Raw genomic sequence first — 144,179 nt, 5'->3', positions numbered from 1 at the left:
GTAGTGCTCATATTGCAACATAAATATAATAGTATAGCTAGTATTACTAGGTTTATATTAGTGACATCAAAAGGTGGCTGCCATTTATTAAATATAAAAATCCATCTACAAAACGAAATATGTGTTATGATACCACTTTTGAAATACAGATATAGAGAGAAAAGGAGAGAAAGAAACAATAATATCTGGAAGAATATACATGCAGATTTTAACTTTTTATTTCATATACTTCTGAGCTGTTCAGTTTTTTCTTTTATAAAAGTCCATTTCTCTAGAATGCAGTCTTTTTAAGTTTAAATGTCAAACTATATTACAAAGTTACATTAATCAAAACAGAATGGTATTGCCATAAAAACAGACACATAACAGAATACAGCCCAGAAATAAACTCATCCATATATGGTCAATTAATTTACAACAAAGGAATCAAGAATATACAATGAGGAAAGGATAGTCTCTTTAATAAATAGTGCTGGGAAAACTGCACAGCCACATGCAAAAGATTTAGTGTAAGACTTGAAACCATACAACATCTAGAAGAAAACATAGGGAGGCAAGTTCCTTGACATTAGCCTTGGCAATGACATTTTGGTCTTGACACACAAAACAAAGGCACCAAAAGCAAAAACAAACAAGCAGGACCACATCAAACAAAAAAAGCTTCCGTACGGCAAAGGAAACCGTCAATCAATACAATGAAAGGCAACTTATGGAATGGGAGAAAATACTTGCAAATCACGGCTGATAAGGGGTTAATAACCAAAACATATAAAGAACTCATACAACTCAATAGCAAGAAAATAATCCAATTAAAATATGGGCAGAAAACCTGAATACACATTTTTTGATGAAGACATAAAGGTAATGATGCAGGTGCATGAAAAGATGTTCACTACTCATCAGGGAAATGGAAATTAAAATCACAATGAGATATCACCTCATACCTGTCAGAATGGCTATTATCAAAAAGACAAAAAAATAACAAGTTTTGGGAAGGAGGTGGAGAAAAGGGAACTCGTGTGCACGGTTGGAGGGAATGTAAATGGGTACATCCACGGTGGAAAACCATAGAGAGGTTTCTCAGAAAGATATCTGCACCCCCATGTTCATTGCAGCATTCTTTACAGTGACCTAAGTTTCTACCCACAGATGAATAGATAAGGAAACTGTGGTATATGTAGAGGATGGGATATTATTCAGCCATGAAAAAGAAGGAAACCCTGCCATTTGCGACAACATCCATGGACCTTGAGAGCATTATGCTAGGTAACATAAATCAGACAGAGAAAGACAAATACACTGTGATCTCACTTATATGTGGAATTCAAAAACAACAACAACCACCAAGCTTATAGTACAGAGAACAGATTGGTGGTTGCCAGAGGCGGGGCCAGGGGTGGCATGGCAGTTGGGCAAAATGGGTGAAGGTGTCAAAAGGTACAAACTTCCAGTTGTAAAATAAAGTGCTAGAAATGTAATGTACAGTATGGTGACTATAGCTAACAATACTGTAATGCATATTTGAAAGTTCCTAAGAGAGTAGATCTTAAAAGTTCTCATCACAGGGAAAAAAATTGTAACTTTGTGTGGTGATGGATGTTAACTAAACTTATTCTGGTAATTACTTCGCAATATATGCATACATCAAATCATTATGTTGTACACTTAAAACTAATAAAATAGTATATGTCAGTTATATCTCAAGTTTAAAAATCTGGTGTTTGGCCTTCCCTGGTGGCACAGTGGTTGAGAGTACACCTGCTGATGCAGGGGACGCGGGTTCGTGCCCAGGTTCGGGAGGATCCCGCATGCCGCAGAGCGGCTGGGCCTGTGAGCCATGGCCGCTGAGCCTGAGCATCTGGAGCCTGTGCTCAACAACGGGAGAGGCCACAACAGTGAGAGGCCCGCGTACCACAAAAAAAATAAATAAACAAAAAAAAATAATCTGGTGTTAATTAGAATGAAAGATTATTGAAGATTGTTAAAGAAAAAGTGTAAATATTAAAAATATTGAAGAAATTCTTACAACAGTTAATCGGCTAATGTACAGTTTAGGAAATAATCAGCTGAGCCTTGGCTTCAAATATTCTTAGTCATGACCTTCAATTAGTATTCTCCTCAAAACTTGCTGAACCACTCCCCCTCCACGTTCTTTTTTCCTTCTTGAAGTCATCAATATAATTTTGGTGCCTCACTTTTCTCAAGCCAGTGAATTAAGGAGGTAGAGAAAAGGAGGGACTAAAAATCTGTCTTCAGATAGCTTACAGAAAGAGTAGAAAATAATGACACAGGTTTGTCTGAATCCTACTTCTGCCACTTATTTTTCTGTGAATTTGGGTGAATTTCTCAAAGTCTGTGTGCCTCAGTTTTCACATGTCAAGTAGAAATTATAATATTACCTCATACAGTTGCTATGATTAAATGAATTAACAATGTAAAACATTTGTGAGAGTACCTAGCACAGGGTAAGTGCTCAGCAAGTGTTAGCTCTCACTGTTGTCGGAGTCATGGCCAAGATATTCAGGAAGCATCTTGGGAGGAGGAGGGTTTTGTGATGCTGGGCTGTAAAAGAGGAAGAGTTACTGAAATGTGGTGGTGGGATTAGGGAATCACTTGTCTTTCTCAGTCTCCCTCCATCTTTTCCTTTGTCTTTCTATCCTTTGCCTTTCACTCTATCTGTCTGTTGATCCCATCTCCCCTCATCTCACGTTATCCCATCCTATTTTTCCCTTTGGACCTTTCTTGGGTTTCACTAAAATGCCATGATCAATGATAAGATTAAACAAAAATGCGTTATAGATCTCTGTCTGATAGTTTATTGTGAATTATTAATGAAATACAATGAGCGGTTAGAACCTTACCTGTTTTGGGTGAAAGAGTAGCCAACAGTTCTTCCTAAGACATCTGGATCACATATATAAATAGCACTGTAAAACCCTGGGTGGGAGCTATTTGGAGTCAGTGAATGACATCTTGTGGTCAGTCAATCTACCTATTACAAACACTGTCACGAGTGTAAAGTGTAAGCACACTGTCAAGTAAAAGTGAAAAACAGCCCCAGAAAGAGTCAAACATGTATGTAACCACATGTATAAATCCACATTATATATACCCTGTCTTTTTCTCGTACAAATAACAAATTGAAACCCAGAGAGTTTGAAGATGTGTTCAGGGTCAGAGAAGTTAGAAACTTGAATGCAATCTGTCCTTACTAACTCACTTCAGAGTCTCTTCGACTGGAGAACTTTCTACAATAAATACCGTCAACCTGGCTCTCCCAGGGTCCTTCCCTCACGCACTTCTTGTCCCCCTGAATACTCCTCTCTTTCCAGAGTTCTTATCTCAGAGTGCTGTAATTGTTTACTTGGCCTCTCCCAAACTAGACTACGAATAGGCTAGGGGTTGCGGCTTTTATCTGCACTCTTAGCACCTGGCATGGATGCCTGGCTCTAGAAGGATCTTAGCAAGTAGGACTGGAATGTATGGGCTTGATTTTTCTGACTGAGTTTAGAGCACTTTCCTTTCTAACAGTGCTACTTCCCCTGCGGCAGTGTTTCTCAGAAAGTGTTCTGCGGAATGGCAGAATCATTTGGGGTGCTTGATTTAAAAAAGCACATTTCACCTCAGTCCTAGAGAGCGGAACTTCTGGGTGTAGGGCCTGGAAATCTTAAGCACCTCCTGTGATTCTAATGAAGACAAGTTCCAAAACCTTTCTTTGACTTGTTTGTATAGAGGGGCAGCTTGGAAGGGAGAAAGTGGTTGGTCCCTAACTGGCGTGCTTTCAAGGGGCTCGGCCTGGGCCTCATTTTGGGGAGGTGGTAGGGTGGTGACTCATTTTTGAACAGACACTTCCCTTCTGGGCTTTTACTTATCTTTTGTTTGGTCAGCCCAATATTGCTCAGAGTGACCGCTAAGGGGCAGCAAAGTACAGGGGGAAAATGAGAGGGTCATTAAAACAATGGAGACCTTTGAAATAGATCAGTAAGAAAGACCTGCCTAGAAATAATGAGTTAAGATGCCCCAATCCCCTTCATACTTTTACTTACTATTTTAGGGATTTAATTTTCAAGCATCATAATTTATATTTTGTTAAGTAAATGATTACTCGATTATGGATAAAATTCCCTCAAAACCAAGAAAATAGTGTTGAAAAACAGTTTTTCTTAAAACCAAAGAGACTATCCCAAATGAAGATATGTTCTGACACTGATAAGAAGCAGAAATTTTTTAAATAGTTGTAAAAAACATATTATATCATTTGAACTATGTGATGGAGCATATTGTATCCTAAGATTTTGATCAAGAAAGAATAATGGAAATTTCAGAACCATTATTATACCTAACTTGTTCCATGCATTATAAAACAAATCTAGCATCTTGGACAATTTTATTCATAGTCTGGAATTGTAAAGTCATTAATAACTCACATGTGATCTGAGAAGAGCAATTTTATCATGTTATAGTGGCACTTACTAGATGCCTGACACACAGTGGATTTGTAATGAAGAATCATTCCCTCAACATTGTTAGTTCCCTGGGGGATTGATTATGATATATGATGATGGCCCCAAATAACTCCCTCTAGTCTTTTGAGTTCTACACAGATGTATCCATTAGTCCACTGGACAGTTCCCAACTTAACTGTCCTTAAACATCTCAGCTTCATCATGTCCCAACTGGAAATCCTCTCCCTTCTCCATGCCCTACCCACACTTTCTCCTCCACCTGGTATCTCAGCCTGAAAGCAAGTAATCATCCTGGAATCCTCATTGTTCCTCATTCACAACATTGAATCCATTTGTAGATTGTTTTATGAAGAAATTTAACTCACTAGAAAGATTTAGGGTAGATCCCCAAACCTACAGAAAGGCAGGAGAACCATAATTTGGACATGCTTGAAGGACATGGGTTGGCAGGGAACTTGTGGGAAAACACGGTCTTTCTGGCCTGGAGATCCAGGGTAACTGTGGTGACTGGGAAGAGTGTGGGACTCTCAGAAAGAAAAGAGCCAGATCGGAGGATCCCTAAATTCTGTCCACCTACAGCTCTGGTTGACGCCTGAATGACACATGTGCCAAGCAAATTAAAACAGGTTAGATAAAGACAATGGGTCTGACATAAGAGGAGCTACCCCCCAGGAAACAGAGTCTACTAAAACCAAAGAGGTAATACTCACCAGAGAAAAGAGCTCAGAGGGTTAAAGCCCAAAATAAATGGAGACCAGCCTTGAAAATTCCCCGAGCAGACGAAACCAGTTTAGTCATAGGAACAAAGCTTAATTTAGCTTAATTTGCAGCACTAACTTGACCTGGGTCTTTCTTCCTTATGCCTCTAGGAAATCATAAGCAAGCAAAACTTGAACTATTTCCAAAATACGTATGAGGTAACCACTAACCAATTCCCCATCATTTAAGAAAATTCTAATACTATAACCAATCACTGTGAAGAATGAAGTCACTGCCTTCTGGATAGATAACTTTTGTTCTTTTTATTTTTTTGTGTGTGGTACGCGGCCCTCTCACTGTTGTGGCCTCTCCCGTTGTGGAGCACAGGCTCCGGACGCGCAGGCTCAGCGGCCATGGCTCACGGGCCCAGCCGCTCCGCGGCATGTGGGATCTTCCCGGACCGGGGCACGAACCCGTGTCCCCTACATCGGCAGGCGGACTCTCAACCACTGCACCACCAGGGAAGCCCTGGATAGACAAGCTTTGTAACAATATACTCCTGAGCCTTACTCCAAGTTTTGGTTTGAGTGCTCCTGGCTCACAAACTGTCTTTTGACGTGGGCACAATAAACTTTTATTAACCACTACTTTCGTGATTTGTTGTTGCTTTTATTGATACTCCTGCTATTTCTGAACGTTTGAGGAGAGGCTCCAAAAGTTAATATTCACAGCGTCTGGAATACAATCCCAAATTATCCAACATACAAAAAACTAGGAATATGGGACACATTCTTAAGAAAGAAGAAAATCAGTTGAGACCAACCCTGAGATGACAAACATGAACTAGGAGATAAGGAGGTCAAGGCAGTTGCTATAACTACCCTCAATGAAGTAAAACAAAATATGCTACCCATGAATGAAACATGGGAAATTTCAGCAGAGAATTGAAAGCAATAAAACACCAAATGAAAATTCTAGAAGTGACAAAAATATAGTATTTGAAATAAAAGATTGCTAGAGGGGTTTAGCCAAAGGGAAGTTACAGAGAAAATAGTAGTGAAGTTGGAGATAGTTCATGAAATATTATCCAATATTAAGAAGAGAGAGGGGAAAAAAGATTGGAAAAAAGAATGTGGCTTCAGAGAATTGTTAGATAATATCCAGTGGTTTAACACAGTGTAACTGCAGCCCTAGAAAGACAGGAGTAAGATTACTGTCAGACGGGAGCAGAAACAAGTATGTGAAAAAATAACAGCCAAGTATTTCTCCCCATGCCACATTTAGGATTTCTGAATTTCTAAAAATTGAGGTTCTGAAAAATTAAGTACTACAATTTGAGTATGAGTTTTTCTAAACCTGAGGTCTGTGTTCTCCCCCCCGCAGCCCCACCGAGGACTGTGTCCTTAATTACCCCACTATTCTGCCTTAATCATAGGTGCTCACTAAATTAAAAAATAAACTTTGAAAAGCAAAACAAAATAATCAATACTATTTTCAGGGCAAAAAGTCCAGTTTTGCTAGACAAAATGACCTAAATAAAGTTTGTATGGTGAAACAGCTCTCGAAATTAAGTGCTGTGATAGGTCTTTTTTGTTTTGTCCCTTTAGCATAGGCCTAATCTGCCCAATACAGTTGTAACTAGCCACATGTGGCTATTTTAACTTAAGTTCTTTAAAATTAAATTGAATTAAAAAATCAGTTTCTCAATTGAGAAACCACATTTCAAGTGTTCAATAACCACATGTGAATAGCGGCTGTCATATTGGACAGTGCAGATTATAGAATGTTTCTTTCATCACAGAAAGTTTTATTGGATAGTTAGCTCTGGGCTAGACTATATGTGGTTCAACTCAATTAACTAACAAGAGCATTGAATCAAGAAGGACATTAAACCTTGTTTCCTCTGATCTAAAGCTTCAAAACTTGTCCAAGAATATTTCAGGGCATCATTAAGACTCTTAAGCAAATGTTAAAAATCTAGGGTAACAATATGGACCTGATACTTGGCATATATTTTCTTTGGCATCCCTCCTCTTAGGGACGCACTGTGTTCCTGTGTTGTCCTCTGACTGCTTTATGTTTCAGGGCCACCCAACAAACACTTCTTTTCTGAACCTTCTGTTGTACAATAAACATGTCCAGTTTCTCAGTCTCTATGCTAGGCAAGAATGGATTGTCTATGGATATAATGTGATACTAGATATGAAAAATGTTCTACTACATTGCCCCTCACAGTAAAATACACTTTCCAGAGAGCTCTTAAAGATGATGCTTTGCTAAGAATTTCCAGCATCATGGAGAGACAAAAAGACTTTAAAGGAGCTATTTATCACATCTTGCCAAGGAGGACTGGGGGTAGTACTGTGTCTGTGCTCTTCCTAATTAATCATTTATATCTGTAGAAAATAGTTCTGTTGCATTGGTTAAACTCTATTTCAAAATGCTTTTTCTAGACTCTCATCAAAATTCCCCTCCCCTCCCACCAGATTTAGCATCCGTTGATGATTCTCTCTGAATCAGTATTATTGTGATGGCTCCAAAATTATGATGCTCCAACTCCAGCACCCTCTCCATATGTATCAGTTGCACTTGGTATTCTACTATAATAAAGAGCCCTTCTTTATCTACCTATGGTCTATCTATCTATCTACAATCATTTCTCTCTTTCTTTTTCTCTCTAATGAATACGGCGTCACAGTTTCTCATTTTTTTCTAATGGTTTATAATTTGTTTTTACTCTCCCTAATTATTTTAGCACTAAAATTGTCCCTTATTTGGCCAGTGGGAACCCATTCATGCTGTAACAGCGTCTTTATGAAAGTGCTCCAACATTAAAAAAAAAAGTGATATAAAAATATGTTCCAGTTTCTTCCTGTACTTTCCTGGTCCCATGGCTTGGATGAATCATTTCTTTGAGAAGCTCTAGTTCCTTTTATGGGCATAAAATATTAAGCCAAGATGTGGGTCTGAGGAGTGCTCATCACTCCTCAAGTGTCTGCTTCTAGGGAAGGGTAAGATTTAAGACACTCTATAAGACTGAAGGCTGCTATTTTAGGGCCCAAGTGTAAAGACCTGAGGAAGGGGGTCTCTCTCCTTTTGCACCACAGCGGCATTGCCAGTGAAGTGGGGAGCCTAAAGCTTGGGGAGATAGCAGCCTTTACATAGACATTCAGACTCTAAGGCAGGACACCATCTATGGTGGCAGTGATGAAATTTCTTTAGCCAGCTCTAGAATAAAACAGGAGATGTGGTGAACTTTATCTGGAGAGCTGGGACAGAAGAAGAAAATATGGGGGTGTCAAATGGTCTTTTTATTGGGTAGACTGACTTGTGAGCACATGCATGCACCCACCTTGGGAATCCTGGGAGTCACTGGGAGATGCTCTCTAAGGAGGAGACTTAGACTTATGCCATTAAACCAGTGAGGGCTTAAATAAGTATAAACTTGAAGAATAAAAGTAAAAATGAGGGTCTTCCCTGGTGGCGCAGTGGTTGAGAATCTACCTGATAACGCAGGGGATACAGGTTCAAGCCCTGGCCTGGGAAGATTCCACATGCCGCTGGAGCAACTAGGCCCGTGCGCCACAGCTACTGAACCTGCGCGCGTCTGGAGCCCGTGCTCCGCAACAAGAGAGGCCTGCGCACTGCGATGAAGAGTGGCCCCCGCTCGTGGCAACTAGAGAAAGCCCTCGCACAGAAACGAAAACCCAACACAGCCAAAAATAAATAAATTAATTAATTAAAGAAAAAAAAGTAACAATGAGTTGATTTAAAATTCATGGACTAGTAAATCCTGAAAGTACCACAGGCATTTATACACACATATCACACATACACAAACATTTAAAATTCACAGATTAACAAAACCTATTTCCTAGAGAGTATAGATGTATAGATAAAAGATACACGGGTGTGTTCACATAGCCTTTTTTTAAGAACCTGCACTTTCAACAGAGGACAGAGCTCTGGTACGGGATAATGGCAATACAAGTAGTCTAGTCTCTAGTTCAGTTAAGATATAGATGCAAGGTTGTACATTTTCATGGTTAAATGAAGTAACAAAATAATTAGTCACTATTGTTTGGTGAGGTCTGTAATGTGTTTGAAGACTGTTTTCCTCAGTATAAAAACAAACAAAAACAAACACCAGGAGAAACCAACTTGGTCACTACTTGAATTTTGGAGGACTTAGCATGAATCCATTCCCACCAGAGACATGGCTAATCTAGAACCTCCCTACCCACCCTGCCCCAAGACCATCCCAGGTGTTGCCTACTCCTCTGTGGTAAGTTTAAAAATATACTGTTTTTTAAGGATGGGAAGGTAAGGCGCTAGGTGAGTTATTGCTTATTTTAATCAATCTTATTGATTTTAGACATCTAAAACTGGCTAGTAGCAGGGAAAATATTTACACACTGGTTATATATTAGTATCAATCTGGTAAGAATAGTCCTCCAAATCATCTTAAGCTATCAGACCATGAAGGAATACAAAAAGAAAAGAAAACCCCATAAACTCTGAAAATATAAGCAATAGAAGAAATCTATTCCCCAAATAAGTTTAACAAGCTATTATGAGTAAATGTTTCCTCAGTCTTTACAGTCTATACTATAGGGATTTTTGAGGCTATAATTTGAAGAAGATGTAATTTATTTCTTCCTTCTTGAAAGAATGAAGTACAGTTTATCATTACTGCTGAAATGACTACTTAGGGGAGATAGCTTAGTAAATAAAACAGCCTTTGGTAGCTTAATTAGCTCTCAACTCAGGTGGTTACAGGCAAGATTTCAAAAGGTAAAGTAACACAAAAAAGGGATTTTCTAGTGATTAGCTAATTACATTTTATAAAACATATCATTGGACTAAGTATGTTGACTATAATTTTAATGACTTTCTGCAACAAGTTTTCACTCTAAATATATTAAAAACTTGGGAATACTTTTTGGAAAGACCAAGAGGTTATAGTTAATATGCCCCTCAAAATGGGAGAAAAGTTACTAGCTTTCATTTTAACTAGAAATTTTTTCCTCCTACAGAAGCTTTTGAAATTGCCATCTCCTTCTTGGTTTAAATGGCTGAAATAGGGAAGTTGAGAACCTTGAAATCATTCAAACAAGAAGGCAATGGTGAAGAATTTCTCCCAAGCTGAAGCTGTGGAACTCTGCTACAAGAATGTGAACAGGTCCTGTCTTAAGACTCCTTACTCACCAGGTCCTCAGGCAATTCTGTATGCAGTCCTCAGTTTTGGGGCCCTGCTGGCTGTGTTTGGAAACTTACTGGTCATTACTGCTATTCTTCACTTCAAACAGCTGCACACATCTACAAAGTTTCTGATTGCATCCCTGGCCTGTGCGGACTTCTCGGTGGGAGTGACTGTGATGCCCTTTAGCACAGTGAGGTCTCTGGAGAGCTGCTGGTACTTTGGGGAGAGTTACTGTAAATTTCATACATGTTTTGATAATTCCTTCTGTTTTGCTTCATTTCACTTATGCTGTATCTCTGTTGACAGATATATTGCTTTACTGATCCTCTGACCTACCCAACCAAGTTTACTGACTTGGTTTCAGGAATATGCATTGTTCTCTCTTGGTTCCTTTCTGTCACATATAGTTTTTCTATCTTTCACACAGGGGTCAATGAGGAAGGGGTTGAGGACCTAGTAGTTGCTCTCACCTGTGTAGGAGGCTGTCCAGCTTCAATGAATCAAAACTGGGTTCTAATTTATTTTCTTCTATTCTTTATACCCACTGTTGCCATGGTGTTTGTTTATATACGGTAAGGTATTTTTGGTGGCTAAATATCAGGCCAGGAAGATGGAAAGTACAGCCAGCCAAGTTCAGTCCTCCTCAGAGAGTTATAAGGAAAGAGTGGCAAAGAGAGAGAGAAAAGCTGCTGAAACATTGGGTATTGCTACGGCAGCTTTTCTGGTCTCTTGGCTTCCATACATTATTGATGCTATAATTGACGCTCATATGAATTTTATAACTCCTCCTTATGTTTATGAGATTTTAGTGTGGTGTGTTTATTATAATTCAGCTATGAGCCCCTTGATATACGCTTTCTTTTATCCATGGTTTCAGAAGGCAATAAAACTTATTGCAAGTGGCAAAGTCTTAAGAAGTGATTCATCAACAATTAATTTACTCTCTGAGGAAACATATGTATATTGTTAAGATTACTGCAGGGACTTTAAAACTAATGTGGGGGCTTCCCTGGTGGCACAGTGGTTGAGAGCCTGCCTGCCGATGCTAGGGGACGCGGGTTCATGCTCCGGTCCGGGAAGGTCCCACATGCCGCGGAGCAGCTGGGCCCATGAGCCATGGCCGCTGAGCCTGCGCGTCTGGAGCCTGTGCTCTGCAACGGGAGAGGCCACAACAGTAAGAGGCCCGCGTACCGCAAAAAAAAAAAAAAAAGATTTCTCCAAACTGATTCTAAGTGTCGAGTCCAAGGCAACTTTATCCTCCTTATGCTTCCTGCTCTGGGGCCGGGTCCCCACGTGTGGAGAACTAATGGCCTAATTATGTGATGGGACACACGGTAGCAAAGGAACTGAAAATGGAGCGGGGGGGATGTGGGTGATTACAGCACATGATAGGTGCGCTACCAAAGTATATTTTGGGGTCTCTGCCCACCAATGTCCTACACACTGTTTACAGAAATGATAGAATTATTCCTGAAAGTTTTTTAAACCTATTAATGTAAGCACATATAGATACAAGATTTGCAACAGAATTAAGGAGGATGTCTTTTGTTTCCACAAGAAGCTCAAGCACATTAAAAATTTGGGACATAATGAATTTCTCGCCCATTCAGCTTATGTCTGAACTGTCTTCTACTAAATTGTCAAATTAAAAGTGATTTCTACATTCCCTAAGAAAGTGACTAACCTGCAGGAGCAGACCATAAGAATAAAGAATTTCCTGATTGTTCTAATGTGATCTCATTCCTTTTTACCTTGTCATTAAATTTGTTTAGTGCTACCATATTAAATATACTGCTTTAGTACCCACTATTTAAGGCTTTTAAGGGACTTTAAAAAGTCCTTCTTCCTGATAATCATTCTTTCTTCTTTCGTTGAATTATTTTGTCCTTACCCAAGCAATTGATTTCTTTCAGTTGCTCAATTTCTATAAAAAATTCAATGCTAATGGATCTTAACATATTAAATAATATATGTGAACAGCCGTAGCACAATGCCTGATATGTAAAGAACACCATCAAAGGTGACTTTCCTCTTGTCCTCCCTCCCTCCCTCCCTCCCTCCCTCCCTCCCTCCCTTCCTTCCTTCCTTTGTTCTTTCCTGGTTGGGATGAACACCACATTCAACATCAAGAATACATTTGACCAGAAAAGATTTCCCCAAAATAAAGGAATGGGATTGTATGTAAAAACCCAGGTAACTGCCTTAACCCCCTGCTTCACATAGGTGAACACTTGTGGCAAATGATTTACTCAGCTGCTTATGAAGAGATAACCCTTTCCACAATTCTAAATCTTCTTCCCAGGAAACATGTTGCACCGCCAAAAGGCACACATTATCCCGTTTGCATTTTGAAAAAGCTCTGCCTTTTATTACAAATTTATATTAAGTACTGCACCTATAATCTTCTGCATTCCTACACTACTCTTTGTACATGACCAAGATGAAAAAAGAGGAATCAATCCACCAGCAACGCCACTGCATTATTAGAGTGACAATTTGCTTCTTAAGAAAACCCAAGGAAGAGAAAGTGCAGATCTGTCCTTAATCCCTTCTCCACATACTTGTTGCACTGCAGATGACATTGTTAATTAAACTCCTCGCTCAAGGAACTGTATTTCTTTGTTGCTTTTCTAACTAGCGTGAATGCTTTTATGGAACTAGACAACCTGAACTATGTGCATTGTGTTGTTTTACAACTTAACAATCAGTCTCAAGGGAATTGGGTTTGAAAACTTAAAAAAAAAAAAGCCAAAGCAAAACCTTGCCTTTCTAAAGTTTAACAGCTAAATGAGCCTAAACCACCCCTCCATCCTCTCAGGAATCTCTGCTTTCTGAAGTTTTCATCACCTACAGCTCTGAAGGCTCTAAATCCGCTATTTACTGTAACAACTATAAAAGTCAATCTAAACTGTTGAGTTACAGGTGACCCTAAGGAACCTGATTCAGTTACACATGGATGAGATCAGTAGTTCAGTAGAAGAATGGTTATATGTCTACCATCTCTAGGAAAATCTGATTGTCACAGTCCACACATTGTCTCACATTCCAGTCACTAAGAAGAGGTCTTATCACCTATCGTTTTTGTCTTTTTTCCTTGTTTAAATGTGACTAAAAGAACAAGTCGCATCAACCCTCTCGGGGGAATGGGGCATAATTATTATCTCTTTAAGGAACTCACGTAATGATGCCAAAATCTCAGATGTTACCGACTTAAATCTACTCACATGATGAAGGACTTACCTTTTTTTTTTTTTAAAGAAGATGTTGGGGGTAGGAGTTTATTAATTAATTAATTTATTTTTGCTGTGTTGGGCCTTCGTTTCTGTGCGAGGGCTTTCTCTAGTTGTGGCAAGCGGGGGACACTCTTCATCACGGTGCGTAGCCCTCTCACTATCGCGGCCTCTCTTGTTGCGGAGCACAGGCTCCAGACACGCAGGCTCAGTAGTTGTGGCTCACGGGCCTAGTTGCTCCACGGCATGTGGGATCCTCCCAGACCAGGGCTGGAACCCGTGTCCCCTGCATTAGCAGGCAGATTCTCAACTACTGAGCCACCAGGGAAACCCTGGACCTACTTTTGTGTTTGTGTTCTTTTAAAATGTGAAAGTTCATTCTGCACTGATGGGACAGCCTTGGAAGGCAACATACCACAGATGTAGACAGAATATAATACTGGTCACTAAAAACCATCAGTGTCTGTTTGAATTGAAATTAGAGCTACCCTGTGATTTCAGTCACCTTGGCTTAGGGCTGCTGCTCGGGCATGCCACTGTGCAGTCACGTGGGGTCACAAAGGGTCCTGAGTTTCAAAGGGCCCACACTTGGTTCAGTGGCTCTGCTGTTACCCTATTGAAATGCTTAATACTTTTTTAAGAAGTGAAAATGCATTTTCGTTTTGTTATGGGTCCCCCAAATTACATAGCTGGTCCGGATCAATCTCTCTCAGGAGCTCTTCTTGAAGAAGAGAAAGAAGAACCAAAAGATCTCTTTTCATTTCAGAGCATATTCATATTTATATTACGATATGATGAGAAAATGTGTATGAAATTATTTTTAAAGCAAACTTTACAAATAGCAGCACAGTTGCTTGCCAGGAAGGTAGAACTTATCTTAATAGCAGAAGGCATGGCTACTCCAAGGTTGCCAGCAAATTCTCTGTCTTCTGAGGAAGACAGTAAGTCATTTTGGATAAACCTTCTTGGTTCTGCAAAGAATTACTTAAGCATTCTCTTTTAATTAGGTAGATGGGAGACATAGCAGAGGACGGTTAGAACATAAATTGTTGTTTTTAAAGAGCTAAGGAGCAAAAGGAATGAGTCTTGTCCTCTTCCCTTCTGAGGTTCACTGCTATCAGAATATATCTAATAAGCTGAAATATACCATCTTAATATACACCAGATTAATGAACTAACCTAATATAGCAGCTGGCAAGAGAGCACACTAGGGCTTTCCTGAGCAGGACTGACCATGGGAGAGGTTAGATGGACGACTAACCCTTGAAAACTCTTCTGAACAAGCCTCTTTAATCCCATTGGAAAGATGTGAAAGTGAGGGCTCTTTGGTGAATGTATGTGTCGTGAGTGCCAGCTCAGTCTTCTTTCTAAGCCCTTGGAAACCGTATGGTCTCCTGACAGCCCCATATCTACATCATTGAAGATGGAACGGCATCTTCGGACTGGGTGGCCTCCTACTTTCAACAGTGACACCTTGTGGCAGCTTGGGAGAACTGACTCTTCAGATTCAGTCCTTAGAGAATATATCAAGAGAGCAGAAGGGAAATGGGAAAGATGGCTAATTAATTTAATTAAAACAGAGATATGATCTTATTTTGTACCTCAAGCTGGAGAAAATGGATATATCACTAGTATAACTGTTCACATTTTTAAATGAAACTCAGGTATGCAGAATTTGAATTAATCACAATTAATCATGCCATACGTCTTACTTGCTTTATTCGTTTGTAGCATAATGAATACCCATGACTGTGAACTAGCTTGACAATAGTGTACATACCCCTATATTCTGCTTTCTGCCTGTCACCTCAGGTAACTACTATATTGAATTTTGTGTTTATCAGTTTTTGTATTCTTTTAATAGCTTTATTGTGTATGTCTGTATGATTAAATCAAAATATTGTTGCGTTTGTCTTTTGAATTATTTATAAAATGAGTATCACGCAATTTGTTGCCTTTTATAATCTGTTTTGCTCTTATTTTTTCTACTCAATTTTACACTATATGTAACTGTAGTTCATTCATTTTCACTGCTATATAATAATCTTTTCTCCTATCAATAGATATTTGAATTATTTCTAGTTCTTTTGCTATTATGAATGGTGCTATTTTGAATATTCTTGTGCAAGTTTCCTGATGCTTATATTCAAGAGACTTTCTTTTTTTTTTCTCTTTTTTTTTTTTTTTTTTTTTTGCGGTACGCGGGCCTCTCACTGTTGTGGCCTCTCCCGTTGCGGAGCACAGGCTCCGGACGCGCTGGCTCAGCGGCCATGGCTCACGGGCCCAGCCGCTCCGCGGCATGTGGGATCTTCCCGGACCGGGGCATGAACCCGTGTCCCCTGCATCGGCAGGCGGACTCTCAACCACTGCGCCACCAGGGAAGACCAAGAAAACTCTTAGTTAAATACTCATTTTGTTTGTCCCTTAACGATTAATTTCAAATTTTAGAGTTATGAGTAAATTACATACACAGAATAAATTAAGATTCTGTGTCAACAGAGGGTATAATACTGGACGAAGCCAACTTTTTTCTTAGCAGCAAGAATTCTTTTGCTTGTGTTTGTCTGTGGCCTTTGACATCTATTTTCACTGAATTGCGAGCATACGTTATAAACAGTCCTTATGACTTTAATTTCTTCAATGATTGGAGCTGAACTGATGCCTCCCTGGTATGTTGCAGGCTCACCATAAAACCTTACTGCCAAAAACACCTTTCTTGTTATAGGTGTTACTAACAGCATACAATAATGGATTCGGGGATTTCATAAAAAGAAAATTTTTTAACCATGGGGGCAAACATAGGTTTGTCAAATAAGATCCTTGTTAAAATCTTCTGTCTATTATTACCATATTTTCATAAAAGAAAAGAACATCTTAATTCTGGAAATTTAGTAAGGACATGATCTTAGACAAAAGGCAGTCTATTAAATTGAATAAGTATTCCATAATGAAAAACTCACTACATTGTGTTTATTTTCTCACTTTATAATGACCTGTAAAAAGTTTGTCACAGACAACACTAATCCTCAGACTGGGAGGATTTGGGAATCCCTGAGTTAGATGGTCAAGGTACCATTAGTTTGAGAAAATAACGTTAAAATGCTTAAATTTTAAGATATAACTTTAGAAATAGTTTTTCCCTTGCTAGTTTAAAAATGTTGCATTCAAATCAGTTAGTTATCTTTCCTCTCTCCCTTCTTTGAACAAATGTTCCTAGAGCAACTATTCTGGCCCAGGTTCTATGGCAGGTGCTGGAGATAAGTGAGCCCCTGCCCAGAGAAGCTCACAGCCAGGGCTTCTGAGCTCATTTCTCAATTTCAAATACATTATTCTCCTAAATTTTCACTGTACTATATGAACTTTAAATTCCTTTTTCTTAATTATCTAAGGCAATGGTTCTTAGAAGAAATGTAATCCAAAGAACCCGGGTTGCTGTTTGAAATTGCAGATTTCTGAGTCTCAGTCCAATCAATCCCAAATAATTCGAAGGCAGTTACATCAGCCTGGGTAGTAGCCCATAAGCTAAGTCTAGTTAGCAGTTTCAGAACAAATTTTTAAATAACTGTTAAAATATTTTTCTATTCATAAAGAATACATATTTATTGTCAGAATTAAACCCATACAGGCACATCTGCTTCAACTTGGCTGGGGATAAAATTATGAGTCCCCGTGGTTGCTTCATATTCCCCCCCCCCACTTCCTGAAATAAGAGAGAGTGGAGTTTGTAGCCAGAACAGACTTGGACTAAAATCTGTCTCTGTCATTAGCTCTATCCCCTTGGGTACCTTTTTATCCCTGATTCATCTATTCCCCTAAAGAAACGTGCATTGAATGACTTCTCTGTGCCAGGTGTTCCCTGAGTACAGGGTACAACGATGAATAAGAGACAGTCTCTTAACTTCTGCAATCTACACTCCAGTGTGAACACAGCCAGGGAGTGTACTGATGGGAAGGGCAAGACATATTTGGAGAGTGCAGAGAAGACCCCTATCTGGTCTTAGGGGATTTAGATAGCTTCCTGGAGATGTAACCCTCAAGATAAGTCTTTTAAAATGAGTAAATGTCAACCAATTAAGGGAGGTGGGGTTGCAGGGAAGGGGGCTTTTCAGGCATGGCGGCTGCAGGAGCAAAGACACAAGGAGGGAAAGCACAGGAACCACGAGGAAAGCTGGGACTTGAACCCAGGCTTGTCTGGTTCCAAAGCCTGAGGACGTCCCTCTGTGCAGGGAGCTTCAGAACTTTGGCTCTACACCAGCATGCCTCAGAGGTTACACAAGGTGCTAGTCCAAGGTCATTAGCTAGGTAGACAATAAATAGTTACTTTGCAGATAGATATCAATAGTATATATGTAGAATTGTAGAATAGAATATGTAGTTACTTTATGTATATGTATGTTTATAGAAATTATTTTTAAGGAAATAAAAATTCCCACACTCTTGCAAATATACTAGATGCCAAATATTGCGCATCACAGACTAATGCAGAAATGTATCACCAGGTTAACTTCTTTCCTCATAGACCTTGGAATAAATCTTCTACTCTTCTTTTGTATAATTTTAATTGTAGAATTTATTAGAATTTATTTTCTTGACATAGGGCCTTCGTGTCCACGTTATTTCTATTTCTATTACAGCAGTCAAGGTTGAGAAACACTACTTTAACACACTGCATTGTGAAAATATTGACCAATAAACAAATTTCAGAGCTTTTCATCGCAGTTAATGCTTATCTGACTGGTATATTTATGAAGAGGAAAGTTTGCCATTGATAAGCCATTGTGAGTGGCTGAATTTAAGCTTCTAAATCACTTTAATTGATAAATATGCTGAGAACTTTTAATTTGTGTGATTTCTTCCTCCTGAAAAAAATCAAAGGCTAAAACAAATTAGATGCTGAAGTTGATATGACTTTACAGTAGAACTAGCCTCAATGGAACACTCTAACCAAATTAGAATGTTGGAGCAACATAAATTGACTGGGAGCTTAGAGGCTTGGGAAAGAGGTTTTAGGAGAAGGAGGAATGTGGGACAGAAGGTCAGGACCTGGCAAAGACAAATTTACTTTCTCTGAATACCTGTTTACAGTTGACCATGTGCTCAATGACCTGTGTTGAAACACTTTGGGAAATGCACATATACTTTATCTTTAAAAAAAAATCTTCAGTCTGATTCTTACATCACCTAGCTTATTTGAGTGCAACATTCAAAGTATCTCTCTGAATAATTCTTTCTTTGGTACACTATATAGTCTGCTAAATTTCAAAATATAAATCATTCTTTAAACACTTAAGTTAATGTTCACACTCTGGTTGACAATGTACAATTAACCAAACTGATTCACCAGAATCCACCAATTTACAGCAGTTTATATGGTTTGCTTTACTTTTTTGGCCAAAATTATTTATGACTCTCCAAAGATTGAATTATTGACTTCAATAACCAAGCTGATGGAACTTCCATTTCACTGATCTCTTAAGATGGCAATATTATTATTATAAAAAAATCAGTTCCAACAAGCTCCTTGCTAATACATTTATTTTTATCTCTTCTTGAGTGGAAACTTATATGAATACTTCTCTTTGAGAGGACAGTGGACTATGAGACTGCTTCAAATGAATGTTGTCTGGACTAGGAAAGGAGAGTCATGTCGTGTTGTTGCAATTGTTTTTTTGGTGTTTAGTGTAATATTGTATGTCAAGTTAAAGTTCTTTTCGTGCATGCAACCAAAAACTACTCCTACAGAGAATTCATTAGAAGACTATCTGGGACTCATGGAATCCATAAGAGAATGGATAAGTCAGTTTGGAAATGAATACTTGGGTATCTCTGGAGTCTGGGAAGCAAGAATTCCAACAACACCAAGAGCAGTCAGGTCACAATCTTACCACATGGATAGGATGAAAACCCACAGTTTTCATTTGTTTGTTTTCTGCTAAAAATCTGTCTTTTTCCCTTCATTTAAGATTCAATTTCCAAAGAAAGACCTTCTGAAAGTTTTAGTGTAGGTTATCCACCCATCTGTTTAGTTAAGGGGAAAGGCAGAAAGCCAGTCTCTTCATTACAGTCCCAACAGTTTATCCCTAGTTGGGATGGGAAAGTTCTCAAAAGCTAATTGGATTCCAGTTGGGAAATGGATTCTGGGCAACCAAAAGACCAAAATACCTTCTGCATGAGGGAATGGTAGCTAGAATAAAGCTGGGAATAGGGAAAGACAAAGTTGTTTCTTCTTGTTTTGCTGAGAGGATGGGTTATGGGTTGTCTTTTATTATGAGTATTAAAAACAGAGGTTTCAAAGAGAAATAGTCTATAGGGGATTTAGTACTAAGTAAAAAAGGTAGAATTATCTGAGTCATGAACTTGTCCCGAGAAAAATGTGGGCTCAATATTAAAACCTGAATAGTAATTTAAAATAGATATGACAAGGATGACTCTTATCAACACTATCAATATCAATATTGCTCTAGAAATTCTGACTAATGAAGTATGCAAAGAATGTAAAGAAGAATAATTATTGGAAAGGAGATAAAATTTAGCATTATTTGAGGATAATATGACTATAGAATGAAAACCCAAACAGGTCAACTGAAAAACTAAAATAAATTTTACTGTACACCAGCAATAATAATTACATAGAAAATATAATGACCTAAAAGAGATATATTCATAATAGGCAAAGCACACACACACATACACACACACACAAAAGTACAAAACATCTAAGAATGTGTGGGAGCAAATGAAGAAAACCACAGAAACTTGCTCTAAGGTACAGAAAACTGTCTAAATGCTTTTGTTCTTTTTAAAAATTTAACAAAATGGTTTCACAAGTAGAAAAAGCCAAGGTAGTTTTTGAAACTAGGAGTGATTAGGGGCAACTTGTCTTACCATGTACTAAATGAAAAGGTTTTAAAAATGTTTTTAAAATCTACTAGAACAAAAATCTAGTCAGTTCAATGGAACTAAATATACAGTCCTGAAACAGACTATAAAAGGCGGAAGGGTTTGTGAACAGAAATGTATATACAGGAACATGCATTTTAGTTTCATTTAAAATTAGCTGCCTTACCCTAACTTACCCATGAGCATAAGTCACAGTTATTAAATAGATAAATTCAAATCCCTGGTGCTACCCAACGTAATAAAAACGACATGAAGTCTGGATGAGAAACAGCTCAACTGCAAATGGGTACTTATGATTAAGAATGTTGGCCCACTTCTATAAGATCTTACTTGAAACCACTATTTTTCCTTTTTTCTTTTGTATATGACACCTTAATAGACATGGCATACTCTGTGTCCGATTATACCTCTTCTTATCCTTCAGGTTTAGCTGCTTTGATGGATAGCTGCTTCTCTTTCAGTGTAGCCTGGAGCCCAACAAGTGAATTTGTTTTATTTCATATGGCTTGTGTTTTGAGTCCTACCACACCAGCCACGACCTTGAAATACGGTGAAATCTTCCAGACATTTTCATGAGCTTCAGTAACAGGTAACAGGAATTAATTTCTATTGTTTGAAAAAAAGGAATCAAAATGAACTAAGTGGTCAACAATGGGAAAACGGTTAAAAAAAAGTTTTGTGCATCCATGCAATGTAGCCTTATACAGTCACCAAAAATTAAGTTTTTAAGAAGCGGTACGCGGGCCACTGTTGTGGCCTCTCCCGTTGCGGAGCACAGGCTCCGGACGCGCAGGCCCAGCGGCCATGGCTCACGGACCCAGCCGCTCTGCGGCATGTGGGATCTTCCCGGACCGGGGCACAAACCCTGTCCCCTGCATCGGCAGGCGGACTCTCAACCATGGCGCCACCAGGGAATCCCCAAGTTTTTAAGGATTTTGAATGATATGGTTCTTTCAGGAAGTAAGCTCTGAGTGATATTTTAATTTCATTTTGTTTCTATGTGATATATTATTTTTATTTTTTACTTTATTTTCTAAATTTCCTACAAGTATGAAAATCAGAAAAAAACATATTTTTAAAATATAAAAATTGAGATTTAAGAATTAGAATATATAAATAAGAATTAATGATAAATAGCAAATTATGTGTAAACAATTACTTAATAGTAACATTTAATGTATACTTTCAGTTGATTTTACAAAAAGGCATATATATTCAAGCAAAGGAATGACAAATCTCTTCTAATTTGCATCCCCAAATGTAGCCTCTTAGTTTCCACCACTGAACAACTGAGTAAGGTACCACTGTCAATTTCATGGCAGTTCATGTAAGGGCAGGAGAAGTTCTTTAAAATACAAGTCCCTAAATTCTGGGCTTGTAAAGCTTCAATATGTATAATAAGAATGGCAAATAGGAAGCAAGATATAAGCATCATATCTAACTACACAATCTTTGCCCCTAATACTTGATAAAAGCCCCTGTAGCTGGTGCATGTGGTTGCTATTATGTTGTGTTCATAAATATGATCACCAACTGTTGGCCAAACAGTAAAGTCTAATAATTCTATGGATTTAATTCTAAAAATAATTTACATCTAGATGAATCTTTTTGGAAAATTTTACCAAATAGAATCATCTTCAGTGCTCTTCTGAACCAGGGATAGAAAAATGCATAAACCATTGGATTTAAAGTGGAATTCAAGTAGCCAAACCAAATCAATGCATCGTTCAGGATGGGTGGAATAGTATAGTCCAGGAAAGGATCCATAACTGTGCAGACAAAGAAAGGACACCAGCATGTGAAGAAAACTCCCATCACAGTCCCTAAAGTCTTCGTAGCTTTCCTTTCTTTGCTTCGTGAAATTCCATTTTTCTCTTCCAACCCAATTCGAAATTTCTGACTTGCATCATGAATTGATCTTGCCTGCCCTTTCGCTATGAAATAGATTCTACAATAGATGCATATCATAATAGAGCCGGGTATATAGAAAGAAGTCAGAAAGGCCAGAACCCCAGATGTTTTGCTGAAGAAGACAGAGCAACTCCCTATGCAGTGAATGTGTTTGTAATACATCTCTTCAGCTCCTTTGAAGTTTAGCTCCAGAAAGATCATTCCAAATGCAAAAAGAGCAGGAATACTCCAACTAATGCAGATCATCACAAAAATAACCAAGAGGTTGATCTTAGTTTTGTATCTCAATGGGTCACACACAGCATAGTAGCGGTCAATGGAAATGAAGGACAAATGAAAAATTGATGCTGAGCTCAGCATAATATCAGTGCTGGTGTGAATTTTACAGAAGACTTCTCCAAAATACCAGCAGTGCTCAACAGATCTCACCATACTATAAGGCATGACCAGACACCCCAGCAGAAAGTCCACAGTGGCCATGGAATGAATGAGCCAATTAGTTGGGGTATGAAGTTGCTTGAAGTGTGATATAGAAATAATAACTATTAGATTGCCAACCACTGTGGTTAGAATTATGAGCACCATTAAACTGTACAGGGAAGCACGGACGTCATTTGACCAGCTGCTTTTCACACAGGAGATATTAATTATATTGTGGCAAAAGGACATCATTCCTGAGGGCTCTGCACTAGTTATTATCTTTTCCTTTGTGCGTTGAGGAGTCTTTCTTCGAAATCCATGATCAGGTTAGAGTTCCTTCTTTTATTTCCATATATGTATCCCAGAAACCTGGGAGGATAAAAGAAAGGAAATCATCAGCAATTTGATTCTTCTCACTTTTAACACATTTACCTATTACTTCTTGCTGAAAAATGATTATTTTGGAAAGAGCTTTTATTTCCAAGTTTAGTTCAGTAGTTCAGTTCTACAATTATTATTATTATATATATATATTTTCTGTGGTACGCGGGCCTCTCACTGTTGTGGCCTCTCCCGTTGCGGAGCCCAGGCTCCAGACGCGCATGCCCAGCGGCCGTGGCTCACGGGCCCAGCTGCTCCACGGTATGTGGGATCTTCCCGGACCGGGGCACGAGCCCGTGTCCCCTGCATCGGCAGGCGGACTCTCAACCACTGCGCCACCAGGGAAGCCCCTGCAATTATTTTTAACATCTACTTGATGCTGCTCACTGTGCTGGAAATGCAAAGTTGAATTATTCGTTTGAAATATATGATTCTGTAATACTCAGCTAAATTCTCGAATTTGCAATACATTTTTCAATACACGTACAATACATATTATGTGTAATATATAATACGTTATATAATTATGTATTATAAATATAAAAAGAGGGGGAGAGAGAGAGTTTGGAGGAAGAATGTAAATTCTGGCTATCAATGAACAACCTGTCACTATATTGTGAAGATGCTGGAAAATAACAAGTCTTAGAATTCCAGGGGTCCACCCTCCTCTTTGGCTCTTATTCCCTCTGGGCTGACAGTTTAGGTCAAGACCACATAGAAATCGAAACTTATCCAACATTAGAATTGGAGGAATAAGATATTTAGGAACTAAAATGCATATTTTAGTAAATTTGAAGTATCTCTCCCCGTAATCCCTTTCTGCCTTCTCTTCTCAGGAGGAAACATATTCATATCAAGTACATCTGTAAGATTTATTTCAATAAACACCCAGGCCCACTTTATGACAGAACAAATTGCAGACGAAATCTATTTATATTATCTGAGTTCTGTAATATTTGAATTATAATTAAAATTTTGCTAAAAGAACGATGGAGTTTTTACTATGAAATTTGTGTTCACTCAACTAAACTATCATTTAGAGTTATAAATCTTCTACTTGGACTTTTTTTTTCTATTTCCCCCCTTTTCTTCTTTCTCTTACTTTTGCTGTTGACATTAAAGGAACCAAACAACACACCTGTAATCAGTGTTTAGAACTGTTTGCTAATAATTACTACCAGTCAAGAAAACATTCCTACCTGATATCACATTGAGTAGCTTTACTCAGTGGGAGCTAGGGTCCAAAAATAAGTAAGGGAAGATGAAAAGGGGAAAAAAAACTGGTTGTTCAGTTTTAGAAGACTACCTTCCTAGATGATGAAAAAGTCATCTGACAACTTTGTATGCCATGTTCTTCATTCCCAGATAAAAACCAAATGGCTTCCTCCTCATAATGGTAACATCCTGGTTTTAGAGAACTAGAGCCTGAAGCATGGTATCTGGGAAATTACTGATAATACCAATGACATTTCAGAAGAGTAAGTTGTCTGACCAACTTTAAGAACATTACACATAATTTTTGTGCAAGTATTTTTTGTTATAATTTATTTTTAAATAGATTGACTTGTTTAAATAAATTCCCTATGATGATACTGAGTTGAGTGCTTACCTAAAAACATGACATAATAGTGTTTTTGTTTCTTTTCTTCCAGCTCTAAAAATTTAGCTAGCTAGAAATGATTACTCTCTGTATGTAAAAATTACCAAGTTGGGGCTTCCCTGGTGGCGCAGTGGTTGAGAGACTGCCTGCCGATGCAGGGGACACGGGTTCGTGCCCCGGTCCAGGAAGATCCCACATGCCGCGGAGCGCCTAGGCCCGTGAGCCGTGGCCGCTGAGCCTGCGCGTCTGGAGCCTGTGCTCCGCAACGGGAGAGGCCACAGCAGAGAGAGGCCCGCGTACCGCAAAAAAAAAAAAAATTACCAAGTTGAACATACAGTAGTAATAAGGAAAGTTAATAAATATCTCTTTAATTACCTAGCTAAGCAAACAGTTCTGTGCAAATGATCTAATCACCTAATGTTTGAAAATGACGTATGATTTAAAAATATATTGGTAAGCATTATAGTTTAAAGTAGATCTGTCTAGCAGGACAGGAACTCACTGGTTGAGTGGCCCCAACTTCCCAATAATGGGCCATCAGCGCTAAGTTCACCATGCCCTTTGTCTCTGGCTCCTTCAACCACCCATCTCTAATGGTTCAGACTCTCAATCCCAAACTTTTCTATACAATTCCTAATGTGAACCCATCTCCCAATCTACCTACCCGTTACCCGCCCTCCCCAAAACCATTCCAAGTGTGCCCTCCGGAACTCATGGTCATCACCCTACTTCCTCAAGCTCTTTATTAAATGCTTCCCTCTCTTTGTTCTAACTAAAACCATCTTTCCCCTGAGGGTATCTCATCCCCTACAGACTTGTCAAAGGCAGCTGTTTTCTCACCTGTATCCCTAGCTACCCTTTATATTACAGGACTTGGAGGAAAACTAAGGATCCTCTTGTACTCATGGACATTGCAGATACTTTTCCGTCTTTCCTTCCTAACCCTCCACCCCTTGCAAACTCTGAAGTTCTGTGTTCGAACTATACCTCTTTTTGCTTCCAAGTCATGTCTCTCTGTCTTGAAGATGTTAACTCCTAGTCTACCGTCACTTTCTCCAAGGCTACTCCTGCCAAAATTCTTGATAATTTTCTTGTCCACATAAATGATCCAATAATGGACTTTCAGCTCTTTAACCCTCTGCCTTCCAACAAGCATGTCCTCCACTCCATATCATCTCACACTTTCATAGCCATTATCGATAATGAAGCCATTCCAAATGATTAATTTCAAGTTCCACCCTTTGTCTTCCCAGCCCATGCCACTAATGCTCTACTTCCAACATTTGTTCAACCTGCTTGAAGCCCATAATTCATTTATCTTATCACCTTTTCACTGTTCCTCATTTACTTACACTCACCTCTTTACCTAGTGTAGATTCCAAAATTTTTTAACATTATTTTAAACTATCTCCCATTAATACACTTTTCTGGCTAAACTTGACCCCTTGTTAAATCGAGTTTGTCTCTTACTGTACTACACATGTGCAACTGAACATGATGGAGAAAAACACACAATCGGCCTCAGATTAAATTCATGACAGTTATGAACCATTCGAACTTCTCAAGAATCCTACCCAGTTCCCTATTACATTCATTCTCCCACTCTTCGAGATGACTATTTCATACCACCTCCCTCCTTCAATCTCAAATACTTTCCTCATCCTCATTCTCAGTTAATGACCTTGTATCTTGTTTCACTGAGAAAATAGATGCAATCAGAAGAGAATGTCCATATTCCCACCTCTACCCCTACACCAGCTTACGTCTGTTCATATACTCAACCTTCCCTCTTATTACTACAAATGAACTAACCATCTCCCATCAGAGCCGCCCCGTCATATGTGTCCTATAGGCACCCTTTCATGCCTGTTCAAGAATATACGCTCCAACTCTTCTCTATCCCCTGCATCTTCAGGAGTTCTCTTCTAAATAATTAACTCTAGTGTTCAAAAAATGTAGTAATATTCCATCTTAAAAAGAATTATTTTAAACCCACATCTTTCAATTATCACCTTATTTCTCCCCTTTATGAAAAAAGAAAACATCTTTGAAGGAGTCATGTAGACTCCTTGTCTTCAGTTATTCTCTTCCTAGCCTTTTGAATCCACTCTAATGAGACTTTTGTCATTAACACTTCACCAAAACAATCTTAACCATATTGTTCTATATTACTAAACCCAATGGTAAACTCTTAGTCTTCATCTTGATGACCCCTCAGTTACTTCTTGAAACAATTTCTTCCTTGGCTCCAACTCACCTCCCTCTTGGAGCTCTGTTAACTCACTAGCTCTTCTTTATAGTCTCATTACTGGTTCTTCCTCAAGTCACCGGCCCTAAGGCTAGTCCTTGGTTCTCTTCTCTATTTACAGCTTCTCCCTAGGTTATTTCTTATAGTCTCATGACTTTAAAAAAAAGTCTCAAATGAATATCTCCAGCCTTAACTTCCCCCCTGAACTCTGAACTAAAATTTCCTGCTGCCTGGAGAATATCACCACTTATCATGTCTAAAGCCAAGTCTCTAATCTCCCCCATAATATGTGTTAAACTCCTCTTCCTCCCTAACGTCTAGAAATGGCAACTCCATTCTTGAAAATCTTCAGTCCCAAACACTGAAGTAATTCTTTAATTCTCTCTCTCACACTCAACAATATAGCCAACCCTTCAGTAAATACCTTGACTCTTCATTGAAAGTATGTCCAGAATCAGACCATTTCTCATCAATTGTACCATAGCCATAAACTTATCACTAACCACTGTCAAATTAGTAGCCTCCCAACTGGTTTCCTGGCTTCTCCTCCTTTTTTCCCCTTCCTTTTTGATTTACTTTTAGTGTCTTGTCTTAACATATAGCTTCTAAGCCAAGAAGGGGTGAATTGTTTCCCTCCTCACTACTCTTTCATAAAACGTAAAGAATGTGAATGAATTCTGTGGAAGGTGTGGAGAGTATGTTCAATAGAAGATGTTGACAGAGGAGAAGATTATTCAGTTTACGACCAGGTGTGAGAATTCATTATAAAGCAAAAGGAAAGGAGGTCCACAGTGTCCTTTGAAAAAGGCAATCATGGAGTCAGGAGAGGAAAGTCATAGCCTTTTAAAAACCCAGCTGCAATCACTGGGGTCCAGGGGAATAGAACCTGGGAGAGGCAGAAGCTGTACAGGCTTAGATGAGGAATTCCGCAGCATGCCCGACCCTTACAGGAGAATGTCACCTGAGTTCCCAAGCGGTTTTACGGAGAAGTCAAGATCTCCTGCCCCTTACCACAAGGAAACGGGAAGCCCTTCAAGGAAATGCCAGCAGAATGGCCTGGAGTTGCAATAATGTAGAACCTTCCACCAGGTATAGGTACTTGTATGTCCTTACCCGAATGCACAAGCTAAATAGACATACAAAAGTAGTCCCCAAACAGAAAATGTGGAGCAGTTAATTTCCTGGGGAGTTCAAGGCAGAGGCCACTTGATACCTTAAAGGAAACTAAGAATAAACAACTGTTTATCTGTGAGAAGACCAATCCAGGTAGAGGGGTCAGCAAGTGCAAAGGCCCTGAGGTGGGAGCATGCCTAGTATGTTTGCAAAATAGCAGATGTCAATGTGGTTGGAGCAGAGCAGTGAAAGCAGAGAAAAATCGATGGAGAGGCCAGAGAAGCTGCACAGGGCTACATTGAATAGGGCCCACAGTAAGAATTTCAGCTTTGCCTTTGAGTGAGAAAGGAAACCATTGGAGGGTTTTGAATCCAGTAACATGCTCTGACAGATTCTAACAGATTCACTCTGGCTGCTGTGTCGAGAACAGGGGCAGAGGGCAAGGACAAAGTGAGATGATTAGGAAGCTGCTAAAATAACCTGGTGAAAGAAGATGGTGGTTTAGACCAGGGCAGTGGTCAAGTTTGGATATGTTCTGAAAGTACAGCAGGCAGGATTTACAGATAGACTGAATATGTGTTGGGAGAAAGTTATCAAGGGAAATAGCAAGGCTTCTGGTCTGGGCAGCTTGAAGGGTGGAGGTCCCAGTTACTGAGATGGGAAGATGGCGGTTAGAGGAGGGTAAGAAGCAGGAGGAAGTCAAGAGTTCAGTCTTGAACTTGGAGGCTGGGGCTGTGTGCTGAATAGCATGGCCTTTAGTACCCAGCTGCCTTTGTTTAAGTCTGGGGTGGGCCATTCACTAGTTCTGTGGCCTTGGACATTCTACCCAACCTCTTGGGGCCGTAGTTTGATAATGTGGAAAAACAATCTATTTCCTGGGCTTCTATGAGGCTGAAATAAGTTAATATTTGCAAAGTGCTTATAATAGTATCTTGTACATAGTGTTTATCAAGTAAATAAACATCCAAGGGGAACGTTAAGGGTGTGTTGAGGGAAGGTATAAGAACCATCGCCAGGCTTTTTGAAGACTACATGTATATTTAGATCAATATAAAAAAGATATACTCTAGACTGTCACTATGGGCAGAGGGAGGAGGGGGGTGAAGGGTGAACAAAAAATAGGATGAAATGGAACAAACAGAAATAGTGTGTCATAAGGGAATAGACGGCTTTATTCACTGCTATGGCCCCAGGACCTGGAAAATGAGCACGAAATGAGCACGAAATGAACACGAAAATGAATAAAGGATTGAATGAATGAACAAATAAACTGAGGGGTTCATTAGCTCAATTCTGTGCTCCCTGGGGCCAATAAAAATTAAGGCACATACTCATAGCATGGATCTGATTCCAAAGATAAATATTATAGGCATTCAGATAGAAGTTCCTTGATTGTGGTGATGGTATCACAGGCATTTTGATAAGTCCAATCTCATCAAATTGTACACATAAATTACGTGCAGTTCTTTGAATATCAATTATAACTCAATAATGCTGTTTTTAAAAAATAGAAAAAGGAGGATCAGCGTAACATAGGGATTCTCATCTGTAATTTTGGAAGCCAGAGGGCAGTGGAATGAGCTTAGAAACTGTTAAGGAAATAGGATGGCAACTCAACAATCCTGTATTCAGCCAAAATAGTAATCATATGAAGGCAGAAAAAGGGCAGCAAATATATGTCTATGACCACCTTCTGAAAGTCTCTAGAACATATTCTAACAATATAAAAATTAAATCAAAACAAAAATTTCTAAATAGCAAAAGATTAAGAGTAAAAGCAACAATAGTGAGTAATATTATCTAAATTGGGATTTAGTTTATATCAAAAAGAATTATGATAATATGATGCAATACAATACTGTTAAAAAAGGATTTTTGAAATGGAAAAAACAAATTTCAAGAAAACACATAATATTAACCTGGAATTTAAATTTTCAACTGTGTACAAAATAGATAACTAGTAAGAACCTTCTATATAAAAAAAAATTAAATTAAATTAAAAAAATTTTTTCAACTATGTCAATAACCTCTAGTTGTTAACAGCATTGGTGAATAGCTGGCAAGTTAATCTTCTTGACCGGATTGTAAGATGCATAACTAATAATTTAATTTTGGAAAAATTCTCCAGCTGTATTTTTTGAAGTTCAAAATGCCAAATTGTTTGATCTAGCAAATGTTTGGTGCAATGATTTTCATTACAGCAACAAAAGTAAAAAGTAAAATTGTCTGAACTTATATCAGACCTTAAGTAAAATTGTCTGAACTTATATCATGAACCTCAGTAGATATATGTTCAACAAGATGTCAAATAGGAAGAGTTGGTTCTTTTTATAAGACATAGAAAGATGTCAATCAGATCCTGTCAAGTAAAGAAAAAAAATTGCAGTGTTTTAAAATACCATGTACAGGGACACACACACCTACACACACACAGAGACACACACATTAACACAGGAAGTCATTCAGAAATGTGCCAGGATTTTTCCCACCAAATAATATTTGTGCAAGTAAGATTTTAGTTCTGTAGTTTAGTATATAGGAACAATAAGATACAGTTTAATTTTAAAACCTGAAAAATCTCCATGAAGACTCCTCTATTATATTAAAACCAGCCAACAAACACAACACGGAATTTCCTTCTTCATTTACAAGGAAAGGAGATTTTTAAAAATCATGTTTCAACTTTTCAAATTTTCTAGCTTCACACAGGTGAATTTTTAATAAAAGTGAAATATTTTGAAAAGCACATGTAAAGCAAGCTATTTAAAATATGTAACTCTTTTTATCCTCTCCTACTAATATGACAGAAGCCTTGTGAATCTTCCCAATAAATAATCCTAAATTTTAATGTATGAATAAGTACGAAACCATTGATAAGTCTTATTCTCTTGAGCACTCTCCCTGTGAAAGATTGCCTGGGCCTCCAGGCTAGTCTGTGGGATTTGGCGAGGCCGTTCATCGCCTTCAGACCTACCTTTTCAGGAAAGGGTTACAGAGCGAGTGGATGAGCAGAAACACAGCCTTTGGGAGGAAGCTGTCTGCACGTGTCTCCCGGACACCTGCTGCAGGTGGAGCCACTGCGGCTCTATGATAGACCGCAGTTAACGCAGACAGAATGACGCAGGTATTAAAATCTGAAAAAGATAAGCTGATAATAAATCTTTTTGAAACAAGGTAACAGTATACTATTGAGAAAGATAAGTGGAAGGTGCTTTTATTCTAAACCAGCATCAGGAAGCTAGCTAGCAGTGAGCAAACTAGAGAAGGTAAATATTATCATTACTTTAAAAATAGTCTCAAGCGTGAGCCACCAGGATCCACAGTCATGGGTGTTAACAGCATATAAATGAAACCACATGTCCATTAAAACTGCCTTAATTGTTGATTGATTTGAAAAAAAGTACTCCTGTATTAGACATCTGTACAATGCAGATAATAGCACTAAAAAAAAAAAAAAAACAAAAAAACCCACCTCACTTCCAAAATAGATGACTTGTACCTGACAAAGGAATATTTTTAACAATCAGACTGTATTTAAACCCAATAACATCTTATAGTTAGAAAATAATTTAAGGCAGTGGCTTTCAAAATTTTTTAACCACGATAGGAAAAAAATGCATTTTAGATAATGACTCAACACACATGTAAGTACACATTTGTAACAGAAGCAAATGTTTTCATTAAAAATATCCTTACCTCATTCAATTCACTCTAATACTCTCTATTTTATTCTATTTCATTTTTTTCAAATGAGTAGTGTTCCCACCTCAATAATGTTACTAATCACAATTAGAAAAACATGACTTTAGAGATTATATGATCACATATATTTAGCCCACCAATTTTTAAATTCCTATATATAAAACTTCCAAAATGACCCTCTTTTTAGACAAGTGCCTTCAGTATAGCAAAATAAATAGCGGAACAAGTGTAGTTTCTCATCTATTTCTATCTCTCTGTTATTCTGCCAAAGGAAATCATAGGATCATTATGACAGATTGATTATCGGTTCCAATTCTTACTCTCCTAGCATCTACACCTTTGTCTTTGCTTCACTGGGAGTGGAAGGTACTCCCCTGTCCTTTGAGCTCGAGCTTTGCCATTTGGCTTGTTTGGGCCAAAAGAGTGTAGACAGAAATAAAAGTGTGCTAGTTCCAGCCTAGTTGTCAGGAGGGCTCAAGTGTTTGTGAATGTCCTCTGTGCCATCCCCATGAGGAGAACACGCCCCGGAGAAGCCCACTTGTCCAGGGAGGCTGAGAGGCGTGCAGAGCAGACTAGGGCATGGAGATATGCAGTATATGACAGAGCCACCCTAGCTGACCCTACACATTCATGAACTTAAGTGGCTATTATCTTAAGCCACTGAGTTTTGGGCTGGTTTGTTACACAGCATTTTCATGGGAATAACTAACTGAGTTAATTGTATTTCTGAAAGAAGCCACTGAAATCTATTACCCATTCTCTTGCCTTGGAGAAATACTGACACCAGAGAAGTACTGACACCACACGATGGGCCACCTGTTATCTAAACAGCCATTGACAAAAGCTGCAACAGCACAAACAAAGAAAGCATAAAATAAAAATTACCCCATACTAGGTGAAGTTGACCTTTTACTAAGTAAATGTAACTCCATCTTCAGAAATTCCTAGATATTAAAGGTCAGTTCAAGAAATAACTCCAAGTTTACTTCTTATTAACAGTACATAGAAAATATCATTCATCTTTCCAAAAATTAGTTCAATGTGTGCCTGACTCATGTGTATACCTGTCATTTTGTGAATGACTGAGAAAGCATAATGCCTCACATATTGGAGTTTATTAAGCTCCAGGAAATCAAAGATCTTATCTGCTTTGTTCACTACTGTCTCTCCATCACCTAAAATAGTGCCTGCAAACCATAACCACTCAATACACATTTGCTCATTGAACGATATTGATTTACTGATTAAACTTATTATTTTTAAAACTCAAAGTATTACATTGATATGGAACTCTTATAGCTCCACTTGTGTTAATTACTAAACTTCACCACCAGTCAATCTTCTTTTCATTTTAGGTCTAGTTACTTTTTTCACCTGAAAATTTCTTTAACCAGCAATGACTGGGTGCTAGGCTTGTGAGATGAAAGATAATTATGATTCTTTCTGCCAGAAATAGATAGCTAATGGTGAGACAGACAGGCAAACTGTTGGTCACATTGCAATAGAGAGAATGCTAAACGGAAATATAAAGGCCGTGTATAAGAGCACATAAGAGAGATCTTGAAAGCACATGTGGTACCCAGGAAAGGCTTCACATGGAAGCTGAATCTAGAAAGAAGGTCTCAGAAAATTTCACAAAAAGCCTAAATTTAAAATGGCAAATACGCACAAAATCTTTTATTTAGTCTTAATAAACTAATTTCATAGTGGAAAATTAAAATCCTTTAATCAGTAAGGATCATGTTTTACATTTTTATTATCTTATTCCAGCATCCTTTTTATCAACAGAATTGTATTGAGTGTGTACTTCAAGCATTCAAAGTAAAGTTTCTCCATTTTGTCAAACACACACACACTTAAAAAATATTTAAGCTAGCAAATGACTTTTTTGCCATTCTGTAATGCATTTATTTTGAATTTTTTATTGAAATATATCTGATATATAACATTGTGTAAATTTAAGGTGTAGAACATGTTGATTTGATACTCATATACTGTAATATGATTTCCATTATAGCAATAATTGTCTTAATTCCCACAGTCCAAACAGAAAGCTAATTTTTCCTTTATCCCTTTTGTTGCCTTGGCAAGGAACAAAACTGAGCATCTCAATTTGTATTTGGAATAGCTTAATATCATTTTTATGACTGGCATGTTTCTATGGGTATGTTGAGATTTTCAAAATATGTCTCTAAAATTATTTCTATTATATGTGAATAGTACTAATTGAGCACTTATTATGAATGGAGTTATGCTAAATGCTTAAGTAATATTTTTACTTAATCCTCACAATAACCAAATGAAGTAGGTGTCATTATTCCAACTTTACAGGTTATGATGAATTTGAGAGAGATCCAGTGGCTTTTCCAATATCTTATTACCAAGAATGGCAAAACCAGAAATCAAACCAAAGCCATGCTCTTAATGAGGATTCTACACTGCCTCCAGAGACAAGCTTTATGATATCAGTAGCAGTTCATTACTGAAGATATCACAATCTCACATAACCACTTAAAGAAGAGAAGAAAAATGTAATGAACTGAGTAAAGGGAAAAAGGAGTAAGTAGAGAGAATTATTCTCAGTAACATGACTGCTTTCTCTCTATCCACATATATCTTAGATATGAAAAAAAAGATCTTTAAGAGAGATGAGAGTGTCTCCACTGAGATAGGCTTGAGCAGTGGGTCCTGATGATGGTGGAGGGGAAGATCTGCCCCCTGGGGACATTAGGCAATATCTGGAGACATTATTTATTACAACTGGGGGAGGGGGGTGGGAAGAGTGCCATGAGCATCTTGTGGGTAGAGGCCAGGGATGCTACTAAACATCCGACTGTGCACACAGGACAGTCCCCACAACAGTTATCTAACGAAAAATGGCAATGGTGCCAAGGTTAAGAAATCCTGGGTTAAAATGGTACCCTCAGTTTTTATGAGTTTTAAGACTGTCTTAACTAATATTTGCAGAAAAAATAACTTCAAATTGCCTTCTTCCAGAAAAAGTGATACTTCAAGGAAAAGAGAGACTGCCTGAAATAATGGGCATGGGATAGGACTATAAATAAAAGATAATAGAAGGCCTGAGATTGGTTCAAGATGTCAGAGTAGGACATGCTCTCACACCCTCTGGCTAGAGTACCGGAATCACAACTAACTGCTGAACAGTCATTGAGAGGAAGACACTGGAACTCACCAAAAAAGATACCCCACATCCAAAGACAAAGGAGAAGCCACAATGAGATGGTAGGAGGGGCGCAATCACAATAAAATCAAATCCCATAACTGCTGGGTGGGTGACTCACAAACTGAGAACACTTATACCACAGAAGTCCACCCACTGGAGTGAAGGTTCTGAGTCCCACATCAGGTTTCCCAACCTGGGGGTCTGGCAATGGGAGGAGGAATTCCTAGAGAATCAGACTTTGATTGTACATGGGCACATGACCAAACTTCTGTGAACATCAGCTTCCTAATTATAAAATGAAAGATTGATTATTTTCAGTTCCACCATCCAACGGCTGTTAGTGAAGACACGATCCATGTCTCTGCATGTGCAGGCTCTCTGCTGATCTCTTCGGTTGGGGCACTCCTGTAGAATTCGTGAGCTCCTGGAAGACAGGGAGCTCTATTCACTGCTATATCCTTAGGACCTCGAACATAGTAGGTGCTCAAAAACTACTGATCAGTTGACTGTCTGAGATTTCTAGCAGATTAGATGAATATTCATGCCTATAGCACAAGAGAAGTCGGAGCTTGTGGTATAGATTCGGAAGGCATCAACTTGGTGGTAATAGTTGAACCTGTCTGTGGTGGAGGATAAAAAGAGAGAGAGAGAGAAAGAAAGAGTGAGGAAATGGACTGAAAATAAGGTCATAAGTTAAAGAAGCCATCATTAGTGATTTTGAAGCAATGTCAATGGATTATTGTAGACTAGGGAGAGCAGGTCAGAGGAAAGCTAGATTCACGACACTAGAAAGATAGTGTATAGTGAAAAAATAGAAGTAGCTGGGTTCAATTAATTTTTTGAGACATGTGACAGTGAAAGGAAGGTGAAAATGGAATATTAGTGAAGAGATGAAAAGTTCGGGGAACTATAAGGGCAAATACAAATTCAAAATAAAAGGCTTAATTCTTTTTGAAAATAAGGGAAGAGACTCCTTCTCTCCCTTTTCTTAGAGCATTTATTTAAAACAAAAAAAAGTGTAAGTTCTTTCTCTGTCTCTTTGAAATATAGGTAAATCTTTTGTAAAAGCTAAGTAAGCTGGCTCTTGCTAGCTTTACGACCCAGGAGGGCCTTGCTCAAGGACCTGGGAACTATCTCTGAAATATAATTATTAAGGAAGATGATGCCCCTAGCTCCCAGTTTCTGTGGGTTGGTAGGAGCTTAAGCTCAGCAGACACTTCACTCCCAGGGTGCAAAACTATCTTTTGTCATAAAGAGGAGTTTATATTTCCTTTGGATAAAGCCAATTAGCGCAGATGGTCAGCCCAACTACCAAGTGAATTTAGGATAAACTACATGTGACAAATGGTGTGCTGTTGGTCCTTTTTCTTGAGGACTAGTTATTGTTTACCTTGAGAACATGTATGTATTAGTCAGTGTTCTCCAGAAAAACAGAACCAGGAGGTTGTATATGTATATATGGAGAGATTTATTATAGGGAATTGGCTCGCGTGATTATGGGCACCGACAAGTCTCAGGATCTGCAGGTTGAGATGGCAATTTGGAGATGGAGGAGAACCAATGGTGTAGTTTCAGTCCAAAGGCCGACAGGCTCGGGACCTAAGAAGAGTCAATGCTGCAGTTTGAATCCAAAGGCAGAAAAAAGCCAATGTCCTCGTTCAAAAACAATCAGGAAAAAGGAATTCTCTTTTACTTGGCAAAGGTCAGCTTTTTGGTTCTGTTCAGTCCCTCGACAGATTTGTGTTTACCAGAGTGGGGCGAGGGGGAATTGGATGAAGGTAGTCAAAAGGTATAAACTTACAGTTATAAGATAAATAAGTACTTGGGATATAATGTATAACAGGATAAATATAATTAACATTGCTGTATGTTATATATGAAAATTAAGAGAGAAAATCCTGAGTTCTTATCACAAGAAAAAAATTTTCTGTTTCTTTAATTTTGTATCTATATGAGGTGATGGATGTTCACTAAACTTGTGAAAATCACTTCATAATGTATGTAAGTCAAATCATTATGTTGTACACCTTAAATTTGTACAGTGCTGTATGTCAATTATATCTCAATAAAACTGGAGTTAAACAATAGAGTCAGTTCATCACACACACACACACACACACACACACAAATAGTGTGGAGGCTGAAAAGCAAAGTGGTACTTCATAAATTGTAATCAGTTCAGAGCCCTGAGGATAGACCAAATGTTAGCAGGTCTCATAAATCTCTTAAAACTCCATTCAGACAATAGACTGGCTCATAAATAAAATCATCCTGATGCCACTAACTCTGAATATTTTCATGAACGTTATAGGGAGGATCTTTGGAGGATTGTTTGTATATCTATTCTTTGGCTACGACAAATAGAAGAATGGAAATGTAATGAGGCATTCGGCTTACACACTTTAGGAAGGATATTTTCTCTTTCTTAACTGACCATAAGACACTACAACTTGAGTCTTAATTTCTTATTGAACTTGAATCTCTGACCCAGATATTATATTCATATGGGCCTATAGAGGACAGCCTTCTGCAAACTTTTGTAGGATGTAGGTTTCTTTTTTTTTTTTTTTTTTTTTTTTTTACGTCGGCCTGTCACTGTTGTGGCCTCTCCCGTTGCGGAGCACAGGCTCCGGACGCGCAGGCTCAGCGGCCATGGCTCACCGGCCCAGCCGCTCCGCGGCATGTGGGATCTTCCCGGACCGGGGCATGAACCCGTGTCCCCTGCATCGGCAGGCGGACTCTCAACCATTGCGCCACCAGGGAAGCCCAGGATGTAGGTTTTTATACTGGATCCTTCCTCCTATCTCCTAAGGACCCTAGAATGGAGTGACCCAGTATGAAGTAAATCCATCCTTCTCACTTTCCCCCCCACCCAGGGGAGAGGGGAGGAGGAATAAACTAGGACAATGATTTATGATAGTGGATTTCCCACCGTGTCCAGCTCTGGACCTTCCCTTGCATCTTAGGAATTCTTGAAGACAAGCCCGAAACATACTGCTCATGTGGACACAGCCTAAGCTTGGTTACTCTCAATAATAATTTTTACAAAAGGGAAATAAGAAGGAAGAAGAGGAGGGGCAAGAGGACAGGTGAAGAAGAAAGAGGAGGAAGAGGAGGAAACCTGGGAGGAAGCGGGGGGGGGGGAAAGGAGGAGTAAGAGGGAGAGAAGGAAGAAAAGGGATGAGAAACAACCTTTACTGAACCTGTATCAGTTACTGGACTAAGGGCATTATGTGAAATCTCTAGTTTATTTCCATAACAACTCTAAAGTAATAGATACTATCATTATCATTGTTTTACAAAGGAAGGGACTGAGAATTAGATATTTTAAGTTAAGTTAATACTGAGGGGCAGCAGTGAAGTTTGATTCCAGATTTGTCTGACTCCGGAGTTCCAACTACTAACCACTACCAAAAATTTGAAAGAAAAAAAGTTTGAGTGAAGGGTTTTCTTCTCTAGAGGTGATTTTTCCCGCAGACCCTCCAAACAGCTAGAGAGCGAAAACTGAGATAACTACACTGTTGTGAACTTTGCTTAACATCCATGGATGGATAGGTGGGCAGGGGAATATTATTAATTACAAGCTAGGCAGGGGAGATAATAACATACTAACAGTAATTTCAAAACATTTTCAAAATAGTATTTGTAATTGTTTTTGTCTCAAATTATTACAGTATATTTTTTATCAGCAGTCTCTAAAAATAACTTTCACATATTTATTTCAGTTAAAATTAAATTATAAATATTTTCAGGCTAACAGATTTTATTTTCTTGCTATGTTTTTATAATCAATCTTTACAACAACTAGTTTTTTTGTACTAAGTACACACAATGTCAATTAATTTTCACTCATATTGCTATAGCAAGTAAACCCTCAGTTAGTTGTCTTTGATAAAGCAAGATGAAATTTTACCATAGACAGGAAGAATTCAGCAAGTTCACAATTTCAGTTAAATCAACATCATAATCTGTTAAAACAGTATTTTGTGATACTAATATTTTCATAACTCAATTCAAAATTTATCCATTCGTCCTGTCTACAAAGCATATTGCCCAAATATTAACTATTTATCAGATAATCTACCACTGTGCTGACAGGTGGCCTTTATTTTCTTTGGCAGTAGCTCAAAATTTCTAGAATGTATTGATGGCTAAATAGCTATTAACACTGATAAGAGCTCTTGCTGTGTTTCTGTGACTGGACCACCATATGAAGCCAATTTCAAAACAGAAAGATTAAAAGAGCTCACTCTTAACACATATAAGGGAACACGAAGAGCACATTATCATTGATCCTTCTAAACTTACCTCCCAAGTCTGAAAACTTCCTACTCTTTCTGTTGACAGTCTTCTCTCAGTGTCTCAAGGAAAATTTATATTCTCCATGCCACGTCTACAGATATGATTAACTAAGTTCAATCTTTCTTCAGGGTGTATATATATATATTTAATATTAATTTTGTTCTCTCACCTAAGCCTTCACCCTGCATTCTATCAAAGTCTGTGGCTATTAAAGCTACAAGATTGACTATGAGGAATGTGGTGTATTTAAGGTAAGGATGCAATTAAAACCTAACTTTAATAATCACTAAGCAAAATTTCAGTGTCCAGCCCTTCAATCAAACAGGATTAACACTGAGTCCCTCAGGAAGCCACAGTCTAGCATGGCCCATGTAAGAAAACGCTAGTAACCTAGACTGCTAAAGAACACCTTGGACATGAAGTTCAAAGATTCTGGTCTGAGGATCTGATACACCTAAATTAAGGATATGAGCACAACACTTTGCTCTCTAAGATAAAATAGAGAAAAATATACCTACTTTGTGAAATAAAAGAAAATACATGTTAAAATATTTTGTAAACTATAAAATGCTATATGTAAAACATCAGTGATACCTTTACATACTCCTGGCAAGAAGATACAGATAAAATTGCCCTCAGATCAACGAAAAGGGCAGGGAAATTTTGAGCAAATGTTGCTATTGGCTTGCAATTAGCAGGTACATGGTACTGACAACAAAGTAATGGGGCCAGAGGCAAAGAGTATAACGTAACTTTTGGTTAGAGAATAAAAGAAGGATAAGTGGCAACCTTGGTGACTCATAGCAGACATTAATCATTTACTGAGTGATTTCTATATGCTAAAGTTAAAGAAGAATGTAAGATACACGCTTTTGAGGACCTTACATTCCGTGATAGACATTATTGTGTTAGCCAATATTTGTGAATCATTTCCCTCTCCTGGACATGCAGAATTATACTTCCTACTTATTTAATTTTGGCATGGCCATGTGACTTTCTTTGGCCAATAAAATGAGTGGAAATGGCAGGTATCACTTTGGGTGAAAGCATTTAAAAGGCAGTGTGCAATTTCTCCATATTCTTTTCTCATGCTCTAAAAATTATGGGAGCAGTGTTGATAAGGAGATGACACAAGATGAAAAAGCCTGGAGTTCTGAGCCTTGACATATAGACTAGCTGCCCTAGAATAGATTCTGAATGAACAAGAAATAAACTTTTATTTTAATAAGCCATGATTTTTTTAATATCATTTATTACTGCACCGTTACCTAGTCTATCCTGACTAAAACACATTCTACAGAGAAAGTATAGCACGGTGAAAGAGTACACTCATCCTTCAGTCGCCAAAGGGGATTGATTTCAGGACCTCCTGTGGATATCAAAATTCTCAGATATTCAAGTCCCTTATACAAAATGGTATAGTATTTGTATATAACCTATGCACATCTTCCGGTACACTTTAAACCATCTCTAGATTACTTATAATACCTAATAAAATGTAAATGCTATGTAAATAGTTGCCAACACACAGAAAATTCAAATTTTGCTTTTTGGAAATTTCTGGAATTTTTTTTCAAATACTTTCAATCTGCAGTTGGTTGAATCTGTGGACGCGCTAACCACACATATGGAGGGCCGATCGTACATACATCTGAGGCAAAAGGAGCTGAATGTTTTACCTCATCCTAACTATCTATTATTGGTTGACTTTGAATATATTACTTAGTCCCTCTGAGCCTCAATGTTATCCTTGTAAAATGAAGATAATAATGCTTGCTTAAAGAATTGTTTCATGTGAGACCGTGTCTATTTTTAATAGTAAGTTAGTTAAACAAGGAAGCCATTAGACTAGGAGGTTCTAATAGCTTAGCAACCTATGTAAGCAAACCAAAACCTAAGCCTGTAAATGCCTAGAAGTTAAGAAACCAAAACCTAAGGACAACTAATCACAAACAGCCAACTAGGCTTTCCCAATTAAGGCAGCCGCTTGAACTATCGCCAATAAAATTATTTCTTGCTTTGCTTTTTCATCTTCTCTATAAAAGCCTTGCCCCTATCTCTTGTCAGTGGAGCTCTCCTAACCACTTCTGGTTTGGTGCTGCCCCATTCAAATTGATTTTTGCTCTAATAAACTCTTAGAACATTTAATATGCCTCATTTTATCTTTTAATAGTTAATCCTTGAAATGCTCATTATTATTATACCTCAGCAATAATGAAATACAGTTGAAATATCTTAAAAATAAACACAACTCTTGTTGGTGCCACTACACATGGATGTCCCAATGCAATGGGTGCTAAAGGGCTATCAAGGGCTGGAAAATAGGAACCATCCTTAGAGGGTGTGAGGGGTGGGATATTCCCTTGTTCCAGGAAATAAGGGTGAGGGGGCCATGCGTTCCTGCTGGGACATTTTTTGCATTTTGCAGTTGTTTAATTTTTTCTTTCTTTTTTGTAATTTTGAATTTTTTGTGAGACCCGGGTCTCAAGACAAGTGGAAACATCCTTACCACAGTGAGCAGACCACAGGTACTTTGAAACCTTTCCAAGGATTGACAATTCTTGGAATCTGGAAGTTCTGTTTTGTTTATGTTTTTATTTCTTTTAATTTTTATACAGATATATTCAGAGATCTAAGGAACTTTTTCCATTCCCTGTCTTCTCCACCAACTTGAAAGTGAATACTTTTAGCAAAGGAAGGAGGAAAATACTACAGCAACATTTTGAGAGGTTTGGGATTTTTTTATGAAAAAAAAAAAGGAATGAACTGAGATGGAGAAAGTGTTCCCACCTTAAGCCCACATGAATCCCTCTCTCCCACCTCTACTGTCTTCCTAAGTTTCTATCAAAGAAGCCATTGAAGCAGCTCTACTATCATCACAAAGATGCATTGAGTGAGGAATAAAGAAAAAGACAGAGCTGGATAAAGGGTCACAGTCCATTGGTTCCCCAGTCGGTGTTCTACGGTACTCAGAACGTGAGAACTTGCACCATGGCCACAACCTCCACATTCTGGAGTTGTGGCCGGCTGCTCAGTTGGCCCTTCTATCCTGGTCCTGGCATCTGGGCTCTCTTCACCCATCATCCTGCCTTCAAAAGTGCATGAAGAACCCCATCAGTCCAGGTCAGCTGTTGTCAAAAAACCACCAGACGTGGAGTCCCATTGATCCTGACCCCATTCATGTCCCTGTGGGGTATGAACAAGATCATTGAGATCTTGGCTTCTCCAGCATCCATACCCGGGAAGTGTTTGACTGTAGGAAACCCAGGTTCTCTAAGGTTGTACTGAAACCACAGTCCATGACTAGGGAAGCTCACAGAGTCTTTATCCTTGGCTGTTGAAATTTACCAAGTCCTGAGCTATGAGTAGAAAGAACAGTACGGCAGCCAAGTGATCCTGCCATGCCTGCAGGCTGAAAGAAAATGACATTGTGGCACAGGAGACCTCAGCCCTCCGAGTGCAACCCAAGCACATTTCCCTGTAGGGTGCATTTTTGATTGTTCTCTTTTGAAGAGACTTGTTTGTCTCCTGTCTGAGAGCACCATACCTGAACAAACCTTTCTGTCATAAACACTTTTCTAGTAGTACAAACACACTGACTCACATTTTAATCTACACCTGTGTCCAGCTATGTGCTCCCACACATGCTGTGGCCTGTGTGTGTGGTCATCAAGGTGTGTCTGTGTGTGTGTGTATCTGTGTGTGTGGGCGCCCACATATGTATGAGTGAACATGTGTTCTTTTGCATTACTCTCCATTTTAAAATCCTTCATCTTTAGTTCAAAAAAAAAGTACCATATTTTTATTAGATTATGGAGAACTCTGACGGTTTTCCTCCCCTGCTATTCTCTTTCCTCCCTCCCATTCAGTGTTGTTTCACGTTAGACCTTATTTACTTTTCCATGCTGCTGTCTTTGGATTCACTAAGAACAGCTTTGGTGAAATAGCAGATCTCAGTTTTCAAAAGTACAAGCTCTTATTTGTTTAATCTTTAAATTACCATGATAAAATGCTATACAAAATAATAGCATGACACTGCAGCACTGTTAACGTATAGGTTGTTTTCCTCACATTTTAAGTTTTCGTGATAATTGTCTTCATATTTAAAGTGCTATTTAGATTTATTAAGTCCCATATTTACTTACTATTTTATCTACTATGTTTCACTTTAATAATGCCAACCACGACCAGGTAAGAATAGAATTATTAGAACACAGATTTGGTTTTGCACCAGCTGTACCTAAATCACTAATGCCATTGTACACAAAAGCATGCTGCCTAAGTATTACTAGTGGATGTGAGGTATTTTCCCCAACTAAAAATTTTATGTTCTTCTCAGAAACAAAAATTAAACTGATGCATTTGGAACATGCCCAGAACATCCACAAGACAGAGGATCAAAGGAACTGTGAGGAATGAACAGTTATTTTCCGTTATTTTCCGTTATTTTCCAGAGGAGTCAAATGCTGTATTTCAGAACAGCTTTTTTTTTTTTTTTTTTTTCTGTACGCGGGCCTCTCACTGTTGTGGCCTCTCCTGTTGCAGAGCACAGGCTCCGGATGCGCAGGCTCAGCGGCCATGGCTCACGGGCCCAGCGCGGCATGTGGGATCTTCCCGGACTGGGGCACGAACCCGTGTCCCCTGCATCGGCAGGCGGACTCTCAACCACTGTGCCACCAGGGAAGCCCCAGAACAGCTTTTGATATTAATATGATTTCCTATTTGACCTTTGCCATGTTCCTCTTGATATCCAAAACACTTCAATTATTTAAGTGGATTTTTCCATTTTTAATACATAGTTTTATAAATTATTAGGAGAAAAAGACCTTGATGATTAAAAAAACATTGGCTCATTAAGTAAACATGTAGCTTTTTAAAGACCCTTTTTCCTAGTAGTGTCAATTCCTGAGTAATCCTCACTCTAAGAAATTGTATAAGATAGTGTTTATTGTTTTAAGGTGTTAGGTTTGGTGTAACTTGTTATGTCACAATGGATAACATGTCACAATGGATAACTAATACATTTGTTAAGATTGAAGAGAAAAAGAAACATTCAGGGTTTTTTGAAGCCTTCAGTATTTTAAACCTATTACTGATATGCATGATATGCTGATATGCATCAGCATGTTTTCTGTTTTAAACTAAAATTGTAGGACGGTATTGAGGCTTATTATGCTGATTCCTATTCCTAAATACATAAGGAGCTTCCTTATTTTCAAATAGGTTTTTTTTTTAAGTCAGTTAATGTCATCCAAAAGCACAAGATGAATTTTACTTATATATTTATTGGATTATATAGTATTTTTTAGGAAAAGAATCTGCCACAAAAATGTCTATTTCAAAAGGGTGCACTGCAGGCATGGATCCCTGCTGCCAGTGCCCTGCTTTCCCTTGTAGAAGGTCACGTTTTGTACATTGTGAGGCTTATATCAGGGCTATGTGGATATTCTATCAGGTGAGAGATGATTTGACTTCGAAGATGTTCTTTGTTTCACTAAGTTGTATAATGTCAAGAGATTCTGCTGTTACTAAAAGAGAACGTGTTTGATGCCAGACTGACTGTGTAATTTCATCAATATGACTTTCTGGTTTCCTAACTCCAGAAGATCTCCAATAAGATGGTGACTTCACTATCATTTCATCAGCAATGCTTCTCTAAGAATATCTAGTGGAGTCTTGGGGAGCCAGGCTAGCTGGATATTCTTACTAGGTAAACATTTTGTTCAAGGTTCAATTAATGGTGAAAAATCAAGGTGGAGGGAGGGTGTTGGAATATGTATAAGTTTGCTAGGGCTGCCATAATAAAGTACCACAGACAGGCTTAAACAACAGAAATTTATTTTCTCATTCTGGAGGCTAGAAGTGTCAGCATGATTGATTTCTTCTGAGGGCCTCTCTCCTTGGCTTGTAGATAGCCATCTTCCTCTGTGTCTTCACATGGTCTCCCCTCTGTGCATGTCTGTGCCCTAATCTGCTTTTCTTATAAGAACACCAGTCATATTGGATGAGGGCCCACCCTAATGACCTCATTTTACTTCTTTAAAACCCTATCTCCAAATACAATCATGTTCTCAGGTATGAAGTTAGGACTTCAATGTATGAATTTCAGGGACACATAATTCAGCTTATAAGAGAACTGAAATGTATTGTTTAGGAAAATAACTAACATATTACATAAATAAAATTGTTGGGAGTCTTAAGCAGAACAGAGTAAAAGATACGTGTTATAATAAAAGTGGTAATGAGTTCAGACTTATTGTAGGCGATAAGGCTCAGAAACTGTATAAGAAATAAGAGCAGAAGAGTTAATCATGGAGAATCTCTCCATGGAGACTGGAGGTGAGGATCATTGGGGGCATCTTGGAATGGGCTGCCACAGTGAGACACAGAGAGAGAGAGAGAGAGAGAGAGAAAGTGTGTGTGTGTGTGAGTGTGTGTGTGTTACATCATCATGAAGTTGATAACGTAAATTATATAATTAAATGAGGAAGGGTCAAAAGTTTCTCTCTGGACCATTTACATTCATCAAGGTATAAATAGATAGATTATTTTTTTTAAGTATATTTGAGCATTGGTCTTTCTTAGAATTGCGTTGTTTGTATCAAAAGAGCATCACAAATATTTTATGCAGATGAAAGAAAAATTACAGTTAAAAAGCACATCAAAACTATGATTAAGGGCTTCCCTGGTGGCTCAGTGGTTGAGAGTCCACCTGCCGATGCATGGGACACGGGTTCGTGCCCCGGTCCGGGAGGATCCCACATGCCGCAGAGCGGCTGGGTCCGTGAGCCATAGCCACTGAGCCTGCGCGTCCGGAGCCTGTGCTCCACAACGGGAGAAGCCACAACAGTGAGAGGCTCGCGTACCGCAAAAAAAAAAAACCAAAAAACTATGATTAAAAACATATATGCATGAAAGAAATCCAGAGTGAAAAAGTAATCAGAGCTAGGTATGGATGTAGTAAATAACATTTTTTAAAGTGAATTCACTGCTGCAATGTTAAACTTTAAGAAAAATCATTCTAAGACAAGTAAGCAAAGTTGTCACAGAGAAAAATATCAGATAGTATATTAATATAAGTAGTTCTTAGTTGATCTCCAGGAAAAATTTGAAAATAAAAACTAACAATTTCTTTCAAAAATTTTAGAACATACCAATGCAACAAAAGACTATGATGTTGTACCTTATTATGATTAGATATTAATCATGTTTATAAAAATTATATTCACTTGTTTGGGGTATTAGCCTAATAGGAATATTTGGTCATAAATTATTAAAGGTAATCCTTTTGTGGTGTTAATACAACAGAAAGCAAATTGAAATATTTTATTTCTCCTTGGGTGGAAGAATTATAAGAAAGACACTCAAGGACTATTTGCCTATTGATTTGTATTAAAGGTTTTCAATACTATAATCCATTGTTATTTAATACTTTAGAGCAGGGGACAGCAATGTTTTTCTGTAAATGTAGTAAATATTTTCACCCTTTTTAGCCATGTGGTCTCTATCACATCTACTCCATTCCACAATTGTAGCATGAAAACAACCATAAAAAATACTAAACAAATAAACATGACTGTGTTCAATAAAACTTCAGGTGTGGAGACTGAATTTTGAATTTCAAATAATTCTCATGTGTCACAAAATGTCTTCTTTTTATTTTCTTTTTCAAACCTTTATAAACATAAAAACCTTTCTTAGCTCATGCAAAAACAGAATAACAGGCCAGATTTGATAAATGTCTATTTTAGAGCCACCCTGTTAGCTTGCTCACAGATTGACAAGATAGGCAAAGCACTAAATAAGCAGGAAATCACCACTGAAAAGCACATAAGAAACATTAAGGCTCTTGAGCAGATTCCTAGATGGAAGCCCAGCTGCCTTCTGGGATACCTTAGTGCTAGATATCAAGCCACACCCAACTGGCTGATGTTGAGTTCATTGATTTTCTAACTGAAATATGAAGAGTGGCTGAACTGTTGGAAAATATATGCACTTTGTACAATCAGAGGTGATATAATTTTAGCAATAAATACGTCACAGTTGGTTTTTCTGTGATAGTCCTATATCATTGTAATAGCTAACATATATAGAGTGCTTTCCATGAGAGGGAACTTGTCTAAGTACTTTAACTGCAGTAACATTTAATTCTCACCAAAAAAAACCTAACAGGTGGGTATAATTGTTGTTCTCATTTTACAGATTTTACCTTTCAAAATTCTTTCACTATTTATCTGGCTTATATTGTGTGTGTGTGTGTGTGTGTGTGTGTGTGTGTGTGTGTGTGTGTGTGTGTGTATTTGTCTAAACAAAAGAAAAAGCGTATTAGTAATTCACTGATATGATAGACCATGACCACTATTATCAAAATCCCAGACCCATTCTTCTTCTCACATCCGCTTAAATGATCTGAAGTAAAAGAGAGAAAATGTAAATATTCTACCAACCTAATGAGTACACAATAGGTATGACAACTATGAGCATTACTCTCAGTGCCTGTGCCATGAGGTCTGAGAAAGCATCTGGTGCACTATCCTTCTCATATAACCTTCCAAACAGAGTTACTGTCAAGATAGGTCCAGACAGTGGCTTCCGGCTGCACAAGCGTCCGTCACTTGACACCTATTTAAAACACAGGGAAGTTGACTGAGAATAACTTTCAGTTATACAACCTCACAACATACTCTTAAAATTCAGTACAACTGGATGAAGAAACAATAGAAATAATGGCCAGATTCTATTCCATCTGAAATATGTGAAATTGTACAGAGTATAAGAAAAATTGGAGCTATGGAATTGGCACTGATCCATTTATTATTGAAATGCCCATAATCTATATCTTATAATTTACTCTGAGAGAGCATCTGATGAGTTAATAAACATAAAACAATGGATCTGAGAATAAATAAGAGAGAAATCTTGTTCTCTCCGACAAGAAAAAGACTCCTCCGAAGGGTCAGGCGGGCTTGACTAAGGGGGTTATGGGCTGAGCCTCTATCATCCCTGACACTCACTCACCACAGCCTCCCTACCTGCCTATTGTCCGCAACTCCCCACAGCAACTGTTTGGAAGAGGAGAGAGGAATGAGAGCGGGACCTGCAGGAAAAGTCAGTAGGAGAATGTGGCTGGACAGAGCACTTGCACAGTAATAAATTATTTCTTGCATATTAACAGAAAAAAAAGGTTTTGCTTTCTTGCCAATTCAGCGACTGTCCAATTCTCTCTAAGCTTTTCCTTCTTTCCTTTTCTCTGATGGTCACACGGTGCCCTAGGCCATCCCTCCCCAGTGACACAAAGAGGCTTCCTCTGGTGGGACTGGTCCTGAAACTCTTCTTGAGTCTTCTTTCTACTTGACCGACCTCAAACCCCAGCCCACTCCCTGAAGTCCCCACAATAAGATATATTTCTTTATTCTCAAGGACATGCTCATTTTTCTCTAAGGGAAATTTAGACAAGAGATCCCATGTCCTCAGTGTCCTTGGTGAGCCCTAAGGACAATTCTACCCTTTCCAAATGAAGGTTTTCATGATATCTGTAAGCACTTGGGCAGGTTTTCTACTCAAAAGATGCTTCTTCTTACATAAAATGAGTTGGCAATATTAAGCAAAAAATCGTACCTGAAATTCTCCAGGTGCAAGCTGAATTCCACTCAGCAACACCTCAGGAAAGACATACTGGGTTTCAAAAGTGCCACTGAGGGAGAACATTTCAAACCTGGTGGAAGCAGTTTCAACTGAATCACCACAAGTGTGTAAGTCCATTGTTTTACACTTCAACAGAGTACAAATCTAGGAACGTAAAAACAAAACAATAAGTCTTAGGAAAGCCAGTTGAAACATTCTCTTGACCTAGAAAAAAGTGCCTATGCCCCTTTGTTTATAATGTTTGTTATAGTATTACTTCCTCATTAGATTAATCTGGTTCGCTGCTGAATACTATTGCAACTAGTAATAAAAATAAAGGACTTCAGACCCTAGTGCTTTCTGTAGTTCACTGTAAACAGATTAAACCACGTAAAGAAATAATCAGATACTTGGTCTACAGTCATGAACAATTATACCCTGATTGTTTTCAAGTTAGCCATGTTTTTAATAATCAAAAGTGTTTGATTATTTTTAAAAAGTTTAGACACTAGTTTAATTTCTACCTTAGTGCCTATTTCTAACAATGAAGGAACTTTAAATCTGTACTGAGTCCTAGAATTGATCTAGAGACAACTCTTGTGATCTGGAAAAGTCACATACCTTATACCTGAGCAGGATAATGATAACAGCTCTTGTTATCCTACATAGTTATACTATACTACACTACAATACATAGCTATTTGCATGTAAATTTAAGTGTATGAATCACCTCACCATGCAGATGCAAAGTCCCCAAAAGGAAGGTCCATCTTCATTTAACTCCATCTGTACTGCATCTTCAAAGTTTTACTCCAAGCCACCTTTATTTCTTGCCTGACTAAAGCAATAGCCCTTAACTGGTCTCCCTGCTTCCACTTTTGAAGTTGGAGAGCAAGCGTTTTAGGGCAAGTGTGTCAAGATGGGATACAAATAACTTTCAGATAAAGGTAGAATGAACACATGCTTCAGTTTTGTTCCCTTGCAATCCTACTAAATCCAACTTTATTATTATTTTTGGAAGATCTAAACCCACAAGGTTAGGAGAACAGGAGGATAGATTATGGCACAAGTTTAGAAGTTGGGGTGTTGATGCAAAAATGGTAACTGAGGAAGCAGCCCAAGTGCCCATCAACAGACTATTGGATTAAGAAGATGAGGTACAGGGCTTCCCTGGTGGTGCAGTGGTTGAGAATCTGCCTGCCAATGCAGAGGACATGGGTTCGAGCCCTGGTTTGGGAAGATCCCACATGCTGTGGAGCGGCTGGGCCCATGAGCCACAACTACTGAGCCTGCGCGTCTGGAGCCTGTGCTCCGCAAAAATAGAGGCCACGATAGTGAGAGGGCTGCGTACCGCAATGAAGAGTAGCCCCCGCTTGCCACAACTAGAGAAAGCCCTCGCACAGAAATGAAGACCCAACACAGCCAAAAATAAATAAATTTAAAAAGAAAAAAAAAGATGAGGTACATATATACAATGGAATATTACTAAGCCATAAAAAAGAATGAAATATTACCATTTGCAGTAACGTGGATGGACCTAGAGAATATTATACTTAGTGAAATAAGTCAGACAGAGAATGTGGAATCTAAAAAATGATACAGGGCTTCCCTGGTGGCGCAGTGGTTGAGAGTCCGCCTGCCGATGCAGGGGACACGGGAGGATCCCACATGCCGCAGAGCAGCTAGGCCCGTGAGCCATGGCCACTGAGCCTGCACGTCTGGAGCCTGTGCTCCGCAATGGGAGATGCCACAACAGTGAGAGGCCCGCATACCGCAAAAAAAAAAAAAAAAATGATACAAATGAATGTGTAAAAAAAAAAAAACTGAAACAGACTCATAGATATAGAAAACAAACTTGTGGTTACCAAAGGGAAGAAGGAAGGTTTGAGGGACAAATTAGGTTATGGGATTAACAGATACACGTTACTATACATAAAATAGATAAGCAACAAAGGTATACTGTACAGCACAGGGAATTACACCTATTATCTTGTAACAACCTATAATGGAATTTAATCTGCAAACATACTGAATCACTACGTCGTACATCTGAAACTAACACTATATTATAAATCAACTAAAGTTCAATTTAAAAAATGGTAACTGATTTAACAGACCTAAGAAAGCCAAGTTCTGAACTAGCTGTGGGGAAAGCTAAGAATCAACCTATCTAAACTTTTGAGAATACTCAAAAGTTTCCATCTCTGGAAGCACTAGGTACCTCAGGAGCTGGGAGTGAATTGGGTTGCTTGAAGAAAGGAAAATTTGTGGGAAGTTGTTAAGAATGCCTCAGTACTGAGTCCCCACCCATGGATGGGCAGCTACCCTTTCCCTGTTCCAGTAAAAGATGGAATACTTATTTCCAGAGAGGGTAAAGCAGACAATGTTTAGATGGAGGTTTTGAAAGACATATTTGAAGGGGATTCCTTGAATGAATCAAACTGAATGGCAAAACCATCTCCCTCCACCCTGCAAGGTCATTTCCCTCACTTGACTCTCTAAATGCTGTCAAAAAAGGCATTTATCCTTCAGGAATAGGGTTGCCAGATAAATTACAGGACAGGAGTCCCAGTTAAATCTGAAGTTCAGATAAACTAAAAAAACTAAACCCAGTTTTTAGTATAAATATGTCCCAACTATTGCATGGACATACTTATTTTTTTTTAAGTTGCTGTTTATCTGAACTCTGAATTTACCTGGGCATCCTGTGTTTTTATTTGTTAAATTATTCAGGAAGGGAAATAGAAGAATTTTTTTTTTTTTTTTTTTTTTTTTTGCGGTACGCGGGCCTCTCACTGCTGTGGCCCCTCCCACCGCAGAGCACAGGCTCCGGACGCGCAGGCCCAGCAGCCATGGCTCACGGGCCCAGCCGCTCCACGGCACGTGGGATTCTACCGGTCCGGGACACGAACCCGTGTTCCCTGCATCGGCAGGCGTACTCTCAACCACTGCGCCACCAGGGAAGCCGGGAAATAGAAGAATTTTGAAACCTGGAAAACGTAATCATCACAAAGGGAAGTCTTTAAAGACACTTACCTCAGGGATTCCCCTAATCAAAAGCCCAGCTAGACCGTCCCTCTGTGAAGCTTAAAATTGGCAAGTATCACCCACAGGCTCAGAGCTTTTAGTCAGTTTTGGTAACCCTAAAAAGTCATCATATCCATGAAGAAAGCTTCTAAATTTAGAATTTTAAATTCGAAAACCTGTCTGGCACCAGTCGCTTAGCTAGGGGATCACTGTCCAGCAATAATAACAGAGGACTTCGTTTCACTTGACAGCACTAACCAACCTCCCAACACCAAGAAGAGACCTACCACCGATCCCCTCAAGTGGAACCAAGACTCTGGGGCAGGCAGAGAAGCAGACAAGACTGAGAGGGAAGGATGGAAAAGAGGGAGGAAGAGCTGAGAGACTGCTGTCTTGTGTTTTAACCAGCTTTTTAAACTTAAAACTAGATCACAAAATAATAAAAGAAAATAATCACAATTTTTTAATTTTAAAAATATGGCAGTATAATACCATATATATACCACGTATATAATGCAATATATGTCAATATGCTGCATAATATATGATAATATTTATATGGCAATAAATATTCTTCTACAACATAATTTTTTAAACTAATTTCCAATCATTGGACATTTTCTACCTGTGTTTTTTATACCATTTTTTTCACCTTTCTTCTAGCACCTCAGAGCACTGATAAGAAATATTGATTCCGCCGATATTTTCATCCTTTCCTTTCTTGTTGCTCTTTCCCTTAGGCCTATAAAGATAATCATGTTTCTCTCATCTATTGGGAGAACACAAAACAAAAAAAGCATGGGCCTCTCTGTCTAGCTTCTACCTTGTTTCCTTTCTTCCTGTATCAGATAAGATTTTTGCAGAAGAAATATTGACTCACTCTTTCAATATCTCACTTCCCTTTGACTTTTCAACCCACTGTAATCTGTCTTTCACTCTATCATTATGAGCCCAGGAGATTCCACCAAATTTATACTCATTCATTCAATAATGGTAAACATATTGCACAAATACACTTCAAAATTTCCTCCCTCTGAGAGTCTGCTTCCTTTCCTTCCATGAGAGTACTCTCTAAGTTCTCCTTTATTTCTCAAACATATTTGCATGTTCCTATTCTTCTGTTTATTTCCTGCCCAGACACAGGAGTTTCAAAAGCTTCCACCTTTAGCTCACTGTTCACTGTTTTAGTCAGCTTTTGCAATTCACTCTTGTGGGTTTACCACCACCTTTTTCCTGCTGGTTTTCAAAACAATATTTCTAAATCTCATATCTCCCTAAAGTATCAGACCCATATATTCAACAGCCTATTGGATGGCTCCAACTGAATGTCCCCAAAGTAATTAAAAACCAGCACATCCAAAGCTGAATTGAACATCTTCCCCACTCCCATCCAATTTGCTCCTCCTCTTGAATCCTGATCTGTCAAAGCATCACATTTCATCCAGCCACTCTTGCCAGAAACCTGGTACATTCTAGATCCTTCTTTCTGCTTTCCTGTTCCATGTCAAATTAGTTACTAAGTTTAGTTTTCTAAATATTTCTTGACTCCATACCCTGCTTTTATTCCTATGAACATAATCTTGGTTCAGGTCCTAATAGGACTATTTTCATAATCTAACTAGTCATTTTGTCCTATGTTCCATGATCCGTAGGGCAACCAGAACAATCTACTCAAAAACAGATGTGATCACATCATTCCCCTGCTGAACACCTTCCAACAGAAACCCATCACTGATGGAATGAAGTCCACATCTTAGAAATGAGAGGTAAGATCCTGCAGGATGTGATCCTGCCTCTATGCTCATCTTCCACCCATCCTTGCTTCTTATGCTACGTTTCAGTGACAGTCAGCTGCTTGCTTGTCCCAGCATACCCTGCTTCTTGACATATCCACCCCCCTGCTCAGGCTCTTAACCCCACCTAGAATTCCCTCCCACTTTTTTTCACCTGGATAAAAGAGCATAAGTTCAAGCAGCATGTCTTCAGAAACTTCCCTGGATCCCCAAATTAGGCTAAGTGAAGCTCCTTAGTATTTCTATAGCAAAATATGCCTTTGCTCTATCACATGCCAACCTGTACTGAAATTATGTTCATCTGTCTTTCTCCCCTACTAAATTCCTCAAGAGGAGGGTCCATACTTATTCATCTTCATCACATTAGCACCAAATATAGGCCTGATATGTATTTGGCACTCGATAAATGTTTGCCAAAATGAACAAGCTTTGGTAGAGGTGCTTATCATACAGCAAACAAAATGCTACACAGTGGGCATGGTTCCAGCACTCAAAAGGCTTTCGGTCTCAAACAAGTATGTACATAATTTGACATGATATGTCTTTGAAAAAGTTAACCATAGGATATTTGGGAGTATATAAAGGAGTTACCTAACCCAGCTTGGGGAGTGGGAGTGTCAGAGAAGCCACCTTGGAGAAGATAACACCTGTAAAGCACTATGAGTGTTGAGTAGCTGGGGCCATCAAAACAACAACAACAAAAACTGTTCAAACATCCGGAGGTTCTACAGATGCTGACACACTGTAGATGGGAAATGTCTCAATATGATAGAAGCCCAGGGTACATGGGGGTAGAAGTGACAGATGAGGACAGAGAGTAGGAAAAAGCACATGTTAAGACTTCCTGAGTCTTTTATGTTAAGGAATTTGATTTGCCAAGTAGAAAACAGTGAGGAATTTTAAGCAAGTGAGGGAAATAATCAGAAATGGTGTTCCATGATTTTTGTAATTATAGTGTAAAGAATGAACTGGATGGAACTGAAACTATCAATGGGAAGCCCTCTTAGGAGGATACTGCAATAATCTGGGTGAGATAGGATGGAGGCCAGATCAAGGAAAAGAAGAGCAGAATGAGAGAAACATGGAAGCAGCTTGTTCTTAAGGGTTCCACCTCAACTGGCTATAATAGCTCCCCCTTTATGTTGAGGGCTGTGAGATGTCTGAATCTTTGCAGCTGTTCTACTGTACATCATAGAGGTCAGCTCTATATGTCTCCGGGACATACTCAGTCTGAAGCTTCTTATAAAACAAGATAGGCGTTAGTGACCGTAAATGGGAAATGCCTTGATAAGTTCAGGCAGGAAATATTAGACGTTAATTATTCATTAAAATTATCTGTAATTTGATTAATATATCATTTTAAACACTGGGACTGCAAGTGAATGTTCTGCCTTTTCCCAACCAGTTTAAAATTGGACTGACATCTAAGATTGCAAGTTTTAGCAAGTAAAAATTCAGGATACCCAATAAATTGGAATTTCAAATAAACAACCAATTTTCAGTATACACATGTCCCCCAAAGTGGGACATACTTATAATAAAAGTAATTCATTGTTTATCTGAAATTCAAATTTAACTGAGTGTCCTGTTTTATCCAGTAATTCCCCTGCCACCAAAAGAATCATTACCTGTAAATAATAGCTCCCTTCCACAGTATGTAGTCCATCAAATGCCCCTAGTACATAAACTTCATCTGATCTCTTCTCAGACATCTTGTAACTTAGATGACAGCAGAGATCTTTCTGACAAACTGTGTAATTTCCTGTGACTCCTTTGAGCTCCAAGAAGGTGAACTCGTCAAAAAAGATGATGCCCTTAAATTCCTGGTTTCCCTTTGAGGGGGCTTCTATACCACTCGCATAAGAAGTCCAATTCACTACTGCTGTGGGGTGTGGGTGGGAGGCCAGTTGTGAGAGGAGGAGTTTTCCCTCCTCTGTCTTCATATCATAATGAAATGCTCTTGGAGAATCAGGTGCGTAGATGCCACTTCCTGGAAATTGGAAATGACATTTAAAACAGTAAAGCAAAAAGGGGTTGCATAGTTGTTATTGTTATTCTAAACTCATGTTAACATTTTACTTTCTCTAAGCTATATATTTCATTAATTTCAGTAAAATATGTTGATAAGGACAGATAGGTGAGATGAAATCCAATAGAGTATGTCACCAAGAAGAGAGAGTTTCATGTAAGAAGTCATAAATTTTGAAAAAAACAAAAAGAGTGTACATTCAAGTTGAATAAAACTAAATCAATTTATGAAACAATTTAGGTTGAGATTGATTCTACAGCGTGTCACCAGCTAGATGTGCAACCACTAAGAGTTGGAAAACATTGTATTGAGGAGTACATGTTAGCTAGAAAGAACATGATTTTTTTTTTCGTTTTTTGATTACACCAAAATCTTAAAGATGACACGTTACCTGTCATTTTCTTTGAGCGGTAATGTAAATTGGATGCAAGGAAGTTGACTCCCATGCCCATAGCCCAAGCTGAGTGGAATTCAATAGCTGACAAATGTGGCAAAACATTCATCCAAGCTGTTGGGAAGAGTATGGTGTCCACGTGGAAATCTTTCACCAGAGTCACAGCAGGATCATGGAAGAGAATATCAAAGCACGTGAAAATGCCAAACTTTCCAAACGTGGTGTTGAAAGTCACGACCTCAGGTTCCTTGGGTGCATTGAACTGATCTTCACCCAAGAAAAGATTTTGCTGCAATAAACAGAAGATGATGGGGGGGAAATCTCTTTTAAGAAGTTGGCCTGGATATCACTGCATCTAAAAGAGTGCAAGCTCACATCTACTAAACAGTGCCAATCTCATCTACCACCACTGTCTCTGCAGGGAAAGAGTGTTAGAAAATCAAAGATCACTATGCTGATAGGATTACTATGCCTTTGGTTTAATTTCCACATCTGATAGATCTGTAGAAGGGAATCCTCATCTATTAAGACCTTCTCGAATATTAGAGACATAGGAGTGAAACAGATAACTTCTATTTGCCAAGAACACATAACAATTTTCTGCGGACAAAGAACTTTCTTTCCTCCTTTCTCTTTAAAACCAAGTCTATCTGGTAAGGAGTTTTTCATTTTAGCTTTGACCCTTTGTCAGGGCATGTCATTAAAAGGACAAAGTCCAAAAGGCAACATTTTATTTCAAAACAGGTAGCTTCTACTGATTATCACATACTCCTAATGACACGTTCCTGTGTTCTTAAATGAACAGGACACCTCCCTTTTCTAGTACCTTACCACAAATTATCATTACTTTCTATGCTTTGTCTCTCCTCTGCTTTTAAAGTAAGCTTGTTATTATCAACAGTGGTGATTTTTTCCCCTTCTTGTCCACTTTATTTTGGTAAGCAATTCAGTAGTTGAATTATCTGCAAATGAATTCTACCTTATGGTAGCGGGCCACCAATTTCCCCTCAGAATCAAACACCACATCAGTGTTGTATTGGTAACGACCATCAGGGGGACAGTGAGGGTCACTGGCATTGCATGGCTTCTTGTCTCCAATGTTTGCCACGACGTAGATGGAGTTGTCCTTGGCCAGACAGCTGAGCCTTTCTTGCACTGGGGTGTGACCAAATCTGATATGTGTTCATTGGAAGAGGAAAAAAAAAATCAAACTTAGCGTTTAATTAAATTCAGAATGATAGTTGCCTGAACTTACGTGATACACACAAAAATAAATTCTACATAGCATAGATAGAAGGGAAGGATTAAAACAAGAAGAGACTTCAGAGGAAGTCCATGCTTGTGGGAATTTGGTTCTAGGAAACTATTCTAGGATAAGACTCCAGGCCATGTATATTCTTATGACATTTATCATCATCTGTAATCATATATTCATTTATGTGCTCATCTTGTATGTCACATCTTATAGATATTTGGGGGCAAAGACACACATCTCCTGTTCACCGAACACATGTCTGAAAGAAAAGAGGTATTAAAAAATATTTTGAATGAAAGAACAACATTTTGGAAGTAGGATGATTGTGGAAAGATGGCAGAGTAGGAAGCGCCAGGAATCCATCTCTCTACCTAGATAAAACTTGCCCTACAGGAATCTAGCTGACATAATTATTTTGGAAATCTGGAGTCTATTAAAAGACATGAAACTTCCAGGGAAATGCTTGGAAGATAAATTGCAGTCAGGTTGAGTCAATTTAAGCTCTTAGCTCAGCAGGGGCTATCCATGCCCCAGCCCCTGCAACCCACCCCATTGCAGGCAGCCATGCAGGTGTTCTTGGAGCAACTCGCCGGCAGTTTGCAGGAGCAGGGTGGACCATAAGGACCCTGTCTTCCAGATATCAAGGGTCTGGTTCTGATCACTGCTAACTGCTCTGTTCATGGAGGTACACACACAGAGACAGGCCATTATTACATATACTGTTGCAAGTACTTCCCCCACTGGCTGAAATGACTTCTAGGGGATTTAAAGCACCAGTATCTTCTTTTTTACCCCTTTTTGGAGCCAGACATTAAAGGACTAGGACATGGAAAAGCAACAACTATACAGAATTCAGAAAATCACTGCATATGTCCAGGGAAAGTCACAGACTAAGAAAAGACCTGAGAAGACTTTAAGCTTACTCCCAGCCCGGAGACAGCCTACAACAATCAAAACAAACAAACAAAAGACATAAAACCCTGGAAAAGGGGGAGAATTTGATTTCCAGAGTTATCACATTATAAGATTCAGATGCCCACTTATCAAGAAAAAATCGTAAGGCATACAAACAGGAAAATATGACCCATTCAAAGGGAAAAAATAAACCAATAAAAACTATCCTGGAGAAAGACCATATGGCATACCTGCTGGACAAAGACTTTAAGACAACTGTCTTAATGATGTTCAAAGAACTAAAGAAAGACATGGAGAAAGTCAAGATAATGATGTATGAACAAAATGGAAATATCAATAAAGAGATAGAAAACCCGCCCCCCACCCCAAATTCTGGGACTGAAAATGACAGTAACTGAAACAGAAAATTTACAAAAGAGATTCAAAGACAGACTCAAACAGGCAATGATCTCTAAAAAGGATGAACTCAAAGAGACCCATATTAAGACACATTATAGTCAAACTTTCAAAAGACAAAGACAAAATCATAATTTTGAAAGGAGCAAGAGAGAAGTGATTTATAATGTACAAGGGATCTCCACTAAGATTATCAGCAGTTTTTAATCAGACAATTTGGAGGCCAGGAAGCAATGGGCTGATATATTTAAAGTGTTGAAAGAATACTACAGTTACTAAAAACCCTGTCTCTGGCAAAACCATCCTTCAAAAGTGAGGGAGAAATTAAGATATTCTATGTTGATATTAGACCAGATAGACTTTAAATCAAAAAAGGTTATTATATATTAATATACAAAGGACATTATATATTAATATCCAGAATACAAAGGGAACTCTTAAAAATCAACAACAGCAACACAAACCTGATTCAAAAATGGGCAAAAGACACAAAATAAAATTAATTAATTAATTAAAAAAAAGAAAAAGGGACTTCTCTGGTAGTCCAGTGGTAAAGAATCTGCCTTTCAATGCAGGGGATGCAGGATCAATCCCTGGTTACCGCAACTAAGACCCAATGCAGCCAAAAAAATTAAATAAATAGGCAAAAGATTTGAACAAAATTTTCTCCAAAGAAGATACACAAATGGCCAATAAGCACATGAAAATATGCTCAACTTCATTAATTATAGGGAAATGCTAATCAAAATTATGACAAGATACCTCAAACCCATTAAGATAGCAACGATTAAAAAAAAAATAGAAGAACAGCTGCTGGTGAGGATTTGAAGAAACTGGAACACTTGAGCACTGTTGATGAGAATGTAAATGGTGCAGCCACTGTGGAAACCCGTCTAGCAGTTCCTCAAAAAATTAAAAATAGAACTACCATATGATCCAGCAATTACATGTTTATGTATATATCCAAAAAGTTGAAAGCAGGGTCTCAAAGACATGTTTGTACACTCACGTTTATAGCAGCATTATTCACAATAGTTAAAAGGTAGAAGAAACCCAAATATCCATCGATGGATAAATGGACAAGCAAAATGTTGCACTATATACATAAAATAGAGTATTATTCATATTCATATTCATACTTTCCTTAAAAGGAAAGGAAGTTCTGAACATGCTACATTGTAGATGAACCTTAAGAGCATTATGCTAAGTGAAATAAGCCAATCACAAAAAGATAAATAAGGTACAATTCCACTTATATGAAGTAGCTAGAGTGGTTAATTATAGAGAAAGAAAGTCGAATGATGGCTGCCAAGGGCTGAAGGGAGGGGGAAGTCAGGAGTTACTGTGTTTTTTCCCCAGTTGCATTGAGATAGAAGTGGTATATAACACTGTATAAGTTTAAGACATAAAATGTGATGATTTGATACATGTATATATTGATAAGTGCTTACCATAATGTGATTATCCTTCACCTCACAGAATTACAATTTTATTGTTGTTGTGGTGAGAACATTTAAAATCTACTCCCAAAGCAACTTTCAAATATACAATACGGTATTGTTAACTATAGTCACCATGCTGTACATTAGATCTGAGAACTTACTATAAGAAAATTCGGTGTCATCTGCTGGCAATCTAAGAAAAACCGTAGCAATCATACACAAAACGTATCACTGAAAAAGATCAACAAGGATAGGAAACTGCATCTTAACAAATTATTATCTCAGTGCATTTATATAAAAAAATAACCATTTGATAGTTTTCCCCCCTTGTGTGCTTCAAGTCATATCTGAAATGCAGATATAAATACAATACATTGGACCACTTGAAGTATATTTATCCCATGTCTTTTCAAATCACCTGAAGTGGTAGAATAGATACATGAAATAGAAGCTTACTGTTCTGGATTTCTAAAACAGTCCTGATTACATATTTTCCTCCTGTCTATATTAATCTTGAAAGTGCATCATGTATTTTAATACATTTCCATTTAAACTACATTTTTCAGACTGTTTGCTATACCCAGAAAAGTTCCAAAATTCTTTGTTAGATTTGGAGTTTAAAAAATGCATTTTGCTTATGTGAGCCTGAAATCTGCTTCTCACTTAATCCTTAATATTTGCTGAGCCCTTAAAGTATGCAGAGCTCTGTCCTAGGGCTACTGGGAACAGAAAAAGGAGGTGAAACAGAAGAATTAAAATATATTTTCTAAGACTACTTTCAAAGTGTTCAATCTCAAAATATAATACAAGCCATCAATTATTGAAGAAGACATTTATTAACCTTAAAAATGTTATGAAATAGTCAAAAAATAGTTGTTGGGTCCTAGCACTACACAAAGCACCATGTTAGATATGTAGGCATCTGGGGAAAGGACATTCTGGGCAGAGCTGTCCAAGTGCACAGTGTGGGAGATACAGTGTAAAATATGGCTGGTGCACTTCAAAATCCTCTAATCTTACTGGAGAAAATGTGTATGCACACAAAACCCTGAAACAACAGTACAAAATAATATGCAGTCAAGTATCAAAATGCTTTTTCATTCAAGCTAGCTAATTAGGCAAGTTTTTTTTTTAACTTATTGAACTAATGACTGACTCTTTAATCTGCAGGCCACATCACCTTTATCAGAGGTGCAGACATCCGCTGTATTAAAGGATCTCCCTTGTTCAAGAATTCCTACTCATTCCCACAGTGGAGTACCCAGTACATAGGAAATAGTCAAGGTAAAAAAAGCTGAATAAGTAAATTCATCTTTGAGTTAGGCTCCTAGACACAGTTTGTCTCTCAAGAAATCTACAAGGTTTCCTCTGTGAGGCGATGAAAGCTTGTAAGTCATATTCTTCCTCTCAGCCTCCCAGGAACTCTCAGAACTGTATTGTATGTTCAACTGTAATTGTCAGCCCACTGCCATGCTGCCTTGTAACCACTACTTCCTCTACTTTATTCAGGTAGCTTCTACTTTGTTTTTACATCTAAACTGTTGTGTTTTTTAATTATATAAGATTTTGTAAGAAGCCTCAGATCTTTCTGGAAGCATGTGAAGTATAAATGCTAAATAAATAAATAAAATTAAAAAGAGAAATAACGAGGGTCTGTTCCCATAACACCCAGGCTAAGTGGTGATGCAGACCCCCCCCTCCAAAAGGTTGGTGACTTTGAGAAAAGAAAGTAATCAACTCTGGATATGTCAAACATACTCAACAAGGCATGATATCTGGTTGTATGCGAGGGGTAAAGGAGCTGGACTCCTCTCTTCCTTTCTCATCCTACATTCAATCTTTGAGCAGAACCTGTCAGAGCTACCTTCAGACTTTATTCAGAATCTGGTCATTTCTTAATATCCAAACTTCTACCATCTTCATCCAAACACCATAATCCCTCTGCCTAGATTATCGCCATAGCTTTTTTTTTTTTTTTTTTTTTTTTGTTATACGTGGGCTTCTCACTGTCATGGCCTCTCCCATTGCGGAGCACAGGCTCCGGATGCACAGGCTCCGGATGCACAGGCTCAACGGACATGGCTCACGGGCCCAGCCGCTCTGCGGCATGTGGGATCTTCCCCAACCGGGGCACGAACCCGCGTCCCCTGCCTCGGCAGGCGGACTCTCAACCACTGCGCCACCAGGGCAGCCCCAATAGTGCTACTTTTATCAGACTTCATATTTCTTATTCTAGACTTGATGTAAAACACTTACACAGTTCTGCTATATCACCTCCTAGGTTATCACCTTAAGCTTTAAGAATTTCATATATTAAACTCATATATTATATATTAAACTCATCCAGCTACCTTATTAATGTGAAAGGAAAAATTTTAATCTTAAACTGACATGTGACTCTGTTTCACTATTTTCTCACTTAGTTTTAAAAGTACAGACCTACATAGGGAAACAATTTTCTGTTCACTGGCAAGGAGTCAGAAGAGGTGAGTTTGGATATGGTTCTTCCTCTAGCCAACCACCCTGTGGCCCTAAGTTATGCTATCATCTCCAGATCATTCCCCCAGTGGAAATTCACATTGAATTTGATCATTTCTATGTTACGTTACAGCACTGACTTTTGTGATATCGTAATTCATATTCATTTTCCTAATACACATGTCTGTAGGAGATGAAAAATTATAAAACTATCTTGAAACTTAGAGTCAATAGTAAATCTTATACAGTGATCTTCTACAAAGGTTTCCCAGGTAAAGTAAGTTCATGTTCATGGTTAAATTTTCCACAATATGTTTCTTTACCTGTCGGGATTATTACAAGGGATCCAGTTCACTTGAGGGTCTGGGATATCCTCCAAGTATGGGTAGATGGATTCCCTGTTGAAGTTAAAGCCATAAATACCATCTTCTGGGGTCACAATAATATGTGCACCCTGTCAAAAATGGAGCTGAATCAAAATATTTCTCAAATAAGCAAACAGTCAAAAATGGGGGCTGCACGAGGACCTGAGTGGCTGAAGGACAAACATTCAGGCTTTTTTTCCCACCTTATTCTTTTGCTTTCTGTATTTTTATAATTTATTTTCTTTGCTCAACCACTTTCATTTTCTAATCCCACAGTAATCATTTCTATGTAAATTTTTCATCCTTTCATGGCTGTTAATGTTTTTCCAGGCTATTCTCAGGCTCAACCATTCACTGTGGTTGTTAACTATAAACCTAGCTCTTCCCTGGATAAACCCTCTCCCTGACCTTTGGCCAGTTATTTTGCCTGAGTGTGTCAGGATTGATTTATCACTCTCTCCTCCACCCAGCCTTCCTGCCTCATACCCTGCAAATGTGATTCCTGCTTCTCAGAAGGGATCTCTGGAACAGTTACCTGAAGGGTGCCAGGCCTAGAGCTACAACGTGAGCTCACCTGGGCACCTTCAGTAGGAGGACCATCCTGGAGGCTGCTGTGTGGCCTTTAAGGAAATAGTTGGACTAAGGTGAAAAAGAACCTCAGAATTCTTAATAACCTTCTAATTAATTAATTTATTTATTTGGTTGCGCTTGGTCTTAGTTGCGGCAGACAGGCTCCTTAGCTGCAGCTCACCGGCTCCTTAGTTGTGGCATTCGAACTCTTAGTTGCGGCATGCATGTGGGATCTAGTTCCCTGACCAGGGATTGAACCCAGACCCCTGCATTGGGAGCTCAGAGTCTTAACTGCTGCACTACCAGGGAAGTCCCCTTAATAACCTTTTTAAATCTTTGCATGTAGAAGAATGTATGTTGATAGATATATGTCATACGTATATATCCATGACTTTCATCAGACTTTATATATCACTTGTTTACCTGATCTACAAATAGCTTATTTCAACTATATTCGTCCAAACCACACACTTAAACTTAACCCTTCATTCAACTCAAGGACTTACTATGCATTAACATATGTACTTTTGTTGTCTTGTAATTAGAATAAAGTATATAATACACACTGTATATAATACACAATGCAATTTACATTTAATTGTCTTGGTGTTATGAACTAACCTAAAAACCTACAAACTCTTAAGAGCACAAAAGTACACCAAGGCCACAAACACTCTAAGAATAGCAACTGATCCCTCCCCCATCTGTCCTTCACCCTCCATCTGTAGCAGAAATTCAAAATTGTTGAACAACAATTCAAAATTGTTGAATTTACAGCAAGTTCCTCAAAAGTTTGTTGCCACTTAATAACCAGCCATTCTTTTCAAAATGTTGCTCTCACTACAAGGGAAGCATGTAATAGTGTCTTTGTTCTAATAACTAGGAGCAGGGAGGACTCCGTAAAAGAAGGACTTGGCTACCCTGACACATATGTCATTCAAAAGTGTAATTCACGCTGACAGTGATTCTGTCTCCTAAGACCCCACCCTTTTCTCTACGTAGAAGCCAGCACACTTGAGAAATGGTACCTGCTTTGATGCTGATGCGATTGCTTCCTCCAAAAGATCCAGATTTTGGTTCATTAATAGCAAGGCCTCTTCATAGGACACCGGTATCAGGGTGGCATTAGGCAATATCACTGCATGCTCATATACAGCTGCAGTAAACGTATCCAGTGAGCTGGCTGTTAAGACACAGAGAAAGAAAATTGCCGCATAATCCAGCAACTGAGACATAGTCATGCTGGAGTCCAACGATTGCTGAAAAGCAGAGCAAGCCCTGATATTTACAGGGAGAAATCACGTGGTTCCCAGAACTTAGTGCTTTAAAAATAAATTACAGGGCTTCCCTGGTGGCGCAGTGGTTGAGAGTCCGCCTGCCGATGCAGGGGACGCGGGTTCGTGCCCTGGTCCGGGAAGATCCCACATGCCGCGGAGCGGCTGGGCCCGTGAGCCATGGATGCTGAGCCTGCGCGTCCGGAGCCTGTTGCTCTGCAACGGGAGAGGCCACAACAGTGAGAGGCCCCCATACCGCAAAAGAAATAAAAAATAATAAAATAAAAAAAAAAAAAATAAATTACAAAAGCTAAGTTTAAGAAAGCCTTCTGGTTTTACATCATAGATGTAGATGTAATCAGGTTTTATGTAACAAATGACCTTTTTTTTGCAAGAGTTTTTGAGGATCAAATAAGAAAATGCATATGTGTTTTCCTTCGCTAGGGTTGTCATAACAAAGTACCACACACTGGGTGGCTTAAACAACAGAAATGTATTCTCTGTCATTTCTGGAGGCTAGGCATTTCAGAGGAAGAGGGTCAGCAGAATTGGTTCCTCCTGAGGGCTGTGAGGGAAAGATCTGTTCACCCCTCTTTCCCGTGTTTTGCTGTCTTCTCCCTGTGTGTCTTCACCTGGTATCCTCCCTGTGTGCATACCTGAGTCCCAGTTTCCTCTCTTTACAAGGACACGTGTTAATGGATTTAGTGCCCACCCTACTCCAGTAAGATGTCATCTTAACGAATTACATCTGATATGATATTATTTCCAAATAAGGTCACTTTCTGGGGTACAGCGTGTTAAGACTTAAACACATGGATTTTTGGAATTCATACATTTGAGAACTTGAGCACCTAGTAGTCTATGTAAATAATTTGAAAAACAACTTTTCAATTTTGAAATTATTATTAATATCATCATGTGAATATTTGAGCTTCATACTTTGTTCACTTTAGTTTGCACAAAATGGCAAAGAGTCAGAACAAAGGGGCATATAAAAGGGCTATTCATTGTCCATTCCTATGTAAGAGATCACCCTCCAAAAGCAGTGGCTTCTAACAGCAAACATGTGTGATCTCACATTTTCTGTGGGTCAGGAATCCTGAGGCAGCTTGGCTGGGCTCCTCTGGCCCAGGGTCTCTTTCACAAGTCTGCAAAAGCTGCAGTTACCTCAAAACTTGACTGGGGAAAGATTCACTTCTCAGCTCCAGGCTCACACAGCTGATGGCAGGCATTGGGTCCTCACTGGTTATGGCCCAATAAGTTCTTTGCCACAAAGGCCTCAGGCCACACAAAAAGAACACTCACATTATGGCATGTAGGTTCCTTCAAAGCCAGAGAGCAAGAGAGCCCACCACCCAAGACAAAAGTCACAGTCTTTAGTATTGTCATCTGGGAAGTGACAGCCCATCATTTTTGTTGTATTGTATTCATTAAAAGCAAGTCAGTACACTTGTTGGGAGGGGACTACACAAGGGCATGAATGAGGCAGGGATCATTGGGGACCATCTTAGAGGCTGCATACCATACGAGTCATAGAGAGGGGAGTATAAAGAATGAGAGGGAGAATAAGAGGGAGACAGAGAGAGAGAGAAGAGAGGAAAATAATAGAAAATAGAAAAAGAGCTTATAGATTTTAGTATGGAATAAGTAGGCAAATTTTTTTTTTTTTTTTTTTTTTTTTTTTTTTTGCGGTATGCGGGCCTCTCACTGTTGTGGCCTCTCCCGTTGCGGAGCACAGGCTCCGGATGCGGAGGCTCAGCGGCCATGGCTCACGGGCCCAGCCGCTCCGCGGCATGTGGGATCTTCCCGGACCGGGGCACGAACCAGCAACCCCTGCATCAACAGGCGGACTCTCAACCACTGCGCCACCAAGGAAGCCCAGTTGTCGTATCTTTTAAGGGAAGGGAAAGGTGTCCCCAAACTCAGAGTCATCCTCAACCTCTCCCACACATCCTAGAGAGCACTGCTATTCTCATGTGTGTCTCTTCCCAGAGTTAATAAGTGACAAACCAGGGAAAGGACTCAGGGCGCCAGGGTCAAGGGAACAAAGGTAACTGGGAGAAAGGTAACAGGGTAGCCTTGTCTGAGGAAGTTCCTGTCTGGCACAGGCTGCAACAAATCCATGAGTATGAAGGGCTTTAACCAGGATTGGGTAAATTTTAGGAAGGAATAATTTCAGAAGGAAACAGCGTGTGGTCTGAAGGAGATCATTTATTCATTTATCTCTTTTTAAATTTCCCTTCACAAGTATCTAATTTCCATACAAATATTCCATAAAGGTAGAATAAAGAGATAATGGAACAATTTTAATTTGTTATAAAAGTCATTCATAATTACTTTAAAAGATACTCTTGTTTTTTAACTTCCTGTATCCTAAAGACTAGGACCAAATACCCTCCCCATTTTCAACACTTACCCTGTGCATTTACAAATGAGAGACACAATATTTGCATACGTTAGAGAAGTTACCACAAAAGGACTCTTCTAGGCTCCCCTCCCATAAATACATGTTGCACTATACATAACCATACTGACACATACTTAAGTGCACCCACACAGAAGATGCATGCAGCTCCCAGAAATGAATATGTAAAACGTGCACACACATCCAATTGCTTTTTAAATCTTCTTAAGTTTGTTGTTTCAGCAAAGTGATGACATCTCTTCTAAACAGACACTAAAGACTCTCTCTTTTCCCTCTCTCTTTGCCAGGCTAATCCTGAAAGGATGGCGGTGAAGGAGATCATGGCAGTTGCCCAGTTCCCTGCCCTAAGCGCAGAGGGTCCCTCTCAAACACTCTTCCATACAGGGCCAGAACCAGGAAAGGCAAAGGGGCTCCGCCTCGGCTCTGCAGACGTCCATCTCCTGAAACCTGATCAAAGAAAGCAAAGGATTAACTTCAATGCAGAGTTGGTTCCAGCCCAGAAGCCTTCTCTGACAACATCACTCTAAAAGCAACATGAAATAGTCAAAAGCACACAAAATTTGGAGTCAGAAGACCCCTGTTTCAGCTCTACATGTCTAATAGTATCAGAGGGACTTTGGATGAACGTGTAGCAAATAAATCTATTGCCCTGGGGATTAAGTAAGATAATGTATAAAAACGAGGATTTTTTTTTTAAATTCATGAAACACTATAAAAGGTATCAATTATTACTATCATTATTATAACTATGTAGAATAATGCACCCATGAAATAAGTTATAGATGCATTATTTAATGTATTCAACTTGGACCTTCTCCACTATGCAAAAAAAGAAAACATTAGTTGCCAGCTATCATTGGCAATCAATATTTTTATTTTAATTTTTCCATAATCTCCTTGTTCCCTTGGATATCAAAATCACATTTATGTAGAAAAATAAACCCCAAATTCTCCACCACAGCCTAAGGACAGTCTAGAACCACAACCTGTCTTCCATATCATAGCTTCTTTGTATAAGTTGCTTGAATAAGGTGAACGACAATGTTGCCATGTTGTCTCATTATTTCAACGAGTTTCATTATGCCAGTCTACTACATCTGTTCAAAGGAATTTATCCCCCTGAAAATCTCCTACCTCATAATGTCTTTCAGGGGTAAGCTGACTCTCACTAAGAATGATCTGTGGGAAAACATAACTCGTTCCAAATGTGCCACTGAGGGAGATTCTTCAAACTTGGTAAAAGCTGACCCCGCAGGCTCTCCGCAAGTTCTCAGGTCAGTGGTGTGACACTTCAGTAATATGCATACCTGTGTAGGAAAAGAAAAGTGGTTGGAAATCTTGGAAATATTTTCTCAGCTAAAAATCCAATTTCAAAGAATAGAAGAATATTTGTTAGGCTGCCTAGTTTTTTTTTTTTCAATTGCAGCTCATAATCTATTAGTAAATCCTAAAATTAATTTAGTGAGTCAAGATTAGCCCTTTTCTCAATGAAGCAAAATGGAGTAGACTAGAATTTTCAAAATTAGAGTATGTTGGTTATAATTATAGCTATTTCTAATTCTGATTTGAATTATTATTATTATTTTTTTTTCGGTTCATGGGCCTCCTCTCACTGTTGTGGCCTCTCCCGTTGCGGAGCACAGGCTCCGGACGCGCAGGCCCAGCGGCCATGGCTCACGGGCCCAGCCACTCCGTGACATGTGGGATCTTCCCTGACCAGGGCACGAACCCGTGTCCCCTGCATCGGCAGCGGACTCTCAACCACTGCGCCACCAGGGAAGCCCTGATTTGAATTATTTTATAAAATGTTTGTTTCAATTAAATATCTCTTTTAACTCAGTCATACATCTTGACTGTGCTTGTTTATGATGTGAAATGGACTTCTTGCTCTAGACTCTAGATGAAGACAGTTTGCAAAACACAGCTCTAAAGTAATCTGACAGAAAAAGAGAGTATATGGGGGTTGTAGCTTTTTAAACTTGAACCCAGTCTGCTGAGAGCTAATCAATCTGCTTCCTGTTTTTACCTTGCAGCTCTAATTCTGTTCTCACTAAGACTGAACAAATAATGTGTTCTAGGGAGAAAAGTTCAGTGACAAATGTAACACCATTCCAATTAACTGAATCCAGCACAATTCTTAAAGAAATGCAATGATGACCTAGAAGACAAATCAGTAGAAGAGCCATTCTAACATATTTGAGTGTTTCTACCTGTAAGTAATACTGGCCTTCTACCATGTGCAGGCTGTCAAAGGCACCTAGTGCGTACACCTCACTGTTTCATTTCTCAGACATCTTGTAAGTTAAGTGACAGCACAGGTCTTTCTGACAAACTGTGTAATTTCCTGTGTTTCTCTTAAGCTTGGTGAAGGTGAACGCATCAAAATAAATCATCCCTGGAAAATTCAACCGTTCAGATGAGAATGGCTTGACACCTCTGGCATAAGCACTCCAGTGAACAGCTGCAGAGTAACTGGGTTCTCTTCAAGGCCGGGACTTCAATTCTGAGAGCCTCAGCTGGCCACTCTCTGTTTCCATTTCATAGTAATACATCTTGACAGCCTCCGGTGAGCAGATTCCACTTTCTACGGGTGACATAAAGAAACACAAATATTGGTTTCAAATTTTGCACGGTGACAAACTAATAGAATGACTTCCCTAAGAACTGAAATATAAAGTTATGAAAGCACAAGCATTTTCAAGATAAGGAGGGAGAGAGCTTTACATTGACCTAAATTCCAATTTGACTCTCAGTCCTCCGTATGGGACTGCTTACACTGAAACTATATGACTTAGATAGCTTTTTTTTGTTTTTAACTTAAACTCCCCTTTCTTTAGCCAATTTAACAGTAAACCAGAAAATCTCTCAAACATGAAGAACAATTTTAGCTCTCCACTAACCTATCTAATTTATGTGTTTGAGATTCTTCACCTGGATCAATGAAGAACAAAGCTGCTTTACCTTGAAAGTGGAGGGGAGGCTGCTTTACCTTGAAAGTGGATACTATAAAGGATAAACTCTAAAAACCTGATTAAGTCTAAAGTGATTTTATCACCTCAACAGCAAGATTTATTTCAATATTACTCGTGGATGTTAGCTGCAGCGTTCTTTAGCTCTGGCTTTGCTTTTTTTATGTAACTTGAATTCTAACTCCAATTTCCCCTCACGTGAAACTGAGAATATAATGTTTGCCTCCTTCTTTACTCCCAGGAATAATGTTCCTTAAATAATGTTGGTATAGAAGCCCATGCTCTTATTAATTTTGTGACGTTGGAGTTAATAGAAGAATCTTTAAAGAAAAGCGTGGCTTGAAAATGAAGGAAGGCTTCCCAAGACTGTGGCTGCCTGTTGGGGCAGAACCAGGGTGAGGTACGTGTCATGTGCATGCTCGTGTTGTGGGTATTGGTAGCAAGCAGGTTGACTCCCAGGGCTCGGGCTCATGCCAGGTGGAAGGGGACCACCGAGAGGAGGGGCAGCGTGTTGTACCAGGCTGTGGGGTAGAGAATGCTGTCAACCTGAAACTCTTCCACCACCATCACAGCTGGGTCATGAGAAAAAATGTCAAAGCAAGTGAAAATGCCAAACTTCCCAAAGGGAGAGTCAAAAGGCACAAGTTCTGAGTCCTTGGGGAAATCAAATTGAATTTCAGGTGCAAAATGATTGTACTGTTAAGCGAAATGCAAAGAAGGGGAAGATTATTAAGAAAACTGTCAAATAGAAGTGATCAGTATCTTCAAAATCTTTTCTCGCGCGCATGTTGGTGTGCATACTTAAAACTGTTACACATAAATTAGTGTAAATTATACCCAGTATACCACTGTCTGTGAGTTTTCTCACTGTGACATTCATCAGAACACTTCATTTTCCCACAGCCTATGAATCAACCAATGAGTTCATATCTACAAATGATATTTATTTATTTATAATTAATTAATTAATTTATGGCTTCATTGGGTCTTTGTTGCTGTGCACGGGCTTTCTCTAGTTGTGGCGAGCTGGGGCTACTCTCCATTGCTGTGCGTGGGCTTCTCATTGAGGTGGCTTCTCTTGGTGCGGAGCACAGGCTCTAGGCGTGTGGGCTTCAGTAGTTGTGGCACGTGGGCTCAGTAGTTGTGGCTTGTGGGCTCAGTAGTTGTGGCTCGCGGGCTCTAGAGCGCAGTCTCAGTAGTTGTGGTGCATGGGCTTAGCTGCTCTGCGGCATGTGGGATCTTCCCGGACCAGGGATTGAACACGTGTCCCCTACATTGGCAGGCAGATGCTTAACCACTGCGGCACCAGGGAAGCCCCTACAAATGACATTTAAAAGGTGAATATTTGTCTTAAAATCACTTGAAATTTTGAACCTCACAAATTTCTGATGGTTTTCCACTCTATTCTTTAAATACCAGCAGCACTGTCCATGTGAAGTCTAACACGGTAATAAAATAAACTTTGTCATGTCTCCCCATGGTACTGCTAGGTCTACATAAGTGAGGTGACGTAGATTGGAACTTAATTTAGACAATGTAATAGCTAAACCTTGTTAATTAGTAAACCATTAGAATTTTTTTTCCAGCCTGATTATTGCTCCCAAACTCCAACTACCTTGGGCTCAGAACAGCCTTATGTTCTGCTCACGTTTCTATTTGGCCTGATGTGTGCATATGTGCTCAGGCAACACCCCACCCCCACCCGACCAGTGAGCATCCCAAGCTCCTCGGCCCTCGGCTCAGGGGGTAGCCCATCCTTCATCCCCAGGTGATCGACTTGAAGGCGGCATGTGGCTGATTTGGAGTCAAGGAAGGCTAAGGTTTTTGCAGGGTTTCTAGGAAAGAGAAATGAAGTCTTCCTCTGGATTTTGTTGCTATTAGGATATGTACTTTGTGATGAGCAGCGATGTGGCTTCTGAAAGGACAGTCATCCTGGGAAAAAGTTGTAACAAAGGAATAAGAGAGCTAGAGGGATGGATGACATCTTCTGGGCCTCTGAGGGACAGACTGCATCGGAAACTAGACCTACCCTTTCTATGATTTATATTTTCTCAGGTACCTAAGCAAGGAAATTCTGTGCTGTTGTTTTTTTAAGCCAATTTCAGTTGGGGGGGTTTTCTAGCATTGCAATCAAAAAAGTCCTAATGAAATGAATGACTACAGCTTAATACCAAATGTTACAAAATTGGGTCAAAAAACTAACTCTAGTACTAAATCTTGTGATGAAACTGAGCATTTCTCCTTTCTCAGTGAATATTAAAATCCTCGTGCAGCTATTAGCACATCTGCTTTAATAGTCTGATAGATTTGGGCTTCCCTGGTGGCGCAGTGGTTGAGAATCTGCCTGCTAATGCAGGGGACATGGGTTCGAGCCCTGGTCTGGGAAGATCCCACATGCTGCAGAGCTGCTAGGCCCGTGCACCACAGCTACTGAGCCTGTGCGTCTGGAGCCCGTGCTCCGCAACAAGAGAGGCCGCGATAGTGAAGAGGCACGCGCACCGCGATGAAGAGTGGCCCCGCTCTCCACAACTAGAGGAAGCCCTCGCACAGAAACGAAGACCCCAACACAGCCAAAACTAAAATATATAAAAATAAATAAATAAATAGTCTGGTAGATTCTATTTTATGACTAATTCAAATTCAGCACGCTTATACGAAATCAAAGTAAGTTATATCCCTTTTTCAACTAAAGGTAATAATTCAGAAACGCATTCACAACAGTTCCCTCACCAGCATTCACAGACAAATATACCTAGATATCACAAACAAAAGAAGTAAATCGAGGGGCTTCTCTGGTGGCGCATTGGTTGAGTCCTCCTGCCGAGGCAGGGGACACGGGTTCGTGCCCCGGTCCGGGAAAATCCCACGTGCCGCGAAGCGGCTAGGCCCGTGAGCCATGGCCGCTGAGCCTGCACATCCGGAACCTGTGCTCCACAACGGGAGAGGCCACAACGGTGAGAGGCCCGCGTACCGCAAAAAAAAAAAAAAAAAAAAAAAGAGAGAGAGAAGTAAATCGAGCTTAGCTAAGGCACAAGTAATTCTCACCTTGTGGTAGGGGGCCACCAGCCTACCCTCAGAATCAAACACCACATCAGTGTTGTATTGGTAACGACCATCAGGGGGACACTGAGGGTCACTGGCATTGCATGGCTTCTCATCCCCAATATTTGCCACAATGTAGATAGAGTTGTCCTTGGCCAGACAGCTGAGCCTTTCTTGCACTGGGCTGCAGCCAAACCTAATTCGATAGATACTGCCTTAAACTCACTGTGTGTTAGTGATTTTGGAACTTCCAAAGTGATACTTCATTTGCCCGTTACCTATAACACACAACAGCTCTAGGTTAAGAATCAACAGTAAAGATTTAAAAACTCACATGTAATACAATCTTCTTCTTTATGAAAACTAACCTATTTTTTAACTGACAGATTCAGGGTGGCAGTGCAAGACTGAAGCACAGAGCAAACTGAGGGGGAAGACGAGAAAGAAGAGAAGCAACACATTTTCTTATGATGTTCTCCTAGGAGCACAAATGAAGGGCTTGAAATTTAACACTTTTCTAATGGGGAGGACCTTTTCCATAATCCAAGCCACAGTCCTACTAGGAGGCAGTATAGAGTTGGGCCCAGGCAGATCATCTTCTACAGAGAACAAATGCAGCATTAGGTACCAGAAATATTTTTAAAAAGGAAAGAAAAGAAGAGGAAAAAAGAATTTCACTATGCAGTCTCCGTGTCCCCATTTGTCAATGCAACACAATAGCTTCCCTTCTATCTTAGAGGGCCCTTGAGTGAAACCCTGGGATAAATACAGACTATGAAATTGCTTTTCGGAGTAATGCCCAAACCATCCACCTTGGGGATATTTACCCTAGAAATAAGAAGGGAGTGAGGTGAGGAAATAGCTGGGATTATAGCTGGCTTCAAATAATTGAAAGATTCTAATTTGAAGAAGATGAGTCACGTATCTTAATATACGATAGGCGCAGTATGAACACCAAAGGAAGTTATAGATAGATGATTTCAGTGGAAAATAAGATTAAAATTTCTAGCAACCAGAACACGCTAAGAAGTGCATTCACTAGTCACTGGAAATTTCAAGTATAAGATGGTGCTTCCAGGCACTCAGAAGTCCATTCCGTTAGTGTGGCTCAGTGGAAATGGCTGTGCTTGAATTCCAGCCAGGCTAATTACCAATTGTGAAATCTTAAGCTCCCTTCTTTTCTTTTTTTTTTTTTTGCCGTACGCGTGCCTCTCACTGTTGTGGCCTCTCCCGTTGTGGAGCCCAGGCTCCGGACGCGCAGGCTCAGTGGCCATGGCTCACGGGCCCAGCCGCTCCGCGGCATGTGGGATCTTCCTGGACCGGGGCACGAACCCATGTCCCCTGCATCGGCAGACGGACTCTCAACCACTGCACCACCAGGGAAGCCCTCCCTTCTTTTCTTCATATTTAAAATGGGAATAGGGACTTCCCTGGTGGCGCAATGGTTAAGAATCCACCTACCGATCCAGGGTACACGGGTTCGAGTCCTGGTCCGGGAAGATCCCACATGCTGCAGAACAACTAAGCCCGTGTGCCACAACTACTGAGCCAGCACCAGAGTGCTGGCTCAGGAGTTTCTGTTCTGTTTTGTAACATAACAGCATGCTCATACACTGCAGCGATAAGAGTGTCCAGTGCACCAACACTCAGGACAAAGATGGCTAAATTGGTACCACATTTTGGAAAATATGATATAATCATAGCTAAAACTTAGTGCGCTTTGATAGACTCAGATTCTTGTACTTTGTATCACTGGAAAAACTTTTATGTTAAAGACCTTCCTGTCTGCTACCACCTATCTGTACTTTCTCGTGAATAGATTACACAGCACGGGGTTGAGAAAGAATATTGTGAAAGAAGTACATCATCAGATTGACTCAAGTGTGCGATGCTGTTGTTGGCATCGTTCAGAGGTCAACCCAACTCTAAAAGTGAAGTTAATGAGCCAGACAGATTAGTCCACCCCATTCCAAAACACAGTGGCTATTAAACTCTTTTCTTTTAATAAAATATATTTTCCTGGTAGTTCAATACTTCCATTAATAGGGCCAATATGGGATCACTGTAGTAAGAGCTATCATAGCAACAATTTGTGAAAATTTACATATTTAGCTGTAGGAGACAGAACAGAGTGTTAGGCAAGCCCTAGTTTTAACAGAGCTCACAAAATGGCTCACAAAATATACATGCAAATGACTGAAATCAATGTTCACGACCAGTGACCATAAATGCTTGCATTTATAAGAAGCTATCAGCAGAAAACACAGGAAAGACTGCCTAATAATCTGAGATATCAGAACTTTACCTGAACACTGTGCAAAGCATAGATAGATGATAATGGGGTCGATGATGGCAAGTGCCCAACAGGTTAAAACTCCGGACCTCTTGGGAACCCAGCTAATGCTGTGGAGTTCATGTGCAGAAAACATAAACTCCAGGGAGCTAGGCTCTGGGATCATACAATTTCTTCATCTTTATAGAATATGCTCATTTTTCAAGTGAACCCCTTTTCCCTAAATACTTGTACTAGCACATCGCTCAAAACCTAATTTTCAAGAGGTTGTTTCCTTATGCCTCGTCTGATGTAGGGAAACTGGTAGCTTTGGGATATTTGTGCCTTTTGTTTCTTTGGTTGCTTCAGTTCTATAATTTTAAGCCCTTTAATTCTTTTTTTTTTTTTTTTTTTTTTTTGCTGTACGCGGGCCTCTCACTGTTGTGGCCTCTCCCGTTGCAGAGCACAGACTCCGGACGCGCAGGCTCAGCGACCTCGGCTCACGGGCCCAGCCGCTGCACGGCACGTGAGATCCTCCCGGACCGGGGCACGAACCCGCGTCCCCTGCATCGGCAGGCGGACCCTCAACCACTGTGCCACCAGGGAAGCCCTTAAGCCCTTTAATTCTGATAACTTTTTTTCATTATCTGAATATGCCTTTATTCTCCCAGACCCCCTGGTGAGTTTCCATGGATCCTTATGAAATAATATCCATCAGACACAAATTCATTTCAGAAAAAAATTATTCGAGGACAAGATGAGACCTGTGTAAGACAGATAAATTGCTTTAGAATGAGAAGGAACTTATTTTCATATGTCAAGTTGAAATTCTACCTGTTGCTTCAGTTGACCTGACTTTCTGAATAGAAGCAAAAAGGAACAAAGGAATTTCCCTTCACTCTCCCTAATATCAGGAAGTATACCAACTTTTTATTATGTTGAAATCAATAGAAACTTGCATTAACTATTTCGATAGCAAGTGTCCTTAGTAATGCCTTTGCCTCATTTGTACATAAGGAATAGGGATTGTGGATGCAAATTATTTAAACGAGGTTTGAACATAAACATTCAAGTACATAATTTGAATGACAATTCAAAATTATTGTGGGATTAGGAAGTTTAGAGTCTAAAGTTTTGTATTAAAATAAATATAATTCTGCCTTTAAATATGTAAGGGACAAATTTTAAATGAGAGAAGGGCCCATAGAATAAAATCTCTAAGTTTGTTGGCTCTCCCCAGGTCGTTAGTTCCAATATCCATTATAAAACCTGCTTTCTATTTTTACCATCAGAGTCCTGACTCTGTGGCCAAGAGTTACTCTTACAGGCCCTCCATCAGCCCTTGTGATCTCACTCCTCCCAACCTAATCTTCAATCAATACTTCAAACTATTGAGTTCCCTTAACCCTTGCTCTCATTAAGTGAAATGCTTCCCATGTGTATATCAAATCAAGGCAGATAATCAGAGCCTTCTCCCACTCAGTCCCATTTTATCTTTCCTGTTCTTAGCTAAGACCACCCTTCTTATTATATTTTAATACACTTACTACTGCTCTGATCCTGGGTTGATTCCTCGCTAAATCCTGACCTTCCAACTCAAGTTTCTCACCTCTCACCTCTGTTGCTGTTCACTTCTCTGAACTCTGAATGCACTTATGGTCAGTAGCCACATTATTCATTACTTTTCATTCTGTATGCTACCGTCTTGCCCCCATAGCAGATCCTTTTCTATCTCATACCTTTAACTACCCTCTATGAACTGAAAACTACTGTCTCTATCTTTAGCTCAAACTCCTCTCCTGAACTCCAGGATTGTTTATCCAACTAAATAGACTTCCACGAGCTCCTACAAAGCATCAATCCACTTGGCAGCGTCCATGCCTATGAAGTCCACCTCCCCTCCTCTCAGTGTCAATGACTGCTCATGCCTCTCTATATGTCGTTTCCCTATCCTTGTCCACCAGATCCCAAAGACATTTGCTTTAGAAATTCTCTCTCTTCCTCCTTATCATCCATTTTTCTTTCTCTATTGGGTTAATTCCATCAGCATACAAATATCCTGTTGTATTTCTTACCTTAAATAAAACAAAACAAAACCCTCTCTTGATCTGACAGCCCCTTCCAGTTCCTGTCTCATTTCTCTGTTCTATTGTACAACAGAGCTCTTCTATATGCTTGTGTATACTCTCTGTCTTAATTCCTTCCTCCCCATCAGGATTTTGTCCCCATGACTTCACCGCCTTGTCAAGGTCACCACTGATCTCTGCGTTACTAAGTTAGTTGACATGCTGGCAGCATTTGACACAGCTGTGTCATTTTTGAGATACTTTCTTCGTCCACAATTTCCTGGTTTTCCTCATTCTTTCTTCTTGGTTTTTGTACTTACTTCCTTCAGAGTTTTTTGTGGGCTTTTTTCTTCCTGCTTCCTTCTCATCATCCCTAACCTCTCAACGATGTTTGCCTTGGAGCCGAATTCTTAGAAGTCTTCTCTTCCTATCTACACTCATCCATTTTGTGGCTCTAAATACCATTTATATGTTAGAGATTCAAAGATCTCTATCTCCATCTCAGACATCTCCTTGAACTCCAGACTTCTGTGTCCTAAAAATTTTGTCTGCCCGGAATCTCCAGTTGGATATATAAAGGTGTATCAGATCAACATAAACAAAACTGAGCTTTTGACCTTCCGTTTCTGACATTCCTGAAGTTAGTCTTTCAGATCTCAGTTAACGGCTTCTGTAAACTACCAGTTGTTGAGGCCAAAGCCCTTGGAGTTATCCTTCCTTCTGTCTTTGTCTCTCACTCTATACATGTTCAGTCAGGAGGTCTTTCACTGCTGCAGGTCTGGTCCAAGCCCACCATCGTCTCTGTCCTGGATTATTCCAATACCCTGCTACCCGTTTCGGGCACCGCTTCTTATATTTTGCACAACAGCAGTTAGAGTGATCCTATTAAAATGTAAAACTAATGGTGTCAATCTGCTCAAAAACTTCCAAAGGCCTCCTACTTCACTTTTCAGAGTAAAAAGCCAAGTTCTTGCAATGCCTGCAAGATCCAGCCTTCTGTTACTTCTAGCATCAATTCCTAGTGATTTCCTCCATGTTCATTTGGCTCCAGTTGTATTGGCCTTGGCCTCCTTGATGTTCCTCAATGTGTTATTCTGCCACCACTACCCGGAGGGAACTATTAGAATCGTCTCCTATATGGCTACCCTACATTTAGAATTTTCCCTTCTTATCTATCCTCCAACCTATTAGCCAAGTAATTTTTTCTGGAAATTTAGTTGATTTACAAAGTTGTGTTAATTTCTGCTGTACAGCAAAGTGATTCAGTTATACACATATATACATTCTTTTTTTGTATTCTATTCCATTATGGTTTATCATAGGATATTGAACATAGTTCTCTGTGCTATACAGTAGGACCTTGTTGTTTATCCATTCTGTATATAAAAGTGCAAAGTAATTTTTAAAACTATTTAGTTCATCATGATACTTGACTCTAAAATCCCTCAATGGGTCTTTTAGTTTCAGGATAAAGTCCAGACTTCATTTGTGCTTCAACGATCTGGCCCTCGTCTATCTTTCTGGCCTCATATTTTTCCATTGTCTCTCCTTACCCTTCCTCCTTTTACCCTCCCCCAGCCTCAATATATTGGTCTCTACTTGCAGCATGCCATTCTTCCATGTCCTTGTATGCATGACTGTCTCTACCTAGGATGTTCTGATTGACTTACCCAACTGGTCTCTGACAACTCTCTTGTCTTCCAAGGCAAAATTGACCCATTATAGTATTCTGTGATGTTCATTACATGTATTAAATGAGATACTTGAAAATGCATAAGACAGTGTAAGGCATATTCTACTTGCTCAATTTTTTTTTTTTTTTTTTTTTTTTTTTTTTTTTGCGTACGCAGGCCTCTCACTGTTGTGGTCTCTCCCGTTGCGGAGCACAGGCTCCGGATGCGCAGGCTCAGCGGCCATGGCTCACGGGCCCAGCCACTCCGCGGCATGTGGGATCCTCCCGGACCAGGGCACGAACCCGTGTCCCCTGCATCGGCAGGTGGACTCTCAACCACTGCGCCACCAGGGAAGCCCTCGATATTTGATTATTATGATAATGAGTGACAATAATGATGGTGGTGCTCTGTCTCCTAGACTGAGATTCTTAGAAAAGAAACTTTTGTTCTATTCATCATCACCATCCAGCACAAGACCTTCCTGACCAGTTGTAGGAATCAAAAATAAGTTGTTGGCCTTCTTAAGATGCACAGGGAGATACGTACAAGAATGCTCAGAGAAGCTTTTTTTATAATAGGAAATAATATTAATAATAAGCATAATAGGTAAAAATCCCAAAAGTAAAAAACCTAAGCATCCGTTGAGCTGGACTAAACCACAGAAACAAACACAGGGACAAAGACTGTTGAAACGGGTGATTCAGAGTCAGCTGATGTTCCCTTTTGATTCAGTTTGTCACTGAGAATTCACATAAGTTCCACAAAGTATATATTTGAGATCAACGATATACGTGTCCACAAAGCCTCTTCTCCCAGAGGTGCACGCAAAGTTTATGGTTTCAGCAGCCCTCCTGTGGTGAAGAGCATAGCAGCTCAGAGGAAGCCAGAGAATGGGCCTGCTGCTTTTTCACTGATGTCTGTGTGAGAGGCCATGACGACATGCCTGGGACCACCACTGTGTCACAGTTGACTGCTTCCACTTTTTGTCCTTTACTATATTATCAAGCTTACCCAAGATTTCAGTGCAGTGGGTTTGGCCATGCCCACCATATTCGTCAGTAGGAGAGAAGACAAATGAATACTGTCTTATCCATTGTATCAGACGACATGCAACCAGGAAAACAGAATCCACACCAGTTATTTTAAGAGAATTTAACATAGGGATTTGGTTAAACAGGTATTTGATGAATGAAGGACAAAAAAGGAACACTGAGGTAACACAGACAGGATAACTGAGGAAAGCAACTACCACTCCTTATATACGTGAACAAAGGGAAGAGGACAGTGCGGGAGCTAGAAGCTTTCCAGGGGGCCCTGTGGAGCTGAGGCTCAGAGCCCTAGGGAGGGTGCTCTTCAGCTGCTGCCGATAAGCCAGCACCTCAGAGGAGGGCCTCCACAGAGCTGGGACTCATCCCTTGAGGAGACACTGGTTGGTGCTGGTATTTTTGCCGTACGCCTGCCTCTCACTGTTGTGGCCTCTCCCGTTGTGGAGCACAGGCTCCGGACGCGCAGGCTCAGCGGCCATGGCTCAGGCGCCCAGCCGCTCCGTGGCAAGTGGGATCTTCCCGGACCGGGGCACGAACCCGTGTCCCCTGCATCGGCAGGCGGACTCTCAACCATTGCGCCACCAGGGAAGCCCCGGTGCCGGTATTTTTGAGGGAGGGTAATGACGCTGGTTCTGAAAGTCTGGAAAAAACTGAAAACTAGAACCAAGTGCTACTGGAACAAACTACTGCTGTCAGGTACGGTACTGATGATGGGACGACACTGATAGGTGAGCAAACAGAAGTCTCTCCACTCCTCGTCCAATCTTCTGTTTCCCTCTAGCGTCCTCTATTGGCAGAACCTAACAGGGAGCCAGGTGACAAAGGAGAAATATGTTTGCCTAGTCCCAGCCTCATCATCACAAAGAATACAGAAAGGTGGGTTTGGAGCTGAGTTTGGAGTGTGCCTTTGCACACTAAGGCAACTGTACAACGTACACTGTGAAAATGCATGAGGTAGGTTGATGCTTGTTTGCATAGATAAAGCTCAAAGTTTCTCTTGTAAAAATAAGAAATATGCAGAATGATATGTATAATTTGATGCCACGTATACAAAATCTTAAAAAATGCGAAATAGTACTAAGGTATTTATGTACATATGTAATAAACTACCAAGAAGTCATGGGAATGATCTAAAATAACCTTAGGATAATGATTTCCTCTAATAAAAGCAAACAGGGAAAGGAGAAGAAAGCAATTGGAAGGAAATACAAAAGGAGCCCATTCTATTCATAACACCTTATTCCATAAACGGAGCAGAGGGTACATATTCTTTCACTTAATTTCTTGTACTATCACTTTATCATCTTTTCTAGTATATTTGGATTCCTTTCAAATTAGTTAGATGTTTAATTGATGAATAGGTTCCTAGCCATAAGGCATGAGTTAGGACTTAATAGTAAGGCACAAATCTGCCCTCCAACTACATACTTCCTACTTCTATTTTCATGTAGTCAAGAGCATATTTATACTAGATGTCTCCCAGCAGGAATAAATTATAAGCAATTGCTTTTCCGTCATGTCCAAATGACAGTGCTCTCACAATTCACTGATATGTTCTATGAATTGCTAAGATACTTAAATCTAAATTCATATATGGTCATATTGGAAGCGTGATCTGGTCAGTGAAAGATTTATATCTTGTACAGTAGGATCTACAGAACCATCATGTCCTAAATACAAACAGACACCCATTCTGGGCACCCATTCTCTCTGTTCTTAGTAATTTTTTTTAGTTCATTCAGCAGCTTTGTTTCAGGCACTGTGCCATACATTAGAAATACATCATGGTCAGTAAGCATGATTTCTGTCCCTGAGAAGTTCATTTCAGTGGTAAATATATCAAATGTGATGCTTTTTATAACATGAAGTGTTACTAGTACTTACCAATGCCATGAGGGTTGTAAGAATTTAAAATGGATGTAAAGTCTTGTAGGAATAATTTATTTTAGGCCTCACATTCTTTGCTTTAAAATCTACCATTTCTTATATTTTTAATTAAGTCTTAGATTTCTTTAGCTCTGGCTTTTCAATTCTAGCACATGGAACCTTACCTGTAATCTTGAAGTTGCTATGGTGGACCTCCTAATTACAGATAAGAGAAGGGCAGGCTAAATGCAGGTGGGTGGGGAATGAAAGTCAAACAAAAAAGCCACCTGAAGTGTATTCTATGTAAGGTCTGATGCCCAAAACATTAAATTCCTGTCCTATCACTGGTAACCACGTGAGTGTCCTTGTAGAGTTGTCTATGAAAACCCCCATTTTAGCCTTCTGGGATTCAAATATTTTATATGTCTGCTATACCCGCTCTTCATGTATAAAGCCCTTCTGGCTCATTAGTCATCCTGGGTAACTGCATTTAAGTTTGCACTTCTGATTCTAGAAGATATATAAACGGCCATTTTTCTTTATCATAAAAAATGAGTATTGACCCTTTTTGCCTCTTTTCTCTTTGTTCATAAAAATCAGACTCTCTTAGGAAACTCATCTTCAAACAGTATAATGAAAAACTCAATATTAGCAATCTCCTAAAACATTTTCATTCTTTATTATTTATTTTATTAAAAAGATTGAAATTATAGTGTAAAATGACCTTAGCATAAGAATTCCTGAGTCTCCAGCTAATGGACTGAATTTTGAGAGTTCAACAGGAATAAGTGAAGGGTAGTGTATCTTTCTAAAAATTAACATCTGGGATAAAAAGAAAAATGAAAAGTACATAAGAGGAGCAGGGAAACAAGGGCTCACAACTCTTATAACTGATCAAAGCTATCATCAGGGTTGTTCGATCCATATTTATATGAGGTGTCACAAGATATTTGAGGACAGGTAAATTAATATCATGCAGTTCACCCATATTATTTTTCTCCTTTGACTTATCATCAAGTGACCTGGAAATTCTCTAGGAGATTGTTAAAATATCTTCTTTCCTCCTCCAAGTACTACTTCATGTCTCCAGGTCCAGTAACTCAAGAAATCCTCTTCCCAGTTGTTACTGTTTTTATTCAATACATCCAAATATCTTTTTAAGAATGCCTTTGTTAGAGGTATCTGTGTGTGGCTAAGTGCTTGAGTGTGTGTGTGTGTGTGTGTGTTATGACCATATTTACTTAAGCAGGCATCAGCCCTAAGATATTTTTAGAACATTATCATCTATGAGATACCTAAGAGAGATGGTCAGAATGGAGTTAAAGAATGTGAATGGAATTTAAGAGAGGTCAAAACTGAGAAAAAAATGCCACTGGAAATCACTTATGTAGATGAATATGCTAACATCATGAGGATGGGTCAAAATGCAAAGAAGGAATAAAAAAGTAGAAAGTAGAGGTAGTGATCCTTGCAGAGTAGGCTGCGAATATATCACAGAAATTACTGGACTAGATATGACAGGGGCAGTGTCACAGAATGAATGGTAAAAAGATCAAAGAGAATGCATAGACCATGTCCCAGTACCTAGTGCCTGGAACAGAGTATGAAATCAACAAATGCTATGTGAATGAAAGAACAAAAGACAGAGAGTGAGCCCTGAGGGAAGGAAGCTGAAGGAGCAGCTTTGCAGTACAGGTGCCCGCAACTGGGAAGCTGTGACAGCGCATTTTAGGAAGAATCCTGGTGAAATTCAGGATAGGTGGAAACCAGCACCTTGTTTATTCCCTCCAGAACCACAGGAGACTCGAGAACTAACAAATTTTAAGGTGAGACAGAAAGACGCTTATCACAGAAACTGGACTCTAACATCAGATTCGTTAGAAACTAAAGAGCTACTCCCTCAGGTGTATTTCCCTAAATCAATGCCAAATGAAACTACTTGAGTTGTTTGATAAAACACAGTGGGTGTGTGAAAACCACTGATGAGATATGGGTTAAAACATTGTGATGCAATTTTGCAATTAAGTACTCTTTATTTTCCTTGGGACTTGTGCTATTTGTTTTTTATTTTTGTTTTTATTTTTAATGAGTTGAAGTACAGCTGACAGCTCTAAGTGTGAATGAAGGGAAGAACTGTCCCTTAGAATCTGTGAGGATATCCTTGCTTGTATCTTTCTCAAACCTATGGGTTTAGTTTCAGCAGTCGACTGGAAGTGAAATACCGTTGCCCAAGCGTCACAGAACACATTGCAAAACCATTGCATAATGTCTAACTTCCTCAAGCGAAACCTGGCAAATCTGAAATGTTCTATATTTTATGAAGAGATAAAAGAACACACAATTTTGATGATTATGTGATTTTGGACTATTTACATACATATACGTTCATCATCACTAAAAAAGCAGATACTCAATTTTGAAAATAGTGTTACCATTAAGTCATGGTGGGGCTTCCCTGGTGGCACAGTGGTTAAGAATCCACCTGCCAATGCAGGGGACATGGGTTCGAGCCCAGATCCATGAAGATCCCACATGCTGTGGAGCAACTAAACCCGTATGCCACAGCTACTGAGCCTGCAAGCCACAACTACTGAAGTCCACGTGCCTAGAGACCATGCTCCGCAACAAGAGAAGCCACCGCAATGAGGAGCACACGCACCGCAGCAAAGAGTAACCGTTGCTCGCCACAGCTAGAGAAAGGCCGTGCGCAGCAACGAAGACTCAACACAGCCAAAAATAAATAAATTAATTAAATTAAAAACAAAAAACAAAAAACAGTCATGGTCTTTGTGTTATGGGATTTGTGCCTGTTAGATTACACCACAGCCTTTAGGCAGGACTGTTTGGAGCTATGAATACCCATTAACCTGGACTAGCTATTATTTCTTCTAGAACATCTCAAAACAACTTTCATTGTTAAGATAAACATCAACGTTGGAGTTTATGTTTCCAGTGAAACTCCAATGAGTTTATGTTTCCATATGATTAGAAAGCAAATCCTCCCCAATCATTAGCACAGAAAACTAGATGAGTTCAAACTGTCTTTAATGTCAAAGGGAATTCAGTCATAAACGTCTCAATTCCCATCATTACTGTTCTCTCCCAAGGCTACCACTATATTTACAATGTCCCTGAAGCTCTTCACTCTGCTTATGCTCACACACACAGCTAATAAGGCTGGAGCCAGGATTAATCCTCATTTACATGACCCAAACCTCAATTATACCATTATACCATACTGTATTATTTCAGCGTAGCCAAAAAAGAGGCAAAATTACCATAACACTTAAATATAATCCTTGATGAGAAAAAATATATATTTGGAAATCCTTGGTCTATACTGGGGAGCGAGCCATTCGAAGTTTCTTAGTAAACTTGGGATGCAACAATGAATATGATAAAGCGATGTCCTACACCATCACAATATTTTGCAAAGCTATGATCATTAATAATGTGGATATTATCAGGTAAGTCGTTGCTGAGTTGCTGGTCCTGCCTGAGATGGAACGTACGTCTTTAGTGTACCATCTGCCAAACAGTGACACTGTTAGGATAGGCTCAGATGATCCATTCTTGTTTACCAAACGCCCATCCTTTAGTACCTAAAGAAAAAGTGGGAAAAGTATAGTCAACTTGATTAGAATATACATTACAAGCAGACTCATGATTTTGAAACCATCCTAGATATCATGGAAGGTAAGGGGGCTAGGGCTGGGGTTGGGGGTTGGGGAACAGATGGGAAAGATAGGAAAGAGCTATTTTATATGTAAGGAAGACTAGAGCCATTCTAGAGGGTTCAATAATTGAGTTTAAACAATCAGATGTAACCCTTAATGAAAAGTCAGAAATCATCAGTAGCAAAAATTTATTGAGTCCAATTATATGCAAGATAACCGGGAATCAGAGGAACACAAATAACACCCTTCCCTCAAGAAGCTTAAAAGTTAATGGTGAAACTGAGAAGATCCCACATATAAAGAGAGAAATCAGTATATTAGTATATTGCAGAGAGAAACAGGTATGTGCTTAGGAGGTCTGAGAAGGAATAGCTGAACTGCTCTGCTTCCCAAGGTGGGATACAGTCTGCTACAAGGAGCAGTTAGGAATTTCTCCCTGGGGCTGTATGATGGAAGACTTTGTGCCAAGTGGAAATCAAGCAGCAAAGGCTCATTCTGAGACAGGAATGTATGTGACAGATCTAGGCAATGTGCTTTCTCACTCCAATTTGGTTAGAACAAGTTGTGTGCTGGAGCCAGTGGTGTGTAAGCTCACAACAACAGACTGTTAAATCTCCAGGAACTTTGACAGCTGGTTGTTAAACATGGCTGTTCTTGAAATTGATGGTGGTGAGAATATTTACATCATGATAACTGGCAAATGCCACAAATCTGAACTTTTCTTTTTCTTCCTCAGAGAGTGGCTTGTTACAATTTACAGCACATCACTAGCTGGAGTTGAAGATTATTGAAGAGGAGACTAAGCCATATGGTCAAAGAGAACTGTAGGGATCGGATTTGTGAAAGCCATGAATGATCAGATCTATATCCTGAAGGCAAGAGGCTTCTCTGTAAGGGAGTAATGTATGCAAAGTAATGGAACAAGAATAGAAAAAAACACAAATAGACAACAGATATAACAAGAATTAAAGAAAATGAGTTCATCATCAGTTGTGAGAAGGACAGTTTGGATGGGGAAGAGCTTAGAAGGTGAGAAATTAGATACTTTATAACTAGAAGTAGAAAATAACTAAATATCCTCAAAGATGATTATTGTGGTGACACATACACACAAATACATAGCTCACTGACAAGTCGTCAAACACACAACCTGTTGGTAATTAAATGAACAAATATAAAACGTTAAATGTTCATTGTTTATTGTGTTCATTGTTTCTAAATAGTCCCTTGTTTATTAAATTGTTCCTTAAAGAACAAAAATGAAATAACAGAGGTATATTTCAAATTACATTTGGGTGAAAGTTTGAAACAAGTTAAACACAAATATTTAGTTTTCTTGTGACTTTTCATCAATATAGTAAAATTGTGTCTATTTTGACCTTCTTGGAATTAATTGTTCCACATCGGTGATTGTCCCTTGGGTTCTAGGTAGAACTTAGCTTTTTACTGTTTTCTTGTTACAAATTTTCCTATACTATATAATAGTATAATAGTATACTATATAGCTGGCCTTCTAAGTTACACACTCAAGATAATTTGACCTTTTTGACTATTCCCTTAAACTGGTAGTTTTTACCCACCAAAATCACCTGTAGGACTATGAAAAATATAGGTCTCATCCTCAGAGATTCTGATTTACTGTATCTACAGTGGAACATGGCCTCCTACTCCCCCACTCTGTCTGCACATTGATGTGTACTTACATGATGTTCAGTACACGTGGCCTAATTCTGGCAAGCTTTTCCTCCAGTTGTTGATGAACTTGGTTAACTAGGTAAACCTTTTGAGGTAAGTACCTAAAAATACATCCTGATGCTTGTATAATGCTTCACTGTTCACAAAGTGCTTTCACATGCATACCAAATCAGTGAGGAAGATATTCTCCCCATTTTACAGGCAGGAAATTCAGAGGTTAACTGACTTGCACAAACTTACATAACTAGTTAGTTGCAGAGGCCACACTTCTGATAATATACCAGAGTTAACCTACAATGTTAAAGCAAGATGTTTCCCAGAGTTGTGGTGATGGTCAGTAACACTTCATGCTCTTAGCGTAGAACTAAGGATGGGGAAAAGATAGGCAATGAATATGTTGGAATCTCTGCAGAAGTGATCCTCAAAGATAACGTGTAAGTATGTGTTGATGGAGAGTCCATTAGTCAAGGAAACTGGGGAAATTCTCAGGAAGACATGGTCAGTGTGACTCATGTAAAAATCTTGTCATCTATGGCAGGGGTCCCTAACCCCCAGGCCACGGACTGGTACCGGTACCAGTCCATGGCCTGTTAGGAACCAGGCGACACAGCAGGAGGTGAGTGGAGGGCAAGTGAGCGAAGCTTCATCTGTATTTACAGCCGCTCCCCATCACTCGTGTTACCGCCTGAGCTCCGCCTCCTCTGAGAATCTAATGCCGCCGCTGATCTATTTTTTAAAATCATACTCAGAAAATTAGATTGTGTGCTAAATGTAAATGGCAGGGCTTACAAGATATAGTGCACCCATACCTAAGCTTACCTGGGTGAACCATACTTTCCCATCTCTGACTTCCTTGAATTGGCCCCTGAAACTTTCAGTTCATTTACACATATTTGTGCCACTCTAGCCAACTTTCAACTACTGGATTTGAGTTCCAGACCCCTTACTTCAGATCTGATCAAGATTTTCTGTAGTTGGCATTTAAGCTTTTATTCCAGCTTCAATTTGCTGATGAGATTCTGCCTAACTGGGTTCTATGGCAGCCAAGGATTCCCATTCTCTGGGTTTCCCAGCCTTAAGGCTGCACTGTATGTTGAACTGTTGGTATCACAGAATTAAATATTTTTATAAATATGACCAATTCCAATCTGATAAAACAGGCAGACACAGATATAGGACCATAAGCAATCTGCAGTTTTAAAGATTTCCTTGCTTGATGTCTTGGATTAATTAACTTACATCCTATTTTTTCTTTTATAAAAAAAATGCAGTGATTTCACTTTAGGTTCTGAAACTCTGCCACTGTTTGTCACAGTTCAGTGAAGACATTAAGGGCCAAACTTGTAGAGTACGTGTATGTACATGTGTATATGTGCCATGTACTGACTAGAAGATACAAACCTACAGAATCTTAATTTTAATTTGAGACTAGCTTAATTTGTGGATTAATTGGCTATGGTCACTATGGTTTATGAAATAAATATTTGATTTTCTGTTTGTCTCCACATGTGACAAAAAGAAACTAAAAATCTGTAAGTAAATATTCTGCAATGAATGTTGCCTCAGGCTCATAGGGTCTAGGTATCTTATGGTGTTATTCCAATAAAGTGTCATCACTTTAGAATTAGTTGCTGTATGTTGCAAAAATGGTCACAAAAATTTCCCCTCCTTTATCCATACCCTTTGCAGTATGATTTTACAGCTCTTCCCATTGAGAGTTTTGCAGCATTTATTTCTCCACCCTTTGAATCTACCTTGGTCATGTGACTTGCTTTGGTAGATGAGATATTTGCAAACATGTTGCAAGTAGAGACTTGAAAAGAACTGGCCTATTGTGTTTTTCCCTATTTATGCTCTTGGACTCCTTAATCTAACGTGTGAACAAGACAAGGCTTTCTGGAAGATGAAGGACCACAGAGGGAGAGTGGCCCCAATCATCTCACCTCTCCAAGACTATGCCATCACAAATCAGCCAGCCCCAAACAACCCTCCTGCTAGCGGCAGATGCATGAATGAGCCCAACCAAGATCAACCGAGCCTCTTCTAGTCCAGAACAGCCTAGCTACACCCAGTTCACATCACCAACCACAAAATCAGGGCTAAAGAAATAGTTATTGTGTAAAGCCATGAAATTTTGAGGAGTCTCTTACACAGCAAAAGTTAACAGATACAGTTGTCATAGACTGTTTTATTAGACTTCAGAAAACAGATAAAATGAAGACACTCTTAAAGTTATCCTACCTCAAATTTTCCAGGTGCCAGATTGATTTTAGTAAGTAGCACTTCAGGGAAAACATACTCCATTCTAAATGTGCCACTTAGGGAGAACATTTCAAATCTTGTCAGAGCAGTGTCTGCTGGCTGTCCACAAGTTGCCAGATTAGTAGATTTACATTTCACCATTGTGCATACCTGTGTAGAAAAGACGCAAATAAAATGCAATGTCTTGCATCTAAGTTACTTGTACTAGAACTGTTGACTCAGTTTACAAACGTAGCAAAGTAAATATTTTCACCATTTGATAAAGGGATTTGGATCATATAATTACCTGCTTTATTGAAAATGGCAAATGATTAAGAACCAATTCCCACTTCCTGGGTAACTAGTGGGATTGAAAGAAAGAAGCCAGTTTAAAACTAGGTTTGTAATAGGAAAGAACAAATCCACTCCATATTGGATCTGTTTCTTTTTATTTAAACCTTTGTAGTCTACTGCTTTTGCTACAAGTTAATCACTAAAGGCATGCTGCCTATAAGCTTTAAATTATACATAATGAACCATCTCTGAGAATCCTGCCTTTCATGTAATAAGCTAAAATACCTTTGTTTAGCTCACAGGAAACTTCCAGACCAGGCATACCTATGAATGGCTGCAGGAAGGAAAAAATAAACACATCCCCTCCAGAGTCTGAATGGAACTAGGATTTTATGCCCTCCCCATTTAGTGTAAAAGAAGCCTGAATTCTACCTCAGGGAAGATGGTTCTTTGGGACACTAGTCCACCATCTTCTCAGTCTGCTGGCTTTCCAAATAAAGTCACTATTCCTTGTCCCAACAACTCATCTTTCAATGTATTGGTCTGTCATACAGCAAGCAGTACAAGCTTGGACTTGGTAACAGATATAAACCATTAGTCTGGCATGTCAGATGATGGCATTTGGTCCAAGAAAGTAGAGGTATTTGGGAAACAGGAGTACAAAAGCCAAAAGGATGATTAAAATTTTGACCATCTCTCTTTTTTTCCATATCTTTTTCCTTAGGAGAAGGCAGTGAGGCACAGAGTAAAATAAGAAAAAACAAATGCATAGCCAACATTATACAAAAAGTTTAAAAAATTTGTCACTGGAAGGGCATTAAATGATCAGGACATTTGGTTACAAGAGAAGTTAAAATAAAAGTGATATCCCTACTTATTGTTGGTTTTAAAAGTTAAAACAAGACTTTATATTCAGATGTGTCAGCAAAGCTACTTAAAGAAGCCTTCTTGAAGTTCATTTCAATATGTAAACTGGTTTCATTAGTCAAATAGAAAATCAGCATTGTCAGGCTAATGTATTCTTTTAATGTGCTCAAAGCAAACAATCAATGATACTTAGCCCCCCTGCAAATGTCACATGATTAATCCCAAAGTGTGTGTGTGTGTGTGTGTGTGTGTGTGTGTGTGTGTGTGTGTGAGAGAGAGACACTGGCAATGCATGCAGTCATGCCAAGGAAAAGCATTTGGTTCCCTGGGACAAATATGAAAACTTAACCCTGGAATTTACTGACATCTAAACATTCCCTTTCTCTTGAGCTGAGATTACCTGCCAATACTCTCTTCTCCTTCTGCCATGAAGTCCAGCAAAAGCTCCTAGAACATACACTTCATTCTCTTTTCCTAACATTCTGTAGCTTAAATGACAGCACAGCTCTTTTTGACAGACTGTAAGGTTTCCTGCATTTTCAAAGAGTTCTGTGAAGTTGAACTCATCCCGGGAAATAAAGCCCCTAAAGGGATTTTTCTGTCCTGGGAATGGTTTGATGGTGGTGGCGTAGGCACTCCAATTCACAGCTGGTGGGTAGGTTGGAGAGTTTCGGGGATACGAATCCACCTCTGCAAAGAGGATCTTTCCCAACTCTGTTTCCATATCATAATGGTATGCTTTGGGAGAGTGTGGTGCATAGATACCACTGCCTGTGAATGGAAGACAAGTCTTTTAAAAACAAAAAGCAAACCCAACACCACCAGTTTCCCCATCAGAATTGAGCATGTGGTCATGTCACAATATCAGTCACCATGAGAAAGCACAAGGCACTGAACACCTAAGTATAATACTTCTCCTATTCTCTACTGGAGGAGATTAAACTACATGATCAGTGGTCTCATTTCAAATAAACTTTGAATATAATTTACTAGCATTATAGAAAATTAAGCCAAATATTAAAATCGTTGTACTCAGGCGTTCCTGAGAGGTAGGGAAGTTAATGCAAAATTCCCTCCTGTTCTCCATTGTGGTGGTTTTCAAATATGTTCCAAAATTCTTCAACACTCCTTTCTCCAATGGGTGCATCTAATTCCCTTCACTTTGAATGTGGGCTTGCCTTAGTGACATACTCCTAATCAACAGAACATGGTAGAAATGATGGTTTGTGACTAGTCATTAATGGCAATGCAGCTTTCCTCTTTCTCTCTCTCTCTCTCTCTCTCTCTCTCTCTCTCTCTCTCTCTTTATCTCCCTCTCTCTCTCCCTCTTTCTCCCATTACTTGTTCTGGAGGAAGCCAGCTGCTATGTCATAAGGATACATCACACAGCCCTATGGAGAGGCCCATGTGCAAGAAATGAAGGTCTCCTCTCAACACCCACTGAGAAAGAGAGGAACCCTACCAATAGCCATATGAGTGAGCCATCCTGGAAGCAGACCTGCCAGCCCCAATCAAGGCTTCAGATGACTTTTAGCCCAGCCAACAGTTTAATGTAATCTGAAGAGATGGCCTGAGCCAGGACCACCCAGTTAAGCTACTCCCATATTCCTGACCAACACAAAGTGTAAGATAATAAATGTTTATTGTTTTTAAGCCACTTTCACTTTTTACTTTTAAAGCAACTTGTTATACAGCAACATGTCAATAATACACTACTCTGCCTTGCCAGTTATAGAGCATATCTTGTTTAGTTCCCTGCTTTGCCCCCTACTATCTCGTGGCCTTTGGCAAGTTACTTGCATTTTTGTGTGTCTCAGTTTTCTAATCTGCAAAATTGGAATGCTAGTACTCAGTGCATACATAGAGTTGTTGTGAGGATAGATGAAATAATACATATAAAAGTCTTAACACAGCCATAGCTGTTATAATCAAGCAGTAGCTTTTGTTTTCTTCTTCCTTTTTTTTTTTTTAATAAAAGGATACAAACATAGTGAGAAGTCTCAACAAAGAACCAAAAAATTACAACAGGTCATATCTGAGGCACAAATTTCTCTGCATTTAGAAATATAATCAGCAAACCACATGTGGTCATGAATTACCTGTCATTTTTAGGCGGACATTATGTGTGTTGGCCACAAGAAGATTAACTCTCATTCCCATTGCCCAAGCTGAATCAAACTCAATAGCTGTCAAAAAGGGCAAAACATTCATCCAAGCTGTGGGAAACAATATAGTGTCCACGTGGAAATCTTTCACCAGGGTCACAGCAGGATCATGGAAGAGGATATCAAAGCACGTGAAAATGCCAAACTTTCCAAAGGAGGTGTTGAAAGTCACCAGCTCCGGCTTTTCGGGGACATCAAACTGAAGCTCAGAGTAGAGGTTGTACTATAACAAACACACAGGATGAAACCAGGAACAGCTTTTTTATTGAAAAGGTGACACATGAAAACTCTCCAAGTTAGTAATTTTGAGATTTGGCAATGCTCAAGAGCAGGAAATCTATAGAAGGTGAATGACTCTGGTGAGTGGAAGTTAATTTCCAAAGAAAAATACGAAGAAATATAGTCTCTCTCACTCCCTCTCTCCCTCTCTCTCTCTCTATCTTTCCCTCTCTTTCTCCCTCTCTCTCCTTATCTTCCTCCCTCTCTCAATGAGGAGCCAAATACCTCCCCATAAATCCTAAACACTATGTGCTTCTTGAAAGCTGAAGACATACATCATTTTTCTTTGAGTCCCTGATACCTAGAAACATAATAGATGCACAATAAATATCTATTAATCAGATGAGGGAGGCCCTCTCCCTCTTTACAGTGTCCCATCCAAAGTAATTTCAGGGACTCTTACCCAGCTTTCAAAATTGTTGTTAAAAATAAATATTTTATTTCATTCTCTCTGATTCCTTCCAAGTAAACTTGAGAAATGAACCTACTCTAACTTAATAATCAGGGTCAACAGCTTAATAAAATGATTTGCAAAGTAGAAAAGACTGAGGGTTGGGAGCCAGACTATTAAAACTTCTCTCTAAATTTATTTTCTACCTAAAAAAAATTTTTAATTGAAATTTACTAGCATTTTAAGAATTGATTGACAAAAGTACTCTTATCAGATCCATATGTCAGAGAGCGTGGGTCACGCACTGTTCCAAGGTACCCTGATGGAAGAGTGAGAGCTTCTCACTTTAGGATGACCCAGGTCCTCATTAGCTGTCCACATCCAGTGCACTGTGCCATCCTGCCGTTTACTGGGCCCGGATAAATGGATTGACCAACTATGCTACCAGTTTAACTAGGTCAACACTTACAGAATGGAAGAGTAGCTGCAAAGAAAGAGCCTTTAAAAATGATACTCACAATGCAAACACAGTCTCTGAAACAAGGAAAATGGAAGTACTGACATTTCTATTTCCAGTCTGAGACACATTTTTGAGAACACAGAAGTTTAATTACATATAAAAACAAGTTGGGAAACCCACAAGTTTATGCAGAAAACTTTTTGAAAGTTTTGTGTTTTATTTATAAATACACAAATAAACACACAAGTAAACATAAATATATTTTATTTTGAGGACTCACGTTAAAATTTTTTTCCATATAGAGGTATATGATCAAAAACATTTGAAAGTCATTGGCTCAATATCACTCTTCTTGAGTAATTTTTATTTTTCACTAGGAGTTCCAGGAGATAATTTCTCCAGTCAGAAGATTTTGAAGACACAATTAAGATGCTTAGAAAACATATGGGAGAGGAAAAGGGACATTCACACTGACCTGCACATCCCATAACCGTTTAAAAGGTCAGCCTCTCTCCCGGTCCAATTTAGTACAAAATTATGACTTCAGGTTATTTTACTCTTTCAATTCAGATTTTAAAGTAAAAATCTTATGATTTGACCTTAAATCAACAAGAGGATAATTAAGTTAACTGGTATAGAAACTAAAAGAGAAAGATCATTTTTGTGACTTGATAGAAAGCAGGGAAATTAATTTCCATGTAACTGAGTCATACAATGTGGAAACATCTTTTATCATTTCAAAATTAAATGGTATCCAGACTACAGTCATCTCAGTATCTTTTATATCAATATTAAAATTACTTGTTTTATATATGCAAAAACTTTACCTCAATCCTGGACTATTACCAAACCTTTCTTAGAGGTCTCTGCCTACAATTTTTTCCACGTTTCTAAAGTGTCATTTTCTTTATTGCTCGCTTTAAAAAAATCTTGGTAACATTGTGTTATAAGAGAATGAAGCTCTAACTCTTAAACACAGCATCCACCCCCTCATAGCAGGCTCCATATTACACACCCACCCCCTCTTACCTTATGGTAACGTGCCACCAGCTTTCCATTTGCATCATACACCACGTTGGTGTTGTATTGATAATGGCCATTAGGAGGACACGCAGAGTCATGGGAATGACATGGCTTTTTGTCCCCGATATTTGCCACGACATAGATAGAGTTGTCCTTGGCCAGGCAGCTGAGTCTTGCTTGTACTGGTGTATGACCAAATCTAAATCCAGTTTGAATTAAGACATTTCGGTAAGTCAGAGAGAGAAAGACAAATACTGTCTGATATAACTTATATGTGGAATTTTTAAAAGTCAAACTTGTAGAAACAGAAGATAGAATGGTGGTTACTAGGGGCTGGATTGTGGGGAACTGGGGAGATGAAGTTTAAGGGTACAAACTTGTAACGAATAGATAAATAAGTCCTGGAGACTGAATGCATAACATAGCACTTATAGTCAACAATCCTGCATGATAAACTTCAAAGTTGCTGTGAAACTGGATCTTAATTGTTCTCATACAAAAAAGAAATGATAATTATGTGATATGATAGAGATTATATGTAGAAGTCACAAATTGTGCCTAACCTTGATGAATGTTTTTCCACATTGTATCTATTGCTCCAGCAATTTATTATTCACTCTCCTGCACCAACAGTTGTCATCTCTCTACTAGTTCATTCCATCAGCATGCAAATATGCTCTAGTACCTCTCTTCTTTAATCAAAATAAAATAAAAACCTCTCTTGTCCCCCATGCCCCTCTACTTTATGCTCCATACCTTAGGTCCATCTTACAACAAAACTCCCTGGAAGAGCTGGACATTTTGCAATCCTCAGCCCATCTTCTCCCGTTCTCTTTAGAAGCGCTCACATCAGCTTTCATCGCTATCATCCCACCCGACAACTCTCACTTTGGAAGCCCATACTCTGAAGATACCAAGATAACTGACAAATAAATAGCAGACTACAACAGAAGGGACATTATTCTTACCTTTGTGACTTTCTTTTTAGCTGTAACTCTGTGGCCTTATGTTATGCAAAGCAGTCTATAATTCTTATCTTTGGAGATGAAAGGAGTATGAACAGAAATGTTTGCAGGTCTTATAGAAAATTTGACTACTGTGTCTTTACAATGAATTGAATAACTTTATATGATGAAACTAACTTTCCTACTATAGAAATACTTTTTAAAAGTTTATGTTTAAGGACATAAAAATGTGCTTGACAGTGAGTGCCTAGAACTGTGACACTAAAGAAGGGAAATCCTATCTAAGAAGGTACATTTCTGTACCAGAGCTGTGTCGTAACCATCCTTTGGGCCCTCTGCTGGAAAAGTAGAATCAAGTTTCAAATAATGTCTTTTTAATTATATCCTATAGCATTACAGATGTAGGACAGTACTGTATCATACCTCTGTGAATGTAAAACATCTTGTACCTGCTTTATGATACATAGTAGTGACCATGCTTTATCAGATCTATTTATAATGATGTTATTCTAGAATGTCTTCTTTCCAGATGATGATTGAGAAGCTAATAAAGAAAATGGTGCCAGGTACCACAACAGTAACAGAACTTTGCTGTTTTCTGAGGTTTTTTTTCTTACCTTTTTTTCTTTAATGGAGTGTGCTATATGTCTCTATAATTTTGTTCAGATGTCTGCAGAACTTGGAAATGCTGTTGCTGCTAGTGACGTATAAAATACTGCTCTTGGTCTTTGAATATAAATAAATAAATATATATATATATATACACATATATATGTATATACATAAAATTGGAATTTTTGGAAACTTTGGCTGTGCTGTCAACTTTGGAAAAAGTATCCCAGTTGCACTGTGTTGGGTTGGCACTGTACAGAAATTAACAGCTATATTGGTCTAGAAACGTTAACACATAATTTTTTCCATTTGTACAGGGGTAACACACTGTACTCAATATGTAAAGTCTCATCTACATGGGTTTGATTACAAAAACTAACAAAGTAATCTCTAAATAAAAATAAAAATTAAAATGTGCTTGAAAGGTCTCTATTTTTACCCTGAATAAAGAATATGTAGAGTGTTTTTTTATTTTTGTGGTTTCATCTGTGAATAGGTAACTCTTTGAGACATTTCTGCTTCCACTGAGGACCAAGATTCTTTGCTCTTTGACATTACTGACCAATGTGGAGTTGGCAATATACTTATTGATAAGTTATTAACCTTACTTGAGAATAGTCACACTAAATGTGAAAGGAACAGAGTGAGAGCCATGTTAGGGTATCTTTTTAAAACTAAATATGATTATCAATATTTAAAAATGCAACTTTATTATTCTTGCATAGATGATAGATATTGTGTTTTATTTCCTAAAGCTTAATAGGTTTGAACATGGAGTTTATTTATAGAAGGCAAACAAGAGGAAATTTATAAACGTGAGTGTCTGAATAGAATGATGATAAACTTATCCATCCTATAAACTACATTATTACATTAGTTTCATTAAGAGCAACGTGATTTGAAAAAAAGGCCTGTATTGGGCTTCCCTGGTGGCACAGTGGTTAGGAATCCACCTGCCAATGTAAGGGCATGGGTTCGAGCCCTGGTCCGGGAAGATCCCACATGCCGCTGAGCAACTAAGCCCGTGTGCCACAACTACTGAGCCCGGGTGCCACAACTACTGAAGCCTGTGCACCTAGAGCCCGTGTTCCGCAGCAAGAGAAGCCACCGCAGTGGGAAGCCCACGCACCGCAACGAAGAGTAGCCCCCGCTCGCTGCAACCAGAGAAAGCCCACGTGCAGCAACAAAGACCCAACACAGCCAAAAATAAATAAATTTAAATAGATAAATTTATATTTAAAAAAAAAGGCCTGTATGTGAGAAGATTACTGTGGACCTAGATTTACTTAGGAGATATTTATAGATGATTCCTCATTTGAGCTGCCACTGCTAAAGCACATCCCCGACCTCACCAATGAGAATCTAGTAAGATTCACCTTTGATTTTTATAGCACAATTATGTGTTTTGGAGCTTGCATTTAACAGGCAATCTGAATTCAAACCTCAGACGCTTCTTTATCATGACTGCACCTCCTGCTTCCTTACTGCAGCTCTTTATACATTTGCTGGTTACATGGGTTAATGAGTGAATGAATGCATGAAAAGGGATGGATTGATAGTTACTCTTATCCAGGTTAGTAAATCTGATTTAAAAATTTTTTCTCCCTGACTTTCTCCCTCCAACACTGACCTTGCCAGACTCTTTCATGCCAGACTCGAATATGCAACTGCCAGGGTTACATCTCCAGTTGGATATCTATTAAATCACAGCTCAAACTTCAGATGCACAAAACTGATTTCCTGAGCTCCATCCCAGACTTTCTATTCCTTCAGTGCTCCTGTAACCGAGAGGACCTTATGGGACCTTCCCAGGACAGACTCCCCCCAACCTCCATGCCCTCTACCTGCCTCTTTTTTTGTGGAAAAGCTTTAGTCTCCCAGGCCTCCCCTGAGTCACAAAAAACTGGCTCAAGAATTAATGATTGGAAGGATGTAAACACATAGTAACAAAAAAATAGCAGTTGGGCGGGGAGAACTGGTAACAATTTAAATAATAGATTAGCTATACAGCAGAGTCACAGAATCTTTAGTTCCTCCCCAAAGAACATAAACAACAGAGTCTGACACACATTCCTCAATCGTTTTGCAGATACTAAAATCCCCACCAGATGGAAGAAGCTAATTGCATGATGACCATGAGCACATAACCCCCAGACTGGCTGGAGCCTGAGGATAGATGATGTTAACCCCTGTGACATCACCCTGTTACCTCACCATCAACCAATCAGAGAACTGCAAGAGCTGATCACACACCCTGCCACTATCTCCCTCACCTTGCCTTTAAAAACCCTTCCCTAAAATCCATCAGGCAGTTTCGGTCTTTTGAGCATGAGCTGCCTGTATGCCTTGCTTGGCCCTGCACTTTCCTTCACCACAGCCCGGTGTCAGTAGATAGGCTTTGCTGTGCCTGGGCAAGTGGACCCAAGTTTGGGTCAGTAACACTCCCCATGTCTGTAAATGGCAATTCCACGCCTCCAACTGCTCAGGCCAAACACTTGGGAGTCCCTCTTTGTTTGTTTGTTTGTTTTCTTTTGTTTTCTGGTCGTGCCGAGTGACCTATGGGATCTTGGTTCCCCGACCAGGGATTGAACCTGCTGCCCCTTCAGTGGAAGCACGGAGTCCTAACCACTGGACTGCCGGGGACGTCTCATTAGCAGTAATCTTTTGATGTTGGGCTACCTTGTTTGTTTTTTCCTTTGGGGGGTTGTAAAAACTCCTATATATCTTGGCTCCTACCTTACCTCCTTGGAACTGTCCGAAGAGGTATCTGAGGGGCTGTATCCCAGGCTAAAGTCCTTGGTAAAGCCCCAAAGAAAACATAATTGTCAACTATTAGGTTGTGCTTTTTTTTTTTCAGTCAGCATCCCTATTCTTATCTCCAAATGACATTCTATATAATAAATGTGTTTGTTTACATCTATCTTCTCCCACTAGAATATTCATAAGCCACAGGGAGGGCCTTTGTTGTAATAAATGCTATATCTCCTATTCTTAAAATAGTATCTGGCACACAGTAGATGCTCAATAAATAATAGTTAAACGAATTAAATGTAACTGTATTGGGTGACAACGCAAGCCCATTTTCTGACAAAATTTCTTTTTTCTAGTGTAGTGCTATGAAAGAGGTATTTACTAACCATATGGAATAGACCTCTCTCCCAACCTTCACCAGTTTCCAAAGCTACTGTGATATTTGACTAGTCCATAAATTTGCAACATATGTTGTTTTTAACAGGAAGTCCATCTTACAATCCTACGGTGAGATGAAAACAAATGGGTTGTCCCCTTTCTCAAAACTTCTAGGCAGAAAGATTGTCCAGGACTTCCCTGGTGGCACAGTGGTTGAGAATCCGCCTGCCAATGCAGAGGACACGGGTTTGAGCCCTGGTCTGGGAAGATCCCACCTGCTGCGGAGCAACTAGGCCTCTGAGCCACAACTACTGAGCCTGCGCATCTGGAGCCCGTGCTCCACAACAAGAGAGGCCGAGACAGTGAGAGGCCCGCACACCGCAATGAAGAGTGGTCCCGGCTCTCCACAACTAGAGAAAGCCCTCGCACAGAAATGAAGACCCAACACACCCAAAAATAAATAAATAAATTTATAAAAAAAAAGAAAGACTGTCCAGCTATTGCCCCTCTTCTTCCACAAAAGTGTTTCTTACAAACATCATAGGAAGCATCAGCTCAGAACAGGAATGATTGGCAAGTGGAGCGGTTGACTGTCATGTAACCTGACATTCTCCTCGTTGCGTGGTTAGTCTCTTTAGAGCTGAGAAAAGCTGTTTTCTGATAACCCTTATATAAAATTTACACTAACCACGAGTGCCTCAAAAAGCGTGGTATCCATAATCCTCCAGCAAGAACATGGCAAAGGGATGTTTAACAAACTTAATTTGAGGTACAAGAGTGAGAGAAAGTGCAAGAGGGTGAAAGAAAGCGCAAGAACGAGTGTGAAAGAGTGAGGGGCTTTTTACTGCCAGTATGGAATTGTGCAATCCATGCCTCAATAATTCAAGCCTTAGTAGATAGTAGGAGTTATATATTAAATATACACACATATATTAAATATTTTACATTAGAAAGTTTCTAGGTTACTTTTTCCCAGGAAAGTTAGCTTTATGAGCCTAGGAAAATGCAAAGTTTCAAAACATAAAGTCTCACTAGAAAGTAGATAGTGAGGTCTTTCTGCCTGGGAAAACAGATTCTAGAGCAGAGAGACTATGAATTGAAATATAGTACCTTCAATAGAGACCTTGGAATATTTTCCAAACACAACCCCGTGTGTCCACTTCAGAAATTAATTTTCATGAGAAATTAATATTCATGAGATCGTGTTCCCCTTAGTTTCTAATCCCAGTAATAAATATTTTTATATTTCTCCAAATTTAATAAAGATACTAGATTATAAATAATTGTTAAATGGCATCTAGGTACAATTTTTAAAAATCTAATGAATGCCAAGATATATATATAAATATAAAACAATAACATACACCACATACGTGATCATTCAGAATTTATCATTTTGCTGAAGTGAATGTGTACATTTTAGAGAACCACAGCACTTTTGTACAAACACCTAGGATAACTCAAATACCTGTGTGGGTCTTGACATGGAATCCAATTCACCAGAGGATCTGGAATATCCTCCAGATAAGGGAAAATGGCTTCCCTGGTAAATTTCCATCCGTAAATTGCATCTTCCGGAGTCACAATGATCTGAGCATCCTGTTCAAAACAAGTTAAATCAAAATTATTTCCCTATGTATGTAGACAATTCAACACTCCAATCTTCACCAGCTCTCATGCCCCTCATAAATTATGACTAGCAGAAATAAAAGAATACCTGTTCAGCAGCCTGCTTAATTGCTCTCTCCAGAATATCTATATTCCTGTTCATGAGGAGCAAGGCATAATCCTGAGAAACGGGTGTTTCCGTGTCATTTGGCAATATGACAGCATGTTCATATACTGCAGCTTTGAAAGTAGCCAAAGCACTGACATGCAGAATAATTAGCGCAAAAACTGCCACGGAAGTTTGAAAAGAGGAAATGATCATGGTCAAGGTCTAGTGAGTTCTGCAAGTGAAAGTAACATTCATGTAGTATTTATAAAGGAAGGAACATTTAGGTAACATGACTGCCAGCTCTTATTTTACAATCTCATGAATATTATGCCTGATCATTTTGGAGGAAAAAAATTTCAGTTCCCTGAATACAATCAAAAAGTATTACAAGGGGCTTCCCTGGTGGCGCAGTGGTTGAGAATCCGCCTGCCGATGCAGGGGACACGGGTTCTTGCCCCGGTCTGGGAAGATCCCACATGCCGCGGAGCGGCTGGGCCCGTGAGCCATGGCCGCTGAGTCTGCGCGTCCGGAGCCTGTGCTCCGCAACGGGAGAGGCCACAACAGTGGGAGGCCCGCGTACCGCAAAAAAAAAAAAAAAAAGTATTACAAGGATTGTACATGTACTATTGATAAGATTTAATGTCAAATTTCAAAAAGACAAAATTCAAATGTAGTACAATTGTACCCTTTTATTAATAGAAAGAAAATAGTAACTAAATTAACTCTCATGTGAAAAACCATAATACAACAAATCTCATTTATTAAATTACAAAAACTAGATAATAATTTTTTTCTGTTCTGTTGACAGATCTACATCATGTTTATTTTTAGAAGAGAAGAAAAAATTTTAAAATATTTGCTACTAGGAAAATGCAATACAGGGCAATATTGGGAAGAAAATTCACCCAAGTCAACACTCTGACTTACCTAGTAAAGACTCTGAACTTGCACTCCATAAAAACAAGATTTTGTGTCCGGTTTGCTCACTGCTGCATCCTTAGTACCCAAAGAACTGATCCTCCGGGTGCTGGTCCCTGGTGTTTGGCCAGAGGAGAAATCAAGTACTTCTGCTAAGGGGGCCCTAGCCCTCCGGGGACTAAGCCTCCTTCCTCCCCCACTCCTTTCCGCCCCATCCCTCTCTCCTTCCTTCCGTTCTTCTTTCCTTTCTTCCCTCCTTCCCCCCTTCCTTCCTTTCTTTGGAGATAGATGGAAGGGAAGGGAAGTATCTCATTCCGGTTGGTGATTATAAAGATCATCTCTATTATAACCCAGATAAAATGTAATTTTTGTTTTTGTTAGAGGCAAATAACCACATAAATGAACTTTAAAAAAAAACGCATATGTTATGTGACCTCTGATAACCTCCTAGGACATCCATATTCTCCCTTCCCCAGTCCCAATCCTATCACACAAGAGTTTAGTGGGGTTTTTCGGTTTTTGATTTTGTTTTTTAATCTGAGTCTCTTCATTCAAATGCTTTTAGACGGCATAGAAGAGTAGAAAGAAAGGAATAAAATTCTTTTATATTTTCTCTCATACTGAGATAAAAGTCTTGATATAGGTGAGATCTAAGGGCTATAAACGAGGTCTGCTCAAACTTTCTGCTTTGAATAGAAATTTTTAGTAAAGAAATAACTTCTTACCTCTATAGAATAGAAAACTGAAAATAATTTTTAGAAAAATGGTCAAGGCTTTTAGTGGATAGTATGAAGGGAAAGAGATTTTTATAATCTAGTTTTATATAGTAGATTATGAGTGCCTTAGAGTCTACAGAGCATGTAATGCAAACGCCCACACTTTACAGGATAGGAACCTGAGGCATAGAGAGGCAGAGTGACTTAGAGCAGGGCGTGGGACTTTTCACTCCTGATTCCAGGATCTTCCCCGATACCCAAGACATCATGCACGAGTCTGTACTCTGGTTTAATGTCTGCATCCAAGTGTCTGGACACTCACTTGCATCTTTTTTTTTTAATTTATTTTTTGCTGCATTGGGTCTTCGTTGCTGCACACTGGCTTTCTCTAGTTGTGGAGAAGGGGAGCTACTCTTCGTTGCGGTGTGTGGGCTTCTCATTGAGGTGACTTCTCTTGTTGTGATTCGCGGGCTCTCGGGCACAGGCTCGGTAGTTGTGGTGCACGGGCTTAGTTGCTCCGCGGCATGTGGGATCTTCCCGGACCAGGGGTCGAACCTGCGTTCCCTGCACTGGCAGGAGGATTCTTAACCACTGCACCACCAAGGAAGTCCCTCACTTGTATCTTTTAAGGAACCCCATTCAAAATGACCACCTTAGGAAGACCACAGATAAATCTAAATACTGAGTGAGTACTTGATGCAATTGAGAACTGTAAGCTCTTTCATTTCTACAAGTATCAATATAATTTGAATCATGATCTACTTCTTTGTGATTTAATCTCACCAATTAGTAATACTTCATTATCTCTTTTGCTCGTAAGTAATTAGGTAAGCTGGTGAAGATAAGCTAACATCTTTACTTTTGCAGGGTAAGAACAGAAACAATCATATATGTCTCTCGCATCTCAGTGTCCCCAAACTTCCTGCACGTTTTTCTCTCTTTGTGGCTATAAACAAGAGAAATAGTGTCATGTTTATTCAGGTTTTTTGGCTGGAGGGCGAAAGGGGAAATTGTTTCTGATGCGAAGGCAAGGTGATTAAGCTCTTTTTTTTCTCTGCAGCGTTTCGAAATTGTCATAAAAACTGAGAATCTGAGTAACAAAGACAATGGCATGGCAGAGTCAGAAGCTAGTAAATGAAACAATAATTTAAATATGGAAAAATCCATAAGACATAAGGAAAAAAGTGAATTTTTTTACATACATTTGTCATAGAAGCAGTTGATATTGTTTTAAATCTTCAGAGGTGAAAGACTAAATTCAGGACATAGAACTTTAAGAGTTTACATTTTTATGCTCATAAAGGTGGTTGATTAAGTAAGGCTTAATTAACTTCTTTAACTCTGTTATAAAATAATGTTACCTGGCCACAGGGTACATTGATTAAGTATTAGTCACTGCTAATAGGACCTATTTACTAATTTACCAATTTGTGATTAATGGACTTGATTACAAGGGTGAAAATTCCAATCAATTCAAAATTATATGGTCAAAGGGCCACTATAAAAAAAATAGACATAGTTCAAATATTTGTTTCTAACTGGGAATCTGATCATCTCTTAAAATAGTATTCAACTGGACTTGGTTTTCTAGCTGTAATAAGTAAGAAGAGTAGAAGTGTAGTTTCTGCTTTGCACTCCACTTCTCTGAAACCCTATTTCTCACCTAAAAGTTCAGGTAATCATACCTGCTCCATCACCTTCACAAAGTTATTCTGAGAGTCAAAGACATATGAAAGTCCTCTGCAAGATTATGATGGGATGACAATAATTAACAAAAAGGGGAGACAATTTAGTAATGTAATGATCCTGACTCCATAATTCATCGTTAGGTCCACAGAGCTACTATTGTTCAGCTGGACAAATCTGGTCTATCTGCGGCACTGTGCTGAGGATGGGATGGGGAACACAGCCCCTGGGCACTTACTCCTGGACCATGCCCAGCTGGGCCTGGCAGACATACATCCTTGGCATGGCGAAGGCATCGTGAGAGCACCAAGGCCCCAGCAAGACAAGGGGTGGCTCCCGGCTCTGATTCAGGCCTCAGGACTTCCTGGTCTGGCCCCTCTCCCAGGTGTGAAATGACATTAACAAAGAGTTGGAAATAGCATGTACAGTCACTGATGGCGTTTCCTCATAAGCAGCAAAGATGGCATCAAAAAATAAGTAAGCAAAAGAGAACATCCAGGCCCTACATTTTTTTTTTTTTTTTGCGGTACGCGGGCCTCTCACTGTTCTGGCCTCTCCTGTTGCGGAGCACAGGCTCCGGACGTGCAGGCCCAGCGGCCATGGCTCACGGGCCCAGCTGCTCCACAGCATGTGGGATCTTCCCGGACCGGGGCACGAACCCGTGTCCCCTGAATCGGCAGGCGGACTCTCAACCACTGCGCCACCAGGGAAGCCCCAGGTCCTACTATTAAAACTATTTTCTCTTGACACTGTATACCAACTATAGGATGATACTGTACCCCTCTCCCCCCACAAAAGTACTTGGTGGTAAAGAACAATATTTCTGTCCCTGTCCGCATCGGAGACTTGCATTGGTCTTTAGCAAGCCTGTCTGAGTCAGCGTTTGAGAAAGGAAATGGCTGCTTGAGCAGAACCAGCCTGAGCTTTAACCACCTTTTGGGGCCACATCCCAGCCCAGGTGAGGTGCTCCTCCAGCTCTGGACTTGGATTGGTGTTCAGCTCTTCAGACAGTTCATGCAACTCAAACCAAGAGAGAATCTGAGAATAATGATTCATCACAGCCTGCTGCTCCCAAAACGGATGGAAAGGTTTGTGCCACAGGAAGTTGCTAATCGCCACCTGTTTTGGACCTGCGGCAACAGTGATTTCATGTGGTTCAAACTACCCTTCTACTTTCTGCTGTTAGAAGTTTAGGATCGCGGTTTGCCGGGCTGCAGAAGCCCCTTTGAACTGGCAGTGTGCTCCCCCATTGTCTGAAGGCCCCCACTTCCTCAAAAGAAAAATAGGAACAAGCTCTCTTCCTGATGATTTCACTTGCAAATCCTTTATTTTGTTCGGGTCCAACTCTGCCAAAGTTCATTGACTTCACCAACAGGAACTTCTGAAATGTCTGTTAGTTGGTGTCATAAACTGACCGTTTGCGTCCACCCCTCCCAACAAATTCATGCAATGAAATCACATCCCCCCGTGTGATGGTGTTAGCAGGTGAAGCCCTTGAGAGGTGATTAGATCCTCAGGGTGAAGCCCTCCTGAATGCGATTCCTGCCCGTAGAGAGAAGACCCCAGAGAGCCACCTGCCCCTTCCACCATGTGAGGACACAGGACCACCATCTACGAACCAGGAACTGGGTCCTACCAGATCTGAATCTGCCAACACCTTGTTCTTGGACTTCTCAACCTCCAGAACTGTGAGAAAGAAATTTCTGTGGTTTTTAAGCCACCCAGTTGATGGTATTCGGTTGTAGCAGCCTGAACTAAGATGATATTGGGTGATGGTTAGGGGTATGGACCCTGTAGCCAGAATGCCTGGGTTTGAAACACCTCCTATCTGTGTGGCCATGAGCAAGTTATATGTCCTCTCAGGGCTGCAGTTTCCCTCACCTGCAGAATGGTGCTAAAATGTGCTGAATAGTTTTGGCTGGTATTATTATCTCACGCCCACAGGTGGAGGCCCTATTGTGAGGGCAATGCCCAGTGCAGTGTGGACCCACGTCTTTAAATCTCTCTGGTCAGATGCTCACCTGTTCTTGGCCACTAACTCACTAAAAGAATGTCAATTAGTTCACATTCTCTATTTTCTCATTGTTCTGTCGCTTTCCGCAAAGTCCTTCATGTTTCCTGTCTTCTATGTCAATCTGACCTGAATGGCTTCTCCAGGGATTATTAACTTAAAGTCCATTTCTACGAGCTCATCTGGATGGCTTTTCCTTCAGCAGTCCCACAGGTTCGCCCTCTGATCAACAGCTCTCCCTATTTCACACATCATTCTATTTTTTTAAACCTCACACACACACACCACACACACACACACACACACACACACACACACACACACACACACACACACACACACACAAAATTTACCAAGAAACTGGGTTACTTCTGCGTTGCTGTTGGGAAGATTGTGAAATGATACAGCCACTCTGGAAACCAGCTTGGGAATTTCTATATGAGCTGCTGCTTCAGGTTCTTATAAGCTGGGCCATTAACCAAAGTGACTATATTCAAAGACAGAGAAGAAAAGCCAAAGTCTGCGTTTGTCTGCTTTGACCACCCAGAATACAAACCTTATGCTTTGTTAAATGGAATTTGTTCATATGGAAGATCAATTAATGTGCAGCATCTGTTTGGGACATTTTTTTTTTTTTTTTTTTTTGCGGTACGCGGGCCTCTCACTGTTCTGGCCTCTCCTGTTGCGGAGCACAGGCTCCGGACGTGCAGGCCCAGCGGCCATGGTTCACGGGCCCAGCTGCTCCACAGCATGTGGGATCTTCCTGGACCGGGGCACGAACCCGTGTCCCCTGCATCGGCAGGCGGTCTCCCAACCACTGCGCCACCAGGGAAGCCCTGTTTGGGACTTCTTGCTCTTCTGAATCAACTAACCAAAGTCCTGAGAGCTGCATTAAGACACATTCACCAGGTACAGAAATGGAAAAGTGTGGGCAGATCTTCCTTTCTTATGCAGTTTTTTTTTCCAATTAATAATGCTGTTTCACCTCAAGAATATTTGCTCTTTCAGAGAGTTTTCAGTGACACGCATGAAATTAAATCCTGCAGCTTCCTTACTACCAGACGGCAGTGCCACTTAATGCACATCCCTCTCCTCACACTATTCGTGTTCCAGATCTAGAGGTTGGACCCAGCTCTTAGGAATGGACACATCGACAACCAGGTAACTCTGATCTTTGTCAGATAAGTAAATAAAAGAGGCAAAAGCAAACCAGTAACAGCAAGAGAAAAAAACAGAGGAAATGAATATAGCCATTCATTTCACTTAAGTTCTGAAAGTGAAAAGTATTAGTGCGATGTTTGCAAAAAATTAATAAACAGAAATCTCAATAAAGTTGGGAGACCAGAGAGGAAGCTCTCACACCCTGCGAGGATAGCAGAGCCCAACAGGGAAAAGAAAAATTCATCTTCTTTCCTGGCAAGAACTCAACCAACGAAACACCATGGGCTGTTTTTTTACCAGAGCCCTCCCAACTTCCTTTTTCCATCTATAAAAGTGTTCTCCTTCCCTTGCTGTGTGGGCACTTGTACAAACCCTGAATTGCAATTCTCTATTGATTCTAAATAAACCCATCTTTGTTGAAGAAATATCTGGCTGTCTATTTGCTTCAGGTCAATATGTTCAAATGAAATATATACCTACACTGGTTTTAATTCTCAAAAGAAAAAAACCCTATTCATGTTCATCCAACAACTGATTTCATGGCTGTCATTTTTTTTTTTTTTTTAGCCTCAATGGGCAGCATGTGGGATCTTAGTTCCCCGACCAGGGATCGAACTGGTGCCCCTGCAGTGGAAGCGCAGAGTCTTAACCACTGGACAGCCAGGAAAGTCCCTCCCGGCGTCATTTCTGAAACATATAATAATGTGACTTAACTGATTTGGTATTCAAATTTATCTTAAATGACAAAAACTTAAAAAATGATAATAATATACTGCTTTTTGTACTTGTGCTACTGTTGACCATGATCAACCAGAAATGCATTTGGCTTATTTTAGTACTGTTGATGCAACTGCACTAAACTATAAACCAGAAGTTATTACTGAACATCATGCTTTCTCAGATTGTCACCTATAAATAAACTGGGATTCGAAGTGGAGCTGCGGATTTTCTGAAAGAAACTAGTGCAAATATTTTAAGAGTTGCTAGTTGTTCCTAATGAAAAACTGAATAAGTAGGCTTTTATTTCATTTGTTAGTACTTTGGATAACATTTTATTTTTTCTGTCTTAAGTATGTTGTTTCTTACTCTCCTGCGTGTTTATTTCACAAGTTGAGGACATATGACAGTGAGACCAAAGGAAAGCTAACTATCATAGTCTTTGGATCATTCCCTTTTAATATGATCGTATATAAATAAAAGATATCGGTTTTACTTCTCACTTATTAATTGTACTTAATGAAAATTAGTTGGCTATGTCAGTATTTATTACCCACCTCTTTTGCCAGCTAGATATGAGAAGGTATGTTTAACATATTTAAATCTTGATAACTTAATAAACAATAGAATATTGCATTGATGTATGATATTTAATATTTATTGTCCAAATCAAATTTCCCTTGTAAAATATATGGGTTATTTGGGGAAAAAAACTAATCATGCAATTACCACACAACTCAGCAGTTGTATTCCTGGGAATTTATCCCAGAGAAATGAAGACATCTTCACACAAAAACCTGTACATGAATGTTCATAGCATCTTAATTTGTTTTACCCACAAACTGAAAACAGTCCAGATGCACTTCAATGGATGAATAACCAAGCCGTGGAATACTACTCAGTAAGAAATGAACTATGGACACATGCAACAATGTGGATGGATTTCAAGAGCATTCTGCTGAATGAAAAAGGCAATCCCCAAAAATAACATACAATAGATTCCATTCACGCAGGATTCTTGAAATGACAAAATTACAGAAATGGAGAACAGATTAGTGATGGCCAGAGAGTAAGGAGGGAGTGAGGGTGAGAGAAAAGTATGGGCATGGGCAACTGAAGACTGGGAATCTTTCTTTATCTCGACTCTACCAATATATCCTAGTTATAATATTGTACTGTTAAGTGTTGCAAGATGTTACCATTGGGGGAACCTGGGTAAAGAGGACAGATGATCTCTGGGTATTATTTCTTACAACTGCATGTGAATCAACAATTACCTCAAACATTTTTAAAAAGTTTTAATTGAAAAAACGATTTGTGATTTAAAAAAATTTGTCCTTTTTATTTTTCCTTGGGATTAGTCTGTATGTCATATATGTATAGGTTGCAACGTGACCTTAACATAAAAGATACTTTTTAATTTATTATATTCTACATTCAGTCTCATTTTTTTTAAAAGTGCTTTTAAATTGGGCACTTTGTTATATTTAGATGAATATAAATATATATAAATATAAACACACAGGTTTCCTTTGATAATTTTGACCTACCTTTTGGTTTCAAAAGGTTCAAAGTTCTGCTATTGTTTCTCATATTTTTAACTTTTTTTTGTCATTTATCTTAATACTTCAAAATCATAAAATGAGGAAGGGGCAAAGTTGTTTTTGTACAAAGCGGCTTTAAATACACTGGTATCCACAGTAGGTACTGACAGCGGCATGTTGGGAGGGGGAACAAAAAAGTTCTCTAGCCAGTAAGCCTGGAATCTTCGCGTTGACCTTGAACTAGTCTCAACAGTCAACAGCGCTGGTAACGGTAATAGGCTGACAGCCCTGAGTGACGCCGGGACGCCGGGTGGGAACGGTGCGAGCTCGGGCGCCGCGGCCCGGCTTTGAGCTGCTGGATCCCCGCGGTGCTTTAATAGCGGCCCCACGTGGTACAAATGGGAACTACAGGCACTCGGCGGCATCCTCGGCCACTGGGCGGACGAGGGGCGGCCCCGCATCAGCCTGCATCCTGCGCCCAAGGAAGGAAAGCCCTGGAGAGGGGCCAGGACGATTTAACCCGGGAGATCGAGGCCTGGCCCTTTCCGCAGTGCACACGAGTGCAGGGGGCTGGGGTCACACTCGTCCTGGTGCCGCTCCGGTAAGCGGGTGACAGGCCACTTGTGCTTGGCAGGCAAGGGACCAGCCTCTGGAGTTCTCAGGGCGAAGGGACTTGCGGGGAGGAGGAGAGTGAAGAGTTCATGGGAACTGTGAATATTCAGTTTGGGGAATTAATGCCAAACAGTCTTCCGAAACAGTCCGTGGTCCAGTTGCTGTCCATTTTCTCCAACCTGGGTATTGTGATCCTTTAAATTTTATTTATTTTTTCCTTATGGTGGTGTGAAAGGGCATGGTTTAATGTGCCTCTTCCAGATCTGTTTCTCTCCCATTCTTCCCCGTTTCACTAAGAGGCACCAGTTGACCACCCATGCCCTCAAGCCAAATCCTAGGAGTCTTCCTGAATTTCTCTCCCCTTCTCTGTCCATTATCAGCAAACCCTGTTGGTTCTACTTCCAAACACATCCTTTTCTCTACTTCAGCACCACCTTCCTGATCCAAACCATTAATGTCTCTCTCAAAGCTTCCAAAGATTTCCCTCCACCCCTGGTAATCCGCATCCCCACTCACCTTGGCCCTGCAAACACAATGACCTTCCTGAAATATGAATCAAATTCTAGAATCCTCCATTCAAAAGCCAGCTCCTCTCCCCCGCCCAAATTCCTCTGTTTACTAGACTCCAGCCATGTGGGCCACGGCCTTCTCTTTGACCATGTCAAGCCGTTTTGCACATGCTAGGGAGGGCTCTCCCCTCAGAATGGCTGCCTCATTCTCATCCTTCAGAGCTCAGTTCAAGGCCTTACCTAAATGAGGATCCTCACACCTCATCAGCTCCAGCCAATTACTCTTTCATATCACCAGGTTTTTGTTTTTCATCATAGCATCTCTGCAAGATAGAGATTCTGGTATTTATTTCTTGCTTGTCCCTTCCACTGGAATATTAGTTCCATAAAGACTAGACTCTGTTTATCTTGATCACAGCTAAATCTGTAAAATCAAGTGCAATGTCAATTCAGAGAAGGCATTCAATAAATATTTTTGAATTAATAAACAGATAAAAAACATTTCTTCTACTAAAAAGGGGTGGGTGGGTAAATGGGGCTACTACAGCATGAAAATGGATCAGGAGGTATGAGAGTTGCACAGCAGAGATTCACTCACTTCAAACGACAGCATGGATTTTACCTGAAGTCAGAGGAACCCCTTCCCTAACATAGAACAAGCATTCCTGGGGGCTCACTTGCTCTGGGAATGGGATACAACTATTGGGAGTACTTTTTTTTTTTAAATGATAGAACTAAAACAGAGACATTAAAGGAAATGAATAATATTATACAAAGCATTATTTATAAATCCAGATCCTAATTCACAGCATGTTACAAAATTGGAAGTGTTAAGTAATATTATTCTTGTATCTTTCACACAAACAATAGTTTTAGAAGAGCTGATGGCCAGGGTATGCAATAGAGTTTTTCCACGGTAGGCTGGAATTTTGCCTTTTGAACAAAAACAAAAAAATCTTAGGACACAGAGAAAGCAAATATTTTAAAAACTGATTTCACAGTAATTATTAAGTATATTTTGAGTTATCTTTATATTATTTTTAAGCATATCAAATCAATTCATTTCTTTCCCTGTTAATAAAAAGGGTACAGTCACAGAATCAGTGCCCTCAGAATAAAAAGTAAACAGCGGAAACAGGACACCTAGAGTCAGTAACATCCTCGGGGCCAAATCTGGTCACTCAAAACCAAAAACTTTTGTTGATTTTCAACAACTCTTCGCATACTTAAGGTTTCAAATATGGCTGGTTCAGCAGGCCAGCTCTTCAGGACAACAGTATGTGCAGCCCAACACAGGATCATCCAAAACTATGTTAACAATTTCAGGATGCTGGTGTGGAGTCCATGGAGTTTTGTGTGTAAAAATTAGGAAAATCCTTCCAGCGATGAAGTTCAAGGCCAGGAGCATCCATCTCCCAGCCCCGTATCAGTAGGGATCCCTAAGGTAAGGCTACGTTTCATCAGGCAAGAGAGCAGTCCGTTCCTCCTCTGTGCCGAGGCTATTTTGAAGTTTAGATCTACGTTGAAGGAAAGAAGAGGCCAACCTCAATATTTCTCACCTTAAAAAAAAAACTCAGTACCTACATCTCTATCCAACTATTTCTGTAAATGTGTCTATCAAGTGATGAGGCTCAGAGTGCCCAGAAATCTCCAGAGTGGAAGAATGGATGTAAAATGGTGTCTTTTTTCCACTCCCACAAGCCAACTTTTAAAGGGAGGAAAAAAACTCAAGAGTTGACCATACCTCCTTCTTCTCCTTGAATGCTCCAATAGATAAAACAAGCCCATCACTAGTCCCTTGAACACAATGAAAGGTACTGGTTAATGTCAATTATCCAAGTCACATTTCTCCATAAACATAAGGAAAATGAAAGTAAAAGACTAATTACTCACACTTGTCAGAGCCCAGAGACCCTGCAGAGCAGCTGCCCATTCAAAACCAATTTTCTCATACAGAAATCCTCCCAGCGTTGGTCCTACAAAAGCACTAACAATGAAAAGAAGAAAGAGGATTATAGTGCAAAAAAAAAGTTACTCCTTATAGGCTGCATGACTGCTTCAATTCATTATATCGAAACTATAAACACTAACGAAAAAAGCCAATTCCTGGACAGAGCATTAGGTGTAAGAAAATAATTCTACCTGATAGTGATGATGTTTAAAATTTTTAAACAATCCTAAAATTATAACTGCTTCTGAAAAGTTGGTGCCTTATATGAAAATTTTTAAAAGATGATATGCATTCAAAAGAACCTTTATATTATTCTCTCTACTCTTCTAGCTATTTGTATTTAAAACAACTCAGTACATACTTAGTGATGATAGCTACATGACCAGCATACAGTTATCCCTCTGGTATAATAGAGAGTTAAAAATAAATACACAAATGAATGAATAAATGAATACATTTTCAAAACTGAGACAGGCTCCTGTTAAAGGAACTTTAAAATATCACTTAAATAAGACAAAGTATATGAGACCATTTTGATTATGTATTAAAACTGCTGGTATAACCATTGATCTTGAAGTCAGACAGCTGGATTAGAACTGTAGCTCTGCCCTAAATGAAGTACGTGCCTTCTGGCAACTCATCTGACCACTCAGTGTCTCAATTTCTTCATCTGTAAAATGGGGATAGCATTTTCCAACTTGCAGGTGTGAACGAAATTCAATAGCTACTCACCCAACTGACCACAGTGCACCAAAGAGACCTGACACAAGTCCCAAGGTACTTAATCCTTCTTCAAATCCATTTTCACTGCAAAGAGAAACGAGTGTGTCTGTGGTTAAAAGGGAAACCTGCGTGAAACAAAAGAATAGTGTATGGTATAAAAATAAACCAGGGATAATCTGGATAAACCCAACAGCAAGAATACTCCATTTCTAAAATAAAAAGCTAATCTCATTTGAAGATATTACTCTAGTAATATTTCCTCCAGGGTTTTCTAAAAATACTTCTACTGCATATATAGGATACAATATTAAGAATCGTGACCCACTTGCATTAAATGTTTATTAAAGTATATAATTAACTAAGAAATTCTTCAAATGAGATGAACAAGTAGAGAGAACGATGGGCAACCTTTAGAAAATACAGAGGCAGCTCCGCATTGCTTTGAGGCTTGTTGAACTGACAACAGCAGAGCCATCAGGGTTCTCCCTGCTCAAGTTCACTTTGTGTTCTTCAGCTTTATGCCTATTAAACAAAAGACTGATGGCCAAGTGACAAAGATACATTTGGCCTTCTTCCCCATTTCTGGCTCACAGCTCCTAAAACCCGTGGAATTTCTTAAGTGATGAAAGCCATAAAAAAAAATGTCTTTTGTTATGTCAACGAGATGACTTTGGGACTAGCACCCATGTTGCCTGGAGAACCAACATATGATTAGAGGGCTGGAACTTCAAGGCCCACACATCCCTCCCCCATAAAGAGAGGGGGTGGGGGTTGAATCAACCGCCAATGGCCAATGATTTAATCAGCCATGCATATGTAGTGATGCTTCCATAAAACTCCAAAAGGACTGAGTTCAGAAAGCTTCCAGCTTGGGAAGCCAGAATGCTTCCATGTGCCATTGTGCTGGGCCCCAAACTCCACAAGGACAGAGGCTCTGCTGCTTGGGACCTTATCGCCCTATATATCTTGTCATCTGATCTGTATCCTTTAATATCCTTTGCAGTAAGCCAGTAGCTAGCGAGTGAACTGGGTTCCTGAGATCTATGAGCTGCTCTAGCAAATGAAGAGAACCCACAGAGGGGGTCGTTGGAACCTCTGGTTTACAGCCAGTCGGTCAGAAACATAGGTAACAACCTGCATTTGAAACTGGCATCTGAAGCAGAGGGCGCTCTTGTGGGACTGAGCCCTTAACCTGTGGGATCTGGTGTTACCTCCCGGTAAATAGTGTCAGAATTAGTTGAATTGCAGGACACCCAGCTTGGTGGTGTGAGGGAGGAAAAACCCACACATTGGAATTGCTACTAGAATCCATTTACCTGGTCACTCTGTGCCCTTGTGTGGACCTCCTCGATGAGAGAGAAATGATGCTGAGGGCTTCCCACTGTGCTTTGGCTTTATTTTTTTTAATTTACTGAAGTATAGTTGATTTACAATGCTGTGCTAATTTCTACTGTACGGCAAAGCGCTTCAGTTATACATATATGTGCTTTGGCTTTTTAGAAGATACCTATACCGAGGTATAAACTAAGCCAAGCCTCTAGCCACAACCCATTTTACCTCTCATTGTATTAACATTACTATATATTATCATTTATATTATTGTACTTTTGCTTATACTATTTATATCACAATATTGCATGACATGAAATCATGAAGATTTAGTACTGTAAAAAAATATCCAACATCCTACAAAATTGAGAAATTCAAGGAAGCTTGTGATGTTTATTGCTAATCACGATACAGTTCTTCAAGCCATGGAAGTAACTTACTGTGCGCAGCTGAGAATCTCTGGGAAAGTTGAAATTAAACTCATTCCAGCAGAGATACCATTTATGACTAATATCAGCACCAACAACCAGAGCTGACTGCAAGAGAGTTTGGGAGAAAAATTAACATTTAAAGAGACAGCAAAGCTTCACGCCAAGGAGGGCGGGCAGGATCTCAGACAAGTTCGTTTCACGGATGACATGACTAGTCTGGTCCTTACCCCCATCTGATCCCGTTTTGTTCAGTGAAAGCACCTTTTAACTCCTTACATTTTTGAGGGGGGCCAACGATCAATTTCTCCTGCTATCCCAGTATATTTGGTCACACATGTCACATGCCCAGAGTCGACCTGCCTTCTTATCACCATGTAAAAGCCTTTCAAAGTTGGTTAAAATGTCAATGTTGCTCCTTCAAGCACTTGGCTTTGAAATTCCACTGACTGAAAAATGGCACAGACGGAAAATGGTAAAGGAAGTGACAGAAACCTGCTACGTGTTCCATGTCGGGCCCTACGTCAGTTACTTCATATCCATTATTCTACTGAATGCTTGCAGCAACCCTGCCATGTAAGTCTGTTAAAAATGATTAAGGAAGACAATCTAGGTGATACAAACAAACTTTATTTAACACTTCATGAAGTGGATGGTCTCATTTTGGAGAACTGAAAAATGGGATAGAAGGCAGGAAGCTTTTACAGGATAAGGGAAAAAAAACAAGGAAGAGGGGCTTCCCTGGTGGCGCAGTGGTTGAGAGTCCGCCTGCCGATGCAGGGGACACGGGTTCGTGCCCCAGTCTGGGAAGATCCCACATGCCGCGGAGCGGCTGGGCCCGTGAGCCATGGCCGCTGGGCCTGCACGTCCAGAGCCTGTGCTCTGCAACGGGGAGAGTCCACAACAGTGAGAGGCCCGCGTACCACACACACACAAAAAAAAAAAAAGGAAGAGAAAAACAGGTAATATCTGCTTGTCTGGGGCTACACAGTCCATCTTGTTTGGGGTGAGCGGCCCACAGTTGGTGGCTTGGCGTTTGGGGGTGACTGGGTGACGGGATAGACTGCTTTTCTGGTCAAGAGGAGCATTTACAGGGACGTGAAAGTTTTCTAAGTTTTGGTTTGCTGACATGGCACCCTGGGCTGCAGTCACTCTATCTTGAGCCTAGAAAATTATTTCAACAGTACTATTATTGGCTTTTTTGGTGGATAAGAAAACTGAGGCTCTTGGAAGTTAAATTATTTGCTCAAGTTCACATACCAAGGAAGGGGCAAAGCCCAAATACAAACCCAAATCTGAAAGACTCTGAAATCATTCCTTTATCCATATCATGTTTTGTCCCAGAGGTACCTAAAAAGCTCTAAGTAGCTCATTTTGTTTTAGAAAATAAATGATAATAAACAAGCTTGGGCTTCCCTGGTGGCGCAGTGGTTGAGAATCTGCCTGCTAATGCAGGGGACACGGGTTCGAGCCCTGGTCTGGGAGGATCCCACATGCCGTGGAGCAGCTAGGCCCGTGTGCCACAACTACTGAGCCTGTGCGTCTGGAGCCTGTGCTCCGCAACAAGAGAGGCCGCGATAGTCAGAGGCCCACGCACTGTGATGAAGAGTGGCCCCTGCTTGCCACAACTAGAGGAAGCCCTCGCACAGAAACGAAGACCCAACACAGCAAAAATAAATTAATTAATTAATAAACTCCTACCCCCAACATCTTCGTTAAAAAAAATAAAAAATAAACAAGCTTTATTAAGTAGCTACCATATGCTAAGGATGATACAGAAACAAAAATGATTTAGTTCCCTCCTCAAGGGGCAAGAAGGAATAGAAAAAACAAAAGTATATTCTAAGAACTATCAGCTAAAGGTAGATAACAAATGCTACTTTTAAAATAAAGTACAGGACTTCCCTGGTGGAGCAGTGGGTAAGAATCCGCCTGCCAATGCAGGGGACACGGATTTGAGCCCTGGTCCAGGAAGATCCCACATGACGTGGAGAAACTAAGCCCGTGCGCCACAACTACTGAGCCTGAGCTCTAGAGCCCACGAGCCACAACTACTGAGCCCGTGTGCCACAACTACTGAAGCCCGTGCGTCTAGAGCCTGTGCTCCACAACAAGAGAAGCCACCGCAAGGAGAAGCCCACACACCACAACAGAGAATAGCCCATGCTCGCCACAACTAGAGAAAGCCCGCGTGCAGCAACAAAGACCTAACGCAGCCAAAAATAAACAATAAATTTTTAAAAAATTAACTAAAATAAAGTACAAATGTGCAATTGAAATACAAAGGGAGAATAAGCATTTTTATCATTTGATTCAGATTTTATGCATTCCTGTTTGCCTAGATCACTGCTAGCATCCAGTAATACTGTCAGTAAAACAAACAATTCAATATAGTCCTAAATCTGGTAATTATTTAAATAAGATTCAAAGATACTAAGCATATCAGTGTTACACCAAAAATTTTTAAAATAATTCCTAATGTTATTTTGCCACAAATTCAAAAGAAGAAAAAAAATTACCTCTTAATGTGCAAGAATGGGGCAGGTCCTAAGAGCATGTAGCACCCTGCTGTGATTAAGTTTCCAAAAACGAGAAGCCATTTCCTTAGATGCTGATAAAGAAAGACCACAGAAACTCTTAGAGGTAAAGACCTTCCTTAGTTCAGGAAAATAAAGAAATCATTGAAGAACACAAGTCATGATATTAAAAAATCCAAATACATTGGAGAAAACAAAATTTTACATGTAAGAGAAAACAGGTAGATGGTAAACACAAAAGCAAGTGCAATATACCCCAAGACAGGGGTTGAGCAAAGGACAAGTATTCCTTGGAAAGGGATTGTATTGTAGGTTTTGCACATGATAAACTGTTCCAAATATAACAATTTAAAAAGCAGTCACCACAAGGAATGACCAAGTAGATGCACTATCTAGAAAATTCACATTATTAAAAAGTACCAAATAAAAAAAAAAAAGTACCAAATAAAATGTTTCCTTATAAACTACTCAAACACAGGCTAACAGTTATAGGGGTACGGTTATAAGGCTATGCCTTAACACTAAGTTACAAACACTGTTTAAGACACTTGTTTTTCTCCACCTGGATTACCAAGTAATCTCCATGTAATAAGCCTTCATAAGTATATACCCACATCTAATTAAGAGGGGAAACACAAAAATAAGCACTAAAGTCATAGAAGCTTGAGACCTGGCTAACAGTACTAACTCTGTATACTAGTCATCTGGACTGAATGGTTTAGACCTAGTTAAAGGAGACTAGAAAGGATTTTCTGTCAGGATGGCTATGGGATAACTGAGGCATATTTACACGACCAATCCTTTCACTCCCACAGAAAAACTAAATTCTATCCTCTCAACTTGGTCAAGTCCTAACTACTTTTGGGGCTCTGCCCTACTTATTAAGGTCAAACCACTTTTTTGCATCAAGGGAACTTTTTCCTTTAGAAAGTCTAATCCAAGAGTTTTTCAACAGTTTTAGCATAAGACGACTCCTCTTTTCCCAGATGAAGCAATTAAAAAGTGAACCTGTTCAGGGTGATGGCAGGTTGGCACATACTGAGACCTCACACTGGAACCTCTCCATCAGCTTAAAAAATTGAATATATTAAAATTTAAATGTTCTCACTGCTCTCCACACACCCCCAAAAAAGGTAACTGTGGTGATGGATATGTTAATTAACCAGGTGGAGGGAATCCTTTCTCAGGGTGTATGTATACCAAATCACCATGATGTATACTTTAAATATCTTACAATTTTATTTGTCAACTATACCTCAATAAAGATAAAATTTTTTAAAAACTGAATATTTTAATTCTAACAGTGGACCTCTAGAGTTCAGGAAGTACAGTTGGACAACCACCAGTCTAGACATACAAAAGTAACTCTTAAATATCGATAAAGCATACATACTGGCATTTTATCACTGAGTAGGCCCACCAGTGGTGAAGAAATGGCGTAGGATAGTGCCAAACCCAGGAATACCAGTCCCACATATCCAGCTGGTAAATTAAACTGTAAAAGAAATCCTGTGTTAAAGTTACATGGTTAAGTCATTTTTTCAATAAATATCTATCTTTTCCTTCTACCATTTCTTCAGCTCTTACTATCTGCCATGAGGCTACTACTAACAGTCAGCAACCTTCCTAATTTTTGTCTTACTCTTTTTTGTTTTTTGCAGTACGCGGGCATCTCACTGCTGTGGCCTCCCCCGCTGCGGAGCACAGGTCCCGGACGCGCAGGCTCAGCGGCCATGACTCAAGGGCCCAGCCGCTCCGCGGCAAGTGGGATCCTCCTGGACCGGGGCATGAACCCGTGTCCCCTGCATTGGCAGGTGGACTCCCAACCACTGCGCCACCAGGGAAGCCCTGTCTTACTCTTATAAACGGATTACATTTTCTCTATAGGGGAAAAAACCTAACCACAGGTCAGAAGTCCTGGATGTTTTTGATTTGTAGCATTTGACATTAAATATAGTATAATTATCCTTCTACGAATCATAGCATTTTTACATGTCAATCAGTGCTTTGCAAACGTTAGTATGCACAAAAAATTACCTAGAGAACTTGTGGGTTTTTTAAAAAATAAATTTATTTATTTATTTTTGGCTGCATTGGGTCTTCGTTGCTGTGCCCGAGCTTTCTCTAGTTGCTGCGAGCGGGGTCTACTCTTCCTTGAGGTGCGTGGGCTTCTCATTGTGGTGGCTTCTCTTGTTGTGGAGCACAGGCTCTAGGTGTGTGGGCTTCAGTAGTTGTGGCACACAGGCTCAGTAGTTGTGGCTCGTAGGCTCTAGAGCACAGGCTCAGTAGTTGTGGTGCATGGGCTTAGTAGCTCCGAGGCATGTGGGATCTTCCCAGACCAGGGCTCAAACCCGTGTCCCCTGCATTGGCAGGCAGTCTTAACCACTGCACCACAAGAGAAGTCCGGAGAACGTGTTATAAGAGGTTCTTGGACGCCAGCCCTAGAATTTCTGATTCAAAAAGTCTGGGATAAGGCCTGTGAATGTGCATTTCTAACAAAAATCCCAGGTGATGCTCACTGCCCGCAGACTGAAGTGCACTGGTGTCAAAAACACTGGCAATAATATCTATTCTATCCATCTCAAAGAGAGATAAATTTCTAATTAAAGAATTAGATGGTATGACACATTTTAAAAGGCTTCTAAGGTAGTAAGCTACCTCATAACTCTGCTACTGTTCCTGTTACCAACATGATATAAATGCCTTTCCTGGTTATCTGAGTTGTTCTCATTTTCCTTAATTTCCTTAACTAATCCTTAATTAAGCCCATGAGATCTATTTATACATCAGTATATGTTTGAATAATTTTAATGACATAACTCAAGCTAAAAATCAGCCCTTTAAAGACAGTAGCAAGATACAAAAGTCAGAAATGTCCTTTTCTGATTTTACAACGGGGGAGACAGGGTGGAACCCTCCTTCCCTAAAAGGCTGAGCGACTGGACAGCAAACAGCCAATACAAAAAACTGTTAAGAAGGCAGAAGAAGGGCAACAGGAACAAAAATGTGATAGAAAAACCAGAAAGTACATTTCTAAGGATTTTTTTATAAGTTAGACACGAGCAACTTGGGTTTATGAGAGATTGGTTACAAATTTTTTTTTCATTGTTTGGACACACTTCTTAAAAGAACAGAAAAATGACTTAAAGAAACACGTTGTTGGGCTTCCCTGGTTGTTCAGTGCCTGCCAGTGCAGGGGACACAGGTTCAAGCCTTGGTCCAGGAAGATCCCACATATTGCAGAGCAACTAAGCCTGTGTGCCACAACTACTGAGCCTGTGCTCTAGAGCCCACGAGCCACAACTACTGAGCCCATGTGCCACAACTACTGAAGCCCACACAGCTAGAGCCTGAGCTCCGCAACAAGAGATGCCACCGCAATGAGAAGCCCGCGCACCGCAATGAAGAGTAGCCTCCTCTCTCTGCAACTAGAGAAAGCCGCACGCAGCAATGAACCCAATGCAGCCAAAAATAAATAAATAAATAAATTTATATTAAAAAAAAGAGACACGTTGTTGATAATGTGAATGGAATGTGTCACCATAAATACAAAGTATTTTTCTTATGCATTACCTCATAGATGCTTACTTAAGTGTGATATTATATTATTTTCCAAAACTTGGGTCCGGCACTAAAATAACAGTCCCCAAGTTTACCTGTGAAATACCCAAAACTGTCTTTACTGACTTGAAGGGGTTGTGTTTCTGGTAACAGTGCTTTTTTCATTCTAGGGCCTCAAATAAAGTGAGTATGGACTGCAGCTAGTAGATTTCTGTCTTTATAAACACAGATTAATTCTCCAGGATAATTAACTATCAGACTTAGTAATTTATTGCATTATTTATTAATAATCTTTTTTCAAAAATATCTAAGAACAAATTGCTATAACATCAAACTTTAAAATTCAGTATATAATTTTCAGCATTAAAAAGATGGAGGGCTTCCCTGGTGGCGCAGTGGTTGAGAGTCCACCTGCCGATGCAGGGGACGCGGGTTCGTGGCCCGGTCCAGGAGGACCCCACATGCCGCGGAGCAGCTGAGCCCGTGAGCCATGGCCGCTGAGCCTGCGCGTCCGGAGCCTGTGCTCCGCAGCGGGAGAGGCCACAACGGTGAGAGGCCCGCATACCGAAAAAAAAAAAGATGGAGAGAGATTCTTGGTTCCTTTCTCTCATCTCAGATTAATATAGCCCACAGTCTTTTGAATATGTATGCAATAGACTAAAAAGTAAATGGACCCAGAGGGGATCTGTTAGAAAAGAAGGGACACCTCACATTAAATGAGCCACTAAGTATCCCAAATGCCTCACTGGAATCAAAACAGAGGAAAGTATCCTTATTAAGCAGCCAGGATGTTGCCCAAGCCAGACCTATGATGACTCGAGCCAGGCCTTGGAAAAAGGAGACCAGATGAAAGGCTTCTTTCGTTTACACCAAATCAGACCCCTAGTTATAGGGACATCACAGAGGGAAGGTACAGGCTGTCTTGGTGAGTAGCTCTCATTCTGCCTCCTTCTTGAAGCCACTCCTAGGATTTTCCATCAAGCAGGGCCCAAGAGCAAGCAATTATGTCCACCCGCTACAATGGGGAGGTCTGCATCACCAGGCTACTCACCTTCTCCAAAACAAAGAGGGACAGCGTAGGATCAAGGAAGCCAAAACCTGAGCTGAGTGAGGTAATGACGAAGGATATAAAGGCAACCTTGGGTAAAATGATGAGTTTCCAGAATGAGTGCTTCCCTGGATCAGACTCTGTGGGGTAAAAATAAAAAAAGAAATTAGAGTCAAGAAAATTGCTTAACTTTATCTTTCAATCTATTTTGAAAAGTAAAATTGGTAAGGTCACCTTTATCCAGTAATCAAAATAACCACACTTTTGAGTTTGCCTAAAATTTGCATATAAGTTATTCAGACCTAGAGGCCATTTCAGTGTTCTTAAAAATAATTTCTCTAATTCAAAAAGAATCAACTGGAATCAGAGTGTGAGAAGAAGCAGTCTTGGTTACGGGTCATAACCTAGAAGTCAGTGAGGCCTTCCCAGATGGGGTAGAGAATATGTAAAGTTTGATTTGGTGCATAGGAAAAGCCAGACGCTTTATCAGGGAACAATGTGTGTGTGCCGAGGAGGAATCTGAGTTAATCAAAGAATACAAAACAACTTTTTTCTGCTCGTGAAAAAAAACACTGGATTGAAAGGGATGCTCGGGACTTCCTTGGCAGTCCAGTGGTTAGGACTCCCTGCTTCCACTGCAGGGGGCATGGGTTCGATCCCTGGTCAGGGAACTAAGATCCTGCATGCCGTGTGGTACGGCCAAAAAAAAAAAAAAAAAAGAATGAGATGCTACTGAATCATGTGTACCTTCCATTTGGCAGTAAATGTCAGTTGAACAGCAACCTCATGTCCTGCCATTCCAACAGCAACACAACTTCTGCACCGTCCCAAACGCCAGGCATGGTTGTTCCCAAGCCGCCAATCATATCCTACAACTCCCTTCTTTTTCCCCTGCTAATTTTTCAAGTTCTATTCACTCTGTAAAGTCTGGCTGTGACCCTAATTACCCCACAAATTTTACTTCTGTTTCCTACTGCACTTCTAATCTATACCATGTAATTTAGCACTTAAACTGTATTTCATTTTACATGGTTTACTACTGTTTGATGACTTTCCTATCTTCCAACTAATTTACTGAACAAAATCTATGCTGAGTCAGATACCATGCAAAATGCTGGGCAGACAAAGGCAAAGGAGACAAACCCAGACCCTGACCTCACAGAGAAGATACAGTAACGTGTGGAGAGAGCTAGGATGGAGCTAGGAGGGTATGGATTGGAGCATATGAGAGGGTTGCCTTAAAATAACAGGGAAAGCTGTTTAGGAAAGAATTTCCAAAAGTAGTACTATCTAAGTTGCTGCCTAAAAGATGAGCTTGAGATGAACAAGCAAAGAAGGAGGAAAGAATAATCCAGGCATATTATCCAGGAATGGCTCATTCCAAGACTCAGAAGTGAGGGAAAACTATTCTGTTTGAGGAAATGAAAGAGCAGAAGCAAAGGTGGAGGATGGAAATTGGAGGGTAGGGAAGAGAGATCACATTGGAGAAGGATGTAGTGATAAGATTATGCAGCACTTGTAAAATAGGCTAAGAAGCCCGGGAAATCACTAGACACTGCAAACAAAGACTGAGAATCAGATTTGTGGTTTAAAGAGACCCCTCTGTGGTCTCCTGGGAAATGCAGACAGGGGGACGAGTTACGAGACTGTGCACTGAGCCAGGCCAGGAAGCTCTCTGAGGGCCAAATCAGCACTGACATATCCTCATTTCTCCAAAAGCACCCACCACAGTTCATTACTCAATAAATTCTTGGTGAATAATGATCCAGTAGGGAGCAAAGTACCAAAAAAGCATGAAGTGTGGTTCAACTATTTTAAGTACTACACTTGGACGCTGTCAGGAGATGAGGGATAAAGTTAAACTGTGGTGTTAGTTTCTTAACTATTAGCCAAATATTCAATGATGAACCAATTGTGAGCCCAGCCTAGGATGTTTAACTACAGATTTGACTTAGAACGGGGATAGGCACCACCATGTGGCTCAGTGTGGCCATGCCAGCAGGGAGACTTCATTGGGTATGGATTTTGGACTGTATATTACAGATGTTTATTAGTCACCTTTAAAATATAAATGATAAAAGATCAACTGTAATCTATTACATTTATTATGCATATAGAAGGTATTATGGATGTATGGTATAAGCCAGATTATTATGGCATAAATGGTCCCTTTCTCTAAATCCAGTGGGAAAGGGGATTATCGCAATCAGAACATACAGGAACATACATGAAAATGAACACATAATGAGTTTAACTAAGCTGCTGATGAAGCCCAAGCAATGAAAACTTATGGTGATACCTACTTCCAGAGGCACGTGACACAATCACCTGGGAAGCTTTTCCAAGCTACTCAGGTATTCTCTCTGCTTCCTCCAATTCTGATACATTCTTCTTGGAGGGACAGAACTCCATGGTTGACAATGCCTGCCACAGGAAACTGCTCTTAGAGATGAGGAAGTGGTGTGGCCCTCAGGTGTGAAGGGGCAGGAAAAATGCAGAGCACTGTGGCACTAGTGACTTAGCATTTAGATCATTGATTGAGAAGGTTCAGAAAAACTTCCCAGAAGAGGTCATACAAATTAAGTTTTGAAGGATGAGTAGGAGTTAGGTAGAGTAGAAGTGGGAGATAGTTCAACTCATGTGACTCCCCTGCTGACACCTAACAACAGCTCCTAGTGGCTTTCAGGATAAAGCTCTCATTTCATGGATTTAGGGATTTTTATTAAGAGGATTGTCATGTACTTGACTGTGTTTTAAAAATATTTCTTTAGTGCAGTATGGAAGAGGTGACTTGGCGAGCAGATATAAAGGATGAGAGAGAGGGAGGGACCGAAGTTGACTCTTAGACACCCAAACCTAAAGCTACATTGTTCATGGGTCTAGAAGCAGTTAAATGAGTGAGGTGGAACCTATAGAACAAAATTCTGCCAATATCATCAAAATAAAAGGAAATTTAATTTTCTAGCTTCTATCTATAAGCTTTCCTAAAACATTAATATTTAAAGGTACTCAATGGGAACCCCTAAATCAATATTTATACCCTTAACATTATCAATTTTTGAGATTTAAAAAAAATACCAGATTTTTCCATTCAATCTAAAGAGAAGATCCTTCTTTAGATAAACAGAAAGTTTGCCAAACCATTTTAAATGGGCAAAAGACCTAAATAGACATTTCTCCAAAGAAGATATACAGATTGCCAACAAACACATGAAAGAATGCTCAACATCACTAATCATTAGAGAAATGCAAATCAAAACCACAATGAGGAATTACCTCACACCGGTCAGAATAGGCATCATCAGAAAATCTACAAACAACAAATGCTAGAGAGGGTGTGGAGAAAAGGGAATCCTCTTGCACTACTGATGGGAATGTAAATTGATACAGCCACTATGGAGAACAGTATGGAGGTTCCTTAAAAAACTAAAAACAGAATTACCATATGACCCAGCAATCCCACTCCTGGGCATATACCCTGAGAAAACCATAATTCAAAATGAGTCATGTACCACAATGTTCATTGCAGCTCTATTTACAATATCCAGGTCATGGAAGCAACCTAAGTGTCCATAGACAGATGAATGGATAAAGAAGATGTGGTACATATATACAATGGAATATTACTCGGCCATAAAAAGGAACGAAATTGGGTCATTTGTAGTGAGGTGGATGAACCTAGAGTCTGTCATACAGAGTGAAGTGAGTTAGAAAGAGAAAATACTGTATGCTAACACATATATATGGAATCTAAAAAAAAAAAATGGTTCTGATGAACCTAGGAGCAGGACAGGAATAAAGATGCAGATGTAGAGAATGGACTTGAGGACACAGGGTGTGGGGAAGGGGAAGCTGGGACAAAGTGAGAGAGTGGCATGGACATATATACACTACCAAACGTAAAATAGATAGCTAGTGGGAAGCAGCCGCATAGCACAGGGAGATCAGCTCGGTGATTTGTGACCACCTGGAGGGGTGGGATAGGGAGGATGGGAGGGAAAGGCAAGAGGGAGGAGATATTGGTCTCCTACAAAAGCATAAAAATACTTAAATTTAAGGTTCTTAAAGTGAGTAATATATGAGGCCTTACCATAATTAGGTAAAATACACATGTTGAGGGGAACCATCAGCAGAACTATGCATCCCAGAAGAATGAAAGGCACCTCATAGCCAAAGGATTGATACAATAAGCCACCCAAAGGAGGCCCTAGTACTAGACCCAGTCCAGAAAAAGACTCAACACTTCCCTACAAATGGGAAAACGAAAGAAAATTGAGTTAATATGTTTTGTTTGAAAAATGAACAAAGATTTAATGGGCAGGATCTGAAAAAAATTCTATCCACTTTACAATTTATACACATACCACACACACACCCAAGATGGACCAAAAATTTAAACATACATATTAAAATCATATAAGTACTAGAAAAATTAAAAATGAGAGTTTTTTGTTTTCTAATCCTTATGGTGAGGTAAATTTTCTAATTATGACATAAAAACTTAGAAGACACTAAAGAAAAGACTGATAAATCTGATTACATGAAAATATGAAAAACTATGAATGGCAAAAAAAAATCAAAAGACAAATGAAGAATGGGGAAAAAAATATTGACAAAGAACTAATTTCCCAAATGCATCACAAGAGCAACTACTAATCAATGAGAAAAATCAACAATCCTATGGGAGGAACTTCCCTGGTGGTGCAGTGGTTAAGAATCTGCCTGCCGGGCTTCCCTGGTGGCACAGTGGTTGAGAGTCCGCCTGCCAATGCAGGGGACACGGGTTCGTGTCCCGGTCCGGGAAGATCCCATGTGCCGTGGAGTGGCTGGACCCGTAAGCCATGGCCGCTGAGCCTGCGCGTCCGGAGCCTGTGCTCCGCAGCGGGAGAGGCCACAGCAGTGAGAGGCCCGCGCACCGCAAAAAAAAAAAAAAAAAAAAAAAAAGAATCTGCCTGCCAATGCTGGGGACACGGATTGGATCCCTGGTCCGGGAAGATCCCACATGCCGTGGAGCAACTAAGCCCATACGCCACAACTACTGAGCCCACGAGCCACAACTACTGAGCCCGCATGCCACAACTACTGAAGCCCACGCACCTAGAGCCCATGCTCCGCAACAAGAGAAGCCACTGCAATGAGAAGCCCGTGTACCACAACAAGCAGTAGCCATTGCTCGCCGCAACTAGAGAAAGCCTGCGTGCAGCAACGAAGACCCAATGCAGCCAAATAAATAAATAAACATATTTTTAAAAATTTAGAGAAAAGAAAAAACACAATCCTATGGGAAAATGGGAAAATGTTGTAAATAGACTGTTGACACATAAAATGAAATACAACTAGCTCTAATGTGAACTGGCCATCTCTAAGTTGCAGGACAGCAAAGGCACCCTCCAAACATGTTTAGCCACAAAACCTTGTCTTACAGAGCATGTCAATGGATTAGCATCCTTCTGAACCCTTCTTGAGAAATGTAAAGAGTACACCTGTTACAGTGGCCACCATTGCATGGCAAATGACTACAGAACCTAAAGTGAATCTATACAGATATATATACATACATATATATATATACTTACATGGGTGTATAAATATATGTGTACATATATTTAATAAAAGTGTGAAGATTTATATTTATACAGCAAACAGTTTACCTGAGTGTCAAAACTTTCAAACTGTAGTATTAATATGGGTAAATGGGAGAATCCTTGGTACTGAGCTGATTAGACCCTGAGGTCTCTGAGGGTGGTGCCTGCTCTGTGATGCAAACCAGGAGTCCTTCGGGGATGTCTGGGTCCAGAGGAGTGAGCTATGGGAAAGGCTAGTTGGGATCAGGGAGACAGCAGCCAAGAGCTAGGACAGGAACCTGGTATGTCTCTAATACCTGGTGTCGAGGCGCGGAGGCAATATATGAGAATGTACGCCAATACGATGCTACCAGGCTCTGGATTTTTTTGGTAAAATAAGAGGGCGCTCCTCAGACTGACTGCACAGAAGCAGATATGGACTTCAGAATGATCTCTAAGGTCCTTTCCGTGAACCTGGGAAAAGTGGAGGAAGGACTCTAGTATAAATCTGCTTCAGGCGGCCTAGCTACAATCTAGGCTATAGAGAGACAACAAAATACTATTAGAGAGGGTTTTTCATTTTTTAAGGGGTAAAAAGAACATTTGGTTTTGCCCATTCAGGGGCTTCTAAGCCCAGGAAGAGCACCTAAGTAGACTAAGGGTATATTTATTGACAGCCTGCTGCTACAGGCAGAAATTGCGGTAAAAGGTAACAAAAACAGAAAGTAGAAAAAAGGCAGGTCTAGAAGAATGGGCCCCAGGTTTAACTTGAAAGGCCAAATAAATATTTTAGCCTACACTAAAAAGAAAATAGGAAAAGTGTATAAAATACCTACCATTACTGTAGCCACGTTATTTGGAAAAGCCTTTGCAAGGATAGAAGAAGATGCGGTTATTGCTGCAGCAAAACTGATTGCGTCAATTATTCTCACTAGAAAACACATAGCAATAAACACGGGTCCTTCTGGAACTTGGTCCAATACACTAAAAAAAGAATAAGATGACTCTCAAGTGCCAAATTGATTTTGATTTTTTTTTTAACTGTACTCACTGAAAACAGTAGTACCTCAACCACAGTTATTAAAATAAATCTCTTCAGAATACAAATTTTTTAAGAGTTTCTTTGTTATATTTTTAGTAGGAAGAATCTGAGTCATAATGACAGCCTCATTGCGCTTTTTTACTGATATATTTGATGCCCTAAATAATAATCCTAAGTAGGCCTTTTGAAAAATGTAGAGCCACTCTGATAAGAACATACGTAGAAAGCCTTCTTAGTTTTAGGTCTCCCCCCAAACATAAAAAAAACACAGGAAGAGGAAAGCAAAACCAGGAACCTGAGAAAGATTTCTGATGACATTATCTTAACATTTGTATCCTTATGTTCTTCAGCTGATTCTTTAGGTAAGAAATTCACCTTTCTGCTTAAGCCAAAAAGTTTTTGTGACTCAGAAAAGGGAGTTAAGTTTCTGTCTCTCACGATCACAGGAGTCCTAAAGAACAGATTCAGCAGCCGGCTTAATGGTGATCCCCTAGAGGACTCCTTTCTTAAGATCAATGTCATTCATTCCATTCACTGTATCATTCAACTCCCTTCAACATTAGTCACATGGTATTGACTGATTTACATAAACCATTAACATTTTAAACTGAAGATAAATTATGAAATCTCTTCAAGATCCCAAACATATCAGAACATGACTTACCCAAAGAGAACTGTAACTCCTCCTGAGACAGACATTCCTGCTACAAACATAAATTTTGCTCCAATATGTACAAGCTATAATAAATGTCAAAGAAAAGTGTAAATTGATGACTGCTACAAGTCTATAGTGACATAAACAAATCCACTGTATCAGGAAACAAAAGATTTGGGGAAGATATGTACAGTTAACAAAACATTATAAGTCTTTAATGGAATGACAACATGCATTGCTTACAAACATGGAAGAAGTTAAAAATCAATCAACTTTAAGAATGGAACTGTCAACTGAAGCATGATTCATAAAATAAAATGGTGGTTATTTCTGTATCAGTGGAAGTTCTAGACTAGTAAATTAGAATAACTCATTACACAATTTTAAAAAATTAATACTTACGTATTTTCCAAATACCAAAGATGCCAGCAAGTTAAACAAAGCATAACATCCAAAGATCATACCAATAACTGTATTGCTGGCTCCCTTCTTTTCAGCCTTTAAAGAAACAGAAAAGAAAACAAAGTTTGAAAGGCAAATTAGCACCAATATAGAAAAATGGAGCTATTAGATCAGAGCATCATCTTCTTGTAACCTTTACCTGTAGAGTAATTTCAAAGATTATTATTTTAAAATAAACAGGGTGAGGAAGGAAAGGACACTATTAAACCTAGTCTCTGACATGAAAGTAATTCACTCACCAAGCCTATAAAAAATTGTTAGCTTTACGATCTTGAGAGAAAAAAGAACAAAGCTGGAGGAATCACACTTTTTGATTTCAAAAATAAGTTACAAAGGTACAGTAATTAAAACAGTGTGTTACTGGCATAAAGACAGACATATAGACCAATGGAACAAAATAGAAAGCTCAGAAATAAACCCACATAAATATGGTCAATTGATCTTCCGCAAGTGTGCCAAGGACACACAATGGGGAAGAGATATTCTCTTCGACAAATGGTGTGGGGAAAACTGGATACCCACATGCAAAAGAATGAAATTGGACTCCTATCTTACACCACTCACAAAATAATCTCAAAGCAAATTAAACATATAATCTGAAACTGTTACACTTCTGGAAGAAAACAGGGGGTGAGGGCTTCTTGACATCGATCTTGGCAATGATTTCTTGGATTTGACACCAAAATCTTAGGCAACAAAACAAATCAGACAAATGGAACTACATCAAACTAAAAATCTTCACAGCAAAGGAAACAATCAACAGACTGAAAAGGCAACCTACAGAATGGAAGAAAGTATTTGTAAACCACCTCTATATAAGGGGTTAATATCCAAAATATGTAAGAATCTCCTACAACTCAATAGTCCAAAACACCACCACAAAGAACCTGATTTAAAAATGAGCAAAGAACGTGAACAGACATTTCTATAAAAGAGATACAAATGGCCACCAGATATATGAAAAGCTGCTCAAGACCGCTAATCGTCAGGGAAATGCAGATTAAAATCATAATGAGATATCATCTCGAACCAGTTAGGATGGCAACTATTGAAAAAAACAAAAGATAACAAGTGTTGATGAGGATGTGGAGAAATTGGAACCTTATACACTGTTGGTGGGAATGCAGAATAGTGCAGCCACTATGGAAAACAATATGGAGGATCCTGAAAACATTAAAAATAGAACTACCATATAATTCAGCAACCCCTCTTCTGAGTATATATCCAGAAGAATTGAAAGCAGGGTCTCAGATATATCTGCACCTCCCATGTTCACTGCAGTATTATTCGAAATAGCCAAGATGATATAGAAACAACACAAATGTCCATTGATTGATGAATAGATAAAGAAAATGTGGTATACACATAAAATGGAATATTATTCAGCCTCAAAAAGAAGGAAATTTTGGCATTTGCAACAACATGGATGAACCTTGAGGAAATTATGCTAAGCGGAGTAAGCCAGTCATAGAAGAACAAACGCTACATGATTCCATTTATATGAAGTATCTTGGGGCTTCCCTGGTGGCGCAGTGGTTGAGAATCTGCCTGCTAATGCAGGGGACACGGGTTCGAGCCCTGGTCTGGGAGGATCCCACATGCCGTGGAGCAACTGGGCCCGTGAGCCACAACTACTGAGCCCGCGCGTCTGGAGCCTGTGCTCCACAACAAGAGAGGCCGCGATAGTGAGAGGCCCGCGCACCGCAATGAAGAGTGGCCCCCGCTTGCCACAACTAGAGAAAGTCCTCACATAGAAACGAAGACCCAACACAGCAAAAATAAATAAATTAATAAACTCCTACCCCCAACATCTTCTAAAAAAAAAAAATGGGCAGAAGACCTAAATAGACATTTTTCCAAAGAAGACATACTGATGGCCAAGAAGCACATGAAAAGCTGCTCAACATCACTAATTATTAGAGAAAATGCAAATCAAAACTACAATGAGGTATCACCTCACACCAGTTAGAATGGGCATCATTAGAAAATCTACAAACAACAAATGCTGGAGAGGGTGTGGAGAAAAGGGAACCCTCTTGCACTGTTGGTGGGAATGTAAATTGATTCAGCCACTATGGAGAACAGTATGGAGGTTCCTTAACTAAAACAGAATTATCATATGATCCAGCAATCCCACTACTGGGCATATACCGAGAAAAAACGATAGTTCAAAAACACACATGCACCCCAATGTTCATTGCAGCAGTATTTACAATAGCCAGGTCATGAAAGCAACCTAAATGCCCACTGACAGATGAATATATAAAGCCATAAAATGGGATGAAATCAGCTCATTTGTAGAGATGTGGATGGACCTAGAGACTGTCATACAGAGAGAAGTAAGTCAGAAAGAGAAAAACAAATATCGTATATTAATGCATATAGGTGGAATCTAGAAAAATGGTACAGATGAACCAGTTTGCAAGGCAGAAATAGAGACACAGATGTAGAGAACAAACGTATGGACACCAAGGGGGGAAGTGGATGGGGGCATGAACTGTGAGATTGGGATTGACATATATACACTAATATGTATAAAATAGATAACTAATAAGAACCTGCTGTATAATAAATAAATAAAATTAAATTTTTTAAAAAAAGGAGAAACACACAGGAGGAAGGTTTGAGTGCAAATAAATTAAAAAATCACTTTGCTGGTCAAAAAAACTCAAGAACAGGAAGCTCCTTAAGCTCGCACATGAGTCATCCCAAAGACTGTTCAGTGTGGTTCTGTTTCTAACACCCACTCTCAACCACCTGACAGTTCAGAGAAGATGAAGTTTCCTTTCCTGACATCAATAACACAGATGAAAGAAGCTCCCCCAGCTCCCGACATTCTCTCTGTTCTCCTGAAACATTTGGAGTAGTTTATTGCCCATCAATGATCCCTATTAATATTTGTAGCCTATTCTATCAGTGAGCTCCTAAATTTGCTACAGATGATATAGTATTTATTCTAAATCTACTTCTTTTGAACTTCAAATGCTACTATTAGTTGTGATGTACAAATGAATAGACAAAAGGTTTGAAAACCTTTTTAAAACCCTGGAACTATGGTAGATCCTTAGATCAGGTTCTAGCTATAACCATGTAAGGGGTTAAAATATGAGTTTAATTTCTTAAAGATAAGATTGGCAACTTGGCATACCATGAAGCACTAAGCCTGAAACACACATCTGTCCTCTCAGGCAGTCAGGAATCATTTACCGAGCACCTTCTATGCATCACGCGTGGTACCCAGGAGCCAGCAGTGAATAGCTATGGTCAGAAGATCCGACTTAGATTCATCCTTCTGCCAGAGCTTCAGCTCTTCCACAAATCACTTTACTCTGAATACAGAAATGCATGTGCATACACACACTCCCTTTAAAATCCGTCCTCGACAACAGCCATAATTCTATTTCTTTACCTTTTCTCCCTAACTACAATTTTAAGATAAAAAATTTACTTTATTGCTTCCCATACGAAGTTATGATCATCATTCAAACCTTGTCTTTTAAAGAAAATGTTCTTCTTATGTTATTATGTCTCTAAATAAACCCTACAGTTCTCAAAGCAGCATACCACAGGAAATCAGATAGGTGAACTCTACTTTTCATGGCTAAACTATAGGCAGGAAAGGTCCCCTCACTCTAGGAAGCACCCCCTACCCTTAAAGTGTGGTCCCTAAGTGCCTGGTGGTGGGAGACAGTGGAGAAGTTGAACCCAGAGCATTGTAGAAACTGCTTGGGCAGGATTTCAGCCCATAATTCTATGAGACTCAAGATTAGCCATTCCCCTCCCATTACTAATCATCACACGAGATAATGGTGTGGAGAAAAGAGAGATCTCACTATGAACGATGGCTTCATTGGTATCCTAGCAAAAGGTTACACTGTGTGTAGACAGGAACACAGAGTCCACATTTCTACTACACAAAGGTCAGGCAGTGTTACGGGGTTCATTGTGTCCCTCAAACTTCTTATGTTGATGTCCTAACTCTCAGTACCTCAGAACGTAACCTTATTTGGAAATATAGTTTTTGCAGGGGTAATCAGTTGAAATGAGGTTGTTAAGGGTGGAGTCTAATCCAATATTACTCGTATCTTTGTAAAAAGGGGAAATTTCTTCACAGAGACACGCGTAGAGGGAAGATGGTATGAAAGGACACACGGAGAAGTTGGCCATCTACAAGCCAGAGAGAGAGGCCTGGGACAGATCTTCCCCTCACGGCCCTCAGAAGGAACCAGCCTTGCCAATAACACCTTGATTCTGGACTTCTAGCCACCAGAGCTGTGAGACCATAAATTTCTGTTGTCCCCAGTCTGTGGTACTTTGTTATAGCAGCCCTAGTCACATAAAACAGGTACCTTGAAGGGAAGGTATCAACAAAGGGGTGAATTAAGATGTAGAAAGAACATTCATTGGTCAAGTCACATCCATGTTCTTTGCTTAATAGCTCTGAAAGGTATTTAATTCTAGAGTTGGGCAGAAAATATATAATAGTCACAGCAACTAACATTTATTGAACCCTCACTATGAGCCATGCTGTTCTATATGGTTTCTAACAACAATTAAATAAGGGATGTATTTTTAGCTGGCCCCATTCTACAGATGAGAACACAGACTTGCAAAAGTTACTTGTGTCATGGTCCCAGCAGTCATGTCAGCTTCCATCTTGCACGGGTTCCCACATTCTCTGTGGAAGCAGGATGGTGACTTAGGATGTCCTAGAATCACACACCACAGCAGTAACTGAATACCACTTTTGGCATGCGGATCCTGCTTCACATTAGGACAGCAAGAACAGCTATTAAAAGCAATTTCTAGTTCACTTATAATCCTCTGCCAAAGAAGGAGGGGGCCAGAAAAAGGATGAGTAGAAATAAGAATCCTCTGCCAGAAATTAAGAAGAAGGGCCTTGGGCTTCCCTGGTGGTGCAGTGGTTGAGAGTCCGCCTGCCGATGCAGGGGACATGGGCTCGTGCCCCGGTCCGGGAAGATCCCACATGCCGTGGAGTGGCTGGGCCCGTGAGCCATGGCCGCTGAGCCTGTGCGTCCGGAGCCTGGGCTCCGCAATGGGTGAGGCCACAACAGTGAGAGGCCTGCGTACCGCAAAAAAAAAAAAAAAAAAAAAAAGAAGGGCCTTGCTCTCCCTTGACCTAGTTGGCTCTAGCTAATAGGAAGGTTAACAGAATACGAAGGAGAAAGAGCAAGTTTTGACAGTGCATTTGTCAACCCTAAGGCTGTTATTAAAAATGAAAAAGAGCCCACTCTTCAAATCTACACCTATTAAAGCTAGAACGCTCCCTCCCCTGCCTCTTGGATGCAATAAACTAAATCAAAAACTTTGAGAAAGAAAAAACAAAAAAGGCACACAGCAACAGCCTTCTTTTCCTTTGTCTGTACTCCACTAAGAGGAATCTAACACTAGGTGCCCTTGCTGAGTTCCAGCTGAACCGGGATACCCTTCTGACTTGATGGCCCACTTACTCCCGTTCTTCTCCATCGTAATTCTACAGGCTCCATCCATCACTATTTTTTTCCAAAACCGGTATCTACTCAGTCTACTTACTCTGTCTTGCCCAAGCACCTCTGATGACTTGTTACTGACTACATCTTTGCCCTGCGTGGAAGGACCCTTGCATTCGAGCACCAACCTGCCTTCTCAGATCCTCTGCTCCCATCGGACCTCACTGAACCCCAGGCCCAAGCCCCACCTTCGTCCGTGCTTCCCTAAGAACACGCTATTTACTTTGCTAATCTCGTGACGATCCCCTGCGTGTTTCTAACCTAGAACACCTCTTTGACTCACCTTAGGGTTATTCGGCCAAGCCCCTTTCAGTATTACTCCTCTCCTTCCCTTCCACAACAGCCAGCCTCTCCCGTGGCAAAATTAACCATTCCCTTCCCTAGAGTCTCCTAACATTTTGGACATCCTCTTCAAGGAGATCCAAATACTCTGCAACTTTTTTTTTTTTTTTTTTTTTTTTTGCGGTACGCGGGCCTCCCACTGTTGTGGCCTCTCCCTTTGTGGAGCACAGGCTCTGGACGCGCAGACTCAGCGGTCATGGCTCACCGGCCCAGCCACTCCGCGGCATGTGGATCCTCCCGGACCTGGGCACGATCCCGTGTCCCCTGCATCGGCAGGCGGACTCTCAACCACTGCGCCACCAGGAAAGCCCCTCTGCAACTTTTTGTTGTCATACTTTTTCACTCCCAATGGACAGACGAGAGAGGGACATTTTCCTCATCTTTTTTCCAGCCCTAACACATCCAACGCCTAGCACACTCTAGGGTGGGAAGTCGTTAAACCTCCCATTCCCGTTCAGTAAACGGAATTGAACTGGGCCAGTCACTTAACTTCGGAATCTGTTTCTTCATTTGCAACATTATGAGATTCTGGCTATTCTGCCTATCTTATGGAGTTGTTATGGAAACCAAATGGGATAATGTGTAGGAAAGTACACTGAAAACTAAAAAGCACTTATGGCTACAGAGTTGTACTGCTCCTTTAGCAGAGAAGCCATGCTTCTCGTCTTTTGTAGCACACAGAAGGAAGGACCACATGTTATCAAAGAAGTCAGAGGACTGGGAGGGGCCCGTGCATCATGAGGCTTTGGCAAAGAGCATGAAGCAAAACACATGGGCAGGTTATCTCCACTCAGCCAAGTCAGTATCATTCCTTCCATACTATACCTCACCAACCTCCAGATTCCAGGTGGATTCTCTAGGGGTTATTCCTTCAAGTCTGTGCCATTATCCATAGACCCTAACACCACATAAAACACTATGATTAGAAGGACCTAATCAATACTAATCAGAATTCCTCCTTGGCACAAACACTGCCACTAGATTCCATATGAAATTCAAGTCAGAAAAGGGCATTTAGTGGACCATGCCTTCCTAATTCCAAAATATTAATAAACCCAAACTCCAGGAAACACTGTCTTCACGTAGATCTTTTGCAATAACGTTAAAATCTCAGTTATTCAGTGCACTTCCTTTTTTTTTTTTCAGTTGCAGAAACCAAACACATGAATCAGACTACATGGTAAGCAAAGTAATCCTCAGAAGGTCAATTATACTTAGGTGAATTACTTCCCAAGATGATGTTATTTTTACTGAATTTTTTTTTTCTGGTATCAAATATTCTCTAAGAAGTCTTCTGTTGGCTGAAGTTCTATACATCGTCTTTGCCATATGCAGATTTTTACATCCCCCAAATGAAATATTTCAAAGGCTTTTTAAAAGCACTAATAGTTCATAAGGATATAAAAATGTCTTACCTCTTTGGGGAAAAAAGGTCCAAGGATAGAATAGCACATCATGGAACCTAAGTTAATGGAAGCTGCTGATATCAGTACAAAAATCTGTTCTCTTGAAAGCTGCCTGGATGTCTCCCTTGCACCTCCTGGAGGGCCATCACCTTGAAGGCAAACATGCTGCAATTACAGACATGTAATTGGGGCTACTGATCAAGGTACAGAAATGTCACTTCTGTGCACAGAAATGCACTCAGGATAACATTTGCTGAGCTAAGGGCTATTTTGAATACAGCACATTTGATCAAATGTAACACAATCCCTGTATATCACTGCAATTTTCAAACTATATCACTTTCATTTACATACTATTCCCTATTAGGATTTCAGTGCACAATTTATCAAACCATCTGCTTTGTTTTGCCTTCACCATAAGGTCTATTTCTTTCACCTTTAATAGATTCCTTCAAGAAGGATGAGGCCACAGGGTGCTCTCCAGAGTACTGTTCTCTGAAGTATAGTGTGCTTTCTCAAGTTACTAGCTTCATATGCTACATGGACTCAATCACATTTTAAGCATGTCATGTTAGTGGTTTATTAAGAGGGTACTATTGAAGTCAAGTGAAGTGTAAGTAGGAGAAAATAAGCTAAATCATTCAACTGGAGAATTAATACTTACAATGGCAGCTCCTGGAAAGACAAGTGCCATGAATCTATAAATCAGTGTTTTACAATAATTACAGGTCTTCTGCATCAATTAATTTAATACTTATTCCCAGGGCTAAATTTCCATTTAATTTAAAGACACGAGGGCATTTACTCAGTTCCAAACATCCAGTAAATCTATTTGCTATTTTTAAATTAAATGGTTTTGAGATAAAAGAAATTTAAGTAAGAAAAGTATATTTGAATTGCTCTATTTTTTCAGAGGTTGCCATTGTTGTCTAGAAAAAGAAATCTGTGCAACAGGAGGAAGTCTTAAGAATCTGTGTAAAACTTTTGGTAGTGGATGAGGAAGGGAACTGAGAGAAAGTTAAAGGGGCGAGAGGGACAACAGTGGGGCTCGTTTTCGTTTGTCTAACAGGCACACTTATTTGAATGCATTCTTAAACACATAGTACTTAAAAGTAGAGCTACAGAGAGAAAGTCATTAGAGGCCACATCCGCACCACCCCAGTGCGCAAACTTTAACCCTTTCCAGAGAGAAAAAACACGCTGACCCGAGCCCCACTGCCAGGCCCCTCCTTTTCGAATCTCTCGCAAACAAAGCACGCTAAAGCTAATTGAATTGCTGTTAAAGAGACACGACCCAAGCCACAGAGGTACATCCGGCCTCGCTGCTCTCTGTAACCTCCTGGGGGGCGTGGGCCTTCGGGGTCCCCCGACGAGTCCATGGGCAGTGCGCGGACTCCTGCGCCGCAGCTCCCGGGTCCAAGCCCGCACCCTCGGACTCGACCTTGAACGAGCGGAAAGGCGGGCGGCGACTGCTCAGCCGGGCCGAGGCATCCCGGATTCCCTACGGGAAGCGCCCCCGGGAGTTCCACGCGGCCCTAGAGGATAGGGAGGAGCTCCGGGAGGGGGGGCGAGGGCGGACGGAGGGCGGAGCAAGGAATTTTTTTTTAAGGCATAGGCTGTTTATGTCCACCACTTAGGATGTGCTGTACTTTCTCTCTCTGTATGAGAGGAAAAAAAAAAAAAAGGATGAGTCTATATTTCATATAGTTGAACCCCCTACCTTAAAATGAGTAAAATTTAGGAATACTAAGAGTAAGAAAGGAAGCTAGGTAGACACAGAAAAGATAGGGAACACCTAAACTTAAAAACACAAATGTGAATTAGAAAATTAGGTTCATAACGACCCCCTTTTTTTTTTAAGTGAAAGCAAGTTTATTTAGAGAGATACACATTCCATAGGCAGAATGCAGTCCGTCTCAGAAGGCAAGAGCAGCCCAGATTTTTTATTTAAAGTGTGTTATTTTTCGTAGTGGGTAAACGATGTGGTGTTTGTAATCACTGAAGCCAGACATTAGTAACCTGGCAATGAATTAACTGATGTGAAGTACCCGGATTAGAAAAATATTTGCGGGAATGCTGAAGACGCATGGCGGAGTGGCTGGGAGTATCCCCCTGGAGGCAGAGGCTTGAGGTTCAGTTCAAGGCACTAGTCGGCCCTCTGTATCCTGCTTCTGCATATCTCGAATTCAACCAAGGAGGGAGGGGACTGAAAATATATTTTTTAATTTTTTTGGAAATTTCCAAAAAACAAAATTTGAATTTGCCAAGCAGTAGCAACGATTTACATATCATTTAAATTCTGTTTACAACTATTTATACATCGTTTACACTGTATTGGGTATTATAAGTAATCTAGAAATGATTTAAAGCAAATGGAAGGGTGTGCTGTAAGATATATGCAAATTCTATGCCATTTTGTATAAGGGACTTGAGCATATGCACTGGGGAACCGATACCCTCTGATACCAAGGGATGACTGTACTAGCTGTATGTGACTTTGGACCACAGGTCAGTTTCTCCATCTGTGTGACTGGGATTATAATGCCTATCTTGTAAGATGGCTGTGAGCACTGGTGATAAACTGTGAAGGGCTTGGCACTCGAACATGACGGCTGCTATGTTACTCTCACCCTCACCATTTTCTGGCACAAAAAAATAAGAGGCTTCACTTATCTTCAACTTATTTACTATTTGGGAAGGGTTAATGTTTGAAGACTGGGCAATTCTTATTTTGGGGCCAAGGTAAAATAAAGTAACTCAAGACCACTGAGTTACTACCTAGTGCCAAGCATTGCAAGTTCAAAGATGAGTGAGCCCCATCCAGCCTCTGCCCCTAAGCATACATACCTCCTTCTAGCAGATAAAACAGACACTGATTAACAATTTATTATAATGCAATGAGTTCTATAAGAGAAAAACATATTGGAAGAACTGTTTACTTTGGCTAAATGAGTCCAGGCTGGCTTCCTGAGGAAGTGATGTTACAGTGGGTCTTGAAGATTACGTAAAAATTCCTGGGTGAGCAGGCAGGTTAGAAGAGGTTTTAGAGCCATTCTAAACAGGATTAGCTCTAGCAAAGGTTCCTTGAAGCGGCCTCCAGAATCTTTATGATCTAATCCCTGCCTGTTTCCCCAATCTTATTTTATTCTGCATTCTCGCTCCAGTCTAACATCAAGTCATAGAGGAGAATTTTTTTGAATTACTTCTTTGATGACTACACCCCCCTTTTTTTTCTCTCTCTTTCTGGATTGCTCTTTATGTAGCTATTGGGTTGCTAGACTATTGGGTCCTCTTACTTATTACTCTTTTTCTCTTCGACTTTTCATCTCTCTTTGCTTCATCTTATTGGAAGTTTCCTTAACTTTATGTTCCAATCCTTCAACTGAATTTTTCATTTCTGTTGTCATGTATTTCCCTCTATCCCCATTCCCATTCCCTCCCCATCAGCAATCCTTCTTGCATGTTTAATACAAATTTTTTGTTTTTATATATTTTAATAAAATGCATGTTCTTGTTTTGCATCCATCTACGTTTTTTTTTTTTTTTTTTTTTTTTTTTTTTTGCGGTATGCGGGCCTCTCACTGCTGTGGCCCCTCCCGTTGCGGAGCACAGGCTCCGGACGCGCATGCTCAGCGGCCGTGGCTCACGGACCCAGCCGCTCCGCGGCATGTGGGATCCTCCTGGACCGGGGCACGAACCCGCATCCCCTGCATCGGCAGACGGACTCTCAACCACTGCGCCACCAGGAAAGCCCACATCCATCTACTTTTAATTTACAATAAGATTTTGTGGTACACATATTCATACTCCTATCTTCCTCTCACATCTAACCTCTCTTTCCCATCCTCCTTCCAGATCCTTAGTGTTACGGTCGAAAATATTATCTCATTCGTCTTCTGTGGCTACTATAACAAATAACCACAAATTCGGAGCTTAAAATAAGCTGCAGTTCTGCAGGCCAGCAGTTCAACATCAATTTCACTGAGCCAAAATCCAAAATGATCTCTTCATCTCAAGATCTTTAACTTAATCACCCTTTTTTTCAAATAAGGTAACATTTATAACTTGCAGGGATTAGGATATGGACATATCTTTGGGATCAATTATCAGCCTACCACAATCATCTATTCATATTTTTATATGTTCATGTAGACATATATACACATGTGAAACATTTTTTCTTTACAAACTAAAATGGAATAATATCGTCTCTGTTTAAATGTCACTTCCTCAGAGTTCATTCTTACCCCATATCAAAACACAGACCCATAACCCTTTTTTTAACATCTTTATTATAGTATAATTGCTTTACAATGTGTGTTAGTTTCTGCTGTATAACAAAGTGAATCAGCTATTCATATACATACATATATCCCCATATCCCCTCCCCCTTGTGTCTCCCTCCCACCCTCCCATCCCACCCTTCATTTTCTGCTTAAATGAGCAAAAGTTGTTTCTTTTAATAGCAACAGGGAACCCTGATTGCTACAAATGCTAGGAAGAAAAATAAAGAAGGATGAAGGGTCTTTGTCCCTTAATCCTTCTTTATTTTTCTTCCTAGCATTTGTAGCAATCAGGGTTCCCTGTTGCTATTAAAAGAAACAACTTTTGCTCATTTAAGCAGACACTGAATGTATCACAGGTTATTAGGTAAGGCACAGGGTTATCAGGAGGATTATGCACACCACTTAGAGGCTACGTGCCTAAAACCACAGCACAGGAGTGGCCCAGTACCCAGACTGTGTCAGCGCTGCTGGAGGTAGGCACCAGACACTCCAGTCAGAATCTCATCCCTACTCCCCTGGAATGCTGCCCTTCCTGCACCGGGGGGATTTCAGGTGAGGCCATCTACTTCCACTTACTTGCTTCCATCACGTGTCAAAATCTGGTAAGTTTGAAGTCAGGGAGTGAAAATTCTCCAACTTTGCTCTTTTTCAAGAGCAGTCTAAATATTCTGGGTCCTTTGAATTTCAATAGAAATGTTAGAATCAGCTCTCAATTTCTCCAAAAAAACCTGGGGGGGATTCTTATTGGGATTTTGTTGACTCTATAGATCAATTTAGAGAGAACTGACATCCAATTAATATTGTTTTTTTATTCATGAACGTGATATATCTCTCCACTGACATCAATCTTCTTTAATTTCTTTCAGAAATGTTTTGCAGTTGTCATTGTAGAGGTATCTATGACATGCCTCACGTCAAGTTATTCCTAAATATTTTGGTTTTAGAAGTTATTAAAATGGATTTTTTTACATTAACTTTTCCAATCACTTGTTGATTATATATAAAAGTAAATTAATTTTTATATTAATTTTGTATCCTGCAATCTTGCTAAATTTCCTCATTAGCTCAAACAGTTGTTTTATAGATTCTTTTAGATTTTCTGCATAATCATGTCATATATGAATGAGTTTTACTTCTTCCTTTCTGAAGTGTATGCTTTCATTTTTCACTTACTTTATTGCACTGACTAGGATTACCAGGAAAATGTTGAATAGAAGGGTTGAGAATGGAGATACTCACTTTGTTCTCAATCTCAGGAAGAAAACACTAGGTCTTCTACCATTAAGTATGAGGTTAGCTGTCGATTTTTCATATGTACATTTTATCAGATTGAGGAAATTCTCATATTTCTAATGTATTGAGGGACATTAACATGAATTGGTGTTGGATTTTTATCAGAAGTGTCTTTTGAATTTATTGTAAATAATTTTTCTTATTTATTTTTTTGATATGATAAACTGATCAATTTTCTACTGTTAATCCAACCTTGCATTCTTGGGATAAACCCAATTTAGGACATACAGTATTATCTTTTTTATATAAGGTGGGTTCAATTTGCTAAATTGGATAAGGATTTTTCTACCTATGCTTATGAGTAATGTTGTCCTGTAATTTTCTTTTCTTTTGTCAGGTTTTGGTATCATGGTAATCCTGGACTTGTAAAACA

The 144,179-nt window shown here is 39.7% G+C and overlaps 6 protein-coding genes and 1 pseudogene across 10 annotated transcripts; 2 read left to right on the top strand and 5 right to left on the bottom strand.

The window, feature by feature from the left end:
* The first annotated feature begins 10,288 nt into the window (after positions 1-10,288).
* On the top strand, positions 10,289-11,338 carry TAAR9 (trace amine associated receptor 9). The gene is given in 3 exon segments (XM_060167665.1): positions 10,289-10,682; positions 10,685-10,929; positions 10,931-11,338. Coding segments are annotated over 3 exon segments (1,047 nt in total).
* A 10,723-nt stretch (positions 11,339-22,061) lies between these two features.
* Positions 22,062-23,081, bottom strand: LOC132530855 (trace amine-associated receptor 1). Its single transcript, XM_060168336.1, has one exon. The coding sequence runs from the start codon at positions 23,079-23,081 to the stop codon at positions 22,062-22,064; it is 1,020 nt and encodes a 339-aa protein (XP_060024319.1).
* A 20,166-nt stretch (positions 23,082-43,247) lies between these two features.
* LOC132530389 (pantetheinase) lies at positions 43,248-64,888 on the bottom strand. Of its 2 annotated transcripts, XM_060167575.1 has the most exons (8): positions 64,676-64,888; positions 63,036-63,166; positions 57,206-57,398; positions 56,224-56,515; positions 55,432-55,793; positions 48,978-49,148; positions 47,847-47,981; positions 43,248-43,292 (listed from the first exon to the last, which is right to left on the bottom strand). In XM_060167575.1, the coding sequence occupies exons 1-8, from the start codon at positions 64,886-64,888 to the stop codon at positions 43,248-43,250; spliced, it is 1,542 nt and encodes a 513-aa protein (XP_060023558.1). The 2 variants fall into 2 exon arrangements, with proteins under 2 accessions (XP_060023558.1, XP_060023557.1); XM_060167574.1 differs by lacking the exon at positions 43,248-43,292 and having other exon boundaries at positions 47,799-47,981.
* A 2,776-nt stretch (positions 64,889-67,664) lies between these two features.
* LOC132530451 (vascular non-inflammatory molecule 3-like) lies at positions 67,665-75,058 on the bottom strand. The gene is given in 7 exon segments (XM_060167664.1): positions 67,665-67,793; positions 68,481-68,569; positions 68,572-68,653; positions 69,557-69,930; positions 70,720-71,011; positions 73,361-73,553; positions 74,913-75,058. Coding segments are annotated over 7 exon segments (1,305 nt in total).
* Positions 75,059-85,526: 10,468 nt separating this feature from the next.
* Positions 85,527-102,008, bottom strand: VNN2 (vanin 2). Of its 2 annotated transcripts, XM_060167555.1 has the most exons (7): positions 101,796-102,008; positions 101,547-101,677; positions 95,379-95,571; positions 93,154-93,442; positions 91,455-91,825; positions 89,894-90,064; positions 85,527-85,882 (listed from the first exon to the last, which is right to left on the bottom strand). In XM_060167555.1, the coding sequence occupies exons 1-7, from the start codon at positions 102,006-102,008 to the stop codon at positions 85,691-85,693; spliced, it is 1,560 nt and encodes a 519-aa protein (XP_060023538.1). In that variant the 3' UTR covers positions 85,527-85,690. The 2 variants fall into 2 exon arrangements, with proteins under 2 accessions (XP_060023538.1, XP_060023539.1); XM_060167556.1 differs by lacking the exons at positions 91,455-91,825; positions 93,154-93,442.
* Positions 102,009-107,564: 5,556 nt separating this feature from the next.
* On the top strand, positions 107,565-108,370 carry LOC132530450 (splicing regulator RBM11-like; annotated as a pseudogene).
* Positions 108,371-112,431: 4,061 nt separating this feature from the next.
* On the bottom strand, positions 112,432-139,719 carry SLC18B1 (solute carrier family 18 member B1). 3 transcript variants are annotated; one of them, XM_060168405.1, is made up of 14 exons: positions 139,564-139,719; positions 138,237-138,376; positions 130,910-131,005; positions 130,517-130,590; positions 129,647-129,794; positions 127,337-127,493; positions 123,250-123,386; positions 120,031-120,132; positions 118,620-118,711; positions 116,113-116,208; positions 114,353-114,427; positions 113,563-113,656; positions 113,414-113,466; positions 112,432-113,186 (listed from the first exon to the last, which is right to left on the bottom strand). In XM_060168405.1, the coding sequence occupies exons 1-14, from the start codon at positions 139,604-139,606 to the stop codon at positions 113,120-113,122; spliced, it is 1,374 nt and encodes a 457-aa protein (XP_060024388.1). In that variant the 5' UTR covers positions 139,607-139,719; the 3' UTR covers positions 112,432-113,119. The 3 variants fall into 3 exon arrangements, with proteins under 3 accessions (XP_060024388.1, XP_060024390.1, XP_060024389.1); XM_060168407.1 differs by having other exon boundaries at positions 138,664-139,696; XM_060168406.1 differs by lacking the exon at positions 116,113-116,208.
* Positions 139,720-144,179: the final 4,460 nt, after the last annotated feature.

The sequence above is a fragment of the Lagenorhynchus albirostris genome, chromosome 12 (genome assembly GCF_949774975.1).
Source record: "Lagenorhynchus albirostris chromosome 12, mLagAlb1.1, whole genome shotgun sequence".
Classification (NCBI taxonomy): domain Eukaryota; kingdom Metazoa; phylum Chordata; class Mammalia; order Artiodactyla; family Delphinidae; genus Lagenorhynchus; species Lagenorhynchus albirostris.
Note: the sequence above shows the minus strand (reverse complement) of the source record. Positions and strands in the feature narration are given on the sequence as shown.

Coding starts and splice junctions, on each gene's coding strand:
- SLC18B1 (XM_060168405.1), bottom strand. CDS start 139,606: ATGGACTCGTCGGGGGACCCCGAAGGCCCACGCCCCCCAGGAG. Junction 114,428..116,112: donor GAGATTCTCAGCTGCGCACA/GTAAGTTACTTC, acceptor TTCTCTTTGCAG/TGAAAATGGATTTGAAGAAG. Junction 113,657..114,352: donor GGTGCACTGTGGTCAGTTGG/GTGAGTAGCTAT, acceptor TTTCATTGTTAG/TGCTTTTGTAGGACCAACGC.
- VNN2 (XM_060167555.1), bottom strand. CDS start 102,008: ATGATCATTTCCTCTTTTCAAACTTCCGTGGCAGTTTTTGCGCTAATT. Junction 90,065..91,454: donor GGAGAAGAGAGTATTGGCAG/GTAATCTCAGCT, acceptor TTTTCTACACAG/GTATGCACAATGGTGAAATG. Junction 85,883..89,893: donor TGGCACCTGGAAAATTTGAG/GTAGGATAACTT, acceptor CTTTTTCTTTAG/GTACTAAAGGATGGGCGTTT.
- LOC132530389 (XM_060167574.1), bottom strand. CDS start 64,888: ATGACTATGTCTCAGTTGCTGGATTATGCGGCAATTTTCTTTCTCTGT. Junction 57,399..63,035: donor CCTTGTAATAATCCCGACAG/GTAAAGAAACAT, acceptor AACACATATCAG/ATTTGGTCACACCCCAGTGC. Junction 56,516..57,205: donor TGGTGGCCCGCTACCATAAG/GTAGAATTCATT, acceptor TGTTTATTGCAG/CAAAATCTTTTCTTGGGTGA.
- LOC132530855 (XM_060168336.1), bottom strand. CDS start 23,081: ATGATGTCCTTTTGCCACAATATAATTAATATCTCCTGTGTGAAAAGC.